The sequence below is a fragment of the Leucopleurus acutus genome, assembly GCF_964270905.1.
Source record: "Leucopleurus acutus genome assembly, chromosome: 19".
Lineage (NCBI taxonomy): Eukaryota > Metazoa > Chordata > Mammalia > Artiodactyla > Delphinidae > Leucopleurus > Leucopleurus acutus.
The window spans coordinates 23,818,738-23,961,216 of NC_139161.1; the positions used below are offsets into that span (position 1 = coordinate 23,818,738).

Genomic DNA, 142,479 nt, shown 5'->3' on the forward strand with positions numbered 1-142,479 from the left:
AACGCCGAGTCTGACTTGGCACTCTCAGTTCCTGTGATCCTGTAGGTGAGTACGCCACCCCGAACGAGCTGGCAGCTCACACAACATTTTAAAATATCTTGCAATTGAGCTGAAATGACGCCTCCCTGTAGAGCCACTCACCTGCTCCTGTGCTCTCACTTGAACTGAGTTGAAGCAGGAGCACAGGGAGAAGCCAGGCAGTTTAAAACCCCATTTCCCACTTGGCGGTAGAGCCAAAGCTGCCTTTCCACTTCCTTTCATCTTTACGTGCTCTCTCCAGCTCAAGCCTCACCTTGCCCAGACACCTTCCTTCGTTGTTAGCTCTTCATTTCTGAGATGCAGTGATTTTTCTACCCGTCTCCCTAATAGACTGTGAACACCCTAGAGGGTAAGTACTGGTCCTACTCAACTTTGAACTCACAACATGTTCACAGGACATGTCACACCGAAGGAAGGGTTAGATGAATAGACACAGGACTGAATGAATATACCAGACCTGGGCTCCTGGCTCACCTAGGACAGGCTTGCTCTAGTATCAGGTGAGAGGCAGGCTGAGCTGTTGGAAATCCTTCTTGCTCTTGGTGACTGGTATGAGGCACGCCTGAGACCCCTGGTTGGGGATGGCAGGGGGTAGAGGTGGAGGGGACGGGCCTGATAGCTGGGAACACGTCTCTGGTTAAAACAACAGGCCCAGGTGAGGACTGCTTATAGGCCCCTGGCCCTGGTAACGTGGTCTCACCACCTAACCAATCCACAGAAGACAGTTTGGAAGAACTATCAGTCCAGTAGGGAAGGAGCTAATTGATGCAACTTTCAGGATGAGAAACAGAGAAAACAAAGGGGTGGAGAAAAGAAGGAAGTTCAGCCAGTTGTATTTAAAACCTCTTCTCTCAAGGAGTTCAAGATGAGAGGGGGCCTTTGGGGGCAGAGCTGCAGTGAACTCGGGCCCCTAGAGAGTGAGACGAGTGCAAGTGAGGCAGGTCTTGAAAGGCTGGGCGGGGGGTGGGAAGGCAGCCGCGCAGGAAGGAGGCTGGGCTCCCATCTGGAGAGCCAAGGGGCTGGGGCTGCTGAACAGATGGAGCGAAAGTTGCAGCTGGTGTAAATGCACTTTCATGTGTAAAGTTTGGTCCACGGAGGATTTCGACTTCCAACTCTGAAGGCAGCACTGGGCAGGTGGCTCTGCTCCATGCTCCGCCTTCCCCTCCCACTGCCACACAGAAAATTCGACAACGGCGGCTCTGTGCCAGGACTCAGCCACCGTGCCTTCCACCAGCATCCCTTTCAACAGGCAGGAGCTGGCATGGGGACACCAGGGCACAGCCAGGATGGCGGAGGACTGCAATGTTTTAGCAGCTGAAGGGGGCAGGGGAATAGGAAGGATTAATCCAGCCTTCCCAGGAGGGGACCGAGAGGACCAAGAACAGACGCGGAGGTGGAGAAAGGGAATCAGACCTTCCAAAGCTGTTCATGATATACACACTGGGTCTCCGCTCTGGGCTTGGTTGAGCTTTGGCTGAAGGGGACGCACTGGGGAAATGTGAATGCACAGCAGACTCTGAGGCTCTGGGCTCATTTTAGCTCAACCTTGAGAGAAGTTTCTCAAGGGGAGAATATATCTGTAGTTTTTTAAGAAATATTTGCCCACCAGAGCTTTAAGAGAGAAAGTGATTTTTACATCCTCTGGCTCTGACAGTTACCTGTCCTGATATTTAGACATTGGCCTGTGGGAACAGAAGCCACAAGCACAGCAGCTCTTGGGGGAACTGGCCACCCAGCCAGGTTAACCACACCCACGAGGGAGCAGCCTGGGCCATGAGCACCAAGCTCTGCCTCTTCCCCCTCTCTTTCTTTCTTTACTTGTGCGAGGCTGTGCTCCTGGCCATCAAAAACAGAAACAGCCACTCTGTCTTGTTAAAATCCAAATGCTGTTTTTAGAGTACGTGATTTTGCTTCCTTAAAAAAAAAATAACAAAATAGCCAGACTGAGACCTAGTCCTTTATCTCTATTGTGTCCATTTTCCCAAAAGATGTCACTGTTCGAGAAAATAACTTAAAATATTCTTGGAGTGGAGGTAGTCTCTCTCTTCTTAGTGGGATGTCTTCTTGGCTCCTTTCCCAAACTTGGCATCGAGACCAAGACCTATAGAGAGAGAGAACACGGGCTTAACTTTATGGGGAGAAATGAAGCCTACAAATGATTTGGGGGTGGGGGGGTGGGGGTGAGCCTTGGTTCTCCAAAATTGGAGCTTTAAATAAAACTAGTTTTCAAACATTGGTTTTATAAAAGCTCCTCAGAGAAAAGAGATTGGTATCAAATGAAAAAAAAATCACCAAGATACTGGTAATTACATGTATATTTGAAATACAGCAGGGACTTCTCTGGCAGTCCAGAGGTTAAGACTCCACGCTTCCACCGCAGGGGGCACAGGTTCGATCCCGGTTTGGGGAACTAAGATCCCGCATGCTGCGTGTGGTGCGGCCAAAAAAAAAAATAATAATACAGCAAGACTGAAAGAAATTTAAGAATCAAACTTCTAAGCTAGGTGTCTCAGCTTACCCACAGCAGCATAAATGAATAGGGAATAAGTACAATAATTTTACCCTGCTCAGTATCTGGGGAAAGCAGAATCACTGGAAAGAAATCACTCAAATGAAATGTTCCTTAGGAAAGCTAGAGTAGAGGTAATGCTTCCTTTTCTCTTTTAAAACATTTTCTCTAAAGTAACCTAATAAATTTCACAAATAAACAAGTAAATATTAAGGAAAAAGAATAACGCTCTGTCACTGTCCCTTTGTGTGGTCCAGAGCTGCCCGCTCTGGACGGAACTTACCCAAGAACACAAGCACAGTGCCCACCCACTGCATGGGGCTGATGGGGTTGGCGAAGAGGATCACAGAGGCCAAAATGGTGAAGAACTTTCGAGTTGTGGTGATGATGGAGCAGGTCAGGGGACCAAAATACACCACTGTCATGAAGATGAAGCTCTAGAGAAAGACAGGGAAAGACTAGGTCAGGCTGGTTCTTGGCTATCTATCTGCCAAGAGGTCTAAAGTCTGTAACAGGACATCATGGCTAATCTTGCCACCCCTCTTCTCGCAGCCAGGCCAGTCTCTTTTGGGGAAGCCAAGCCATCCTCCATCAAGGCACTCACCTGGCCCAGGGCACTAGTCAGGCCAAAGAGCAGGATGTTATAGATGATGGCAGGGTATCTTTCGGCAAAGCTCAAGAAATCCCAGAGCTCCCCAGTGAACAGGATTCCTAGGAAGAAACGTCAAAAGATGAACGGTGCATCTTGTGTGCCCATATTCACACCCCTGCAGAGGCCTGCTAAAGCCCTCTGAAGGAGGGCATGGAAAAACATATGGAGTGAGTTTGTATTGCCCCATCAGGCATCTCCTATTTTTCTGATAAGAGAAACTAACTAAAGACTCTTCTGGGAAATACTTGGAAGTTAATGAGTTACTTCTGCCAAAGTGATTGAAAGCAGCAAACCTCAGATGCTGTGAAGATACTGATCCACACATCCCGAGCTCAAGGCAGCCTCAAGCACTGCTCGATTCCAGCCATCAGTAGCCTCCTCTGTTAACCCTAGTGTGTTGTATGAAAAATACTCCCTGTGTGCGCCCAGATTTGAAAAAAGTTAGGAAGCACTGATTTAAAAGCAAATACATCCACGTTTGAACAATATTCAGTATTCACCACATACCAGTGTCTCATCTCCCTCAGAAGAGGGCGAGTTCCCAGGGCACCCCAGCATTTTACTACTGTGTGTCCTCCCATGATACCCGGCACAGGTCTACCCCTGATTGTGCCAGTAACAAGTAGCAAGTAGAGCCAACTGGTGAAGGTTTCTCCAAGGCTTCTCAGGGGCCTGGACATAAAGGCATCTGAGAACTGATGGGCAAAGTTAGCAACTGGCACCAGAGCTAGAGATTATGTGGATGAGGGCAGTGTGCCCTCTGCTGATACGTAGAAAGAATAGCAGAACTGCTCCTTACCGGCTCCCAGCAGCAATGTCGACCAAAGGTTGATGTTCAGCATCATGTGGTTGGAGCCTGTTTGGTAGTGAGCCCGCATGTGGTCCTGGGAAACGCCGGTCAGCCCATCCAGGGTGAGAGACAAGAGCTGGGAAAGAAAGAGTACAGCGTGCAGTGAGAAGGCCACCGGGACCCTCCCTAACGCAGGACACAGAACTCTCACCTTTCTGAGACCCCTCAGAAAAGCCGCTGCCTTAAGACAGAGTCCTCAGAACAAAATGCTGCCATTTGTCCACAGGTGGAGGATGGGAGAGACCACGTGAGCTCCCTCCTCCCCTCAGGCACTCAGAACGACAGGCGATCTGAGCCACATGGATGTAATGTGATCGGAGCAGGGCAGGAAGCCTACCGCTTCCCAACACAATGCTGTGAAGTCTGGCGTGCAGGGGCCTAGAACGGCTCATGGTGAGCCACACTCATTCTTCCACTAAAGCTGGAGAGAGGAAATCTAGTCCCAGCATGTTAGCCTCCTGGCTTGGAGTATAGGGCTCCAGAGACTGGATTCTGTGGTCACACTGCCTGGATTAGAATCCGGGGCAATGTAAGCCACTAACTCTGCCAATTAAAAGCCATGTGACCATGGGCAAGTGATTCAACTTTTCTTTGCCTCAGTTTCTTCACCTGTAAAATGGAGATAATGCTATCTAAGTTATGAGGTTATTGTTGTAAAAATTAACTAGTTTACACGTAGAACACTTGGAAAAGTGCCAGCACCTAGTAAGTAATAGCTACTATAGTATTTTTTTAATTAATTAATTAATTTATTTATTTATTTATGGCTGCATTGGGTCTTCGTTGCTGCGCACAGGCTTTCTCTAGTTGCGGTGAGCAGGGACTACTCTTCGTTGCAGTGTGCGGGCTTCTCATTGCAGTGGTTTCTCTTGTTGTGGAGCACGGGCTCTAGGCGCGCGGGCTTCAGTAGTTGTGGCTCACGGACTCTAGAGCGCAGCCTCAGTAGTTTGTGCACAGGCTTAGTTGCTCCGCAGTATGTGGGATCTTCCCAGACCAGGGCTTGAACCCGTGTCTCCTGCATTGGCAGGCGGATTCTCAACCACTGTGCCACCAGGGAAGCCCTATAGTATTATTTTTAACCCTGGCTTCCATGTTCCTTGGAAAGCCACAGTGAGAGACACACTACTCCTTTCCTCTTTGCTCTCAGGTCTCTGGAACCTCACACCAGCATTTAGACACAGGCCTCAGAGTCATCCCTTCCCCAGAAGGAGAGCTGACCCATAGTGAAATATTTTAGGCTCCCCACTATGGCCTTAGCAGAGCCAAGGGCTTTGCAGCCAGAGACAAAGACCAGAAATGTGGGGCAAGAAACATCACAACCTCCCTCAAAACATATAACTGGCCTTCTGCCTGCACAGGTGGGGATACTCCTTTGTTAAGATTACTGGAAAAGGCTTCCTTTCCCAACAGAATTGCATACCAGGAGCAGCTCTCCATAGCCAACTGTGTGTTCTTCTATCCCGACTACTTTCTTGGGTTTGTACATGAAAAGGGCCACTCCAGCCACAATTAGCAACACACACAGGTACTTGGCCATTGGATACTTCTTCTTCAAAAGGGTCACTCCAAGGAGCATGACTACAGGGAAGAAACAGAGTGGAAAATTCAGGCACCCATAGGCATTGATGAGCCCAACACTCTCCTTCTAGGAGCCAAAGACTCACGGGAAAAAAAGAATGTCTGAGAAGGAAAGCCGACAGAGGACAAAAGGAGGGTGCAACGCTGGCACCTAGACAGAGACGACTGAGCAACAAGGTTGAGCAAAGAGTATAAGGAAGGGAAGAGGTAGAGAACAAAGGTGAAAGTTCCAGGAAGGAACAGGGCAGGGGAGGGGCAGTAGGGAAGAGTGACAGGTTGAGGAAAAGGAAACTGATGATCAAATGGGATTTAGGGTGTCTAATGACAACGTGAACACATGGGACACCAAAATGATTGACTATGTGAAGCAGGTTAGGTCAGCCTCTGGCTCTCAGTGAGGATTACCAGCTAATGAACACCCAACACCACAGGAAGTGATAAAGGATGGGCAGGGGGAAGGGATGGAGGGAACCCGAGAGATAGCTATGGTGAGATGACAAAGCCCAGAGGCATAGAGCTCTAGCAGAGGAGGATCAAGCTCACTGCAGGAAGAGTGAGGAAGGAAGATGGCGACCATCTTCTTCTGCTTACCTGGGATGGGCTTGCACGATTTACCAAGGACCTGAAATTAAATTCAGCAAAAATAATTTCTGAGCGTCTTTGATGTGCCAGGTACTGTACTAGGTGCTACGATAAGATGAGTTAAGTGTGGGGCCTGCACCAGAGACTGCAGCCTCGGAAAGCAGCCCTACCACGGCCAGCCCACCACCACTAAACCTCAGATCTATGGTTCTTCACACTCTTAACTTCCCAAACACACTCTCTTTTTATTTAAGTCACAGGCCAGAGGGAAGCATCTTTCATCCTTTTCAAGCAACTTCTGAGCCAACCCTCATTCCACCCTAAGGTTTCACCTGAGTTGGGTAGTTGACAAACTGTAGTGCTGAGTTGCTGGAGACCATGGCACCCAGATAGGAGACAGAACAGGCAGCATAGAGCCAGCTCCGAGTACGATCCACCCTGGCAGTGTCAAAAAACTGGATCACTGGGAGAAGACAAAAGAAACATACAAGAGAAAGCTGGTGGGCCTAGGATGGACCACTGAGCAAAAGTCGAAGCCACATGAAAGGAATTTGCCTGTCAAATAAGATGAGAAGCACAAACTATTTCTGTCCTCTTAGACTGGGAAATCTCTGAAGATTCTCCAACTCTCCAATCTCACCTAACCCTAACACAAGACCTCATGGAGGGCAGGGGTGGGGGTAGGGTGTCCATTCAGTTCAAGGGACTAGTTATCCCTGCTGCTAGCCCCCAGGGAACAAAGAGAGAATGCCCAAAACATGCTTGAAGCTGACACATAAAGGAAAATCAAAAGGACAAAGGAAAAAGCTTTAAGTATTCTCATGGGGATCTGGAACACAGAAGACCCATTCCCTGCACATTTCTGACTGACAAGTTGATTTAATCTAAGGAAATGGGGTTTCACCCTTTTCCAAAGCCACTAGTTTTCTCAATCGAACAGAGAGGCTGTTGCAAGCACTAAAGGGGCTGAGGGTGCTGAGACTTAGACCTAATGCCTAGGATACAAAGGGGAGGGGACACACAACAGATTACTATCTAAGTACTCACAGATCTTGGCAAACACGGCATTGATCACGCATTGGATGAAGACCAAAGTTAAGGCAAAAGTGAACGTCTCCTGCTTGGCTCCCTCCCCATACTTTCCTCTTGTTCTAAGAATGAAATGCATGAGAAAGAGGGGAGGAATTAGTATACTTCCCTCAGTGCCATCTACTAATGCAGAGCCACTGAACACTTTGAAATTTTCTAGCCTCTCTAGACGTAGGGAGAGTTTGGTAAGGATCACCGGGCTCATTGACATCAGAAGCTGATTTTATGGGATCTAAAAACTAGACATTCCAGGCTGCTGATCCCGTAGCCGAAGGAAAAAAATATCCGTACAGGATGGAGCAAGAGGAAACGTGAAAAATTAGTTGGTGAAACGAGGTATCCCGGGCAGAAGAAGGGATTTGGGCTATAGCAGCAGGGCCGAGGGCAAAGGAATCCGCTATCTGCAAGCATCTGGGAGTTCCCAAAAGGGGCCGGCACAGGTCATGGAAACCTAAGCCTGTGAAACCTAGCTCCTTAGAACCAACAGGAAAAAAGAGCAACCAAGGGAAGAAAAATAACCAGCTCCCGAGAATCCAGAGACCAACTTTCGCGTTTTGGAAACCTAGGGAGGTTTCAGCGGCAAAGGCGGTCAGGATGCCGGGAGGGCGGGGCGGCGTGGGGGTGCAAAAGGGAACAGTGGGGCCAGGGGCGGGAGGACCGCGAACCTGACCACAGGCTGGGGAGACAAGGCGGACTGGTTAGGGGGGCGGAGGTCTGCGTTCCGACCCGGGGGATCCGCTCACATCTTTTCCTGCAGGATCCCATAGTAGAAATAGCAGACAAAGACGCCGAGGAAGCAGAGCGGCAGGCGCAGCCGGTCGGGCACCAGGGAGCTGCTAGCGGCCATGAGACGCCCGGACGACCCGACCGGAGACCCGCTCACAGCCGGCAGCGGCGGCGGCGACAAGTCCAGCCGGACATCGCCGACCGGCGACAGGGGCCTCATAGGAGCTGCATGTGACCGCCGTTGGGCAGGGCCTCAGCAGCCACCGCCAGAACTGCCAGCTCAGGACGGCCGAGGGGAAACTCTTCAGAACCCTGAACCCGCTTCCAAGGAAAGGACACCCACCCTGGGGCCTTGATCTCGTCCCTGGTGGCCAGGGGAGCCCGCTGTCCCGAGGGTGACGCCTTACCCTCGAGACTTTCCGACCAGGCAACTCCGAGGACAACTGAGACCCGGAGCTCGACGGGATGGCCTAGGAGATAGGTGGACGTGGAATGATGACGTATAAGGATGTGGAGGTGACCAATTGGCTGCGCTGTGCAAAGGCAGACAGGTGGGCGGGAAGGAGGAGTGCGCCGGCCCGGCAAATCCAAGAGTCTTTTTCCCGGTCGGCTGTCAGGCTTCTGCTGGGTCCTAACGCCCGGAAATCGCAATGCAGCCTTAGCGCCCCCTAGCTGCTGCCCAGCGTCCCTGACTCTAACCCCTCTACAAGAAGAGCGTTGCTCAAGGCCTGGCTTTTGGGGAGCCGTCCTCCTCCTACGGCACATCACTAGGCTCCCAAGGGCGGCAGAGCTTTTGTTTCAGCTCTGTCACTTAAAGGCAGGGTAACCTACGCATGTCACCTAAATTCCGAGCTACAGTTTTCCTAGTCTATATTATTACTAATAATAGCCACCTTGTCGCCTCTTGACCGTTCTGAGGATCAAATGAGCTGAGGCTGTGAAACGGTTTTATAAACTGTAAAGTGTGCTGTGCAAGTTTAAGGTATTTATTAGTCATTACTCTTTCTCAACTCTAATCTTATTTCCTCACATCCTCAAGGTGGAAATGGAAGCTTGCCGAAGTGGATTTTCTTCAGGGTCTTACAACTCACCGACAAGGGAGCAAACCCTCCTGCATTGATGAGCTCCTTGTTGGAGCCCCTCCCTCATCCCAGTGTTGGACCTCCACGTGCTGACACCAAGAACTAGGGCCGGACTGACCCCAAGGCTTGCCACTACCGGGCTCAAGCCCCCCCGTAATCACTGGACTCTGGGTTGCTCTTTGGGTAGAGACTTCTTCTCCCCTTCTAGCAGCCTGCTCCTTTGGCACAGCCTCACGCAAAGGAAGGAAACTCGGGGCAGCACCACACCCATCCCTCCGGGCCTGACTCACTAAGACTTTGGGGGTAGGCCAAACATCTTTCAGGGGAGGGGTAAGAAGTAGAAGATAGGGTCTGTCTGCAACCCCCTGTGTCCTTTATATAAGTTGGGGAGGGGGACCCCCACACATTTGTTCTCTTGCCCAGTGGTTTACTTTCTTTACTGTATTAGCCAACGATTCCAGGGCACGGAGCTGGGGTTCCAGTCCCAGCTCTGCCTCTTTACCAGCTGGGACTTCAAACAATTCACTTGACCTCTGAGTCAAGTTTCCTCATCAGAAATTAATGGAAATGTAACAAGCGGTAGAGTACTGTGGTTAGAAGCACAGGCATTGGATTCAAAAGATCTGGTTCCCAGTCCTAGCTTCCACACTTTGTACCTGTGTTTTGGGGGCAAGGTTTATCAATTTTTTTTTTTTGTCTTTCCCTCATTAGTACAGTGGGATTTATCACATCAGATGGTTTGTGATATTTCAATGACATTTTATGTAAAGCATTTTACAGTGTATCTGATGCTTACCTAGCCAATACATGGTAGTTGGGATAGCCTGGCTTAAGAGTTTGTTTTGAGGTTTTATGAGATAGATAGATATAATTGTAGTTATTATGACTGCCCTTGGGGTAGTCAACTTTTAACCCATACAGTGGGGATAATGTGTCTTTTGTGAAAATGCTTTGTAAATTGCAAAGCACTATCAGAATGTTCGGATGGTTATTCTCATTTTCCCCAAAAGCCTAAGAGCTCTTACGGGGGGGGGGCACTATAAAGCTGAGGAACAGTTTCTTCCGCCCTCTGTGTTGTGGGTACTCACTGATGTGCAAAGAATACTCAGAAGGAGCTAAAGCTTCCCTAAAACTGTGCCCAGAGATTCGATCTGAATGCCATTCCCTCATCTTGTTTTCCTTGCTGATGCAAGGAGCACCCACAATGTCAAACTGTCTCCCCTTGGTCACCCTTATGTCCCTGCTAAAATCCACTCTCCCTTAGGGTGTTTTTCCAGACTCACCCAAGAAAGGATGACTTCCCCACTGACTCCTTCACCCCACCTCCACCACACTCTTCATTCTGGACAGACTCTCCCTGGCCCTACTGTTTCTATGTCCAAGTAGAGAATGCAAGCCTGCTGTCCTGAGGACACAGACTCTGGATCCATCCCCCCAACATTATGTATTAAGTAAAGGCTCCTCTTAAAGACGAGGATGAAGTGATTAATATGATACCCTCAATCTCCATCCCGCTCCCTCCCCCAAAAAATATTAACAGAACCTCAAGCTGCTGGGAATACTTATTTATTTGGTCTATTAACACCAAGATCTGCAAAAAACAAACAAAAAAACACAACTTCTAAACACAGGATAATAAAACTTGAACATTAACATTCTTCTTCGATTTTGTGTAAGCTCTGCAGTATGGAAAATATACAAACTTCAAACAGCTGCAAAAATAGTGTCTTTGGGAGAAAATAGAGTTTCTACATCGATACAAGAAAAATAGGCATTTTTCTAATCCAACCCAGTCCTGGGGCAGGTGGAGGGTGGAGAGTCACCACTTGCCACCCGGAGGAATGCCAGCTCTCCCTCTCCCCTACTACCCACCTGGGGCTGGGCAGGCTGGGCTGCTGCTTAAGACAATCTTAGGGTGAAAGCGAGATGAAAATGCCACTTAGGAAAACGCTTGGTTCCCCCTCTGCCAGCAGCTGGATTGGTCAAGTGTTATGGCCCTTTCGGGCTGCTTTGGTCAGCTCCTCCAATGAGAGGGAGGTAGGGGGATGGGACTGAGAGGATCGGGAATCTATTCGGGTCTCCTCGTCTGTGTCTGGGGAGGAGAGGTAAGGAAATCTGTGGTGTCCGCTCTCCTTTAATCATGGCCAGCTTGCTCCATGATAAAGACAAGGGCCCCATACACAGTCCTTCGGACTCACACCCAGGGGTGGGGGACCCAAGACCTTCTGGGTGAGTTTTCCACCAAGTGAGAGAGGTGACAAGAACACGGGTGTGACTCGTGAGCTGCCCAGCTGCTAGTGGAGGAGGCAGGTCCCCTCACATTCGACGGGGCAGGGGTCCATCGGGAAGAGGACCCAGGGCTTTGACACAATACATGAAAGTGCTCAAAGGCCAGGAGGGAAGGGCTCCTTCATCCCCCGTCTCAGGGAGCTCGGGAGGGGCCTGCCACCAAGGCACTGGTCTCCATGGTGAAGTGGGGGTGGGGCCCTCAGACCACCAGGGAGCTCTGGAAAAGCACGGGCTCTTCTGACGGTGGGGGGCGCTGCCAAGGCTCGAATGGCAGCGAGGAGGCCTTGGGGGCCTCTGGATCCTTCCGAGGCGGTGGCCTGGGGCTGGCCGGGGGAAGGGGGGACCCTGGGCTTGAGGGGCAGTTACGGAAGATGAAGCCCATGCTGGGGAAGAGGGGCTTCATCAAGCTGACGGGGCAGAAAGCCGAGCCGGTTGGGTTGAAATGGACTTTGTTCTTGTCAGGACAGGAAGTCAGGAAGGCCAGGTCAGGACCTGGGGACCTGGAGGATGGAGAGAGAAACACAGACATACATGTGTGCATGCACACGAACAGCCGGTGAGAAGGGGCGAGAGGTGTCCCAGCGTCAGGGGAGCAAGGGAGCTAGGGCTCTGTTCAAACATGGTGGTGACTTGACCAAAACAACGACAGGCTGCTGAGCAACCGCCAGCGCTCAGCAGGCCCCTCAGCTCTCCATGTTCTAGAAATATGGCTAAGCAACAGGAAATCTACTTGAGATAAAAACAGGAGGGATTAAAGCTAGACGGGAAGGAGAACTTCCTGACAGTGTGATTCTAGAAGAGGAGACCGAGAGATCTTTTAATTTGAGAGATTTCATCACTGAACAGTGTTTTAGGGGCAGACCACTTGCCTGAAAGCAGAGATCCAAGCAGAGTGACTTAGACTTTTTATAGCCTAAAGCAGGGTTTCTCATCCTCAGCACTACTGGCATTTGGGCCTGGATAATGCTTGGTTGTGGGGGCTATCGTGTGCATCATAGGATGTTTAACAGCATCCCTGGCCCCTACCCACCATACGCCAGTAGCACCCCACTCCAAATTGTGACAACCATTGCCAGATGTCCCCTGGGGGGAAAAGTATCCCCCATTGAAATCTACTGACCTCAAGAATCTAATTCTTGAGCAGATTTGAAAGGTGTGATTTTCAAAACCCTTGCTGGGAGGAAAGGACAGCAGCTAGACCTTCTCAGGAGATCTAGGTTCTAATTCACCATGTGCTCCTGGCCTAACCTGCCTCACCTCTAACATGGAAAGAATCCCTACCCTTCTGATCATGTAGGGGAAATGAAAGGATTAAAAGAGGTCAGGTCAGACAGTTCTAGAGTAAGGAATCCTTATGATAAAAAAGGAAGAAGAATGTCTGGCCATGCTTCAAGGGTGAAGAGCCCTGAGAAGCTGCTGGTTATGAGGATTCCGGGCAAGGAGACAAAATTGTGGGAAGACAGTCAAGCTCTGCACCAATGCTTCCCATCGCCTAACTTTTCCTTGAAGTGTAATGTATACATACAGAAGAATGCACTTAGTGTACAGCTTGACAAATTGATTACTATTTTAATTGTAGAATTCTAATCATTCCAAACCCAGGAAGAAGAGCATGGCACGCAGAGGAGGGCGGATGTTGGCCCAGCATGAGCGATGGGAGGAGAGGTAGAGGGAAGCTAAGGCCTGTGTGCAGGGTGTCTTTGGAAGCCTGGGGTCCCAGAGGACTCCGCAGCAGCAAGGTGCCCCCTGACTGAGAAGGGCTTAAAAGAATCCCACTTTAGGAAGAGGTGGGGGATGGGCAGGAGAGGGAATGCTCTCAGTGTGTGCATGCATGCACGAGGAGGGTGACCCAGGCGAGACCAAGTAACACTCGAAGGACGTGAGGGCAACCAGCGTGACCCTGAATGGCTTGATTCCCTCCCTGGGAATCTCACACGATGGGCAGCCAGGAAGAGGAAAATGTGGCAGAGGAACCACTAAACATAAGAACTTCCCAGTAGGAAAGTTCATACAATAAAGAGACACCAATGAGCTGAGAATTTCTATCCCCGGATATCTAAGAAAGTAACTGATGGATCACCACCTCTCTCAAAGGGTTAACATAGGGGCAGGAAGCTGGATGAGATGACGTTAAACCTCTTCTGTCCTTATGAGCCTACAAAAGAATAAAGACAAGCAGCAGCCTAATTGCCACAAGCAATTCCAGGTTGTAAACACTCAACTGTACTGTGGACTGGGGAAGGGTACACAAGCCCAGAGTCTGCTTAAGCTACGAGATCTGGCCTCTTCCCCACACACGACCCCAGAGGATCGAGGGTTCTTGGAGAGATGCCAGGCAACAGTGATGATGGGAGCAAACCCTCAGTGCCCCTGGTTTTCTCCATAATTCCCCCTCTGGGTTATATAAGTGCCTCCTGCTACTACCATGGGCTGTCCTCTCCCTTATCTGAGATACAGATGGAGCCATCAAGACCCCACACCCTGTCCGAGCTAAATCTCCACTCACACACCATAACTAAACTTCCTCACTGCCATCGAATCCACAGCTTCCAATGTGAATCGGCCCCGATGAATATTACAGTGGCAGTGGGAATATGGTGAACTCTCTTCTTAGCTCCTGCTAAGGGGGACCGTGGGACATTTGGAAAGTTCTAGCTCTTGATTCTCTCTGCTAACGGGAGGGAACTGTACTAAAGAAATCAACTTAAGAATGACTTCTGAATTGTCCAGTCTGGTTTGGGAATATTCCATAGTCCTTACTTGCAAGGACTGGAAATTTCTGTCTGGGAGTTCATGACACTTGAACCACTGCAGCTGCAGGGTGAAGATTTGACTCAGAAGCAATCAGAAAGCTTTTTAGGCTCCCCCTGCCACACCGGTGGGCATGAGGCGCTTCTAAGCTCTGCCTGAAGAGAATTACTAGTATGTTCTCTCTCTGATTATGGTCTAGCAAATTCTCACACCTTCCCCGGCGATGGAAAAAAATAGAAGAAGCAAAGGATTTAGGTTTCAGATCTCTTTCCTTTCCAGCTCCTGCTGCGCTTGTGGCTGGCATGTGGGCAGAGAGCAGGTTTCTATGGAGATCATGATAAGCAAAGACTTAGGTGCTCAGAGGAGGTAATGTCAACAAGTTTGGTCATGGAAAGACTGCAATACTGATCATCTACAGCTGACAATGTCTCCAGGACAATAGGGAGTCAGACTAAAGAGAGGCCTATCAGGTGGGATGCCACAGGGCTCAGCCCGCATCCCTGTCCCTCCCTCGCACATCCTGACCCCCACCGACTGGCTGAGGAACTCACGACCGGCTGAGGTACTCACGTGGCCTCTTCAAACACCCGCACTCTCTCACAGCCTTCCGGGGGTTCCCGTTTGAAGACGTAGCTGTGATTGGGCCGAGGGGAGGAGGCAAAGGCAAGGACTGGAGATGGGCTGCCCTCTTCAAGGAAGACTGGGTGGCCTGGAGGGGAAGCTGCAAACAGAGTAAGGCTGAGTCCCATGGTGCTAAGAGAAGGTCTCCACTTTCCCGGACTCAGACCTTGGTGTAAAGGGGCAGGACTGGGAGATATGGTACGGTGGGTGGCAGTGGTTATGTTAATCCAGGTTGTTTGTCTACACTCTACCTTAGAACATCTTTGAGGCAGCCTTACAAGAATACAAACCTTGTATATGTGTGGCTTATTCACTTTGCTGTACAGCAGAAACTAACACAACATTGTAAAGCAATTATACTCCAATTAAAAAAACTTAAATACCATAAAAAGAGGCCCAATAAAATAATGATGATAAATAAAATTTAAAAAAAAAGAAAATAAAACCAGAATTGTAAGGGGGGAAAAAAATACAGACCTTGTTATACAGGATAAAAAATCACAGTTGAACTGAGGAAAAAGTTGGGTCTAATACCAATTCCACATTCCCCGGAGGTAGACTGCGACTGGAACTCCAAGTCTCAGACTTGAAAGAATCCTAACATCTCTATCTCTGCCTTCTTCCAAGACTGCACCACCCTGCCTGCCAACATACCACAGCTTCTTCCCTTCCATGGTCTTGAATATCTATCCCTTCTTCCAGGAAGAGCTCTTGTACTGACTCAGACAAGCAATCTTTACTCAACCCAACTTGTGGGATAAGATTCCTCTCACTTTCCACACAGCAAATGTACTTTGCCGAGGTTGCAAATATTGACTTTATCTATCTCACATTTATTCTTTATTTTCTATGCTCTGTTTACCTCGGTATTGTTAGATCATGCCTTTGACCAGCCTACCTCATGGGGTTGCTGTGAGGATCAAGTTAGGTGATGCAGGCAACAGTGCTTTAGAATGTCAGGATCATTATGACAGGGAGGAGGGACTCTTATCTTGTCCTCTCAGTGACGCAGCCACGGCAGAATAGAAAGTGGAGATTTGGAGTCAGAAAGCTTGGGTTTCGATTTGGGTCAAAGTGTGTGACCCTGGGCAAAAGACCCACATTCTTTTATTTACAGCGTTCACACCCGCCTTGAGGTGTATTGCTGGTGACGGGTCCAGCGGACACCTGAAGGGGCTCATGGGCTCTCCACAACGGCATGCTGAACCTCAGCCAAACATGGGGGTGGGAGGGATTGCTTCTTTGGATTACAGTGAGGATTAAACAAAACTTTAAGTGCGGAAACTTCATATAAATTATAAATTAGAATCTATTTCAAGGACCACTATAACGTATGGAATATAGATGACTCCCAAAGATATTCTAGTTGGTTAGTAAGTAAAAAATGCGTGGCCAGAAATTGATGAGAGTTGGAAAAGGGCATGGAGATGACCCCATACCCCATGTGGGCCCCGCAGCCTGGGCCTCCCCAGCTCACCTTTGTCACTGGGGATGGACGTCAGCTCCTCAGCTGCACCCTGGTGTTCCTCACGGCTAATCTGGCCAGAAGGCTGGGGGGATGCCAGGGGCATGGAGGGAGAGCTGGCAAGGTTTCCAGGCTCCAGGAGGAGGAGGGGATGATCACAGCTGCCACTCTGGGGGGGAGCTGGGGCACGGTGCCCGTCAGGGATTTCAAGGATCTGCCGAGGAAGAGTGGGGGTCAGGCCTGTCTCTGCAGGCTGGCAGGGCTGCGGTAACACTTAGGGTCATCCCCTTGCCATTGTCCTTGTCCTCGACTCACAACACACAGTGACAGCAGGACACCATTTCCTCATGTCACTGACTTTCCCAACAGCCCCCAATCTAGGAGACACCTCCTCCTGCTTCTCCCAGAGTGCTTCATTCTTTCCCCTCATAGATAGAACTTTATGACTACATATTTATTTTATGGTTTCATCAAGGTGTTGCCCCCACAAGGCTGTAAGCCTCACGAGGGCAGGGGCCTCCTGTGTGTCAGGCTCTGGGAACACAAAGGTGAATAACACATGGGGGCACAAGAGGGGGCAAACCACCAGGACACTGTAACAGCTATCGGCCGTTGCAGGACAAATGTGCAGATTACTTCCATGTATTAAATACACCCCCCTCATTTTTTTTAACATTCAATGGTACTTGTGTCCACAGATCACCAGTCTGTGTGCACGTGTAAAATCCTACATATATGCACATTAAAAATCAACCAGCAAGTAAATCATAAACTGAGGAGTGTGCCCATTAGAATTATATTAATGTTGCCCAACTGGCATTCCGCAATTGTCCTGTGTCAGTATAAAAATGTGCCTGAGACTGCAGAAAAGGGAGCAAATAATTCTGCCTGGGAGTGGAGCAGGGGAGAAGGCTGCACAAAGGCAACTGGGCATGAAGGATGAACGCATGTCACCAGGTAGAGACGGAGGGAAGGGAAGCATAACTCTAGTACTGGGGCCACTTGAACTGAGGCACAGCTGGGTGACACTGACAGTGACAGTGATGAGTATGCCAGGAACACTGAGCTGGTGCTTTGGCTGAAGAGTGATGCCTAGTCCCTTCCTCCCAGCCAGGTGCCTTCCTCCCTGCTGACCCCTGGCCCCTTCTCTTTCCATTCAATGCCCCAATGTCTTCCCCAACTTCACCCACCCGGCTCTGCTGTTCTTGTGGTCAAGTCCATCTGAGTTTAATAAACTCAATTTGTGTTCCTCCCATGGGGTGGTTTGGGCATGTTTCTCTGTTGACATGTGCACAGCCTGTGAGCCCCCAGACAGCACGAGTCCCAACTCCCTGTGTCCAGACTCAGCAAGACGCTGCCTATCTGTGCATCCGGGTGCGGCCCCCACTCACCCGCAGCAGCTCCTCCTCACCCTGCTCTTTCACAAACACCTCCTCCAGCTCTTGGTTGAGCCCTTCCAGGCTCCGGTGCAGGCAGGGGCTCAGTCGCAGGACAGCGGACCCTGAGGGGAAGCTGGGAGGGGACGCCTGAGGAGGAGGTAAATGAAGCCATCACTGAAGCCCACCAAGCCCCGTGCAGTTATCAGTTCTGACCGGGGGTAACAGTCATGCCTACACAGCAGAACCAAGTGAGTAGAGGAGAATTCAGGGACAGTTACCAATTGCAATAGGTCCATTCAGCGGGGTTTTCTCCAGAAGGCAGAGCTTTGAGGGGTCCAGAGTGTGCTTTTAAGAGTCTGCATCATGGCCTCAATTGTGCGGGGGGTGGGGATGGAGGACAAAGACATGCAGCACAGAAAGAAACCCTTTCCAAAGATGCACCAAAACTTCACCTGGCACCCACGTGGCCACAGGCCCTGCAGTGCAGGAGGGCTCACAGGACCCGCCCACCCCACGGGGCCCACCACAGAGGATGACAGAGGGGTAAAGGCTGGGGAAGAGACGTACCCTCAGTGCTCCCCGCACAGCATGGTCCCCTTGGAGGGGGGAGCCCCGCTCCTTCTCTTTCCCACTGCGGCTAAGCTTTGTCCTCTGCAGCTGTTGCTTCAACTTGGTAATCTGGCGGCAGGGAGAGGGGGAGAGGACAGGCAGGTGAAGCAAAGCAAAAGTGCACTGGGTCCTCCCTCCCAGGCGTGGCTCTTGCCAGAAGCCCGTGAAAATACGTAAAAGGAAGATGGAAGTTAATCTTCCTTTTACGTATTCCATCTCAAAATACCTCAGTGGTGTTCAAAACTGTGATGATAGGCTCATCAGGCAAGCTGGACACCATAGTAACCAGATTATCGGATTTTTTGAATTACCATGTATTCCACAGATGGCTCACGTTCCGAAAAATTAAAAATATACAACACTGGGGCTTCCCTGGTGGCGCAGTGGTTGAGAGTCTGCCTGCCGATGCAGGGGACACGGGTTCGTGCCCCGGTCCGGGAAGATCCCACATGCCGCGGAGCGACTGGGCCCGTGAGCCATGGCCGCTGGGCCTGCGCGTCCGGAGCCTGTGCTCCGCAATGGGAGAGGCCACAACAGTGAGAGGCCCGCGTACAGCAAAAAGAAAAAAAAAAAAAAAAAAATATACAACACTGAAACCATTTTTGTCTTTCACAGATTCCAAAGGCATGGAATACTACTCTATTAATAGAAATGGAAAATGATGTTTTTGAATTCACTCCTCAAAATACATTCACAGCTATCTCAAAGGCCCTGGGACCAAGAAGGATGGAAGGATTTCCCCCCATTTTAAAGTAGACTGCACCGAGCAAGGAGCAGCCTCTCCAGAAGGAATATCAGCTTCTGTCCCAACTTCACATCCTGTAACAATTATGGAGTATCATCAACAATTTTAAATATTGTCCCAGTCGCATTTGTAATTCTGGACCTACTGGTCCTTAGTGTAAATACTCTCATAATTACAAATTGTAAATACTTTGTATTTCCCACTAGCCTTAAATACTTCATATTCTCTCTCTGTTCTTACAACCGAGAGGGCAGAAGCTACTGCCCTGTAAAGGGTGACCCCTGGTGAGTTGGCCCTCCTGGGGGCTCCCCACAGCATGCCAGGCGGAACTGGGTTGGGAGCCCTGGAATCCAGTCTATGGCTTTCTCTTCTCACCCTCAACCCCTGTGGCCCTCATGAGAGGGAGGGAGGGCCAGGAAGAAGTGTTTGAGGACACATCATTATTTATCTCTTCTTTTAAAAATAAGGCTGGATGAGTAGTTAAGTAGTAAATGAGGTTGGGGGCTTCCAACTCCCAGAAACTCGCTCTCTTTCTCCAGTCTCTGAAACGCTTATCTGGATCCAACCTCAAAGTGAAGTGAGAACAATGGCCACCCCCACCCTAAGCTAGGCTGCTGGAGGGCCAAGCCCCTGCCTGCAGGAGGGTCTGGGCTCATGAAGCCAGGCCACCAGGAGGCTGGGAGGCAGCTATGAAGGCGCCATCTCATTAGGAAAAGGCTACGTCGAGGCAGGTGAGACTGGAAATGTGGGTCCACTTTGGAGCGGATGTGTCCATGGTGCTGGGGGGTAGACGAGAGGCAGCTTCCCGGGCCAGGGAGTCAAAGGGGGCAGTTACCTCTTTTCGGTGGTCTGTGCTGCCCCAGGACGCTGAGCGCTTGTGTGTACACGAGCTGGCCCGCTCACCTTCAAGCTCTTGCCAGGACAGGGGGGTCTGCAGGGAGAGAAACCCAGCGAGACAGAGCAGCTTCTCAGGCTGGCTCTGGGGAGACAGACACACCATTTCCCAGACAGAGGTGCTGGCTCTTTGAAGTCTTCTCTCATCTGCTCATCAACCTCCTGGACCCTGCCAGCCCCTTTTATTCTTTCAGGCTTCTCCACCTGCACTGCCTCTTTCCCAGTCCACATCCTCCAGGAAACCTTCCCTGATGAGCCAATAAGGCCAACCTGCTCTTTACTCTCTTATGACTTTTACACATGGATTATAGCCCCAACTACTCCAAGTGCTTCTCGCCAGCAGTGAGGACCAGAATTGTCCCTCCCTATCCCAACCAGTTCCAAAAGAGCACATTTTGGAGGCTCAGGGGAACACTGGCATCCTCGATTCCCTCCCCATCTATGTGCCCAGCACGGGCCCAGGTTCCTGGGAGCCTAATGAAGACAAGTTACCAGATGGGACTCCATTAAGGAATCATTAATTGGTAAGACAGGAAAAAGCTCAACAGAGATGCCCCATGCTCTATCCTGAACCGAAGCAGAGGATTTCTGTGCAGTGCAGTACCTCAAGCTTGTTCTGTGATTTTTCCCGGTCCACAGAGGGTTAGGGTCCCCAAAGTCCTCCTGAATACGTAGGGAGGGGAGATTTTTGCAAAGGAGGGAGCCAGAATTCTGAACTCAGCACTGACTCCTGACTCCTCTTGGCTTTATCACAGCTCCTTCTCCTGGGCCCTGCTCTGCTCCTGTGAGAACTTGACTCTCAGTCCGCCATCCTCCCTCCCCCACTGCACAGAAGACAGAGGACCCATGATGGAGGCAGGGGGAGTTGTAGACCCACTTCCTGAGCCCCTAACAGAGGGAGGAAGTGGTTGGCTCTAAGCACGAGGCAGAGAAGGACACAGTCCCTCCCCCCCCACCAGCATCCCTACTTCCATTCCAAGGGAGGGGCCCAAGGGGAAAGGCTCTGGTGGAACCAGTTCCTCTCTAACTTCTTTGCACAAGCTGCCAAAACCATGAGGGCCTGGGAACTGTCTCCTCCAACAGATCCGCTGACCTCCCCCGAGAGGTTGTTACAAACAGAAAAGGGGGAGGATAAGAGGGAAAAAGCCCAACAACTCACCACCCAACAGCTGTTAAGAAGAGCTCGGTGATGGCAGTCTGAGCGGGGCTGTGGGAGTAGGCTGCCCTGCACAACAGCTGCAGAGGAGAGGGTCCACGGGGGTGCCGAGGCTTCCTGCCTCTTCCTTCTCCCAGCTGCCCACCAATCAGGGCCTTTACCCGGCCGTGCGACACAGTCAGGGTGAGACAACTGCTGGACTCCCTTCCCTGAGGCCAGCACCGCAAGGGAGACCCTCCAGAGATGCGGCCCCACTATTTCTTCTTTAGAAAAAGGGCAGAGAGCATATCCTCAGGCCTATACCCCAAAGCCTCAAGGTGGAGCTGGCTCTGACAGTAGAAACCAAGCAGCTGGTCTACTTCCAAATGCCTATCAGGGTGTTGGCAGACAGAGCCTCAGAAAAGGCTGCTGCAGATACTGAAAAGAGAGGAGAAGCCCACAGCCCCCTGAACGGAGCAGATGCACGAACACTCCTCCCCTCCCAGGGCTCCAAGCCAAACCTATAGATAACTAGGTCTGCTCATCAAAGCTGAGTTCCACACAAGCTTGTTGTCCCTGGAAAGGTGGCAGAGACTACAGAGGAAGGGTGACAAAGGCTAAGGTGTTGATGCCTGTTTCTCTTCCTCCGGGAAGATACTGAACTCACAGGTGGGTGGTGAGAAGGAGGTAGAAACAGCCGCGTTCGGGTTGCCACTGGTTCTACTAATATCTCTTGCAAACTCTTCAACTGCCTCTTTCTTCTGAGATACGTGAGGGGGTGGAAGGAGAAGTGTAGGCTATCGCTGGAGGCTGGAATGCATGTGAAAACTCACGGCAGCTGGGATCGTCTCCTCTCTCAGTCCATCTCACCTCAATCTGCTCGGCAGCATCTCCCAGCAACTATTGCCTACTCTGTAAATTGTGCTACTAAGGCCATCGCTTTGCCTCAACACCCACCCCCGGCCATAGACATCACCATCTTACCCTCCATCCGTGGGCTCTCTGTCCCACAGGCAAATGTAGCTCCACCTCCTTTTTTTTCCTTATCCCTTGACCTCTAAGCCTGGTCTGACCACCTAAGACGGCCCGCCGTACCAGCTCTTCCCAGCGTTCCCATCAGGGAGCCCTTCCTAGCTGTCCACCTCATGAGGCCTGCTGCCTCACTCTGCATCTTCTCTGATCAGATGGGTTCAGGGTACACATCACTCATGTACTCAACAAAGAGTTACTGAATGCAAACTGTGTGTCAGGCGCTGTTTCAGCTGCCGGGGACATAACAAGGCACAAAATGACAAAAATCCTCGTCCGCTTTGAGTTTACGTTCTAGCTGGAGGCACAGTTTAAACAGTGATAAGTACTAAGAGAGAAATACAGCAAAGAAAGGGAATAGGAATGCTGGGCTGGGGAACATGATTTTAAATGTCAGGGAAGTCCTCAGTGAAAAGGGAACATCTGCTGAAAACATGAAGGAGATGAGGAGTGAGACATGCAGATATCAGAGGTGAGAGTGACCCAGATGGAGGACATAGCAAGTGCCAAGGCCCCCAAGCAGGAGCCAGTCTGGTGGCTTTGGGAATGATAAGGAGGCCAGTGTGGCTGGGGCAGAGTGGGTGAGGAGACGAGGAGACGAGGTCTGTAGGTGTGACAGGTTGAAAATGGCCCCCCAAAGAAATCAGGTCCTAGTCTCTGGAACCTGTAAATGTTACCTTACATGGTAAAGTTTTTGCAGATGTGATTAAGTGAAGGATCTTGAGATGCAAAGATTATCCTGGTGGGCCCTAATGCCATTAAAAGTGTCCTTATGAGAGAGAGACAGAGGGAGATTAGACACTCACAGAAGAAGGTAAGGCAATGTGACCATGGAGGCAGAGACTGGAGTGACGTGGCCACAAGCCAAGGAATGCTGGCAACCACCAGAAGCTGGAAGATGCAAGGAATGGGTCTCTCAGAGAGCCTCCAGAGAGAGTATAGCCCTGCCAACACCTTGATCTTGGCCTAGCGAGCGGAATGAATTCAGACTTCTGGCCTCCAGAGTTATGGCCTCCAGAGTTCCATTGTTTTAAGCCACTAAGTTTGAGGTAATTTGTTACATCAGCCTCAGGAACCTAATACAGTAGGTTATCCTGTGTTTGAAGCTGTTTACATGCTGGCCTTGAGTATTCTTCAGGCAGGCACATGCACAGGTATGGGCTTTGGCCCCTCCAAGGTGACCTAGGAGCATCAAGAAAGGGACCATGCCCACCCCTTATTTCCAGTGCCCCTGGGTGGACAGGCCCTTCCCTCCTGGGTCTCACCACAGACATCTGGGCCAAGGTCTCCTTGGAGCACAGAAGAGTCACAGCTAAGGAAGGTTACCCTTTAAAGAGTGACCCTTCATGGCACAATGGGCGTCAAGCCAGGCTGTGTGACGGCACCGTATGTAGTTGTTCCAGACAGTCCTCTGGAAGCAGGATAAAGCTTGAGCTCAGCAGGCCCGTCATGTCTGTCGAAGGGACTCACACACTGGAACAGATTTATTTTAACACCCTGGCCCAGGGGGAGCAGCTAAGGGAGAAGCAGGGCTACTCACTGGCCATAGTGGCGTCAGCCAGCTATGCAGATGATGCTCGGATTATGCAAAACTGGATGTGGGTTAGACCACGGAAGCTTTGCCTGGGATTCTGAAGTCCCAGAGCAACATGTGGGATAACTGGGTGAGGGCGAGGACAGCTTTATAACAAGAAGGCAGGGGTGAGATGGAGCCCAAACCCTCCAAAGTGGAACCCCTTTCTCTGCCCCCCACTCAACTAAGCCTCTACCCAGATTCTGAGACAGGAGAGTCCTGGTCCTTGCTGTTTCCAGTGACCTTGGCTGGGCCCTGGGAACATAACCCAGTGTACCTATGCGGATGTGTAGAGCAGCGTGGTGCCTGGCCGAACATATATGCTCAGTAACTACTTGCTGAACTGAAATTCAGCAGGGAATCAGCCTCTTGGGACTCTGGCCAGAAAAAGAGGCAGGAAAGGCTCTGAGGGTGGTCTGCCGGCCAGCGCTGAGAACTCTAGCAGCAGGTGGCCAAGGCCACCATCTGTGGCCCTACGGTGACTGTGCAACCCTCAGACTTTCCATCATGGACCCATTTTCAAATATTCTATGCTGATGTCAAACCATATACTGAACAACTGGTCCTGCTCACCGGTTTGGGAAATAGGCACTGTGCCCAGGCCCTCACACCCGCAAAGAAAGGCCCATCATAAGCAGACTGAATCGTGTGTCACCACCAAATGCTGAGGCACTGGATTGGGAAAAAGAGGAGGACAGCACACAGGTAAGGAAAGTCACAGAAAGGGAAGTCTTCCCAAACAAAGCATGCCACCTCTGCCTCTGCCCTTCAGGACACTCCATGAAGTTTGTCAAGGACTTAAGCTAATTTTTTTTCCCAAAGGGTAACTCAGGCCTAAAGCAAAAAGGTCTCTCATAAGGGCATCCCTACCTCACCTGGAACCTGCAGAGGAAATGGGGCTGGGGATGAGCAGAACGGGGGGCCAGGCAGAGCAGGCACCCAGGGTCCCATCTGTCTCCAGGATGAGAACACCAGCGGGGGAACTTGGCTCCAACAGTCATTCCAGCTGTGGTGAGACCACTTCCTCCCTCCAGAAGAGTGCGAGAAGACTCCCAGCAAGAAGGGAGGGGGTAACTGCAACCACCAGCATGTGCTGCCATCTCCCGTCCCGGCCCCGGGCCCAGTGCCAGGAGTGGCCGGCCCACAGCACTTGATGGCCAGCTCTGAGTGACCAGCTGACCTGGGGGAGGGCAGTCAGGAGAGGGGAAAACAGGTTCAGATTTACCTGGACGATCCTGACAAAGTCCTCCGAGACACAAAGAAACCTCCAGATGATGGTGACACCACACAAGAGCCTTCCTAGTCCTCGCTGACTGGCCCCTCTGCACCCAGCACCCACTGCACCCAAGCTGTTCCTTACACCCACCAAGCTGACCTCTGGGAGACCTGGTCATCCCGCTCCCATCACCCATCCTGGCTCAGAACATGTAGCCGCTCCAAAGCCCTCCTTCCCCGATGACCACATTCATACCTCCTTAGGAGAACCAATTTCCCAAATAAGATCCATCCACCTCTCTTCCTCACTTGCCCCAAATATTTGGGTAAGCCCGCTCTCCATGTCAGACTGCAAGTTGCTTGGGAACCACCCGTGCTATCCTTTGCGCCTGCCTAAGGGCTTAAAACACAGCTAAGCCCAGGGAGGGAATAGTGGGACTGTTGGCAGCCTGCTGCAATTCGAGAACCGAGAGCTTTTAACCCATCTTCTGCCTTGGGAGAAGCCTTGAGGACGCAGTGTGCTGGGCTATCTAAATGGCAGGTGTTCTGATATGAAACGTGCAGGGCTCTTGCCTGCTCTAGGGGGTTCAGAGAGGGGAGCCGAGCTGCTCGGCCTACACCATGACTATGGCTGCTGTCCTTACTGCAAGTCCTGCCCCTGGGAGTGCCAGGCTGATGAGGTCTCCAAACACACACTCTGACGGCTGGCTGGGGTGTGTGTGGGGCTGGGTCGCGGGCACAGATAAGAAAGCAGAAGTGAGGGCCTGCCAGGTGCAGTGGAGGTACTTCACTGGTGTGGCTAGAAGAGAAAGCGCAGAAGGTGGGGGTAGGGGTGGGAACAGCCCCCCTCGAGCTCAAAGGAATTAAGGAAATGTGCTGGCATCATCTATTTTTAGAGACTTAACAGCTTTCAAGGACTTTGGTAGATCCTGCCTCCTACCTTCCCTCCGCTCTTCTCTGCACCCCCTTGTGTCTCCCCCATAAAACCTCTCCCTCATCTCCAGTCCCTTCTGGGTGATGTAGCCGTGCTCAGTAGGGAAGGAGCACCAATTTCTTTGGGAGATGTTGAAGAAGGCAGCTTGTGCCAGACCAGGGTGCTCAAGCAAGAATTTGAATGGAGCCCAAAACCTAGAAGCAGAAAATTCCCAGAAGGCCAGGAATGAAAGATGGGCAGAGCACATACTGGGGTTTGGATGCCCACGTTGATCAGAATTCTCCCACCTCCTGACTGCAGCCACAATATTGACAGGTTGCTAAGGGTTCCTCGAGGGCTGGAGCCCAGCCCAGGGAAAGAGGAAAGCTGCACAGCTCGGCCTTGCCAGACCCGCGGAGGCGCATCGCTGGCCTCTGTCTTGCTGTGGCAAGAAGCCCGGACTTGTTATATAAAAGATCTGGCCTGCAGCTGGAGCCTGAGCAAAACACACAGCCTAGAGCCCATGCCTCTAAATCCGGCCAGGGAACATCTGAGGCCAACCCTGTCTTGAGTTGACAAAGAGAACGCCATCTGAGGAGTGGGATGGAGGCTTCCTAGAAGGCTGGTAGCAGGAAATGACAGTGACGGGGATATGGGGATAGGTAGGTGGGCTGCATGGAAGCCTGCCATCTGACGAAGGGGGATGTAATCATGAACTTACACAACCAAAGCAACCTCAAGTCCTGCTCCTCCAGGAAGCCCTCCATGACTAGACGCATTATTTGGACTAAACACGCTCTCAAAAGAGAAAGGGGTGGTGCTTCAGGCACATGAAGGGGAAGTATAACCTATCCTACTTGCCCTTTTCAGGGGACACAGGGAACAACAGTGTCTGGGGCTTCCGGGAAGTCGGTGTGCTACCCGGAGCGTACTCTCCCTTCACAGTCTGTTCCTAGATCTAAAGAATGCCATTGGACTTCCCTGGTGGCGCAGTGGTTAAGAATCCACCTGCCAATGCAGGGGACACGGGTTCGAGCCCTGGTCAGGGAAGATCCCACATGCCGCCGAGCAGCTAAACCTGTGTGCCACAACTACTGAGCCTGTGCTCTAGAGCCTGTGAGCCACAACTACTGAGCCCACGTGCCACAACTACTGAAACCCGCACACCTACAGCCTGTGCTCCACAACAAGAGAAGCCACCGCAATGAGAAGCCCATGCACTGCAATGAAGAGTAGCCCCAGCTCGCCGCAACTAGAGAAAGCACACATGGAGCAAAGAAGACCCAACGCAGCCAAAAATAAATAAATAAATAAGTAAATTAATTAATTAAAAAAAAAGAGTGCCATTAATTTTAACTGCAGCAACTCTTGTTGGTCCAAGGTGGCATATTCCTATGAGAATTCCCCTCCTGTAAGCTGTGCCAGACATTTGGCCCCATCTCATCCTTTGGCTCCCTGTTCACTGGCCTTCATGGAACTGGCATCCAGACGCACCAAGGTCAAATCTTGTTCTCATTTCCTTGTTCTCCACTCTGACATGCCAAGAACAGTACTGGGCATTCAAACATTCACTAATAACATTTGAAAATGGATCTCATTTAAAAAATAAATAAAAGGGACTGGGAGATGTGCTCCGCAGAGGAGGACAAGGGAAGCGAGCGCACAAAACCCTTTCCCATTTGGCCGGCACCCCACCTCCAATCAGGCGGGGCGGGCACTCTCCAGCGACATGCAAAGGAAGAGTGACTGGCCCAGCATCCCCCAGGACATGGGCTGCCTCTCCTCTGAGCCTGTGTTCTCCCCACCCTGTTTCCTCTTCCCTGAGAACAACTCATTTGTTCTGAAGTTGAACAGGAATGGGCTTAAACTGCATCAAAAGGGAGAAGATCTGACTCTTAAAAACTTAACTGCTGAAAATGTTGAAGTCCTAAGTCAGATGAAGAGATATCTTTGTAAAATTTCACATATGAGATGACTTCTTGCTCAGGCTAACACTACCTTACTCAAAAGCTGACCAATGGACTGGATGATTACAGAGATCCCTTCTACGTTTAGGATTCTAAATGAAGAGAAAAACCCGGAAGAGGGGACCTGGGCTCCATCAGACTCAAATGGATCTACCGAAATCCCAGGAGGGCTGCTGATTAGGGATCAACTCTCCATTATCTAAGAACTTTCCACTCCTGTTACTCTAGTGGGATCTATCCTGGCTCAACACACTTTTGGGCCACCTCTTCCAGTTGTCTGGGGAGTGCATACTCAGTTGAATGTTGGTCTGTTTTAGCAACGTAAATCTCATTTATTAAAACCTAGGATAAATTCCAAAATCAACTCTTGTATACCCACACATGAATACTCAAAGCCAAACTGATAAACCCAGATTGCCTTCTCTCTCCCACCAGTCAGGTGGAATGCAAACTCATTTTCAGGTAAATTTATGAAGAGAACCAAGTTGGTTAACATGAGATGATGAAAAGCTACATGGTGCGTATGTACAGCCAAAACCCAGGACAAGTCACATCAATGACTGAGTATTGGTAAGTCGACCCAAGGCCTCCTCGGCCAGCCCACCACCCCACCTTTATCCCTTATCCCATTAGCAGAGAGCTTCATTACCTGGGTGGCCTTGTCATTGGTACAGCAGGTGAAGGCCCCATCAGCATCTCGTGGCCACTGGCCCAGAAGGTAGGAGCTGAGGATGGTGTCCAGGGAGAACGTACGCCGGACCTGGGGTGGCTGAGGCCTACACACTGGCTTTTCTGGGGCCACGGAACACGGGACGCTGGCTGGAAGAGAGCACAGCCCGCACACCTGGACGTCAGCATGGAGGCAGCAGACACAGTAACCAACCTTCCCTCTTTTAGGAAGCCTCACCGGACTGCTGCATCTTCACTTATATTTACCTCCCTCCTACAGAATTTGAAGCAGCCCATAAAAGCACATACAGCGTGATGAAAGCTCTCCTGACTTATCCAGCTGGTCTTTGTCACTGGAAACAATTTACACCATTTCACACTGGACGAGGGGTTACTTTACACATGTCTTCTTTCTCCTGTTCCTAATGGACTACAGACTGTGAACTCCCAGGTCTCCGCACTGAGTTTCCTGAGAGCAGGACTGTTTCCCATCATTAAAGAAGTAACTGGAAGTGGACAAAAACCAAGTTTTCCTCCATCTTTTATCCTGCCTTTTATTTCCTTTTATCTCCTGCCTTCTTCCAGCACTGATTGCAAGGCTCCTATGTACAAATTCAACCCAGTTAACTGAAGGACTCTTCCTATTTCCTTCAAGACCATTAGCTCCAGGGAACCTAGGTGACTGAGACAAAGAGAACGACATAACTACTTTCAACTATCCAGGATCCAGGAGAATATCCAAGTCTTTTGGTTCTCTCCTCTGTCTCTGACTTCTGGCTAAATAGAACAAAAATAAACCAGTTACAAATCCACTTATTTTTCTTTTTACCTTGATTAAAGCTTTCTGGGGGAAGGTAAAAGTTGAAACTGTTGCTAAAGTCTAAGCATTCTGGAATCATCTGTAAGTTTCAGTCATCTGGGTTGACCGTGTTTTCCACAGCCACATTCAAAACACACTACTATCTTAAGGTCTGTAAGGCTCTTTCCTTTAAGCAGAGCAAAATGCTTTCACATCTGTACTAATCTCTTGATAATTCATGTGTGCATTAAGCACAGCAAAAGAACTGGGGACTGTAGATATAAATAAACTTGAAGAGCTTTATATTAAAAAGACACTAACAGGTTGGCAGGTTCCTCAAAAAGTTAAATATAGAATTACCATACCATCCAGCAATTCCACTTCTAGGTATATATACAAAAGAATTGAAAAGAGGGTCTCAAAGAGATATCTGTATACCCATGTTCATAGCAGCACTATGCACAATAGCCAAGAGGTAGAAACAACCCAAGTGTTCACTGACAGATGAATGGATCAACAAAATGTGTTCTATACATACAATGGAGTCTCAAAAAGGGATGAAGTTCTGAAACATGTTATACCATGGATGAAACTTCAAAACATTATGCTACATGAAATAAAACCAACACAAAAGGACAAATATTGTATGATTCCACTTATAAGAGGTACCTAGAATAGGCAAATTCATAGGGACAGAAAGTAGAACAGAGGTTACCAGGGGCTTAGGGGGAGAAGGGAATGGGGCATTATTATTTAATGGGCACAGAGTTTCTGCTTGGGGTGATGAAAATATTCTGGAAATGGACAGTGGTGATGGTTACACAACATTGTAAGTGTACTTAATGTCACAGAATCATAAACTTATAATGGTTAAATGGTAAATTTTATGTTATGTGTGTTTTACCACAATAAAAAAAAGGAGAGAAACGCTAATAATACTATCTTCTCCAAATCCATTTAAATATTTACACACATTTTGACATAGTATAATCAATACGAAATGTATTACATGATATTCTGCTTTGTTCTACCCATTTCCAAGTATCAACAATCTACATATCTGTCATTTTTAAAGACTACATAATATTCCACCAAGTTGATACACAGTAGTTTGCTTAGCCCCTCCCATATTATTGGAGGTTTGAGAGGTTTCCCCCACCCCAATTTGAATATCATAAATGTTATTGCGTGGATAACTTTTAGCCTCAGGTTTTATCTAATTCCTTACATATTTCTAGGTCATTTTCCTCAGCCATCATATAGTATGTGCTCATTTAAAACAAACTAAAGGGACTTCCCTGGTGGTGCAGTGGTTAAGAATCCTCCTGCCAACGCAGGGGACACGGGTTCGATCCCTGGTCCGGGAAGATCCCACATGCCGCAGAGCAACTAAGCCCGTACACCACAACTACTGAAGCCCACGCGCCTAGAGCCTGTGCTCTGCAACGAGAAGCCACGGCAATGAGAAGCCTGTGCACTGCAATGAAGAGTGGCCCCTGCTCGCCACAACAAAGCCCATGCACAATGAAGACCCAACACAGTCAATAAATAAATAAAAATAAATTTATTTAAAAAAATAAATAAATTTTAAAAAATAAATAAATTAAAAAAAAACAAATTAAAAATGACTTATAAAAGTAGTGGGGGGGGCTTCCCTGGTGGCGCAGTGGTTGAGAGTCCGCCTGCTGATGCAGGGTATGCAGGTTCGTGCCCCAGTCCAGGAGGATCCCACATGCCACGGAGCGGCTGGGTCCGTGAGCCATGGCCGCTGAGCCTGCGCGTCCGGAGCCTGTGCTCCGCCACGGGAGAGGCCACAACAGTGAGATGCCCGTGTACTGCGCAAAAAAAAAAAAAAAAGTAGTGTGGGGAATTCCCTGGCAGTCCAGTGGTTAGGACTCCTCACTTTCACTATTGTGGGCCCAGTTTTGATCCCTGGTCAGGGAACTAAGATCCTGCAAGCCATGTGTTGCGGCCAAAAAAAAAAGTACTGTGAATTGTGGAAAATTCAAGAAATATGCAAACAAACAGAAAAAACTGCAAATCTCAACACCCAGAGATAATCACGGATAATGCTATGAGATATATATCCTCGGGGGCCTTGCCTTCTATGTACATGCATGTATGTGTGTGCGTGTGTGTGTATGCTTTAAAATGAAAAATGGGATTATACTGTACATATTATTTTGCAATGAGTTTTTACCTTATATCATAAACACCTTTCCAAATCAATATATACTGACCTACAACACACCCTTTTAAATGACCTTAACACTCTTTAAACTCTTCAAAGGCTTTCTTTCAAAGACAGTACTCATAGGCCTTGTGTTCTGGTCCCACTTACCTTTCCTTTACACGTCACTCCTCTTCAAGATCTCTATGTCCTGGACAAACTACACTATGCACCATTTCCCACCCATGTCTTGGGCCTGCCCTCCTCTGAGGTTTTGCACATGTGCTCAGGGCTGAAATGTGATCCATCCATCAGGGCCAGCCTAAACATCTCCACCTCCACGGAGCTTCCTGAGTCCCCTGGAAGGAATGTCTCAGGATTTTCTGATTTTCCCCAGTACTTTGTACTCTTCTAGTACTTCCCAGTCTCTATTGGATTACAAGTATTTGTAAATCCCAGCTAATAAACAACCTGTGGCCAAGGGCTGTCTAAGTTATCTTTGAACCCCACACAGCATCTAGACCATAGGGTTGGAGATTGGCAGATGCCTAAGTATTCTCATAAAATCAAAAACCTGTTACTATCAGGGAGAGCCTGCTCTAATTACACCTGGATTCTAAGTTTGTGTGCCTTGCACATCCATGCTCACCCTGCTCCCTGTGAGTAAACCCCCCTGAGCTGCTTGCCCCCTTTCCTCTCTCTGAGGCTCAGGGAGGCCCAACCTCTTTCCTCCCCTCCCTGCACCTGTCACCCAGAAAGTTAGTGACAGGCATGCTGGGTTCAAGCCCCAACTGCATCCCCTACACCGGCATTTCAACCACTCGTTTTTCTACCGTGGGCTTAAGATCAAAAGGTGGCAATCTGGATACTTCTGGGAGATCCTGACCCATGCCGGCAGCCTGGCCAGACACCAAAATGCTGTCCTGTGGTTCTCCCAAACTGTCTCTAAGAGCCCACTGTTGAGGCAGGGGCCCTTGAAGGCAAGTTTACAAGATTACATGACAGAGAAGCAATGAGGCAGGTGGGAAGCAGATGAGCCAGAGACTGGCAGAGAGGCCAGAACACCATGATTCTAACAGCTCCTTCACTGCTGTCGGAAGAAAGAGGGCTGGGACTCCAGGGCTGAGAAAAAAGCACTGGGGAGAAAGATTTCTTGGGGCCACCTCTCTCAGCCCCTCAGCAGAAATTGCTGCAAAAACCTCCTTTAGAAATGTTTCCATCCTGAGGCCCTATGTATGCTCTTCTAAGTTTGTGTGCCTTGCACCCTAAGTATGTATAATACTTTCAAGTTTGTATAATACTTTCAAGTTTTGCCCCCTCCTCACAAAGTACTTGTGTGTGTACAGTCTTTTGTTCTCCTAAAGGGGCTCCAGAAAGACTGATAAGGAGACCAAGGCACAGAGAAGTCCAGTCTCAGATTGGACTTGGTTGCCCAGAAAGTCAGGAGGCAGTCCTACATCCAAATCCAAGCCTCCTTCTTCCTACATCAGTCCACAGGGCTCTTGGCCCTTTTGCATCAGGAGCACCTCCAAGGGTGCAGGACACCTGCCTACATACCTGAAGGAAGAAATGCCTGGCAGCTCCTTCAGGGAAGGGAGTAAGGAAGGAGACCACATAGCAATATTTTGTTTGGGGTGTTGGTTGGTTGGTGTTTTGGAGAAGCCTTTGAAGCCTAGTGGGAAGGATTCTAGTAAACCATATGCCCATTTTACATCTTCCCATCCATACCCTTCACAGCCCACCTCATTCGCGAGTTACAGGAGGAGTCCAATTTCAAGGGCAGTAATCAGAGATGACATTTTACTCCCCAGCACCCCCGGGGTTGGGGAGGACCCAGGATCCTGGAATTTGGTATAAGAATCCAACCACCCATTTTGATCAACTCTACATCCAAATCTGACCTAAGTTATTCATAAAGACTCTGAGCGCTTTGTCGGTTCTGACTTGCTCCTCCGTATACAAAAACAAAACAAAACAAAAACACGAATAAAAAAAAAAAAGAAAAAGGGGAAGGAAGGGCGAATGGGGAGAAACCAAGTACCCCAATCGAGAACCAGCTGCCTCTGACCCAGCCCCCTCCTCTCTGCTAGGCCTGCAAGGATGTTGCTGCATCTAAGACTAACTGGAGGACTCGCCTCAGTTTCTTTTCCTTAAATGAGACCGCTGGGCCTCAGACTTATTTCTACAGTGACTACATCCTAGCACAGGGTGCCGGCCCAGCTCCTGACCAGCTGCAAGGTGACGGAATTCCCTTCTGTCTCAAAGCGCTCAGCAAAGCCCCAGCTCCCCTCCCAAACCCCCACGTTCTTAGACCCTTTGAGGTGATGAAAGTGCATGTTTCCTTCACGCCCAGAAACTAAGGGAGGGGGCACTTCAAAAAGATGAGATTTTGGGCTTCCCTGGTGGCGCAGTGGTTGAGAGTCCGCCTGCTGATGCAGGGGACACAGGTTCGTGCCCCGGTCCGGGAAGATCCCACGTGCTGCGGAGCGGTTAGGCCCATGAGCCATGGCCGCTGAGCCTGCGCATCCGGAGCCTGTGCTCCACAACGGGAGAGGTCACAACAGTGAGAGGCCCGCGTAACGCAAAAAAAAATAAAAATAAAAAAAAATAAAAAGATGAGATTTTGACAGGAAAACTAATCTACCACTTATTTAAAAAACCCCACCCCAAATGGTTTGGTGATGACCTGCTAATTTGGGCACCAGAACTGATTAAGGGTGAAACCAAGGTTCCCTCCAAACGCAACACAAACTGAAGCCAAAGCCGGACATTGACATGTTCTGTGCCATTCTCGAAGGGGCCACAGGCTGGAACAGTGTGGCCCCCGAATATCTGGGAGGGGCTCAGGTGTGAGGGATCTGGTTCTGACTGCAGCTCTGCCCTCACTGTGGCGTGACTGCAGCCCACACCTCATGCCCTCCCCCCTCACCAGGCCTGCTCTCCCATCGGGCAGGCAGGAGCACAGTCCCAGCCTCAGTTACCTCTCAGGGACGCTGTAAACAACGAAAGATGAGATGCAAAAAGGCTTTAAAGTCTTCATTAGATAGATCATGTCAAACCAATTACTGTCAGTCAGCCCCTCCCCACACCACAATCTTTTAGGACTGAAGGTGTGGGTGGGGAAGGAAGAGGAGACATGCAGGGTGAGTTCCAGCCACCACTGTCCCCTGGGAAGGCCCACAGCTTCAGTGTCAGAGCCCTTTCCTTTCCTAGTGTTGGTCTAACCCAGCCAGGAGAGCACCCAGAGTGAATGATGCAGGCGAAAGAGAGCCGCTGGGAGGCGTGGGCATCAGCAGCGCTGTCAGCACCGAGACCTCCCTCAGTCGGGAACATCCTCTAAGAAATCTCACAAGTGAGTGCAGTTGAAATAGGGGCTCCTGGGCTTATCCCTCCCTTATGGGTGCACCCACCGGAAAGATCTGGGGATGGGGTTCTGCCCTGCAATTGTGTGATTATGGTTAAAGAAGAAGTGTTGAGAAGTCACAACGGTTGCTTGTGGTCGGAAGATGAACTGGTTTCATTTCTGGAAAGTACCCCTCTCAGATTTGGGAAACAGGACAATTGGCTGCCCTGTCTGAGAAGAGACGCTCCTATCATGACAGGCCAAGACAAAGCAGCAAGTTGCGGGGCCCTGGCTGGGTGGCTGCGGGAGGGTGGGGTGTCCTGTTTACAGCGCTGTGGGGTATTATCGGCCCGTCGCATGCAGCAGCCTCCACAGCCCAACCACCTGGCGAAGCTCCCTGGCACAGGGCCAGGCCATTTCACCATACAGCTGAGCAGTGGAGGATGCTTTGGTTCTTGGGCAACGGCAAATGGAAAACACAAAACAAAACAGCACACACCAGAGATAAGAAGCCTTAGGTGCTATCTTCCGGAGCCACTTGGCCCTGTCTCCCAACTGCTACATTTGTATGGCTTTGGGGAGAGCGGGCTCTGAGTGGAGTGGACCAGCGGTCAAGTGTCTGCTGCACCTTGGGGGACAGTGAATAGGGCAGAAACACACAAACAGCTGACGAGGGGCCTGGCACACCACAGTAGACTGACTGATTCCTTCAGTAGCAGGTTCTGGGTGCCCACCACAAACCAGCCCTGTGATAGGCACTGCAGACACAGGAGGAGCAGGACAAGAAGCCGCTGACCAAGCTGAAGTGGGGCAGGCCGATACGAGCCCCAAGGGCCAGGCTGCCAGCTCAGCCTCCGGGGATTCCTCCAGCCACTGACTCTTCAGAAGGACCACCATTTGGTCTCTGCTGTTCCCTCATATTCCTGGCTGGAAATCAGCTCAGTCCTGACCACACCAGCAAACCCCCACTGCGGGAACCCGAAGGAGGAGGGCGACAGCTCTTAGGAGGGGTCAGGGAAAGGAGGAAGGCAGCAGACGACACAGGAAATGAGGCATCTGTGGCTGCCCTTCTCAACTTGGCCAGAGATAGACTGTGGGGTGGAGGCTTAGCAGCTTACAAGGAGAGACCAGCCGCTGACCAGAGGGTCCTGGCTGGGAATCTAGGGGGGCTACTTCACTTACTTTACTATCTTTGGGGCAATGCAGTAGAGAGAAACCTGGGAAGCCAGACAAGGCTACTCTCCACCCATCCTCCATTAGCTTGAGGCTGAGTGACTGCAAAATACCCAAGAAGGACTACAGAAGGAAGAAGAGAGACAGCCAATGAGATTTCACAGGTGGCAAAAACTCAGCAACTGGCAGGCTCAGCAAACAAGTTACCAGTCACTTTCTCATGTCACTGGGCTTTGAGCCATTATTAGCACTAATCTTCTTGCCTTCCCTCTTTAAAATAACTCTCATTATAACAGAAGCTGTACATAGACAGGAGGAAGTTAAAGGAAAATTTAAAAATGCAGATTAGCAAAAACTGAAAAATAAAAACGATGCATGCCACCACTCAGAAATCACCATTCTGCACATCCTTCCTGATCTCTCCCTGTGCACCTATGTGTGCATATGTATTTTTAATAAAATGAGATCTTATTACACGTTTTTCTAACAATATGCTTTTTTCAGCCACTGATCTTCACTTCAGGAGAAGCAGGCAGGGAAAGGGCCACCCAGGAGGCTGAGGCAGGGCAGACAGTTAGACACTGAGGGAGCAGGCCCTGTCCTGTCCCGTCTCCTAGCTGTGATGCAGCACTTTTGTTGGGGGTGGGGGAGGCGGGGGGAATGATAACCTGGAGGGGAGCAAAGTAAAACAGGGATGCAGAATTTCTAAATATTCCCCAATACCAGATTTGCAGTAAGTAGGGGAAGTTCCTCCTCACAGCTTCACAGGGATTACTTTTCCATTTCAGTATGTGTGCTGGGATTAAACAGTGCAGGCAGTCTTCTGAGCTGCTTGCGGTCCTGCGCCACTTAACTGCTTAACTCAGGGACATGTGGGTTTTGGAGGGAAGCTGTGGTCAAACCGAAATCCTCAATATGACTGTACAAGAGTTAGAAGCCCTCCTTGGAAAGCCCAAGGAGACCCCATCCATCCCAGCTGGGAAAATTAAACCTGGGGCTTTAAACACTTCTTTCAAACCCAAGCAATAGCTCATTTCAATCATAACAGGGAGAAGAAACTAAAGAAGTGAGATTAAAAAGAAGGAAGAAAAAAGGAGTAACAGCACATTTCCCTTACCAAGAAGGCTTACCTAAAGAGAAAAAAAAAAGAGTGATATTTGTATACACATGAAAAACTTCTCAGCCAGGACCTTAATACTAACTCCATATTTAATATTAACTCTGTATTTAATACTGTCTCCATATTTAAGTGTGTAGCTCAGGTGAAACCTTTTCTTGCTGTGTGTCTGACTCCCCAGGATGCAGACCACATCCATGGGCAGCTGGAGAGAAGGGTCAGGAGAAACCCATTTGGAGGGGTCACTATGGGGAAAAAATGAGGAACACCCTAACTCTTCTTATCAGCAAGGAGGGAAAGGGTGATCCCAAAGCGTACGTGTGTGTGTGTGTGCGCGCGTATGAAGAGTAGACAGCAGTTACTTAGACATTTGTTCAATTCTCAAGAAGCTGCAGTTCGAAAGAAAGGAAGTGGTGTGAACTTTTCACCTTTTATCTGAATTCTATGAAGAGGAGTTCTGAAGGATTTCAACATTCTTAAAACAGGACAAGATACTAGCAGTCACTGATTGGAGCATGCTTTCCTTTGGGATCTATTTGGCCTTTGTTAAGAACAGCATAAGTAGCCATAGCCTAGCCTTCTCCATCTAACAGCAATCCTCACCGCCTGGCTACCTGGGAGGGATGAATTTCTGGGTGGCTACAAACTCAGAGGACAGGCATAAACCCTTCAGTATCTTCACTTCAGACGACAATCTGATTCTTATCAAGTAGAGGAGAAATCATGATGTCCACTTAGCTCTTTAAAGATAAAAGAGGTGAAGGAAGAACCAGAGATTGGGGAGGTTCATCTACAGTAAATCCTGTGAGAGGAAAACTGTGATTGAAACCCTACTCTGATTTTTGTTCTGAATGTGTGCGCCCCACACACTCTCAGGGATTCTCTGGGTGGGAGCCCAGGAACACCCTCGTGTAGACAGGTGAACTGATTTCTCCAACGCCACAGAGCAACTTGAGACACAGGCCTTTCTTCCCCCACAGAAGACTTTCAAAGTGCATTTCCCCCCTTGTGTTTCATTGTCAGACTCAACTGTCATGACTGTCTGGCTGCCTTGGTTCAGAAACTTCCCCACGGACTGGAAGAGTTCTATTATTTTCCCTACTGGGAACCAGCACAATCAGACCTGGGTCTCGGGGACACTGTTTTACCCACTGGGCATGTAGGGCAAGTGGAGGAAGACAATTAAAAAGGAGGGATCCCTTTTCTAGTGAGGACAGTGGAAATTGAGTGAAAGAAAAAAAGGAAATAAGAATAGAATTATAGATCATGTTCAAATAGTCAAAATAATTTCTGCTTTGTGAACCATGACTTATTTTTAGCTTCATCCAGGCTGCCTTCTCCCTGACCTCACGTAAACTGCCAGACAGCAACATATGTGTGAATATCTAGTTTGACAGAATTTGATGGCCTCATTTTGTTGCCTTCCCGCCAATGATTCTAAAAGCCCAAAGAAAATTTTTTTACTCCTCTTTAGAACTCACATCAATACTCATGTCCTTCAGTGTTACTTTAGAACTGGCTTTATGCAGCTCCCAAAGTAACAGCTCAGTCAGGAGGAGTCAGCAATGGATGCCAAAACAACTGGGAGAAACACTGTGGGGAACAGAACACTTACATAATGTACCACATATAAGAGAATAATGTACTTTTACAAAGGGAAATCTGGTTGTCACCACCTCAAATGATCAAACTTAGCATTACTAGTGATGGACATTCTGACACTGTGTACCTCCTGAAGCAATGTATTATGAAGTACACAGCTTCACCCACGAAATGTTCATGCCCAAGATGTTTTACCTGAATCGAATTGGGCCCCAGACTTAACTTCCCACTTGCAGGAAATACAGGAGATGGAGGAACAAGTCAAGTGCCATTGAAAGGGAACAGTCACAAAACTCCAGAATGTGGGACAGCTAGAAGGCTGTCCACACTTTCAATAAGTCAGTAATCAAAAAACCTGAAAACAAAAAGACAGGGATGGGAGGGGAATTTTAAACAGATTTTTTTAAAGACATAACCAAATGAGAACCTTGACTGGACCCTGGATCAAAAATAAAAACAAAAAAGCCACAAAGAGGAAATCTGAAAATGAACTGGATATTAGATAATATGGAATTATAGTTTCCTTATGTGTAATAATGATATTATCGTTATTTAGAAGAATGGTCTTATTCTCAGGAGATGCCCTTGAAGTAACGGGCAAAGTGTCAAGATATTCACAACTTGTTTTCAAACAGTTCACCAGAAAAAGTGCCTATGGATGCACATATGTGTATGTCGAGACACACATATACATAATACACACAAGGAGGGAAGAGAGATTAGACAATTGTGGCCAAAAGTTATCAATGAGTCTAAGGTGAAAGATAAATGGATGTGTACTGGGCTTACAACTTTTCTGCAGGTTTAAAACTTTCCAAGATAAAGCTGTGAGGGAAAAAAAAAAGAACTGGCTTAATTTGGAATTTGGGAAGACAGAATTAACTTTACTCCTTAGCAAGGATCTAAGCTGTTTAGCAGTTCAATCTTGGCAGGTTTTAGTCAAATTCAATTGGTTCACTGTTCTGGTCTTCTAATTTGGGGAAAGAGAAGGTGGGCAAGAAGAAATGAAACAGTCAATGAGGCTTACTAGGAGGCAAGGAATTGAAGGATGTAAATCAGTACAAGGTAGAATAAAGATACTAAGGGAAGGAGACTTGAAATTAAGAAGTGGCAAAAAAAAAAGAAATGGCATGTCGGGCTTCCCTGGTGGCGCAGCGGTTAAGAATCTGCCTGCCAATGCAGGGGTCACGGGTTCGAGCCCTGGTCCAGAAAGATCCCACAAGCCGCGGAGCAACTAAGCCCGTGCGCCACAACTACTGAGCCTGTGCTCTAGAGCCCGTGAGCCACAACTACTGAGCCCACGTGCCACAACTACTGAAGCCTGCGTGCCTAGAGCCCAGGCTCTGCAGCAACATAAGTCATTGCAATGAGATGCCCGCGCACTGCAATGAAGAGTAGCCCCCACTCGGCACAACTAGAGAAAGGCTGCACGCGGCAACTAAGACCCAATGCAGCCAAAAATATTAAAAGAAAAAAAAAAAGTGGTATGTCATCCCAGGAGAAAGACCCAGATTGTGCACAGAATTAAAGAGTTCCTATGATCCAGAAACACAGTTGGAGTTGGATATAACCTCAGATATGCCCCACCAAGTTACCCTGGGCATCCATTTGCTCATTCATTACAGGAACGTAGAAACCAGTGAGATCCCAGGGAAGATGGGTAAAAATAGCTAAAGCGAAGGTAGCTAGATCCCAAGAGGAAGATGAAGTGAATTAGAATTTATGTCTTCTTCTGCATGAGTGTAAAAAGGAAGGGCAGAAGAGACTTAATTAGAATAGGAGAGATTCCAGCTAGATAAAAGGAAGAACTTCCTGCTCATCAGAATGAATGAGGGAGATTGTAGAGTCTGCCCCTGAACAGCTCCAGGGAGAGATCATTACATGCCCCAGAGGTCTCAATATTCACCCACCAGAAGGCAGAAGGTTGTACCTAGAGAGTTTGAGCCTCCTCTAGTTCTAGAATTCTCCAACTATTAAAGGGTAAATAAGAGATGGCTACTGACTGATTCAGCTAAATTGAAAGCCCCAGAGCCCATGCTGTTATCCAGGGCAAAATTAGTTAAGGGGGAAAAAAGGCACCAAGTCAAAAGGAGATATGCCTTACCTAGGCTGATCAGACAGCTGTGTTGTGCGCTGCCAGACCATCTCTCAAACTTCCTCACCCAAGCAGGAGAGTATAAATAGTGCTCAATTTGCCTGTGGCTCGCCACAGGCAGAAGGGCTGGTCACGTGGTAACTGCCGAGTAGACATCAGAGCTCAGAGGGCAGGTTTGCTCGCTTGCTACACCTCAGTAGGTCTGTCAGGACCTCTGCTCTGGTTCATTTTGCTCTGGGCTGGGGGGTGGGGAGGGGGGCTTAAAGGAGCAGTTACACAGTTATGTCCCTCAGGGCCATGAAGGTATAGTCACAGAACTTGCCTTGCCTTCAGGGTCTGAAATCTTATTAGGGTTAACTCTGCACAACCCTCAAAGCTTTGAAAACCTGCGTGGATCATTTTGTCCCACTTGCAAAATCTTCTCTGGTTATGTCCATCTCTTAACTTCTACTGCGTCCCCAGTTTCAAAAAGGAAATACCTGAGAGACCACTACATCCCACCTAGTGATTCCCTACCTGGCCCCTGGCATTCTGGAGCTGATCCACCCTGACCCCAAATCCCAGGCAAATTCCCAGGCTGGGCCTGGTGGAAAAAGCCCAGTGTGTGCTCGGCAACATTCCAGGGCAGCCCCTGCTCTAAAGCCCTGGTCTTGCTGGTTGCTCAGATCTCCTACGGGAGGCTCAAAGGCTATATAGTGCCTCCAGGGTAAACCTTGTCTGAAACACAAATTAGATGGTCCCTCTAGAAAGAGCCTTGAAAGGTATGACCTTGGGAAGATTTTTCCTACCCTCAATGTCTGCCTGAGACCAATGATAACTTCATAACAGAAGGATGCTTGTCAGGTCACCTCTCCACATGTGCTTCCAGGCACAAAGGAGGACATGGCAACACATACCACTGGATGGTGAGTTACACCATCTTCCCCTTTTACAATGGGCTTTGTATCTGCTCTTAAATCAAAAGCTGCTTAATAGTAATGACACCTTCTTTTATAAGTCAGGTAAAGAAAAGGCTTATCCTCCTGAAGCAAGAGGAGAATATGATCCAGGGAAACAGTCTGGGGTGTTAATTACCAAGACACCCCATCCATGCCTCTAAGAACTGGAAGGGAAAGCGCAGTGGTCCCAGTCCCCTCCAAACAGACAGCTCTGGCCATTTGCACGGCAGCTCTAACACAGACCTCTACACTGCAGACAACCCAGTAAGACTTGGGGGCAGCCTTTTCTCATCCTCCTGCAACCTGTCCGGATTCCGGATGCCATCCACCGGGCGCTGATTTTGGAGTGGGACAGAGCCAAGAGAATACTGGAGACAGCCTATATAGCTTGATAACTGCTTAAGGACAAACAATCTAACTGTATAAACTGGTGTAATAATATAGTAAATGCTCATGGGTCTATTTCACAGAACTGGCTGGAATCCATGAAAAAATCCTTTGATGCTAACTTAACCACAGTCTCACATTCTAGGGCGGCTGCAGGGAGGCATTTTAGATAAAGGACACATAGTAAAGATTCTCCAAAAACTGTTTTTTCTATGTTAAGAAGTAGAGTCAGACTCATTCACTTACCCCAATTCTGGAAGCTGGTGGGAAATGTCAGTAAGCAAAAATGTCAGGAATAATTCTAGTGCCTTCAAGGAGCACAGATAGATGCAGAGCATGCGGTTTGGAGGGAGAGAATAGGGGCTGGGAACAAACAGTAGTGTCTGAACCTCTAACTCTGCTTAGCGGTGATTACCAGATCCACCCCTTCTGGGGCCCTGCGGTTAGTGGAAAGTTTTCATTGACAAAGAGTGAAGCCCTCCCTTTGTGTATGAAGTTGTAACTCCGCAGGCTCCTGTACATTCACAAGGCGGTGGGCACAACAGACCGACTGGTACACAGGCAAAAAAGCTGTCTGGCCTGGCCCATAACCTGACATTGCTTTCTAGACAAAACTCAACTCCTTTTCCCCTTGGATCTCTACCATAAAAATGCGAAGTAGTATTAGTCTATGGCTCTGGCACATGAGAGTCTTCCGATTTCACGTATTTTAAGAAAATGAAGAGAGTTGAGTGAAGAGCAGAGTGAGAGTTTTTCTCAGAATGAGGAAGCAGGTTTCCCTAGAAGGTACCTGGACATCCTGAACATGCTCAGTGTGGATCAGCAGCCTGCTGCAACCCTGCTAACCCCGCTGCTGGGTCAATGTGGGGCACGGACTGGGCTCAGACACACGGCCGCAGGTGCCCAATGGTTCTCAGAATCTGATGCCAACCTTATCCAGCTCGAGCAGCAGGGACAAGCTGCAGTCTCCTACTATAACAGTCAATACCTGGGCCCAAATCCTGCCTCCGCCTCAGTGTGCTACATGAACTCAAGACGAGTCACTTAACTTCTCTGGGCTTCGGTTGTTCTTTCTGTTAAATGGGGAGAATAAGAGATGTTATAAGGATGATAGAAGAAACTTTAAAGAACTCCTGGTACAGTCAAATTAGTCTAGCATATATTCATTTTTTAAAACTTTTTATTTGGAAATAATTTCAAACATATAGATGTAAGAATAAGACCAGTACCCAGAACACCCATATGCCCTCTACCCAGATTTGCCTGTTCTTAAACATTTGACCCGTTTGCTTTATCATTTGCTTTCTTTCACATGCACTTTTCCTCACATACACACTCATACACATGCTCTCCCCTACATTCACACCCAGCACCCACACATTCACACTCAAGACACACACACAGACGCTCACATCCAGATACATACACATACTGTCCTTTGTTGGGGCTTGTGTGGTGGTCTGTCTGTAAACAATCAGGAGGGACAGGAGGGTGGGAGGTTCGAGGCGAAAAGAAAGTAAGGGGGCCGTGCTACTTGGTGGTGGGTCCACAGCCCTGCTGCCCGCTCCCTGCCTCCAATGCAAACAGCAAGCCCTCGAGTGTTCTGATTTAGAGATGAACGAGTACACGGACAGGGACCAGGAAAAGTACTTGCTACATAAGGTAGTTGGTCACTCTTTTCCTCTGAACGAGAAAAACCACAAAAAACAACAATAAAAGCATTTAGATGAAGCATGGAAATAGCTTTATTATGTAGAATCATTTTTATAATATTTGTTATAATGGGGCTTTACCTCATGCAGTTGGGAAATAACTGGGAAAGGAAGGTTCCACATAAGCATATGGTTATTAGAATATTCAAGAATTCTACACGAAATCTGGTTTTGTAAGAGAAATAAGGAGGTAAAAGCTGCCCATAACCCTCTCTATGAAGCAGGTCAGGCACTTCTCCATGACACCACGTCCCTAGTTGGAACTTTCTCCTGAGTTCAAGTCCCTTCTGGTCCCCTTAGTGGGCACACACTTGTCTCATAAAGGCACTATCACGTATCACAACGACTCCACTCCCAGTTAACCTAAAGCTAGGAGAGGGAGACACGCCCAGGCAGAGTATGGCAGGGGTGGGGGAGGTCTGGACCAGCCGTCCCCTACATGGAGGACTAAAGTGTCACCTATGACACAATGCCACCTGCACCTAGCCCCCCCTGCCACAGAAATGCACCACCCACATTTACTCCTGAGTGCTTTTGGGGGGTTCCACATAGTCACACAGAAGAAAAACACCCTTTCCTGTAAGCTCCATCTTAAGAGTATCTCCCTGACATGGCCCCAAGCTCAGTAACCATGACCATGACCCCACCGAGGCAGGAAAACCCTGCCTCCTGGGCCCTAGCTGTCCCTGGTTAGCTTCTCATTCCACGTGGAAATTGCATATCTACAACCAGTTGGAAACACTCAAAAGCTGTCACCACATCACACATATAATGTAATAACCATCACCCTCCAATCAGCTGAACCAAGTGGATAGTTACTTATGGGGTGCTGAAGGAACAAACAGACTTCTCTGCAGCCCATTTTCCTCTCCAATTCTCTTCTGGTCAGTTAAACAAATGAAGTTTTGCTCCTGGAATACAGGTATATAAGCAGAAGGGAAATAGGCCGGGTGTGTGCTGGGCAGGCAGCAGAGGATGCCAGCCTGAGGAGAAATTCCCCACAGACTCTGCACACATATGTGGGAAGAGCCCTGGATCAGGAGCAAAAGGGCGTTATTGGTCACATGGTCTTGGGCAAGTCACTTCCTCTCGGGGCCTCAGTTTCCTTATCTGCAAAAACAAGCAAATGCCACCTGCACCTGCACGACTGTGGCAAGGTTGAATGAGAAACGTTCCAGGGTACCGACTGCGAGCAACAAAGAGCTAAACACGCAGAACGCGTTGTCAAAACTAACACTATCCACACTCTCAGCTTCCCTGAAAAATGCAGATGAATTTTGGGGCCTTCCAGGGTTGGGATCCACAGACTCTTCCTTTCCACAGAAGCAGCTGCTTTAGACTTCTCCTGTGAACACAAAACTCCCCAGGATTACGGTTCTAATGAGAAAGAGTCCAGGGGCTGCCTTCAGCATTAAGATGTGCACATACCACATGGATGGCCTCACGTGGGCCTCCTCTCCCCAACTTCGAAATCCAGACGACATGATATTGTGAAAGCTCTCTGGTTGCATCCCCTCTGTCATGCCAAATGCTATCCACTCCACCCTCAACTCCAATTTGTGTGTCATATCTGATGGGCATGAGTTACAAAGACAATCCCCAAATAGGGGCTGGGCGTCAGGTTCTCAGCCAGCTTGCAGGTGTAGGGCAGGGAGCGCATGTGTTATCAGCCGCAGCTCTCTCAAAGCCGTGTGGGCGATCAAACACGCATAGAGCACAGAAAACTCTTAAAGGGAAGGCAGTGTGGCAGGTTGGGGAGAGAAGGGGGGAGGAGGGAAGAGAAGCTGCCTTTCTTTCCTTGCAATCACATTTTCATTCTGTTCAAAGTTACCCACAACTGAGCAGGTTTATAAAACCATTTTGACTAAGCCACCAGGCCCATGGTTGGCAGGGGAACACAGGCTCCATGGATGACAGTGTAGGTATCAGGGCTTGGGGAATGACAGTGAGCATCTCTTTCCAGCATTTCCCCCATTTGGTGGGGAAAAGAGAAGAGGAATCAGCAGTGCTTCATATAAAGGATGGTGCCTGGCTTGGGAAGGGGGGCTTCCTGCCTGATCATACCTCTAAAACCACCCTAAAGCCAATAGGCAATTCTGCACCCTGGCCTAGAAAAGCTGCTAATTCAGATTTTGTTTTCCTGCTTTCCTTTGCTATACATTATAGCACTACTAGGAATTTGGTGCAAATCTACCTGGAGTGAAAGAACATCCCGCATTCATCTGTCTCCTTGGCCTCTCACCCATATCCACATATAAGCCTAAAGCCAGGTCTTCTGGCTCTTTTACAAAATCACAACAAAATCCTAAACATTGGCTGTTTCCATGGATCAACCTGGTAACTAACGGCCCAAGCTCACCCTCTGGCTTTAAGTGTGCGGCGAACAGAACCTACAGGCCTAGCGAAGACATCCATGGAAATGCCACGTCTTCGCCACCAGCTGGGCTTCGAGCCCAATGACCAGGATGAATGGGAGACCAGTGATTTGAAGAGAGAACACTAACACTTCGGGCAGGGTGGGGGGGCCTTGTAAGTAGCTAAAGAGGGGTATTATAAAGGGGGCACAGAGTGTGGGGGCCAGAAGTGGAAAAAACCATTTCAAATGAGCCTGGGGAAGTGTGGTTCACTCTCCCCACCCCTGCTGCCTTTCCAGCAACTCCATCCAACAAGCATTTATAGAGCACAACAATCCCCATCTGCCCTGGCCCTCCCTCTGCAAAAACACTCAAATCTGTTCAAGCTGCAGGGTGAGTTCCATTGCACTTGAACTTGAAACATGAGGTGCCTACCTTTTAAAAAGGCAGGCACACAATTTCCAGCATGGGGCAGAAGGGACTAAAGAGATCTGAGAAAGTTAAAGTACACAGCTGACTAAACAAGGACACACCAGTGCCACTTTCAAAAGGGAAGGGAGAGAGTAAAAATTTAATTTAATGGTAGGGAGAATAATATACTGGCCAATTAAAAAAAAAAGCCTACTAGAGACATCTCAGTAATTCTCTAATTAACCCTAACTAACACTGAATATTCCTTCACTCTATACCTCCTCCAGCTTGAATTTATCTTTTATTCACTGGTGCACATGTTAGTAATTTGCTTTTAGAGTTGTATGTTTAATCCTACCTTTGCCTCTTAGACCTCCATGCTCTCCTGCATGTTTTCATTTAGGATCAGATGATGAGGGATGCAAGCGGCAGAGCAGGTGGTAATCTAGACCTACGCTCATTAACAAAGCTCCCCCCGGAAAAGCCACCCACCATTTGCAAGATAGGGAGTACAGGGTCAGAGAAGAGGCACCCCAAACTTATCACTCTGCCTGCCAAATACTGCCCAACTCTAAGAAGCCACACTCAGGCAGGCTCTGAGAGAAAACTCCCCCACCCCTGAAGCCTGCCGCTTCAGGTCGACCAAAGCCCCCGGAGGAGTCTTCCCAGGCCTCCCCTAACCTCCCCCCTTTTAGAATGTGCAGGCAGAGCTGAGCCCAAGGCACTCGCCACCCCTGGTGTCAGCTGTCTGGGGCTCAAGAGCAGGGCAGGTTAAGTGTCTGCACACAGTCCAGACTTCAGTTCCAGGTTCCCCAGGGGCTGGAGTTGTAAGTTTTTCTATTATGAAATACTTTGATAGCATTCTTTTAAGTTCGTTGAAGCCACCCTTGATTGGCTGTGGTGCTCCCACACAGTAAAATTCGATTGAGGCATACTCAGGGCCTAAGAATAAACATTTAAATGACTCCAAGCTGGGCATTCAGCTTTGTAGCGACCCTGAGGAAAAGTGTGGAGGAGAAAACAAAGTGCCAGGAAGAGTTTTCAAAACCAGGAGGTTCACTGAGGACCATGAGCTTGAATCCTGGGTGAGAGCAGCCAGCTGTGCAGAGCTTCCCACCAGACAGCTGTTCCCAAGAACAAGAGCCCCTTCACAAGCTCCACACAACTGGAGAGGAACTGGAAACAGATAATTTACAGCTTCAAATATAATCCAAAACGCTTTTCTCTCTGAGATCAGGATTTGTTTTGGACCCAACAATGTGACTAGATTTGGCTAATGTTTGGTTAATTCATAAACCAGCAAACCAAATAATGGAGCCCTCTGTGAAGACTCAACTCAGGCAGAGGTGGAAAGTTGACCAGATTCCCCACTCAACTTTGCTTTGCTTCCACTCTTCCCTGCTCCCTCTTCTATCCATCTCAGAGGGGGGTAAAACTTACTAACTCACGAAGAGACAGTCCAGTCTCACTAAACTAACTTGCTGGTAGTCACCCACCTTCACTCTGAAACGGGAAGGAAACACAAGGTTTTCCCTTCCAGCCCTTTCAAAGGGCTCCAAGCTGCCTGTGGAATAAGAGTAAGCCCAGGTAAGTCTAGTAAAGCATTTGAGCTACTGTCATATAGCATTTGATATATATGATAGTGTCAATAAGAACTCAAAAACCAGGCCTGCCCCCAGAATATGTCACACCCTAAAGTCTGAATCCTTTGGCACCAAGGCTCTATGTGAGAGCTGTAAGAATCCAGAGGATGATGCTCCATTAAGATTCCCTGGTGGCGCAGTGGTTAAGAATCCACCTGCCAATGCAGGGGACACGGGTTCGAGCCCTGGCCCGGGAAGATCCACATGCCACGGAGCAACTAAGCCCGTGTGCCACAACTACTGAGCCTGTGCTCTAGAGCTCATGAGCCACAACTACTGAGCCCGTGTGCCACAACTACTGAAGCCCGTATGCTTAGAGCCCATGCTCCACAACGAGAAGCCACCGCAATGAAAAGCCCACGCACTGCAACGAAGAGTAGCTCGCCACAACTAGAGAAAAGCCTGTGCGCAGCAACGAAGACCCAACACAGCCAAAACTAAAACTAATAAAATAAATAGATCAAAAAAAAAAAAGAGCCAAGGAATAGTGTGGCCTTGGTGCCCATCACATCATTCATTATAAACTAGCAGAAAATGAAGGTAAAGTGTTCTCTGGCTATTAAAGCCCACCAACCACTTTGGCAACGCTCATATTGCCACCACAACTATGAAAATTTTGCAATCAATCCCGCCTCAAATTTTCTAGAGGACAATCTATATCTAGAACCAGAGAAAACAATGCCCTCTTACAGCCACACCCCACTGTTGTTCTCAGCCCTTCTCCATTTGACCTCAAATGGTTTAAAAAATCCTCGCTCTATGTGACCTGTGGAGAGCTTCCGTATGTATAATCCCTTACTGTCCAAAATATTGAAGAACACAGGGACGCACTCTCCTTTGGGTACCAAAAAGATAAAGTAGTTAGGCACCTTAGCCCCCAGTTTCAAGATGCCATCATTGGTGATAACATTTAAGAGTCAGATATTTCAGCAGTGCATTTTGCTGACCATGTGCCTAGTGCTAGCAAAGCTGTCAAAAGCAAGCTAGCAGTGTCAGGCTGGGAAGTGCCTGGTGTTTGATGCCTCCCAAACAGAAGCTGCCTCAATCACAGGTTTTCAAAGCACAATTGTAGCTCTTAAAGGATTTTAACTGCAGCCCAAGCTTCATTATAGCAAGATGGCTCCGTGGCATAGAAAAGTTACACTCTATTCTAATCTCCAGGCTGTTTCAAACCAAGGACCATGGTTTGATGAGGGCTTCGTCTCAGAGCTTCTAATAAGCAACCTCCTTTATGTGGTTCCATACCTCTCTAAACACCCATCCCCTAAGGACTAAGTTTACAAGAGCACTGCAAGGAAAGGAGTTTAATAATTACCAATAGCATTTAATAACAATGCTGCCTTACATTCATTGAGACAACCATCCTGGAGAACCTAATGGACATTTGAAATAAACCCTTCCTATGTCCCTGTGAGGAAGTCAGTATTTGAGGGCAGCCATGACTACCACCAGCTCTCAATGATCTGTTCAGAAAAATAAAAGGAGAAAAATCCAAAACAGGAGATAAGCCTAAAGTAATTTCCAACTGATTTTGAAATATGTTCACTGCAGTTGTGGGTTGTTAGATTTGGAAGGAGGGTAAGAGGGGAGGAGATGCAAATTTGCCTAACAGTTAAGCTTTTATGTAAATCCAAACTAGTTTATATCTACCGAACACATGTCACCTGACAAGGGTGGGGGTGGGCAGCATGGATTCACATGTGCTGATCTTCTATAAAGATTGAGAACTGACTGGAAGCTGATGATCCCCCTTTCTTTTTCCCTAAAATATGAGTGGGGATACAGGCGTCTTAGTTTTCTTTACCCCCTTAGGATTTTCTGCAGAGGTGTATACTACACACATTTGAAACTCATCTTTTTAATAGGAGTATTGGTCAGGAACGTCCTTGAAGACAACGAGGAGGCCAATTTTTTTCTGAAAAGTGTCATGTAGTAAATATTTTAGGTTTTGTGGGCTATTCCGTCTCTATCACAACTACTCAACTCTGTCATTGTGCGCAACTACTCAAATTCTGTCAGTGTGCAAAAGCAGCCACAGTCAATACCTAAATGAAGGAGCAGGGCTCCATGTGTTCCAATAAACCTTTATTTACGAAAACAGGCAGAGGCTTGGATTTGGTCTGCAGGCCATAATGCCAAACCCCGGTTTAAGAAGAGTCTGGTGGGCAGAGGAGGCACTGGACTCCCCCAGCACCCAGGTGGCCAGCGGGGCTGGTCCACTAGAGAAGAACTTGCAAAGCTGTATTGAACATTAGCTTCTGGACATGGATATGGAGACACTAAACAGAATAGGTAAGACTGGAACCCAGAACAATTCACCTCCTAGCCCCGTTTTGTCCATCATCAGTGGTCCTGGAAGAATATAAAAGTCAGCAGCCTCCAAGTGACTAAAGACATAAACGAGAATTTAATTAAAGGGGAAATTGCAGTAAGAAATTTATCCTGGATTTCTGTTACCCACTAGTAGCTCTTAGCATCTTAGAGTTGACCTTCATTTTTCTCTCCACTCTCTTCTACCTTCCACACCCCTCGCCCAGGCTTGTAAAAATGAAGCCATTCCTCACTTTATGAAGACATCCCTTACAGATAAATGGTCACAGAAGGTAAATCCTGCTCTTTACACCATAACTCTTTTTTTTAAAAACAACATCTAATATACCTAAGTCAAGAACACAACAGGGTGTGTGGTGGAGAGATAACTGCACAGCCCTGAGCACTACCTCACTTTGAGATGGGAAACAGAAAGTGACGACACTTAATTGTTCCTAAAACTCCGTCTCAGCTCACATGCTTTTTTAAACAGTTGGGTTTCACAGCCCTGTTTAGAAAGCTCATTTTAAAAGATGAGCGAATAAAAGTGCAAGGGGAGGCCCTGAAATTCTGAAACCTGCAGTACTGGTTTCAGACCAATATGGGTTTGCTCTTTGAAGCCTGAAAAGGCAATGGGCTCTGGCCAACAGTGCTCTCACCTTGGCTGGGTGGAGAGAATAACAACAATATAAGCAGCAGCAAACACTTCAGAGTACCTTCTACTTGCCAGGCACTGTTCTAAGCACTTTATAGTTACTGACTCATTTGATTCTTATGATGTAGATATTATTATTCACACTTTACAGATGAGAATATTGAGGCACAGAAGTTACTTAACTTCCTCCAAGCCACACAGCTAGTAAAAGGTAGAACCTGGATTCGACACCCAGGTAACTGGCACGCAAAGCCATTCTCTTAAGGGTTTATGACTGCAAGGCTTTTACTTCTATCACATATATCCTACGGGCCCAAAGGAAACCACTTCTGCCACTTCTCAAGGCCGAGGAATGGAAACAATCTGAACACACATAAAGGTAAAAGTTAACATTCAGAAGACCTGATGTGCTCCCAAACCAAAGGCCAGGAACATCTCCTTAATGTCCGGCCACAAAGAACTCCACAGGCTCAGGCCACTCTTTCCTCCTCCTGTCTTTCCTCTCTCCTGCCTCACTGAGAACTATAGATAATCCCACTACAGACCAGGTAAGTGCCTTATTAGGGTCTCTGGGATACTAATAAGTGGAGAAACAATCCATCAGCCCAATCCATAAGCAAGAGACCACCCAATCTGCCTTAAATCACCCAACAAATTGTGCAGAGCTCTAGCTTCCTATGTTTTTACCAGTATCTTGGGTTCCCTGGCCCTAAAAAAGGAACAGGCCATGTGAAGAACCCAGTCATCCAAAGCTACACTCTTCCTTCCACAGTGTCCACCAGTGCTTGTCCTTTAAATATTAGTTCTATAGTAGACACAAAATAACTGCTGTTAAAATATGACTGCTAATAGATTTCCAACTAATACACAGGCAGGCTTTCTGTTGATTTCTACTAAAAGCAACTAAGGTTCAGGTGCTTGCTGTTCTACTAACTTCCCTGGACTCCAAGGAAGCACAAACAAAACCAACAGGTTTGTAGTCTTCTGGTTTGCTTTACAGCAGTTCATGAAAGGCATGAGTTTATCTGGGCATTGCCCTGCTCTACAGATTCTAGGTATACTTTTACTAGTTGGTTACCATCTTGCTACCAGATTTGACCAAGTTTCTGCGTTCCAAGATGCAATGCTAACATTTACAATGAAGTCCAGACAGACTTGGATTTTCTACTTCAGAGACCCTCTTAATCCCATTCCTACCTAGGAAGGCACCGTAGCAGCTATACTTTCAGGAGGGGGTGTGCTGAAACTAAGTTTAGTAATCACAAAAAGCTCAAGAAACTCTGCTTTAGAGAATGTGATTAACCATCAGATGGCAGGGACCATGACTTTTGTGCGTTTGGTAGACCCTGAGGCTTTGGAAGTGTGCAGTGATCTTTTCACATTTGGTGTGAATCAAATGCAAGTCTCACTTTCAACTTCTTGCCAACCTCCTCATGCAAGTAGGTTCCTTTTCCCATTCCTAACTGCCTGCATTTGCAGGGGATCCATTACAACTTTGAGTGTGAAAGCAAGATTAAGCTTGCTCTCCCCTAGTTTCCCCATATCGACCACATTATTAAGCTGCTATCAAGACATCTTTTTGGTGCTGTTCAGAAAGTGTGGGTATTTGCCACAATGTACTTGAATGTAGCCCTCACCCCACTGCCACGTTGACTGACATGCCCAGGACAAAACAGCCTTGATGGGGGGAGGAGGGGAAGGCAGGGGGCAAACTACTCAGGTTCTACACACACACACACACACACACACACACGCAATGGTTGGAAGCCATATTAAGCAGGTCAGTGATCTGGGAACATACAACTTCTGGGCCAACCAAGAGGAATGTAGGGAATAGGAGCGGAGCGTTTGTACGGTAGTAAAAGCCGTTAAACTAAGTTATTCCAACGGCTCAGAAGAAATCAGCTCCAGGAGGTGGCAGAAAGGGAAGCCCACGTGAAGTGGTGGGAAAAGGAACTCTAGAGCTGCAGAACGGGATGCTGGTGCCAAACTCAAGTTGAAGAACTAACACATAGCTCCACAGGGCTCTCCTCCATGCCCCTCCCCCTTCCCGTGCAGACATCCAGCGCCCACCGGCTCCTCGCTCCAGCTCAAACCCTACACAGGGCGCCCCCATCACGCGCAACTCACTCCTTCCTCACACCTCGCTGCCACCCCTGCATCTTCCACTCACCCCCACACGACACCTCTGCCCACTTTTCGGTTACGCCCCCAAAGCCAGCCTCCATCTGCCAGGTTCCTTCCCTCACCTCTCGGCCCCGACTCCTTGCACACTCTGTCCCGGCGGTGCACTCCGCGTTCACGACTCCTTGCTTTTGCTCCTTCCGTCCTCGCAGACTTTGCGCGACCCCCTTGCTCTTCCTTCGCCCCATCCACTTCCCCCTCACACTTCTCCCCATACCCCTCCCCCCAGTCACGCGCCCCCCCCTCCCCCAACGGCTCCCCTCACCCCCCCGCACCCACTCCAGGCCCGACTCACCTGCGCGGCCACCCCCGTCCCGGCGCTGGTGCGGCTGCTGCAGCTGGAAGGGGACGGTGGCCCTGAGCGGCTGCAGCCCAGCCCGGGGGGGGCCGGCGGGGGCTGGGGGAGAGCAGCCCCGCCGGAGCCCCCCTGCCCCTCCGCGCCCCGGCCCCCAGGCACCTCCGCCTCTGCCGCCCACTGCGGCCCCCGCCATCGCCCGCCCGCCTGACTGCCGGCCTGCCTCGGCCTCACAGTGAGCCCCACACAGCCCCCCAACCCCCGCTGCTGCTGCTTATCTGCCCTAGGAGGTGGAGACCGGCCCCCCTCAGCCCAGAGCCCTCATTGGCCTACGGATCCCCAGACCCCTCCTCCCAACCAATCCTCGGCTTGATCTTCCCACACCAGAGGACGATTGGTCGATATGCCTAGCGATCCAACCTAAGACCCCACCTCCACTCCACCCCTGCCTGCTGTCCCACGTCCGAGGGTCCGCTGATTGGTCCGTCCGGAAGAGGGCTGGTTTTCCGGCGCCGCCAATGAGAAGACGCAGAAAAGGGGAGCGTTACACCCAGTCCCAGGTAGTATGCAAATACGATATCACGTGACGTCAGGCTAAGCGGGGGCGGGACCGGGTGTAAAATGGAATCAAGCCGTAGTGAAATCATTATGGGGGGCAGGGAGGAGTGTCAAACTTTCAGCAGTTGAGTCCCGGCAAGTATGGAGAAACCAATAACTTCAAAAAGCCTTACTTTTGGTTTAACCTAAAAACATTAGTTTTGAATCCTCATAGGATCTCAACGCTGCTTGCAAGCTCCAAAGTAAGTTTCTACAAATTAATGCCAAGTTTTCATAACATTTGCATGCGATTTGCATTATATCCGTGAACTTAATGGCTACTGTGCCTCAAGTGACACCACATTTGTCTTTCTTCACATTTCCAAGTCCCTACTTGGTGTTGGTCCAACCTAAAAAAAAGCAGCTGCTAGCCTGTAAATTAAATTGAGACTGAAAAGGAGCAGAGTCGTCCATTCCAACTCTAGCTCAGCAGAGTGGAAGGAACAAAGTGACTGAGAAAGTTGACCAAATTTGCACAGTGACTCCATAAGCAAGTCCTGGTCTTCCCAGTTCAATGCTCTCTGACCTACAAGTCAAAATGAGACTGGACGGTCCCCAAAAAGAATGCACGCAGTTGTGAAAATCATATACTATAATATACATGATGAGATTTGGGGAAGAAAAGAGGGTTTAAGTTACTATTTAAAATTATTACTCTTCAAAAGAAAAAATTGTTACTCGTGGTATTCATTAACCATTTTGTTCTCTTATATGGAAAAAGTGAAAGGCAATCAACCCTGGATTGTCTGTGATAAGGGACCATCCAAATAATTAGATAATTCCCTCCAGGTTTATATTTAGCCATGATATCTATTTTTGATCTTGCTACAGATTTATCTTTCTATTTCTGTTTTTGCCCGGCTTAACGTTAAAATGAAGGTATTCCCTGAAGCCATACTAACTAATCAGAGAAAAGGAGGTAATCTGGGAGCGTGCTGCAAGGCAAGGAGAGGTCATTCTTGGGATTAAATATTGAAAGCAGAAAATACCCAAAGTGGAAATTCATGAACTGGATGAATACTAAAATCAGCCTATGTACAGAGTACAAATTGAGGCAATGGAACGTCCTAAAGAAAGGTTTTCTTTGCAAAGAGTATATCCTTGCAGATTTGAAAAATTTACTTCGAGGTCTGACATTTGAAATCTTGTTTACTGACAGGGAGATGCTGTACTCCTTTTCCATGAAGAGGACAACTTTACCAAAGGCAGGTAGGAATGAACAAAAGTTGATGAACTGATGAAAATTCAGTCTTTATAAACTTAACTCAGTTTTTAAAAAATATCTTGCAATTTATAACATTCCTCAATTCCAATTAGTTCAAAGTCTTCATATACTTTTTTTTTTTTAAATCCCCATGACAATCTGGAAAAAGAAAACCATGGATTCTTATTATGGTGCAAGTAGAGAAACTAAGGCCCCAAAAGGTAAATCGTTTTGATTCCTAGCACAGATCTCTATCAGATCTTATTGCACCACCCTGCCTCACATCTTCATTAATAAAATCAGTAATAGTAGCTGATAACATTCAGTGAGTTCCTTTCTCCATGCCAGGTATATATTAAGCATCCTGCATACATTATCTCATTTGATTCTCATCATGATACCTATGAGATGGGTATTATCTCCTCTTCATTGAGTCTTCAGACTGAAGCAAGATTACTTATTGCCCAAGGTTACTCAGGCAGCCTGACTCCAGAGATGAAATACTAATCTCTATTCTTTTAAAACTTTCTTATGAACATAGAAGGATTACTATGTACATTTTACATAAAGAGTCTCCAAAGATGCAATTTGGCTGAGATGTTAAAATTAACTCTTGTCTAGTACTTCACAGCTTTCACGTACATCATCTCATTTAATTTTCACAATAGGCATGTAATAGGTAGAATATTACCAAAGATACTACAAAAAAAGAAAATTACAGACCAATATCACTGATGAATATAAATGCAAAAATCCTCAACAAAATACTAGCAAACAGAATCCAACAACACATTAAAAGGATCATACACCTTGATCAAGTGGGATTTATCCCAGGGATTCAAGGATTCTTCAATATACGCAAATCAATCAATGTGATAACCCATATTAACAAATTGAAGAAGAAAAACCATATGATCATCTCAACAGATGCAAAAAAAGCTTTTGACAAAATTCAACACCCATTTATGATAAAAACTCTCCAGAAAGTGGGCATAGAGGGAAACTACCTCAATATCATAAAGGCCATATACGACAAACCCACAGCAAACATCATTCTCAATGGTGAAAAACCGAAAGCATTTCCTCTAAGATCAGGAACAAGACAAGGATGCCCACTCTCACCACTATTATTCAACATACTTTTGGAAGTCCTAGCCACGGCAGTCAGAGAAGAAAAAGAAATAAAAGGAATACAAATTGGAAAAGAAGAAGTAAAACTGTCACTGTTTGCAGATGACATGATACTATACATAGAGAATCCTAAAGATGCCACTAGAAAACTACTAGAGCTAATCAATGAATTTGGTAAAGTTGCAGGATACAAAATTAATGCACAGAAATCTCTTGCATTCCTATACACTAATGATGAAAAATCTGAAAGAGAAATTAAGGAAACACTCCCATTTACCACTGCCACAAAAAGAATAAAATACCTAGGAATAAACCTACCTAGGGAGACAAAAGACCTGTATGCAGAAAACTATAAGACACTGATGAAAGAAATTAAAGATGATACCAACAGATGGAGAGATATACTATGTTCTTGGATTGGAAGAATCAATATTGTGAAAATGACTATACTACCCAAAGCAATCTACAGATTCAATGCAATCCCTATCAAATTAACAATGGCATTTTTTACGGAACTAGAACAAAAAATCTTAAAATTTGTATGGAGACACAAAAGACCCTGAATAGCCAAAGCTGTCTTGAGGGAAAAAAACGGAGCTGGAGGAATCAGACTCCCTGACTTCAGACTATACTACAAAGCTACAGTAATCAAGACAATGTGGTACTGGCACAAAAACAGAAACATAGATCAATGGAAGAGAATAGAAAGACCAGAGGTAAACCCACGCACCCATGGTCAACTAATCTATAACAAAGGAGGCAAGGATATACAATGCAGAAAAGACAGTCTCTTCAATAAGTGGTGCTGGGAAAACTGGACAGCTACATGTAAAAGAATGAAATTAGAACACTCCCTAACACCATACACAAAAATAAACTCAAAATGGATTAGAGACCTAAATGTAAGACCAGACACTATAAAACTCTTAGAGGAAAACATAGGAAGAACACTCTGTGACATAAGTCACAGCAAGATCTTTTTTGATCCACCTCCTAGAGTAATGGATATAAAAACAAAAATAAACAAATGGGACCTAATGAGACTTCAAAGCTTTTGCACAGCAAAGGAAACCATAAACAAGACGAAAAGACAACCCTCAGAATGGGAGAAAATATTTGCAAACGAATCAACAGACACAGGATCAATCTCCAAAATATATAAACAGCTCATGCAGCTCAATATTAAGAAAATAAACAATCCAATCCAAAAATGGGAAGGAGACCTAAATAGACATTTCTCCAAAGAAGAATACAGATGGCCAAGAAGCACATGAAAAGCTGCTCAACATCACTAATTATTAGAGAAATGCAAATCAAAACTACAATGAGGTATCACCTCACACCAGTTAGAATGGGCTTCATCAGAAAATCTATAAACAACAAATGCTGGAGAGCGTGTGGAGAAAGGGAACCCTCTTGTACTGTTGGTGGGAATATAAACTGATACAGCCACTATGGAGAACAGTATGGAGGTTCCTTAAAAAACTAAAAATAGAATTACCATATGATCCACCAATCCCACTACTGGGCATATACCCAAAGAAAACCACAATTCAAAAAGACACATGCACTCCAATGTTCATTGAAGCACTATTTACAATAGCCAGGTCATGGAAGCAACCTAAATGCCCATCGACAGACGAATGGATAAAGAAGATGTGGTACATATATACAATGGAATATTACTCAGCCATAAAAAGGAATGAAACTGGGTCATTTGTTGAGACATGGATGGATCTAGAGACTGTCATACAAAGTGAAGTAAGTCAGAAAGAGAAAAACAAATATCATATATTGACGCATATATGTGGAACCTAGAAAAATGGTACAGATGAACTGATTTGCAGGGCAGAAATTGAGACACAGATGTAGAGAACAAACGTATGGACACCAAGGGGGGAAAGCCGCGGGGGTGTGAGGGTGGTGCTGTGATGAATTGGGCAATTGGGATTGACATGTATACACTGATGTGTATAAAATTGATGACTAATAAGAACCTGCTGTATAAAAAAATAAATTAAATTCAAAAAATAGGTAGAATATTACATGTACAATAGGTAGAAAATGCAGATATTATGTAGAAAATGCAGATATTATTGTCCTTATTTTACAGAAGGCTAAGTCACAGAGGCTAGATGACTTGCCCAAGATTTTCCACTTAGTAAAAGGCAGACCCAGGACTAACATCCTAGGTCTTTTGACTTCAGATTCAAGTGTTTTCCCAACAAACACTCAACTTCTAGACCACCAACCTGCCTGAGAGCCAAAGTGTGAGCCAGCTAGTCTCTTGAAATCTGTTCTTACCTGACAACTTTGTGCATTTTAGGACCCAACATGTAAATTCTCAGGCAGTCTTAGAAGATGATGTGTGATTTTTATTGGTTGGGCCATACAGTGTGTGTTAGAGGTAAAAGCCCTGGAGTGAGGAATCTTGAAATACTTTGGACAAATGGCTTCCTTTCTCTATGGCAGAATCAACTGTGCTTCATCAACCTCACAGAGCTGTTCTGAAGATAAAATGGCGGGACTTCCCTGGTGGCACAGTGATCAAGAATCCACCTGCAGGGCTTCCCTGGTGGTGCAGTGGTTAAGAATCCGCCTGCCAATGCAGGGGACATGGGTTCGAGCCCTGGTCCAGGAAGATCCCACATGCCGCGGAGCAACTAAGCCTGTGTGCCACAACTACTGAACCCCTGAGCCACAACTACTGAAGCCCACACGCCTAGAGCCCGTGCTCCGCAACGAGAGAAGCCACTACAATGAGAAGCCCACGCACTGCAACAAAGAGTAGCCCCCACTCACCACAACTAGAGAAAGCCCGCAGGCAGCAACAAAGACCCAACTCAGCCAAAAATAAATAAATAAATAAATAATAAATAAGTAAAAAAAAAAAACAGTCCGCCTGCCAACTCACGGGACATGGGTTCAAGCCCCAGTCCGGGAAGATTGCACATGCCACGGAGCAACTAAGCCCGTGCACCACAACTACTGAGCCTGTGCTCTAGCGCCCACGAGCCACGACTACTGAGCCTGTGTGCTGCAACTATTGATGCCAACGCGCCTAGAACCCATGCTCCACAAGAGAAGCCACCGCAATGAAAAGCCCGCACACTGCAATAAAAAGTAGCCCCTGCTCTCTGCAAATAGAAAAAGCCCACGTGCAGCAACGAAGACCCAATGCAGCCAAATATAAATTAATTTTTTAAAAAAGATAAAATGGCATATTATTGGATAGAGGCATTCTTCCCTTGGAGAGAAGGGTAATGTGGGTAGTCTCAAGGATATGGAGTTTAAATTTTATTCTAAAGCCGAAGTACCAGGAGTAGAGAGCCTGGACAGTGGAAGAAGAGTTGGTGGAGGTGGCACAGCTGAAGAATTGGATCTTCTGAATCCAGAGAGTCGTGGTCCTTCTTGATAAGCTGGCAAAAGACACTAAGTTGACCTAGCCGGAGGAATGCAAAGGCAGGCATGTAGAGGAGATCCCTGTCCTCTCCTTACCCAGGTATCATGCCCAACCAGCTGTCTCTTATTCCCTTCTCTATCACTGATAGCTTCTCCTGGCATGGGCATGATGGGAGGATAAAGTCCTCATCTGAAGATTAACCCCTGTCTGTTTCCTCCAATTAAAAAGGCCATGGCTTTGAGAAGGCTGCATGCTGCTAAGGGGAGATGTCTTGCCTTACAAAGCATCTTCTAGCTTGCAAGAAAACCTTTGTCACTGTCCCCCTATCATCTTTATCAACATAATTGTCACTAATTAATTCACTTGTCACAAATTTATTTAAATGACCACAACGTGCCAGACATAGAGCTAGGCACTAAGGAATGACAATAATGTTCAGAGACATACTTCCTATTCTGGAGTTCACAGCCCAGCAGGCCTTGAAGCCTGTAAGCAGAAGTGGTCTAGATGCTGTTCTGATTGAGACATGAGCTGGGTCCTGCTTTCAGGGAGGTCAGAGGCAGGCACTCAAAAACATCAAAAGTGGAGGATTACCTACACCAAGTATATCGATAAATTGTTTTTCATCTATGGGAGAATTACTTGCCTTAGAGGGTTCCAACAGCAAATGCTTAGTCCCTTGATTCCAGCCTGATCTTGGGATGTCCATAGGTGTCACAAATAAATGAAGACTCAAGGAATTGGAGTTATTTTTCCTACAAGTGTGAGTCAGAGATACAGCCCCTCCCCAAACAGTCCCTATAAGGCCTGGGGTCTTCAAAGCTGCAGAAGTCTGAGGGACTACCAAGGATGAAAGGCTGTGTAGAATTCTGGAAGATCAGAGGATCCACAGGGAGGCCTTATCCTGCTGGCTACTGAATTAAGAGAAGGCTGGGGTTGTCATAGCCAAGAGCAGCTTTCCAGTTCCAAAGGCGCTGTCCGGCCCTACTTCCAGGGCACCTTGACCCTCACCCTGTGCATTTATGCCATAATAACCAACAAGAATGGAAATTCTAAATCACCATTTTTACCCTTCAGAATCTGATACTCAGTAGCACTTGTTCAGCAGGGACTAGAGAAGTCTTGACATTCCTTGGTACCTGGGGGACTATCTCTGAACTTCCTGGTAAATGTCTGAGTACTTACGTCTTTGGCCCCTGGGTTCCAAAATGATAAAAATGAAAAATAAAATGACACAGACACACAGTGTCTCTTTCTGACCTACCTCCTTCCCTCAGCCTCTGTCTGAAATGTCAGGCCCAGTTCCTCAGGGAATGAGATCCTGAGGAAATGGGGTCAGAGCTAAAGGAGCAGAGCAGCCTGAGAGGGAATGGGAAGGAGTATTGAGGGAACGAATGAGGTTATGGGAACAGAGTAGGGAGGGGGGCCTAGCCCTCAACCTCTCTCCCACTCTGGTGGCCTCCCTCTCCCTGCATCCCTGCCCCATTACTCCCGAGGTAACCGTGGCCTGGATTTTGACCTTCGGTACTCTGACACACTTTGTCCCTTGTTGCATCCCACTACTTTCTATCCTCTGCTTAGTTATCTCACTTGTTCATTCTTCTTTCAGACTGGGTGATGTTCACTCCTTAACTCTTCTTTTCCTCTCGGTAGGAATCAAATTTTCCTGTTAAGCTGCAGCCTTTTAAAACTGAAACTTCCTCATCTTTAACAATAAAGGATTTGTTGGATGTTTTAAAATAGGTAAAGGGTAAATGTGGGATCAGAGACATCAAAATTTTGGAATACAGGACCTAGTGGCGCTCCATGAAAAATACAAAGTAGATCTTTTTGGAAGAACTGGAAGAGACATTAGAGACTGTATATGATCCAGTCCCTTCATCTTACAAATGGAGAAGTGGGCGCCGAGACAAGGGAATGAATTGCCAGAGGCCACTTGGCAAATCAGAGGCAGGACAGGAGACCAGGGCTCCTGCATCCTGGTCAGTGTTGCCTCAAAACATAAATAAATAACTTCCAAAAGATTTATATGGCATACTATTCAGCAATAAAAAGGAATAAACTACTGATATATGCTACAATGTGGATGGACCTTAAAAAACATTATGCTAAGTAAAAGAAGCCAGATGCAAAAGACTACATATCGTATGATCCCATTTATATGAACTATCCAGAAAAGGCAAATTTATAGACAGAAAGCAGATCAGTGGCTGCCTAGGGCTAGGAGCAGAAGCAGGGATGACCTGCAAATGGGCACAATGGAACTTTTTGGGGTGATGGAAATGATCTAAAACTGGAATGTGGTGATGGTTGCACAACTCTATAAATTTAATAAAAATCATAGAATTATACATGTATAATAAGTGAATTTTATGGTATATAATTTATGCCTCAATCAAGCTGTTTAAAAAAAAAGGATTTAGATATGTTTATGGATGAGAGATTTATGATGTATGTCAGACCCTGCTAATCTTTTAAGGGAACATCTAATGAAAAAGATATACCTACCCCTATGATATCCATAAAAGTTCACTGTGAAAGACATAAGATTTGGTTCTTTGACCTATGAAATACCCAGGTTAGCATTCTTCATTTTTAAAAAGTGTCCTCCTCACTAAAATATGTAAGTTTCCTGAGGAGAACAGGCGTGTCTTTGTCCTCAGGCTAATTACTACACCTAGCACTGTGACCAGCATGCAGATGGTGCTTCACAAAAAATGAATTAAAATAAACTAGTTCTGCTGTGTCATGTGATTATGGGTACCTTGAGGGACCATCTGGTTTCTAGAGCAGTACCTCGGTGGGAAGAGTCTGCATCCCCTACACACTCCCAGGCCCCTCAGAGAGTAAAGTCTCTGGAGAGGAGATGCTGGTTGCATACATTCTCAGGAGACTGTATATAAACCAAAAGGCCTATTCGTTTCACCCCTTTAGACCTCTCTCCTCTGCTATTGTCCCCATTTACCTTCTCCAGGTCAGCCTCAAAAATACAATGACCCGGGCTTCCCTGGTGGTGCAGTGGTTGAGAGTCCGCCTGCCGATGCAGGGGACACGGGTTCGTGCCCCGGTCCGGGAAGATTCCACATGCCGCGGAGTGGCTGGGCCCATGAGCCATGGCCGCTGAGCCTGCGCATTCAGAGCCTGTGTTCCTCAACGGGAGAGGCCACAACAGTGAGAGGCCCGCGTACTTAAAAAAAAAAAAAAAAAAAAAAAAAAAATACAATGACCTCTGGAGCAAATAAGCTACAATACCCTAAACATTCTTCATCTAATTCCACACCTAATCCTTTTCCCTTCCCCTCACACCATGCGCCAAATCAGGAATCAAGTACCATGAAATCCAGTCCAAATATATTATAAATATAACAGAAGGGACAAGTGATGTGAAAGTTGGTCTCTAGTTTAATTTCCTTCAGTCCTAGGGCATAGGCTCAGAATTTGTTTTCAGAGCCAAGAATATTATCTAAAGGGCTTTTATAATAGACAACTGTAAAATATCACCACAGATGCATCCTCAGTTTTATCTTCTGAAACTTGGATATGATATTCCCCCTCCCTCCCTGCAATTCCACCATCTTCATCACCAGCTTCAACTTCCAATCAGACCTCAGGTCCTTCTAGCATTACTCAGCTGACCCTGTGAGGCACTAATGATGCCCCCAGGAGTTAAGTATTCGGTTTTTAGCCCATTATTTTGTGCTACCTTATGGGTAGCTTCATAATTCCTCTTCAGTCATTTTATATATGTTTGTCCTTTCTCCCCAGTTCTGAGCAAAGGGACCCATTTGCTCTGTTATTTCTTGTCCGCTACTAGTGCAAGCCACTGCGTCCGGCGATGTTGAGGCAATGTTGGTTGTTTTTCCAACTAATGTTTCTGATCACTCCTGAAGGCTGAGGCTAAAAGCCCTGCAGGAACTTCCCTGGTGGTCCAGTGGTTAAGACTCCACGCGCCCAATGCTCGGGGCCCGGGTTTGATCCCTGGCCAGGGAACTAGATCCCGCATGCCACAACTAAAAGATCCCACGTGCCACAACTAAGACCCAGAGCAGCCAAATATATAAATAATAAATAAAGCAACACTATAAAAATAAATAAATAAAAGCCCTGCAGACTAAAAGTAGGGAAGGCTCCAGGTTCTGTGAGGTCTAATACTTATATAATTTGGGGGTTCCTCTTTAAGTTAAATAGTAAAATAATTATAGAATTAGGGAGGACTTGGAAGGGTTCTGTGTAAGTGAGGGGATCCGACTCTTAAGTTTCATTAGCTTCATTGTAAATCTGTTTCTGACTGAAAAAAATGAAGCCTGGTTACATCCCATCCAACTCTTCAGCCCTGATTGATCAGGCGCCTATTCCTGGCTTTTCCTGTGGATATCCTGTACCCAGCACATCTATTCCACAAGAAGGTTCTGGCTCAACAAAATGGCCTTGGCAGCCAAGTCTCTCTATTTAGTGAAAAAGTCCCAAAGGGCTAGATTAACACTCCTCCCACTTAGTAAGTTGGAGGCACTTAGAATAATGCTCCTTTCAGAGCAGGTGATTTCTTGCTATGCATGGTGGAGGGTGAGGACCTTGTATCCAATTCTTCCTGGAAGACCCTGATGGCTCAAAGCCTCGAGGAGTTGCATTGTTATGCAGCAGAAGGGCCTGGAATGTTCCAGTACATTCCACCAGTGGCCTCTGTGACCCCTGCTTCTATTCAACTTGGGCAAAGGCCTGGTAATCTACAAAGTAGCGTGTATTCTGCTGGGGTAGGAAGCAGCTTGGTCTTACTTCTTCCATGCCACTCTGATAGTATCATACAAGTTGGCACCTTCCTTGGAAGTCCCACCCAGAAGCTCCATCCAATTCTCTGACCTACTGGGTGTTTGCCCAGAATGTCAAGTCAGGGTCTAGATCTCAACCCTGTTAATTTTTTGGCCATATACACCCAATTTTGAATTCTTCCCCCAAAATTCTTCCTGGGATCTCTGAATCTGTGGTGGGTCTGCATTCCTCAGAATGCCCAAGAAGCTTGTGCCACCTGTGGAGACACTAACATCAGGGCCCCGGAAAGAAGGTCATATAATTAGGATGCTATAGACCATATGCCCCAACTACACAGCATAAAAGAATACTTCTGCTTTCTGGGAGCTTCCTATAGGCTAAGTAATTTGCACACATAATATCATTTAACCCTCAGTCCTAGTTATTATATCCTATCCAGTTGGTGTAACTATCCCCAATTCACAGGTGAGAAAACTGAGGCTCAGAAAGGTTAGGAAATGTATTGGAGGTTATCTAGCTAGAGAAGACAGGTTCATCTGCTTTCAAAGACTGTGTATAACCACTACTGGGGGGTTCAATGGACTAGGTCAGAGGGATGCAGACCTAGAGGTCCACCCTTACCCAGAAGTTGAAGGTCAGAGTTAGGAATACAGACCAGATCCTATAACCCACTTCCCTGCCTCCCTGTCCCCTCCCCTAGCCCTAAACTCTCTAGAACTCTGACTTTGTTTATAGCGCAGAGAAGCACTGCTCAGAAATTATGGAGGTGAGTCTGGCAGGTTCCAGCTGTTCTTGGTGAGGGAGTTGAACATTTTTTGGAACTCTTCCTTGAAAAAAGCATGGACTAAATGCACTTCCTTTCTCCAAGCTTCCTACCTTGGGGAAGGAGAGAGATGGGGAAGCTGGGGGATTTCCATTTAGGAGAAACCAGAGACGATCAAAGGAGGTAGAACAGTGGTGCTGCCCTTTAAGAAAGACTGCCAGAGCTCTGGAACTTGGACTCTTAAACTTCTGTAAGGTGCCAAGTAAAGTGAGAAAGCTCTTCTTGGGGTCAAAAGAGGAGCTACAAGAGGAGGCCCTAGGGAAGACTTGGCAGAAAAGGGTGGGAAGGAAGTCAGACTCTATCCAGGACCAAAAGTGTGGTTTAATTCTGAACCCACCAAAACCAAAAAAAAGAAAGGGCCTCACCCCTTGACTCCCTACGTCCGGGGTGGGACAGCCAAATAAGGGGAACTCTTGCCGGACTGTGCTCTCCATTTTGACACAAAACACTGCCTGTACTGCCTGCCCAGCCTGCCAGAGAGCTGCTGGAAAGAGCCACTGACCGCTGCATTTGGTTGATAAATGATGGGCACCCCTGCCTGCTGCCCATTCTCTTTTTTTCTCCCTGCTTAGTTTGCAGCCTTCTGCCTGGCAGGGAGCCCCAGAATAAGGGTGGGAGAGAAGGGTCCTCCAGACAGTATTTAATCCTTAGTGATTTATAGGCTGCTGGAAGGGGGTGGGGGGGAATGTCAGACAGGGGAAGCCCCTGGGACTAGTTTCCATGATGCATCAGCACACCATTGACAAGTCTAAGTATTTTCCTGATGCCTGTGCCTTTGGGCCCATCTTTGAGAGATGATACAGCCCTTACCGCTCTGGTACCAGGTAGGATGAGACCAGCAGAGCTGGCTGGGAAATGAACATACAACCAAATCCTCAACCTTTACTTTAAGCCACACACTGCTGGAGGAGGGAAGAAATAAGTGAGGATGAGCAGCTCAATAGCTGTTTTTGGAGGATTTATTTTGTTAATGTACGAGAATTCTTTTGAACCCTCCATGGCTCTAAGAAAAATTATTTGAAATGTCCCTGCTTAAGGGGCCGGGGTGTGTGGGGGGGTGGCGGGTAAGTGCCAGGGATTGAAGGCTAAATGCCAGGGAGGCTGGTTGCAGGGATTCTTGGAACCAGGGCTATTGGCCTCCCTGCTGTGGGCTCAGGAATACCAGCCCCAGGCTCTGGTTGCCCTGAGAGATGCAGCCATTTTTACTTCTGACTGAAGGGCACCACCTTCTGGGATTTTCCCTTCTTTGGTGAAAACCTGAGTAGAATATGCCCAGGGAACCAAGAGGGCATGTGCCCAAGAGTCTGGAGGGCACTGGAGATAACAATGTGAGAGGCAGGGTGAGATCAATGCTTTTTATAGTTTAGAGTTTTGTCCCTGTTGGTGGAGAGAAGATGCATTTTGTGAGAGTGTATGGTAATTGCCCTTCATAAGGATGATCTCAAAAGGTCAAGGGATGGGCCTTGAATAGCCCTAATGTCCCTGAAATAGTCTATTGTATAGCTATTGTCCATACATGTAAAGGAACCCTTCTTGACCCTATTCATACTTTTCTGCCTCTGGGATTTCCCAAGTGAAAATCGTATTCTACTTTATCCCCAGACCCAAGTCTACCTCTTTTAAGCTTCAACAACAAAATAGTTCAACATACATTTCTTGAGCTCCTATTATGTGCCAGGCATCGTGCTAGGTGCTGGGAATATAGAGATAAATAACACACAGTCTCTTCTCCGGGGAGTCCACAGTCTAGTTTTTGAAAGATTTTCCTTCGCACTGACTTTTCGGATTTGGTAAATAAATCTGCATCTATCCCCTTTATATTTTCATATGCACGGATCATAGTCTCAGCTTCCATCTTTCCACAATCTTTAAAATTTTGCCTCATATGGTAACCTCCATTTTCCCCTTGACCAATTTAGATAACTTTCTTTGGACTCTGATATGTCTTCTTAGGAGTTGAGTGACCAGAATTAGACACGATATTTCATATACAAATGCTATATGAATGTGTGTACGAGAGTAATGCTATGTTGTCTAACTTCCTTCATTTATCATTATTATTGCCATTCTTTCATACATCCAATAGTTACTGAGTACCTCTTAAGCACTATGGACTGAGCTGGGTGCTGAGAATGCAATGGTAAGTAAAATGGACACTGCTCTCATGAAACCTAGTCTGGGTATGTGTTGGGAGGACAGAAGCAAAGAATCCAAACAGTCACATAAATAGATATATAATTATAAACTGAGACAAATGTTATGAAGAAAAACGCCGGGTGCTGTAACAGTATAGAAATAAGGGCTTTGGTCTAGTCTGGAAGCTTCGGGAAATAGTTTCCTGAGGAAATGACATTTGACCTTAGAGCTGAAGGATTAGTGGAAAGAGGTGAAGAAGAGAATGAGGAAAGAACATTCCAGACAGAGTAAAGAGTATGTGCAAAGATCCTGAGGTGGAAGGAACCAGGGGACTCCTGAGAACTGCAGGAAGGCCAATGAGGTTAAAGCCCAGAGAATGAGGTTGTGTGGGACGGGCTGGAGAATTAACCAAAGGGCAGATCATGCAGTCATTGCAGCCAGGTAAGAATTTCAGTCTTTATCCTACAGAAGATCACGGAACCAAAGTCTTTACAGAAGAGCTTTTTTCCCCAGATTATTAATGCTGCTTATACTTGTCTTGAAGGGGAACAGTAATGATAGTCTGAACTGTTAGGAACTTTCCCAGTTTCCTGGCATGGTGTGGCTATGTCTGGCTGGCCCTGGGGAGGCCCAAAGCTGATGAACCGGCCCCAGCCTGGCAGCCCTCAGGCAAGGGATGGACACTGTCAGTATGGACAGAGGGGCAGGGGTGGAGGGTGGGTGGAGTGCTTTGCCTGAGGTATCAGCCCCACAGTGACATTTGGAACAGCCCCAAGCCTATGGCTCTTGTTCCTTGATAAGTCTATCATGTGTACCCCCCCCATTTAAATGGTCTTCTCACCCTGCCACCCTTCCTACAGCAGCTGTGCGCCCCACCCAATCTGGGGAAGGCCTCTGGATAAGAACTCTGACTCTGCCCAGAACCTGAGGTCTTGGCCTTCTGAGTTCAGGCCTTAGTACTGTCTGGAACCATGTATATACATATTCCTGATAGTTTGGAGTTATTAATGGAAGCCATGGGAGAATAGGGTCATGATGGTTGGACTTGGCCTTTCTGAAGCCCTCTCCTTCCAGGCCTATCTTTGGAGAATGTGGTCTGGTGTAGTGACATCTACTGGCAAGGCTAGGCAGGTAAAAAAAATGACCAGATGCCCACTCATCCTCAAGTAATTTCCAGACTAGTAAGAAAATCATCCTTAACTTCTGAGATTGGGTTGGGTCAGTAATCGCAGTTGGTTACAGCAAGACTAAGAAGAGCAGGGTTGTGAGTTTGGACCATGTTATGTGCTGATTTACCTTAAATAGAGAAATTATTTTCCTAGTTGTAGCTCGCATCCCTCACCCTGGCAGTTGATTCACATTTGGGTACAATTAGTCACAAGGGAGATTGACTGAGCATGTGTAAGTGACTCAGAGAGAACCATTCCTGGCCCCAGTTCCTGGGAAAGCATCTCCCAACAAATGAAATGACCCTGTTTACAAACGGCAGAAGGCAGGGTCATTTTTCATCCTCCTGAAGTTGACTGGTTTGCGAATTTTTTCCCTAGTACTCAGTTTCTCCTAGGTCATCAGGAAAATAGTGTCAACACGACCATCTTCAAAGTTTCTACAGTGGGCAAGAGTGACTACAGCTTTTAAAGCGGCCCCTCAGTTCTTGCTGAGGTAAGACATAACCTGCCTCCCCACTGCTTTCATCCATGTCATCTACACATTCTGTTCATAATATCATTCTCCTTCTTAATAGCATGCATAATTGACAAAGAGTTTACCACTAGAGGTAATAGGGAAGCCAGAGAGAAAGAGTGAGGAGAAACAACTAGAGAAATCATTATGAAGCAAATCTTCTGCTTTCTTAGTAACACTGATTCCATAGCTGAATGTGGCTCAGACAAAGCATCTTTCACACAAACTTAAAAGAAAATCATCAAGACCTCAGTAGAGAAATGAGTAATACATAGGATTTCATGGAAGAGGAAACAGGACTAGTAAAGAAACACATGGAAGACTGAAGTCTATCCTAACTAGAAATAAAACGAAAAGCACATTTGAGGTGCAGTTTTCATTTTTTTACTAAACTTGCAAGCTTTTATTAAGTGGTAACACTCAGTTCTGGGAACATCTTAAAATTGGTATCCTCCCACAATGATGGTGACACTTTAAATTTGGGCAAGTCTTTGGGGAAAGAAATAAAGCAACGTATAAGAGGCAGAAATAAAAACAGGAGAGCTACAGATGCATGCAGACTCTCACTGCAGCATTATTTGACTTAAAAGACGCTCAATAATCCCAAATAGGGGAGTGAGGGCACATTATGTCACAGAGCCACACTGCAATGGCACACGGCAATTACAATTACAATTATGAGGACTACAGAGAAACATGGGAAATATTGAGAATGTGTAAAAAATATGAAATTTCATGTAAACAATGAGTGCATTTATACAAAACGTGTACATGTAATAAAATGTACACATGTGGAGAAAAATTGGAAGGCAATATGCAAAAAATAAAAATAGCTCTATGGCACCAGTGAGATTAAGGATGTCTTTTATTTTTTCAGACATTTATTTAGTGTTATTATGCTGTGTTAGTAACTTTTGAAAAGGTGGAGGGGGTTGGTGCCGGTGAACGTCATACTCCCCCAGCCCCCTCCTATACACACTTGTCCTAAATCGTCAGCTGGAGGAGGAAAAGACCATGTGTGTTTATTCACAGTGTGCACTCAGCTCCTACCCAATGCCTAGCACTTATCAGATGTTCAATAAGTTGAATGAATAAATGAAAATGTCTGCAGTCTAAAAAGTCTCAACCCATGATCACTGAGTACATTCTATCCTGGGGAATAAAGAATTTGGTTTTGCTAGAATTAAAAATAAAAAAAGAAGGCCCGTCCATAACAGCAATTCCCTGGTTTTCTTGATAAGTGAATTTGGGCATGGAGAACCCAGGGAGAGACAGTCTGTTAAAGCAAACCCAATTACCACCCAGGAACATATGTTGCCCTGAGGCCTCTGCTGCCATAACAACATTGCGTAACTATAACTACAGCCCTGGAGGCTCTGGCCCTGTCAAATAAGGAAAAGGATGTCTTCATTGTATGAGGGCTTTGTGCTCAGATTGGCTTCCCTAGGGAGCTTGGATGGGGAAAGGGAGGTAGATAAGTGGAAGAAAGGGGGAGGTGAAGGGCAGGAGTGGGAGAAGAACTGCTACTGAATCAGGATCAGAGTGATTTTTTTTTTTTTTACTTTTAGCAATTTTCAAAATGCAGTTATTTGACTATTTAGTTTTGGCCGTTATTTATAACCCCAGCTACAGAGGTGGGCAACAGTGACTGAGCCTGCTGGGATCTGTCCAATACCTTCCCCCAGGGCGGGGCTGGGGTGGGTGGTGGATAAGGTGATCCAAGAACCAAATTAACAAGTGACCAAGAAGGTAAGAGAAGTTTCAGGCCATCTCCAGCAAGAGTAAGAAAGGAGGGACCACTAATGACCTCACTGATTCTATTTTTTTCAATTAAAAAAAAGTATTTACTTATTTGTTTATTTATTTCTGCTGACTCTGTTTTTAAGGCAGCCGTGAGTGACAAGATTTTAATATGAATTATGGTCACATCAGCAAATTCTGAGATTCTTGCAGAGGGACAGAGACTAGGCCAATACTTTTACTCAGAAGTTGCGAGATTGGCCTGGCTACACTAGCATTGTCTTTAAAAGGTCAAGGCATGCTCTCCCACCTTACAGGACAGTTATCTGCACACAGAGGAAACTGCTATCCCTAACCCCTCCTGGTCAAAAAGAGGCTTAGAGGTGAGAGGGTGGCTGGTTCTGTGCAAGTCTTTCCTAACTGAGCCAACACCTGGCAGAGGCCACACCATTTACCGAGCCCTTTTAGATGCCAGCAAGGGAGAAGCTGGAGACGATGTGGCCAGCCAGGCAAGGCTCCCAACCTCCAGGAACTCCCAGGCCTTTGAAGCAAACAATGGACAACTACACTTTGTATTTGAAATATGGTACCCACCATTTTACTGGCAAGGGGAGCATTTGAAAGGAAATTGAAGGATCTTTTAGGGAGCTTCAAATGTAACTGAGGAGACAAGATACAGGTATGAGAAAGAAACTTCATAAGAACATACACAAAAGATTACCCCCGCTACCCCTGCCCTGTTTGGTTCCTCCTCAGCTCTGGGTAAGGGTATTATTATGGAAGCATTCTGACTGGTCTCCCTGCCACTCTGATCAGTCCCCCTCACAGCTTTCAGAAAAAGATCTCTAAAGTTCAAGTCTAATCGTGGGACTCCTCTGATTAAAGTCCTTCAGAGATTCCCCCTCACCTCCAGCCCAGGCTCCTCAGCAGGGCATTCAAGGCTCTGCATGAACTGGTTCCCAAAACCATTCATGCCTCTTCTTATGTCAACCACTCCAAATCCAGTCATGCCCTTAGTCACACACACACCATACTGCTCCACACCTCTGTGCTTTTTGCACATGCTGTTCCCTCTGCATAGGAAGCCCTTACTCTCCTTGTCCGCTGGCAAACTTATTCGTCCTACGAAGTTCTACTCGTTTCACCTCCTCTATGCATCCTCTCCTAAACTCTCCTGATAAAACCGCCCACTTCCTCCTCTGTAGCACTTCTGAACCTTGCTCATCTTTCTATTTTTCCATTAATACCCTTACAGTGTTTTGGAACAACAAGCTTACTGGCCTGGGGAAACACGATGTTTTATCCATCTTGCTTTGACTCAATGCCTGACATATAATGCCTGGGTAATCAAACATCGAGACCATATAAAGCTATATTCACAAACATTAAGATGTTACTGCCATAACTAGGGTAACTGGAATAATAAATATCAGTAACAACAGCCATTTATTGCCAGAGTAAGAGCACTCACTCTGTCAGGAACTGTGCTAAGCTCTCTATAACAATCATTTCCTTTAATCCTTATAACCACCCTGTGAAGTGGCTATTCGCATCTCCACTTCACAGATGAGAAAACTCAGGCACAGGTAAATTTTATAACTTGCCCAAGAGCAATGCAGACAGAAAGCGACAGAGCTAAAATTCAAATCCAGATCTGACACCAAACCCTGTACTGGACGCTAGAAGACCTGATGAGTAAAACAAAGAGGAGTTATGTTCCTCTTACTTTTTAGGGAAGGAGAGAGGGAAACAGAACATCTACCAAACTGTATAAGGAAAAGTACACATAAAGCAGGAAGTGCAAAATAACATAAATCACTATGCCCTAATACCTTAGGAAGAATAAATCAGGAAAGACCTTCTGAAGAAAGTAAATATTAAAGAAGGTTGCGAGATGCATCAAGGCAGGAAGAAAAGCCTGTGTGAAAGCATAAAACAGGAAGAGCAGTGGAGCTACCCATGTGAAGTCTGGCGTACGAGTATGGGCAGGGGGCAACTGGTAAAAGGCTTTGAAACGAACATCAGTTCCTGCTTTGAGCAATAACTGTATCATGATGAAAATAAAACTCAAAGTAAATATTATGTTTGGTTCAAAAAAAGAAAGGAAGAGAGCAAAAAGCTTTTAGGATTTCCCCTTCCCCATTCTAAATATACCTAGCTAAAAAAAAAAAAGGGACTTCCCTGGTGGCGCAGTGCTTAAGAATCCGCCTGCCAATGCAGGGGACACAGGTTTGATCCCTGGTCCAGGAAGATCCCACATGCCAGGGAGCAATTGAGCCCGTGCCCCACAACTACTGAACTACTGAGCCCACGTGCTGCAACTACTGAAGCCCATGCACCTAGAGGCTGTGCTCTGCAACGAGAAGCCACCGCAATGAGAAGCCCACGCACCGCAACAAAGACCCAATGCAGCCCAAAAATATATATATATATATATGTACATATATATATACACACACACACCTAGCTGTTTGACTTTCATCTTTAGTATACACCTTTCTTACGATCACATTTCTACCTTCTTGGTGTTAGTTTTTTCATCTTTCTGCCAGAGGGTACACCTTCCCAGGACAAGAACCATGTCTAAAGGAAACTGTAAACTCTTTTAATGCTACCTGCAGTGTTTGAAAATTCGGTGTAAGGGATTAACTAATGTTGAACATCTGTAATGCTGGTGTTTGTATTTTGAATGGCTAAGTCAGGATTTTATTCTAAAACACTAATTTCTAGGGAGGGATACTTCACCATCTTTGAGTGCTATACATTCAGAGACTATGAAACAGTAAACATATTCTGATTGACTAGCAAGAATTTACTGTACATAGAGCATGGTCTGGGTACTATTTATTTATTTATTATTTTTGGATGCGTTGGGTCTTCGTTGCTGCGTGCAGGCTTTTCTCTAGTTGCAGGAAGCCGCAGCTACTCTTCGCTGCGGTGTGCAGGCTTCTCACTGCGGTGTCTTCCCTTGCTGTGGAGCACAGGCTCTAGGCGCACGGGTTTCAGTAGTTATGGCGTGTGGGCTCAGTACTTGTGGCTTGCGGGCTCTAGAGCACAGGCTCAGTAGTTGTGGCACATGGGCTTAGTTGCTCAGCGGCATGTGGGATCTTCCCGGAACAGGGCCTGAACCTGTGTCCCCTGAATTGGCAGGTGGATTCTTAACCACTGTGCCACCAGGGAAGCCCAGCTCTGGGTAATATTAAGGATGGTATAAAAAAAATGAGATATGCTCTTAACATTAGAGCTCCTTACCAATAGTCGGGGAGCCACAACATCCAAGAGTAACCTCAGGAACACTCCAGTAAGTGCAAAATAACAGTAATAGTGTGAAATTAAATGCTTAAGTCCTGAGGGGATACAAAAGAAGAAACATGAGCCCTTTCCAAACAAGCTCTTATGTACAATTCAACCTAAGTAAATTATTCAAAGGTATTTATAGTAAACACTAAAAGCTAAACACTAAATACTAAAAGCTTCCTGTGTTAACACCAGCCCAGGATATCTCCAAGGAGAGTACTAACCAAGGGTCTGGAACTTCAATTCTTCAGAGTCCTCTGTTCAGCACATTAATCAGTTGTTTACCTTCTGCGGCTTTGTTCCTTAGCTCAGCTCCAGGGGGAAATCTCCATCTTAGCTAGCCTCAGGTGAAACTGGGGTCCAGGATCCTAACTTAATGACTGAGCTGGGCTGGATTCCACCCATGAGCTCTGGGCCAAGCCTTGGTCTTCTCAAGGCTTTTCTTCCAGCGAGGCTAAATCCTCAATGCCTGCTGTCCACTTCCCAGCCTTTTCTTATGACTCTTCTAGCCTTACATCTTCCAAAACTTCTCCTTTCAAGGCGCTCTCACTATTATTTAAAAATCAACGCCTTTCTGAGCTCCAGCTGTACTAAACATATTCCTTCCTCTTCCCCCTTCCCCCAACTCCTGGCTCCAGCATCTGCCTTTCGCGAGGTCACTTGGGCTAACGGGTTCAATGCTTCTCCGGCTCTGCTATGGCGCACACTCTCACCCTGCGGGCCACCCAAGGCTCTCAAACCCATACAGAATGTGCTCACCACAGAACTAAATTGGTGATTCTTTGGAGCTACAGCTGCTGGAGAATGGTTCTGTCTCCTTTCGCGAGTGAACGGATTAACTTACTTGCTGTTCGCTAAGGGCAAGGACAATGTCTCCTCTACCAGACAAGAAACTTCCCGATGATAGACGCTACCCATTCGTTCCTTTCACAAGCCCCCATTCTCACCACTTTGAGACACAGGATGGCTGTTAATAGTTTCTTCTGCAAAATATCCCTTCCCAACTTTGAGTTTATGTCATAAACGTAAACGTCCTTTAGCCAATTCGGCGACGAAGGCGTTAAACCTCAGCAACCTGATGGATTCTGGGGCTTTCCTTCTCCGACTTCGGAAATTAAAACGACCGGGAAGGGAAATGTTGCCCAAGGTAAAGATGAGAACCGTTAACTTCAACTGTCGGGCTTCTGCCCCAAACAGGAATGGCTACCCACGCCTACAAAGGGTGCCATTCCCCTAACTAAACACGGCTCACCCCGGTTTCCACCATCGGTGTCACTTCCTGACCAAGTCCAAAATGGCGCTCAGCAGCCTCACCGGAGGAGCGAACCTCCCAGCATCCTCTCTGACCCGCAACGTCAGGTGACGCGAACCCCAGCCGGAAGTAGAGGAAAAAGCGCCTCAGCCCGCGGCGCCTGCGCAGAAGGCTGTAGACGCTGTGAAGCAGGAGGCACTTGGGATCGTACGCAGGATTGGGACTGCTACAGAGGCCGCCACGGAGCCCGCCGGAGCCACCGTTCCTACTGCTGCTGCCGCCGCTGCCCGAATCGGAACCGTCGGGCCGCAGCCGCCGGCAATGCCGCGAAGGAAGGTGAGAGGAACGGGACAGGAGGGATGGCGGGTTTCTAAGGACAGTCTTTTGAGCAACGTGACGCAGTTGGCCACGCCTCACAGTGGTTGGATTCCAACTTCCCGCTCCCCCGAACCTAGCTCAGCAACCCTCTCTTCTGTCCATACCCAACAGAAAAATGTGGGCCCGACCCTGGCCTCGGCCTATGCTTGCAACTATTCCCGCCCTCTGCTTGCCTGGCTCGGAGGCGTTCTTCTCGTTAACTGGTCGCTGAAACGTCTAGAAGCATATTGATTGGCTGGTGACACCGCCCATTTGGGCTCAACGGTCACCTCCCCGCGTGTGGGGGCGGTGTCTGGGCCCGGCCCCACCGCTCTCCTACTGGCGGTAGAGAACGATCCCTTTTCTCTTGATTGGCTGGGCTTGGCAGTCTGTCCTGTGGGGGCGCGGTTTAGCGGGGCCGCGATTGGGTGGCACGAATCCCCCTCTCTTCCGTCTGGAGATGCTCATAGGAGGAGAGGCGGGGTTTTGGAGCATCCTTCCTTTCCCCGCGGGGGACACAACAAAGCAGAGGACTGGGTGGTGGAGAACCAGCGCCCACTCCCAAGGGATCTCACTCTGGCCTGTTGCTCCTAAGCTGTAATTATTATTGTTTCCTTAGTTGGACAGCGCCTAGAAAATGCAGTTCGTAAAATCAGAAACTTTGTAGAATTAGATGGGACTTATGAAATCACCTAAGGACACTCCCATCCCTTCTTTTCTCAGCTAAACAGAGGCTTATTGGAGTGCCCCAAGCATCTCAATTAGGCAATGGCAGAGCCAGGACTACAGAACAAATCTAATTCAGTTCAACAAATGCTTATTGACTACTTGCTACGTGCTGGTTGCTGGGGATTCAGAAATTAATTAGACGTGAACCCTGGCTTAAGGAAATCAGAGTCTGATGGGGAAAACAGACATATAAATAACTGTAGAAGGATCTAGTAAATTCTCTACTTGGCAGTAATGTACAAAGCTTAATGTCAGAGAAGTGGGAGAGCAATTAAGTCTGTTCTGGAATAAGATGAGAAGTAGATTGGTGAAAGCCAGAGAGAAGAACTGAGTTCTACACTCAAGCCAGGAAAGGATGGTCAGAGATGATCAGGGATTCAAATATCTGGGTAATTGGACTAGATGACCTTTAAGATTCCCCCTTTTATCCTGTCAATTTTCTGTGACCCTCTCTGGGGCCTCCACTCATTATCTGGGCAGATTAGACTTGAAATATTTGGAAAATTGGGTGGTATTGTTCACTTCTGAAGAAATGTTTCTCTTCACAGAGGCTTTCAAATATTTACACTTTTTAATGTCTCCTAAAATGACGTACATTGACAGGTGGTATTTATGTTAAGGCTTACCAAATGCAGGAATTGTACTGGTGCCTTGGAATAGGCCCACAGTCCCCTTTCTTCAATTCCCAAATACAAAGAGCTCTTGAAAATGTAGATTTTCTAGTAACTTATTTGGTGACAAAACCTGTCCTAAACTGTCCTGAGTTTTCATGTGTCTCATTTAGTGTGATTGTTTACATATTTTGCTGCAGAAAGGGTGTTATTTGCAGCATATATGCAAATTATTCCCTTTCCAAAATTCTAAAAAGTTATGAATTCTAAATACAGCTGGTCCTGAGGGTTTTGAATAAAGAATTGGGGACTTGTAATTTGAAACTTTGGTGTTTTTTTGTTTTTTATTCTTTTAGCAAATACATTTCTCTTTCTGGTTTAGTAAAAGGTATAGTGTTAATGCTCAGTTGATAAAAGTTATCTTTATGGTTAATCATGCCTCAGGAGGCTAACAATTGACAAATAATTATTTAAAAGATGATTTTTTTTTTTTTTTTTTTGCGGTACGCGGGCCTCTCACTGTTGTGGCCTCTCCCGTTGCGGAGCACAGGCTCCAGACGCACAGCCTCAGCGGCCATGGCTCACGGGCCCAGCCGCTTCGCGGCATGTGGGATCTTCCTGGACCAGGGCACGAACCTGTGTCCCTTGCATCGGCAGGCAGACTCTCAACCACTGCGCCACCAGGGAAGCCCTAAAAGATGATTTTTAAAAACCTTTTGTTTTTGCATACCTATGAGTCTTCATGTGCAAGCCGCTCCCTTCCCCGCTTTCTTAAAGCACTTCTGCCATTCATGTGGAGAAACTTCAAAAGTAGATAAGAAAGAAGAATGTTACTCTTTTTCTCCTTAAGTTCTTTTGGGATCAGTGTTGTGGACCATGACATTTTGAATTAGTGTGTAGTTTTTAAAAATGTAATAGCTGTTGATGGAGACTTTGTACAAAAGCTACTCTGAATTTCAGTGGGGTCTAGTACTAACATTTTTCTCATTACTCTGGACTTTCTGTAAGTACATGGTTATGTCAACCGATCTGTTTTGAGTAGAGTACTTTCCAGTTTGTGGTACTGACCTCCAGATGGACTTGTTTCAGAATTAACGATAATACAGTAAGAATTCTCTTTCTGTGTTTATTTAATAAGGGTGCATTATTTGTAGGTTGTTTCATTTAAATGCTCTAAATAAAGAAGTTGTCTGTGGAATCCTTTCTTAGGTTTGAACTTGGTGTTTTCAGTATCACAGTTCGTTTTTTTCCCAGTGTTAATTCAGACCCACAGAGTAAATGTTTCTGTGCTAATGTTTGGATCTATGGTGTTACAGAGGAATGCAGGCAGTAGTTCAGATGGAACCGAAGATTCCGATTTTTCTACAGATCTCGAGCACACAGACAGTTCAGAGAGTGACGGCACATCCCGGCGATCTGCCCGAGTCACCCGCTCCTCAGCCCGACTAAGCCAGAGTTCCCAAGGTAAAAGGCGGCTTCCTTCTTCCTGACCACACCTCACAGCTGACTGGACATCACATTATGGTGCTAGTTACTGTGGAAACTGGTCCCATGTCTTGATGTTGATGACAGAATCTGGTAAAATGCAGAGTAAATGACTGCGAAGTATCAGGTTTTTAAAAATGGTTCTGTTGGGGGTACTGTCCAATTTGTAGACCCAGAGGAACTATGTCTGGTTTAATAGGTGTGTGACACATGTATGTCCTGAGTCATTTAATTTTTTATAGATTACTGTTTCCCTATCAGTAAAATGAGAATGCTATCTTTTCACTTTCGTTAGAATGGTTTAGGCCTAGGGACTTAAAATAGTCTCTTGAACTTGTTGTTATAGGAGGCCCAATACTTTTAAAGCCACGTTTAATTCTGTAATATAGTCAGGTACAGGTAATAAATATAAATAGTTGACCTAACTATCAATTGTAAATACCCAGAATTTTGCTTTGGTAGTAAAGAACAGAGAATCTTGGTGTCGGAAGGTTCTCTAGTGCAATTAGCTATCTGGGCTTAGATTTGGAGGGTACCCCTAAACCCTCTTGGCTCTGCTCTGGGATTCCCTGGGGAAGAAAGAAAGTTGTAATGAATACAGAAAGCTGATGATCAACAGGCGATAATAAGTTAAGAGGGAAAATATAATATACTTAGAGCGCTTAGACAGTGTTGATTTGGTTAGTGCTTTGTATAAGCATGTTGCAAAATGAGAGAAAAACATCTCTTCTTTCAAGCAAGAAAGTGGGAACATTCTCAGCAACTGTTCCTTACTTTATTTTTGAATCTAATATTTGAGCTGAAGTATAGATGTTGTCTCTTGATTTCTCAATTTTTAAGTTTTATCTTTTGGCATAATGGGAATATTGATAAATGGCTACTATAATTCAGGTACTATGCTATGTACTGGAATACCATGATAGAAAAATCATACTTCCTGCCCTCAAGGAGCTCACAGTTTAGTTCGGGATGTAAACTGGTATGGTAATGCATTATGGAACGGGCTCTGAGAGAGGTTTGCATAGAGTACCATGGAAGCCCAGATATGGAAATCTTACGGGATCTAGTAGGAATTTACAAGTTGAAAGATGGGAAAGTGTTATTATAGGTAGAGAGTACAGTGTATGCAAAGGAATGGGCATAAGTGTTCTTAGAAAGTATAATTGGTCATGCCCTGGACACCTGAAAGTTGTAAATATTCAAAATAGCTAGGAATTACACGAGCTCCAGGTCTCTTTCTAGTTATACTTTATGACCACTGAGTCGCACAACTCCATGGGGCACCGTTCACAGTGTGGTCCATGTAAGATGACCCTCTCTAAAGGGTACATTGTGAATGGAGCCCCCTGGAGGTATGCAAACTGAAAACCTAGCTGTGTGCTAACTTTTACACAAGAGTTGGAGAATTTCAGTTTTCTTCTTTGAAGAATCTGTAAGATATACATGTTAGGATTTTTTGTTGATTAAAATATGCTTTAATTTTAGCTCTGAATTTCTTTTATTCCTTTTTTGAGTGTCATCAGAGTAGAGGTGAGAAAAGGCTACTGGGTGCTTCAGAATAGACTTCTCTATCCAAAAGAATTTTAAAAGTTGTAGTCTTGCCTTGCCCTTTACGAATCTAATATTATTTTGCTTTAGGGTATCAGATAGGGTAATCAGGAAGAAAAAAAAGAGATCCTTAAGGAAAGGAAATATTCGTATATTGATATACCTTTAGTAGTAGAGCATCTGTTTTCTGGTGGGTTAGATAAAGGAAGAAAGAGAGGACGTAGCTAGTATTTATAAAGCACTAGATTTAGCTACCTAGGGATCGTGTTAGGTGCCTTACATGAATTATTCCACGTATTCTCACACAAAATGTATGAGGAATATGCTACTAGTTCTGCCCCATTTTTTATAGATCAGGAAACAGGCTTGGAGAGATTAACTTGCCCAAGATGCCACAGCTAGTTAGTATGATGAAGTGGAATTGAATCACGTTCAGTCTTGATTCCAGAGCCTAAACTATTAATTCCTTGCTGTATTGCATCTCTATACCTGATGTATTTTGCTTATATTTAGTTCAATAAAATGGATATTTTGAGGATTTGTTGGATTTTGTGAAATATGGAGAGGAGGGCCTATGTGCTAATAAGTCATACCACTGGGAAATAAAACAGATTTCCTTCTTTTTTCTTTAATTGTTTTATTGTTTTTAAAAATCGGGATCAGATTCCAGTCCTGTTCGAAATTTGCAGTCTTTTGGCACTGAGGAGCCTGCTTATTCTACCAGGAGAGTGACCCGTAGTCAGCAGCAGCCTACCCCAGTGACTCCGAAAAAATACCCTCTTCGGCAGACTCGTTCATCTGGCTCAGAAACTGAGCAAGTGGTTGACTTTTCAGATAGAGGTGAGTGGGTGTGGTATGATTTGGACCCATTACAGAGAGGGTCTAGTCAGTTTCCTCTTAAGGGAGGCTTGGAGCCACTGCAGATAGATAGATGCCCAATACAAAATTCAGCTAGGTGAATGCTGGTGTGTCTGATTCCTTTTTTGTGTCTTGCTGAGGTCAAGTTTGGTACTCTAGTACTCTTGAGGTCCAGAGTAGCTGGAATATATTTGATTGGACCTGCAGTAGGCAAAAGGGACTGGGTACCTCTTACCCACAGATGAAGAAGGCTTAAAGCACATTTTCTTACAGCCATGCTTGTCAGTCCATTTATCTCTGAATTTCTGAAGAGGAGTGACCCATCAGTAATGGGGAATGGTAAGGTATTGAGGTTGTGATTCAGCAGCCCAAACCAGAGGCCTTAGATGAAAAGCTTTAGGCTTTTAGCCTGCCAACACCCCACGGCATGTGTAACTTCCGCAACCAGGGATGGAACCGGCGGCCCCTGCAGTGGAAGCGCGGAGTCTTAACCACTAGACCACCAGGGAAGTCTGGTCAGCTGGTTTGATGGAACCGTATTTACTTTTTTAAAAAAGTTTTGTTGCCAGTATTTGAAAAAACAAAGATTTCATGTAAAAACCTGAGTTACTAGTTTCTTTTAAAAAATGGAAAGCTCTGGGAACATTAGGTGGCCATTCACCACAGTAATAATTGGCTGGAACTGAGTAGTAGTTGTCCCCTTGAGAGGGACAGTCAGCTCTCGATTTGGCCTTGCTCAGCCCCGGTAGGCATTTGGTTTGCAACCCCTAATTTAGAGTTAGTCAGGTCCATTCATAGTCTCACACCAAGTCTGTTCAGTGTCATCCAGAAAGAACCATTTTCGTTTATCTTCCATCCTGTGTATCTCCTGGAAGGAGAGTGGGGTGGTAATGTTTTTTAAAGATTTATTCCCATCCAGTTTTGATTACCCATGATTTGGGCCTTGGGAGAAACACAGATAAGTAAAATGCATTAGGTAAACTCCAAATGGAATTTTAGTCAGGATTTAAAGTTGCAAAAGAGGAATGATGTTATTAGTTTCTCTTCATTTTCTATTTAGTTTTATGGCAGATAAGTGGCTAAAAGTTACTGGTTAAATCGTAGAAAGAGGGTCTTGGAAAGCCCATAAGCTCTTCTGAATATAATAACCCTCTAAATAAAATAAACCCCATTCATGAGTTCTACCAATTGCTTTTACTTTAGAAACTAAAAATACAGCTGATCACGATGAGTCTCCACCTCGAACGCCAACTGGAAATGCCCCTTCTTCCGAATCTGATATAGACATCTCCAGCCCCAACGTTTCTCACGATGAGAGCATTGCCAAGGACATGTCCTTGAAGGACTCAGGCAGTGATCTCTCTCATCGCCCCAAGCGCCGCCGCTTCCATGAAAGCTACAATTTCAATATGAAGTGTCCTACACCAGGCTGTAACTCCCTAGGTAAGTGTGCCCAAGCCTCATGACACCCTGTGATATGTGGTTCTCTCTCCCTCTGGAATTAGGATCACCCAGAAATGTTCAGTGTTCCATTGCGACTTAGCTTCTTAGGCTCTTCAGTGATCACTCCTCAGAATAACTCTGAATTGCCTGCTTGAATAAAAGCATCTTTGGGACTTCCCTGGTGGCGCAGTGGTTAAGAATCCTCCCGCCATTGCAGGGGACATGGGTTGCAGCCCTGGTCCGGTAAGATCCCACGTGCCGCGGAGCACCTAAGCCCGTGCGCCACAACTACTGAGCCTACACTCTAGAGCCCGCAAGCCGCAACTGCCAAAGCCTGCATGCATAGAGCCCATGCTCTGCAACAAGAGAAGCCATCGCAATGAGAAGCCCGCACACCACGGGAAGAGTAGCCCCTGCTCTCTGCATCTAGAGAAAGCCCGCGCGAAGCAATGAAGACCCAACGCAGCCAAAAAAAAAAAGCATCTCTGCTTCTTGGCCTCGTATCCATAGTAACAGATTTGGTTACAAGGAAATTAACTGTGATGGGCCATTCAGTTTATTGAGAGCTTTTCCCAGTGAAAAATTCTCTCATTTTTCCAGCAAAAACAAAACAGAAAAACCAGTTATCTCTAAATATCTCATTGTGCGGTGCTTCGTTCAAGCTTACTGAGGACTAATAGACTGTGAGTTAGTGATGAATAATGGTTGTATGGCCATAGCTATTAAGGAAATGAGAAAAACAGATTTTTTTGGTCAAGAGGTTCTGAAGGTAAGGAGTACAGGTGAGACCCTGGCCTTTTGTGACTTCTGTAATTTTAGGTCTTGTGGCTTTGTGTGCTTTAGTAAGTATAAACTAGATAAGCATTTCTTCACAGATAGATGAATATTTCATTATTTTCTTATGACTTATTTTTCCCCCTTACTGAGGGATTCTAGTAATGGTTTAAAAACCTTATTTGTGCTCCTTAACTGAGATTAGGTGCAAATGTTGGGCTAAGCTTTTGTCTAGAGTTGAAAGGTGCTGATTGGAAGATAAGGGGCCTCTCTTTCTATCTACAAATTTAGCCTTTGGGGACTTCCCTGGTGGCGCAGTGGTTAAGAATCCACCTGCCGATTCAGGGGACACGGGTTTGAGCCCTGGTTTGGGAAGATCCTACATGCCACAGGGCACCTAAGCCTGTGCTCCACAGCTACTGAGCCTGCACTCCAGAGCCTGCGAGCCACAACTGCAGAGCCCGTGTGCCACAACTACTGAAGCTCGCATGCCTACAGCCCGTGCTCCACAGCAAGAGAAGCTGCCGCAATGAGAAGCACACACACCACAACAAAGACCCAACACAGCCAAAAATGAATAAATAAATAAATAAAATTTAGCCATTGAATGTGGCCACCAGGTTCAGAAAAAAAGTAGAACAGAAAAAAAAAAAAAAAAAAGTAGAACAGAGTAAGTTGCTGCTTTGCAGACCACCAGTACATTTTCCCTAGTATTTTATTTATTTGGATCCTTTCCTGGTCTTAGCAGCAGTTTCTTAGGTAATTTCAAGCCATCAAAATGCATAAGTAAAGCAAAAGTTCCCCTGAACACTATACCAGTTGTTACTCAAGGTAGTTGTTTCAGGCCTAAATCAATTTCCTTGAGATAAATAATGAAAAACTAAGAATAGACAGTATATAAACACTAGTACAACAGATAGCTAATATGCTTTCAGACAGTAAGAGGATCTCATTGCCACACAGCAGGAGAAGGAATTTTCCTCAGCTCTGCTTGTTGGTATCCACGCATCCTTAGATCGTTACTTTTATTTTATGTACTATGTGTAATCAGTCATTCAATACTTATTGACTGTTTTAAATTCTGGGGGTGGAGTTGTGAACATGTCAAATTCCCTACCCTCATGTAGCTTATAGTCTAACTGGGGAAGGCAAAACAGATGTGTAATACATCAACTGGAGATGTATGCTGTGAAGAGTAGGATACCGCACATACAAGCGTGTGTGAGTTGGGAAAGCCACTCTGATATGCTGATATTTGAGCAGAAACCTGAGATAAGTGAGAGAGTGAACCATTTGAGTATCTGGGGGATAAGCATTATGGTAGAGGGAACAGCAAGTGCACAGGGTCTGGGGCAGGAGAATGCTTAACCACTTTGAGGAGTATTTTTTTGGGAGGGTTGGGGGTGCTGCGCCGTGCAGCATGCAGGGTCTTAGTTCCCTGACTAGGGATCAACCCGTGCCCTCTGCACTGGGAGCACGGAGTCTTAACCACTGGACCTCCAGGGAAGTCCCTTTGAGGAATACTTTAGGGGCCAATATACCTGAAGCAGATAGACCAGAATGGGGAGGAGGAGACAGACCAGAATGAGGTTAGAGTGGGGGACTAATTCTGTGTTATTTATGTCCTGGACTCAGCACCCTTAATGTGGTAGAGACCAGAGGGTAAGTATAAATCTGCTGCATCACAGGAAAGTTTACTTGACTTTTGGTTTTAATGTATTGGCGAAGATTGAAAAGTATGAACCAGAGCTTCCAATATTATTCTGGATCCTGTTCCACTCTTCATCTTAGGCAAAACAGTGTCGTTAATTTTTTTTTTCTTGGTAATTTTGGTATGAAAGTAGGATGTGCTTTTGAAAAATTAAAACCCTACAGGAGGTCTTGAGTGCTAAGTAAAAGTTCTCCTTCACTCATATCCCCAGAACCATGCCCTAGATATAATACTACTATTGGTAGTTTTTTGTGAATGCTGGTAAGTTTCTATACATATATAGCACACGTGTATATGCACATGTATTTCTTTTTTTGTTATTTAGAAAAAGGAAAATATACAGTGGTTTGACATCTTAGATATTTATTGGCACTCAGAGGTCCATCTGTTTAAAGGATATAGAGAATTCCATTATATTGAAAGTTCAGAAATTATTTAAATTGCCCTGTATTGATTGACATTTATATTGTTTCTCATTTTTTAACTTTTTTTTTCTTAAAGCTATTTTGAACAGTACTGTAATTGATAGCCTTGTATGTATGTATTTTGGTGTCTCTAGAAAATCTGTTGGATAAATTCATAGCAGTGGAATTGCTAGGTCAATAGAACAGCTATCATTTTTAAACTTTTAATATAGACATATTGGTTGTAGTTTACATATTATAAAATAAAACAAACTTGAATAATATATTCAGAAGTTACAGATGCATAGTATCTAAAAAGCTTGCCATAGCAATGATACTTTACATTTTGTACATAGTGTTTGATCAGTGAGGGTAGTATTTTGTGTCTAAGATAAATGTGTGGATCTCTAAGATTACGTTTTAAATAATATAGTCCTGGAGACATGGCAGCCTGCATATCGTATATTAATTCCTCTCTCCCCCAGTACTTGGACTGTTTTTACCCTTTATTTATTTATTTTTTGGCTGTGCTGCAAGGCTTGTGGGATCTTAGTTCCCCGACCAGGGATCAAACCCAGGCCCTTGGCAGTGAGAGCACGGAGCCCCCGACCACTGGGCTACCAGGGAATTCCCTGTTTTTACCCTTTAAAGCTTACTCTGTAAATCTTGTATAATTTTTAAATCCCTTTTAAATGTCTCCTTTACCCCAAGAAAGATAAAGATTTTTGTAGATTTGCAATTTAGCTTAGCTCACTTATCTTTTTATCTCATTAGCCTTGGCTCACCATCCCTCTCAATCTTAGGTGTTTGATAAACCTTTTGATTGAAGGGACATATAAAAATGAAATAATCAATTCTCTGTGTATTTTCACAAACCACATGAGAAATAGAAAAATGAAGAGATACCCCTTTAGATAAAATGAGCTTTCTGTATTGTTTTTCCTAATATCTTCATCTTCCCTTCTTAAGAGGGCCTTGTGCAAACTTCCTGATTAAAAGTTTGATTATGTATTTTATAAATGAATCAATGAACGAATAATATAAAAGTTTGATTATAGAAGAAGGCTAAATCTTTAAACAAAACCAGCCATCCCTCCAAAAGAATGAATATATTTAATCTGGTCCAAAGTTATCAAGGTATGTTTCCTTATATGATAGAAAAGGCCACTTCCTTCTCCATTTTTCATAAGTTTCTTTTGATTTTTGAAAGAAGTTCAGGGGCTTCCCTGGTGGCAAAGCGGTTAAGAATCCGCCTGCCAATGCCGGGGACACAGGTTCGAGCCCTGGTCCAGGAAGATCCCACATGCCATGGAGCAGCTAAGCCCATGCGCCACATCTACTGAGCCTGTGCTCTAGAGCCCGTGAGTCACAACTACTGAGCCTGTGTGCCGCAACTGTTGAAGCCCGCACACCTAGAGCCTCTGCTCCACAACAAGAGAAGCCACCCGCAGTGAGAAGCCTGTGCACCGCAACGAAGAGTAGCCCTCACTTGCCACAACTATAGAAAGCCTATGCGCAGCAATGAAGACCCAACGCAGCCAAAAATAAATAAATAATTTTTTTTTAAAAAAAGGACTTCCCTGATGGCACAGTGGTTAAGAATCCACCTGCCAATGCAGGGGACACAGGTTCGAGCCCTGGTCCAGGAGTATCCCACATGCTGCAGAGCATCTAAGCCTGTGTGCCACACTACTGAGCCTGCGCTCTAGAGCCTGAGAGCCACAGCTACTGAGCCCACATGCCACAACTACTGAAGCCCGCGTGCCTAGAGCCCATTTTCCACAGCAAGAGAAGCCACCGCAGTGAGAAGCCCGTGCACCGCAATGAAGAGTAGCTCCTGCTCACCGCAAGTAGAGAAAGCCCACGCGCAGCAACGAAGACCCAACACAGCCAAAAAAAAAAAAAAGTGCAATTCAGATTGGATAACATTGCATAACAGAAAGGAAAGTACTTACTATACATATGACTTGGTCAGTTTAGCATAGGAAAGTTAAATTCCACCAGAAGAAAATATTCTTGCTTGTAACTTTGTGCCTTTTATTTTTATTTACTTCTTTAAATTTGTTTATTTATTTTTGGCTGCATTGGGTCTTCGTTGCTGTGCGCAGGCTTTCTCTAGTTGCGGTGAGCAGGGGCTACTCTTCCTTGTGGTATGCGAGCTTCTCATTGCAGTGGCTTCTCTTGTTGCGGAGCACAGGCTCTAGGCGCGCGGGCTTCAGTAGTTGTGGCTCGCGGGCTGTAGAGCACACACTCAGTAGTTGTGGCATACGGGCTCAGTTGCTCTGTGGCATGTGGGATCTTCCCGGACCAGGGCTCGAACCCGCGTCCTCTGCATTGGCAGGCGGATTCTAAACCACTGTGCCACCAGGGAAGCCCAACTTTGTGCCTTTTAAATAAGTTTATGGGCTTAATGACATTTTGGAATTTGAGAAAGAATTATCAGAAAAGAAGGAACTATAATTTATACTGAATATATGCAAGTGTGTTCAAAGATTGCTAGATCCAACCTGTGGAAGAAAAAAAATTATTGTGGGTGCAAGTTATGACCCTAACAGCACTTACCTTTGATGGATTTAATCTGTAATCAGACATGTATGTGATAAAATGATACCGTAAAGAAAGGTAGAGAAAAATATGACTTTACAAGCTTAAATCTTTCATCTTGAGATTAAGTTTTTTCCTCCTTTAACAGGACACCTTACAGGAAAACATGAGAGACATTTCTCTATATCAGGATGCCCTCTCTATCATAATCTCTCAGCTGATGAATGCAAGGTAACTGTATTGTCATTTATTCAACATATACTTATTGAGTGCTTACCATTTGCCAGGTACTTTGCTAAACAATGGGGATACAGTGTGAACAAAATGGGCAAGGTCCATGTTCTTACATTCTAGAGGAGGAAACATTATAAAAAACAACTGTGTTAAGAAAAAAAAACAGACAAATGAATTATTCTACGTAGTGAGTGTTTTGAGAGAAATTAACAATGAGATTATCTATGGAATATTTGGAACATCATCCTCCAAGTGCTTTGATATTTTCTGTTGAAAATTATCTTCAAAGATTGCTTTTCCACTAAGGAATAATTTGCATAAATATGTGATCTCAATATTTATGCATTAGTTTCTCTTCTTATAAATCTATGAGGACATTTTGCTTTTTAAAAGTTTTTCAAAATTCTTTTCCTCTTTCTTTGTCTGTTTCTGTGAAATACTTTTCTTTTTGTTACTCTCAATCATACCTACTCTTGGCTAATTCTTGTCTTACATTCTTGAAAAATATAGTTCTAAATAACCTTTGGGGTTTGGAATAATGGATTTAGGAGTAGAGCCTAAGATCCTATTTTGTATGTTTCTCCATGGGTTGTTGCTACCAAGGAGGAACCAAGAAACTAATTATGGGCAAGCAGGAGTTGAAAATGTTACTAATTAAATGCATTGCTCAGGTAGTATTTGGACAGGTTACCCAAGTTGGTTAGAACAAAGTATTAATTGTCGTTTTTATAGTTGTTATTTTGCTAAGAAGGCCAGGATAACAGGTTTATTCCTGTTTGGGCCAGTTTCCTCCTGAGAAAAATGAGATTCCCCAGCTAACATTAATTCTCCCTGATTCAGAAATATGTTCTCTTATTTACAAGTAGACCACAGGAGGGAAAGTTTCGTTCTGTGTTGTGTGTAGTCTTTCAGCAAAGTAGTATACTTTCAATGCTTACGTGGATTTTGAGGTTGTGGATACTTACTCTTATCTTCCTTCATCTCAGATCTCTAATATAAGCAAGGCAGTTTCTTCTGTTCTCTGTAGAAGTGGTAGGTCTTCCCATTATCTTCCCATTAGTGTGAGACCAGATCAAAACAGGAACAGCTCTTCCAACATCTGCATCAGAAGCTGACAAGTCATTAGGTGCTTCTTTCTCTGAAAATAACTGTGAACTCTGGTTTTTTAGAGTTGTCCGTTACCACTTGTCTTTAAATATAACGATCTGATACTATGGATGGTTTTACATAAAAGTCTTCTTAAGGTATAACTTTTTAAATTGTTGGCTAATAGCAGTATGAACATGTTGCCTTAAGCAATTTATTTTTAAAAAAGAAAAAGAGGGCTTCCCTGGTGGCGCAGTGGTTGAGAGTCCGCCTGCCGATGCAGGGGACACGGGTTCGTGCTCCAGTCCGGGAGGATCCCACGTGCCGTGGAGCGGCTGGGCCCGTGAGCCATGGCCGCTGAGCCTGCGCGTCCGGAGCCTGTGCTCTGCAACGGGAGAGGCCACAATAGTGAGAGGCCCGCGTACCGCAAAAAAAAAAAAAAGAAAGAAAAGAAAAAGAAAATTTTCAGTGTGGGGAAGAAAATTCTGAAAAAAGGAACGCATTTCCTGTACTTTCCTCTTTTGTGCTCTTTTTCACAAGGGGAATCAGGCTCAGCATGATCCATCTTTACTACTGGACCATGTGCTTGTGCGGATCAGGAGAATTTCTGAAAGATACATATTTTTATTACATTTAGAATCCCAGATGGAAAGATGAGGCTAATTCCTCACATTTACTAAAAACCCAGAGTTTTTAAAGTACTTGCATGTACAGAATTACTCTGAGTTTTCCAGTAAATGATTGCAATCAGTGATATTACCATTTTATATTCAGTCAAAAGACTGAATTCAATGAGTTTACATTTTCATGGGGGAAGGTAAAATCAACATATAAAATTAGTAAGCAGTTAAGAATTTCGTGTAGTGGTAATGCTGTGAGAAATGAAAAGGTTAAACAGAGTGACTGTTTTGGGGGTGACAGGGTTTGGCAGTGCTTTTGCTTGGGCTGTGGAGAAAGACATTTTATCTGAGCCATGGGTGACGGCAAAGAGGCAGTTAGTTAGTTGTGTCTAGGTCCTGAGGAGAAGTATGGGCAAACACAAAGGCCGTGAGACAGGGATAAACGGTTGCATTTGAAGGGTGGAAAGTAGGCCAGTGTGGCTGGAACGTGATGGGAAGTGAAGAAGCAGGATCCATATCATGAAGGACCTGTAGGCCTTGGCAAAAGGAGTATGCCTGTGTTCTGACGGCCGTGGGAGGCATTCGAAGGGCTTTAACAGAGGCGTGGTGTAATATCATAAACACTGTTTAAAAATCACAGCTTGCTGGTATGTGGAGAGTGGACTGGAGGGGGCAAGAGTTGACACAGGGTAGATAGGCTGTGTCTGAGGCTTAGGCAGTAGATGGTGGCTTGGTTTAGTGTCATTGTCAGTGGAGATGGTCAGAATTGGTTGGACTCAGGATATGTTTTGGAGGGGGGCAGCCTGATAGAGTTGCTGATGAATTCATTGTGAGGTGGGAGAGAAAGAGAACAATCAAGCATGACGTTCACGTTTTTGACCTGATCAGTTGTTTAGAAAGTGTTGCTATTTATTGCTACAGGGAAGATTTGGGGTGGAGCAGATTTGTGGGAGAGTGTCAGTCACTCTGTTTTGACCGTGCTGAGTTTTAGTGTTGATGTAGAATAGGGAGTTGGATATGAGTCCTCACTGCCCAGAAGATGAATTTGAGACTTGGAGAGCCAATGTGATTTGTCTAAGGTCATAACTACAGAGTTAAGTTTCTCTATAGACTTGATCCCAAGTATCTAACCTTTTCTTTGTACTTCTTTACTCTGTTCTTGCACTTCCTCACACATACTGTTGCACAATGGAACGAGTACAGAGGCTCAGAGTCATCAGACTTACTTAAAATCTTAGCTTTACCACCACCTAGCTGTAATTATTTCACTTCTCTGATTCTCAGATAATGGCTGAGAAAACAGAATGTGAAGCTTGCCTTATCTATTTCTTATAGAGATTGTGATACTAAATGTGAAGACCCTTTGAAAGTAAAAGTACAGTGTAACTTCAAGGGATTACTATTGTATTCTTGCACTTTAAGTAAACATAGTCTTAGAGGCAGGTGGATTGATTGACGTTGTTGATGGTTGCAGGTGAGAGCACAGAGCCGGGATAAGCAGATAGAAGAAAGGATGCTGTCCCACAGGCAAGATGACAACAACAGGCATGCAACCAGGCACCAGGTATGGGCCTTGTTAAAGCTCTGGCCATTTACAGTTGGAGAGCCAAGTCTTGGATCTCCTCTGCCCTGTCATGGTCTTTAGGTATATCCATGCCTCGTTTTCTATGCTGTGTCTGGCTAACTGGTCTTCAGTCATAAACTTAGAATCGTACTTTTTCCAAATAGTGAATTTTCAAGAAAAAAACTTCTACCTCATAAAAGAAGGGATCGTGCTACTTAGAATAATAATAATAATATTAATAATAATATTAGTAATAATAGGTGATCTTGATTATTTGAAAGATTATACTTGCTGCTCTATTTCCTTATTTGCATCCATTTTCTAACCCATTATAATTTACTTTCAGGCCCCTCTGCTCTGGTGGTATGTTTCCAATGTCACCAGTAACTTCCTTAGCATTTGACGCTTGTTGTTTATGTCAGTTTTCTTCTGCTTCTCTTTTCTGTTGGATTCCAAGATGGTGCTTCGCTCTAATCTTTCTGCCTCTCTGAACATTCATGCCCATTGATTACATTTAATTCCTTGTTCCCCCTGAATGCCTTTGGTCTTTCTCTTGCTGTTTTTCTCCCTAGAACTCTATACTTATACCAAGAATAGATTGTGTTTCTCCTTCAAGGCCTTGTGCAACTCTTAGCTGTTGTAGGAATTCTTCCCAAATCTTCTACCGTAATGAATTTCTTCCTCATGTATTCCTATTTGCAATGTTCTCAGATTGTAAGTTTAGCCTTTGGCACGTATTATATACACATAGCTCATCATATGGATGTCTGTTTCTGTGGTTAGATTATAAGTGGATAGCAGAGGAGGCACGGTGATGAGGGAGAAGTTTGACTTTGGAGCCAAACAGATCTGGATTTGAATACGGCGATTCTGTTACTCTAGCTGTGTGGTCTTGGGCAGGTCAGCTAACCTCCCTAAACTTTATTTCCTTGAATAATACCTACCTGGCAGTGTAGTCAGCTAAATTATGCATGTAAAGTACCTGTTCCCAGTGCTTGGCAGGTAAAAGCACTCTACACTTGTCTTCATTGTCTATCTTGGGTTCTAAATCAGTTTTTAAATTTTTATTCATTTTCGTATCAGTACTTGGAAAACTGTAAGCATTCAGTAAATGCCTATTGAATTGAAATGATCTCTTATTCCCGTTGCTTCCATCCTTAGTTTATATTCTGTTTGGATCAATATTAAAGTATTATACATTTCCTGAGCTCGTATTAACTGACAGGGTAGTGTTCTAGGTAATGAGGGAACCCCATTTAGAGTTTTAAAATTACCGCATTATTCACAGGGTGCCCGTAATGCATCTGGCGCCCCACCCCTCCCCCCCACCCCTTCTTTGGTGTATGTTACTTTCATTTAGAAACTTAATTACATAATGAGTTTTCTAGCTAACTTCTCAATTTTCTCCTTCTTTTTAGGCACCAACAGAGAGGCAGTTGCGATATAAGGAAAAGGTTGCTGAACTCAGGAAGAAAAGAAATTCTGGGCTGAGCAAAGAACAGAAAGAGAAATATATGGTGAGAAAAAGTTAAATATTTAATTACCATGAACTCTTGCTATCACATTTGATTCCTTTTGGTTACTAAGATTCTGCTTTTCACATTTGCCATTTGGTATGCTCTGTAAGTAACAGGACTCTGGCAGTTAGAGTTCACTATATATAATTCCCCAATAAGAATGGAACTGGGAGTCCTCGAAAAACAAAATACTGTTAGAATTTAGATGAAAAAAAATTGAATCCTTTAGTTTGTAAACCTCACTTTAGGTTTAAAGGGTTAAATTTACCCGCTCGAACAAATACCATGATGTTGGAGATGTCTGTGTAAGGAAGAGTATTCAAGCTAAGCAGTAGTGCATTTCCTGTAATGGAAGAATAAAATACCTACATGATAAAAGGTATTAATTGGGTGATGCATTGTATAATAGGTCTTTTTGTAGTGTTTTCATTTATTTTTCTAGTTTTAAAAGTAGTGCACGTTTGTAATAAAAAATATAGAAAAATTAAGGAAAGTATTCAGAAATAAACACTAATCCTACTACCTAAAAATAACCTAAAAATAAGCTAGCATTTTGAGATAAAACTTTCTAGCTTTTTACAATGCCTTATTTACATAGTTTGGATATTATTATAAGTATAGCTTTTAATTCTGTGTTTTCATTTACCTATCTTAAGCTGATTTCCCATTTTATTAAAAATTCTTCCAAAATTTTTTTGCACAAAATATTAATTTTTAAGTAAAGATTTATTATAAATATCTTCATAGCGTTTACTTTGAAAATACCAACTATAGAAAAGAAAAATTTAAAAAAAAATCACCCTCCCAGATATAAACCACTGTTAATGTTTTGGCATCTTCTTCTGATGTGTATTTTTATTTTTTCATGGAGTTGGACTCTTTGTTTACTTAGTCATTAGAATAGATTATTAAAAGTATGGTTTGTGAATACTTAGCATGGCTTCATTAAGACAGAAATATGCCCAACTATGTATTTGCTTTTGTAGCAAATTTACTACCATCTCCATTTACTCATAAGGGTATCATTTTTAAGACAGTGTGGTAGTCATCACTGTCTTAAAAATGATACCCTTACGAGTAAATGGAGATGGTCCAATTTGAGATGTGTGGAGGCTGTGGGGTGAGTTTGTAGCTAAACACCTGCTCCAGACTGTGCTGGGTTTGTAGAGAGGGAAGGCTCTAGAAATGGGCTGTGGGGGGGAAGTTGTATGTTTCCCCTCTGTCTTGTTCAGTGTTTTTATCTACAAGTTGGGTAGAGGTGTAATAATATGATAATACCATTTATTGAGTGCTTATGTGCTAGGTAGGCACTGTGGTTATGTTGCTCCCATAATCTTTGTTACAAAGATGGATGGTATTTCACCTGTTTTATAGATGGGAAACTGAGATTTAGAGAGGTAATTTTCCCAGAATCATACAGGTAGAGAGAGTGTCTGAAGTAAAACCTCCTGAAATTTACCTTACATTTGCTTTCCACTAGTTTGGGCTAGGTTATTTGGACTGAACCTTCCTGGTAAAAATGCTGGATAGGATTTTTTAAAGCTTTTTAAAAAAAATTCATGAAACTAGAAGAAATAACTTATACTTAAAACCCAAGTATTAGATAACAGCCCAAATTAAAAAAGATATCCATCAGATGGGCCCAGATTAAGCGGAAGAAATTTTAATTTCAGATTAAGCGGAAGAAATTTTAATAGATGCTGGTGAGTGGTTTCTTCATATGATAATATATGAGCGAAGTCTACTGAGTTCTTCCTGGGATGAGCCATCTGCTCCTCTTAACAACCATTATCTTCTGTTCTCTGGGTAGGAGGTGGAGTCTAGGACGGAGTGGGAAGGGCTAGAATCAAAGGTTAAAAGCGAAGTTTCCCCTGTGGAATTTCTTTCTTGTGAAAGGATATTTGTGTAGTGACTGCCATGGTAAGATTTGTTACTTATTTAAAACTGGATTATTTCTATGATTCTAATTTTCTGTGTCTGTTCTGTCCCTTGTTCTTGCTTAATATTGAGTAAAACATTTCTCAGAGGCCAGCCTTTTTTCCAGTGCACTTGGGCTGGAGTTCTAAAGTAGGAGCATTACGGTACCTTTGGTGGATCGTGTAGTGGTGGGTGCTGCAGCAGTTCAAGTGAAAGAGTTTACAAAAGACTGCTTAGTCCAACTGCCCCTTCCTACCTGCAGATTTTATTCAGTCTAAAATCTTAGACTCGAAAGCTTAGAGATTCTAGTTTTTATTTGGTTTTGTTTTTAAATGGGGAGTATCCACCAAGGTTCCTTCCAGATTTTAGGATTCTAGGAATTGGTAGTGCCTTTGGGTTTGTTATATTTTATTTCTTTGTATTGTCGTGCACATTTTCAGAGAAAGAAATGGAAGCATAGAGTTCCAAAGAATGAAACTCACTTTTGGAGAGATTATAAGAGCATTTCCTTTCCAGGTTCACTAGGGTGGGTAGTGGGTGTCTTCTGGAATTAACCTGTCTGATAAACAGTTTATTTTGTACTCAATCCCTAGTGCCTAGTATAATGCCTAGCAAATAGTAGGCACTAAATAAATAGCTTATGGTTGTTCTTGGCCCTCTGGTTGGCATCCATTGAAATGCAATAGATTAAGTTCTTAGAAGCAGAGAGTATCACGCTCTGGTTATTTTCCTAGGAACACAGGCAGACCTATGGGAACACTCGGGAACCTCTTTTGGAAAACCTGACTAGCGAGTATGACTTGGACCTTTTCCGAAGAGCACAAGCCCGGGCTTCAGAGGATCTGGTGAGTAGTAAAACCTCCAAGCTGAGGACCACTTGTGAGGGGCACTTGGAACTGCCAAGAAAAATGATTAGCAGTCAATTTGATGGGGATTAAATATACCTTGCCGGTTGACTCTTTCCCCTTCCCCCAGCCATCCTTATTTGAGACTTTCTTCCTTCCCATTCATATTTAAAATTAATTACCCCTCCTCCCTTCCCTCGTCCCTTAAAGTTTTTCCTCCCCACCTCAACTCCTGGAAGGACCTGTTTTGTGGCGGTGGTTAGCTGGGTAAAACAACAGGTATCCCTTTGTGTCAGCTGGGCCATTTGCAATTCCGAGAACCTCTAGACTGGGAGATAACCCCTCTCTGTTGTCCTCTTAACCTAAACAGGAACTCCTCTTTGCAGGGTTGCCTCAGCCCTTCATTACAGCTGTAAAAGAATAAAGAGAACGGTGAAGAGGAATAATGGACACAGTTGTTGTCAGATATTTGAAAATTATTCTTTGACACAGCCTAGTTTCATGTATTAAGATTTTCCTCTTCTGATTTTTATTTATAGTTACCATTTAGTTTTGATTCCCTAAGCAGAATTTTCAACAGTTTTGCTTTAAGAAAATTGTGATTGAGGGGTCTTGCCTGGTGGTCCAGTGGTTAAGACTCTGTGCTTCCACTGGAGGGGGCATGGGTTTGATCCCTGGTCTGGGAACTAAGATCCCGCATGATGCACAGTGCTGCCAAAAACAAGAATTGTGCTTGAGTTTACCTCGGATTTAATGAATTGAATGTCTTCAAGGAAATTTAGCTTGTAAAGTGAATTTCATCTTCCTCTTTAAAAAAATTATATTGAATACTTTATTTAAAAATTCTCGAATAGACTTGCTGCAAGTTTTGTGGGAGGCAGGGTTTGAGAGCTGCCCTTGGCTAGCCTGGGTTGCTGCTGTTGGCTTTCTCTATCCTACCCTGGAGCAGAGCATTTCCTAGGTCAGCTTTTCACAACGCTTTACCTGGTTATTCAAAATTATTTCTGTAGCCAACTCATAGCCGCTGAGTGGGCACAGGCATCCCAAAATATCTTCTACTTTCTAGCTTTAGGTTCCAGAATTAAAGCATCATCCCTCTTTCAAAAATATTTTTTAAAGGACCTAAGTTGAGAGGATGGCTGCCATGGCTGTATGTCATGAAGATCCTCGCAGCTTTATAAAAGCTGCAGATATGTAAAGCACATTCTAGAGAATCTTTTGTTTAGTTTTAGAATGTTTCGTAAAGGTGTAGGGAGTATTTGTGATAGATTTGCCTTTTATCATTCAGTTTGGTTCTGGCTGGTAAAAATAAAATTTTACCAAGGACTTGTTCAGGAGATGAGGCCCAGAGTGTGGCAGGGAGCAGAGAAAAGCCACTATTGAGGTCTGTGCTCTGGGCTGTGCAGATAGTTACATTTTCTGTAAGCTTCCTAGTTCTGGTTATCTATGCTCCTGTAGTTCTCTTCAGTGCAAGTTTCTCGTGAGATAGAAGCCAAATCTGATTTTTTTTTTCTTATAGCCTAGCATGGTGGCGTGCACACAGCTTAACAACAACAGAAATGATCAATTCTAATCCTCCTTTGACTTAATTTCTTGTCTACAACAGGAGAAGTTAAGGCTGCAAGGCCAAATCACAGAGGGGAGCAACATGATTAAAACAATTGCTTTTGGTCGCTATGAGCTTGATACGTGGTACCATTCTCCCTATCCTGAGGAATATGCACGACTGGGACGTCTTTACATGTGTGAATTCTGTTTAAAATACATGAAGAGCCAAACAATACTCCGCCGACACATGGTAAGTTGTTTGGGGGTCCATGACCATGGTGGTGATAAGCTGTGGGATCTCTAGATTTAGACAGCTATCTAAGCACCTCTAAGTGGTCCACAGAAATGGGACGAAGGCACAGGAAATTGAAAGCCACATTTCAGAGTCGGGATATACAGCCTGTGGCAAGCCTGGGTGGCCCTTAACCACATCCTGTCATACTCATCTCCCTGTCTTTTTTCTTGCTGCCTGCTCTTGTCTGTTTCTCCCTTGGGATGTGAATTACCTCTGCCCACAGTTTTTCTATGTCTCAACTAGATGAAAATAAATGGACTTCATTAGATAGACCTTCATTAGACAGAAATGGGACTTGACTCACCTTTTGTATCCCCAGCAGCTAGCATGGGCAGTTAATGCCCCATAAATGTGTGTTAAATGAACACTTGCTTAAGAAAGACAAATTATGAAATTAACAGAATGGGTCCTTAGGTCAGCCCCTCCCTTGAGTTGCTTAGTGTTTTCTGGTTTCTGAACCGTCTTATTCCTGTGAAAATAGGAATAAACACTTGAATCTGATTTTATTGTTGACAAATGTGCTCACTAGGTATTTTGCAGTTTTAAGCCATTTTTCTTTCCTTAGTTATGGAATGAAAAGGCTTGTCTTAAAGGGAATTTCTGCCATGGAGCAGGGATGGGGAAGGGTCAGGGGTGGAGATTAGTCTGTCAGGTGGGGAAACCTATCTTTTTTCTTATTTCCATAGTCACAACGTAATTGTGGCTCTAAGGCCTTTTAGGGTGTCTCTTTTCCCTTCCCCTTCCGTCTTTATTTCCCAGGATTTCCACATGCTGAGAATCTATAACCCAGACTTCCTATGATTTCTGTCATAAGACTCTTCTCCCCAGTTTGGTGATAACTGCTTTTTGGTGTTCCCAACTCTGGAGTACGTAGTGGCCCAGCACTGCCACTGCTGATTAAGCCCTCTAGACTCCAGCCCACTAGGCTCCTACTAGACTGGGTGGGGAAGGATGTGGGGAGGGGGGAGGGGGAGGGGGAGGGAGGGCAGGTGGGTGATGAGTGAGGACTGGACTCCATGATTGAAGACCATGGAGATAACCTCATTTACGGTTTGCTATGTGAAAGACTGGTATTTTTACTGATATGAACTGCTTACTATTTATGCCCTTTTTCTTTTTGTTTCTGTTTATTTAGTGGCACTAACCAATGAAGTAGCTAAAAGGCAAGAAATAGTAGTAGGGGGAGCAAACAGAGGGCCTAGATAAATCTGAGGATCAAGTAAACATTCTGAATATTTGAGGTTCTCTACTGTATCATATGAGTTACAAAAATTGAATTTCATGAAATAAAAACCTATTTTAGTTCACACGTCTGAAGATCCCTATTGCTTTAGGCACAATCACAGAAATGGGCTTTCTTCGGCCATTTGGCCAACAGTTTGGCTTCTGTTTCTAAAGATAATTGGTGTTCATTTGCTTATTGTTGGGAAAAGCCAACATGAATAGAGAGGTGGAGATAGGAACAAACTACAGGTGGAGCTTTCTTGAAACAAGACCAGTTACTGCATATGTGGCCTTACATGTGACAAGTTGGGGCATGATTCTTGAGTTGACCGAAAGAGTCACAATAAAATTTAATAAAAAAATATTCCATATACATATGCCTTTTAAATGATATTTTTAAAAGTATTTTACATAAAACCTTTTAAAAATTCACCCATTTACAGCAGTGGCTTCCCGGCTGCATTAAATCTATTAGCAATTGAGGGTGAGGAAAGTAGTACCTTGTGCTCCCTTGTGGCCAAGTCAGTGTCCGTTGTCCTGTCTTCCTCCCTCCTCCGCTCCCCCTGCTTCCTGCTGCTCAACCAGGCTTCCTTGCCTTTTTTTTTTTTTTTAAGCCACAGAAGGACATGCTCCTATTTCATTACAGTATAACAAACGGAACACTTGGAGAGGGGGGCATGGTTTTTATCACTGGGTCTGTTTTCTAATCTGAAAAAAAGAAGACCATAATGGTTTAGGTGGTAATGAGAAGTTTCTGGTAAAGGTGAGAGTACCTTTACCTAGCAACTCTCAGCTGCTGGAAATAAGCTGCTTAAGAATTTCCTGTTGGCACAAGGCATTTTATAATAAGCTAGGGGTATTTTTTTTTATTTATCTTGCTTTTACGTGGTAGATGATTTTAATCTCCTGGGTTGGAACAGTGCCAGAATATAATCCAGAAAACCTGTTCCAAACTGCTATAAAAATACCATAAATATATTGCAGTGACTTCAGAAACCTTTATTTGTTTCACTAAAAAGAAAATCTGTTTTGCTGTATGTTCTCAGGTTTGTCCACCTGTCCATCTCAGCTAACTAAATTTGACCTGTGATTCCTTTTCCCTTTTGAGCAGCATTCTTACTGGGAAGGTTTGTTTCTCTGATGTGAATTCCATTCTCTTGCAGGCTAAGTGTGTGTGGAAACACCCACCCGGAGATGAGATATATCGCAAAGGTTCAATCTCTGTGTTTGAAGTGGATGGCAAGAAAAACAAGGTAAAAAGTGCTGACATCAGAAAAAGGGGTGAAAGTGTTGTACATTCACAGGTTTCAGAAATTTGTTTTATCTCCATCTCACCTTGTAAAGAAGATAGAACTCTTCTATTGGCCAAAATACACAATTTCTGCTTCATTAACAATAATGGTATGATCTTTAAATTTTAGGCCTTTATCTGATAAGTATAAGAATCACTGGCCCACACATAAACGTTGTTTCTCTACTTCCAGATCTACTGCCAAAACCTGTGCCTGTTGGCCAAGCTTTTTCTGGACCACAAGACATTATATTATGATGTGGAACCCTTCCTGTTCTATGTTATGACAGAAGCAGACAACACTGGTTGTCACCTGATTGGATATTTTTCCAAGGTCAGCAGGATCTGGAGATTAAGAAGCTGATGACCAGAGCAGGGTGATTGATGTTGGCATATGGTGACGCAGATCACTGATGGAAAGAGGCAGTTCCCTGGGCAATGATGACAGCCCTTCTCTTAAAGGGTGGCGGGGGGTGGGGTAGAAATCCACGTATCAAAGATTATTTAATGAAAATGTGCAATTCTTTATTAAAAGCTTCTGATTTATTCATTTCTGGACTTGTGGATTGAAGCTGCCCATTAATTAATGGCCAGGGCCCTGCCTACTAACCCACAAGCCCACATCTTGTAGTCAAGCCAACCAGCTCTCCTGGCTTTGCTCTTCTCTGTGGTGTTAGCTTAAAACCAGGAATATGTTCCTTTTGCCTGGTTTTCTAGCTGGGCTCCTTCAGTTGATAACACCACTGTGCCTTTAAAGACTCAAGGCCAGATTTTGCTTATGACTTTTTAATATAACAACTTTATTGAAATATAATTCCCCTACCATACAATTCACTCATTTAAAGTGTGTGGTGTAGTGGTTTTTAGCATGTTCACAGAGTTGTGCAACCACCTGGCAGTCACCACCATCAGTTTTTGTTACCCCAGTAAGAAACCCCATACTCATAAGTAGTCACTCCTCATTTCCACTCATTCCCTCCCAGCCCCACTGTCTCTATCAATTTGCCTGTTCTGGACATTTCACATAAATGGAATCATGCAGTATGTGATTTAATTGTGTTTTGACCCCCTTCCAGAATGGAGACTTACTGTTTGGATTCCCTCCCTTCTCCAGTAGGCAACACTCTTTTGAAATACTGCTTTTAAAGAGGGCTGCTCTAGACTGACTCAGCATTCTAAACCTTCTTGCCTTGCTCTGTGCCTGTAAGGAACCCAGAGTCAGCCCCCTTAAGATGAGACTGGAAATCTTAGAGCTAGGGAAACCCTGGGATCATCATAAAGGGTGTGGATGTACCAACTGTGAGCCTGACAGCCACTCCTCAGGACTAGTTAGCATATATTTTGCAAGCAACCTTGTTTTGTATCTGTGGGACTGCTGATACCTTTGGTTCCAAATTCTCATGACCCACTCATCTGTTTGCTCTTGATTTTAGGAAAAGAATTCATTCCTCAACTACAATGTATCCTGTATCCTTACCATGCCTCAGTACATGAGACAGGGCTATGGCAAGATGCTCATTGATTTCAGTAAGTGAAACAGGAAAGTCATAAGTTCCACAAGCAGGGACCATGTGAATATTGTTGTTTGTCCTTTTGTCCTGTGATCTGTCTATACAGTTCCTGGCATGTAGTGGAATTACACTGGTATTAAGTGAATGAGTAAGTGGAAGAAACCTGAACATTGTCAGTTGGCCTGATACACATTGAACACTCAAATGAATACAGGACCCTGAGTTGGTACCTAATGGTGGGAGATATAGAGGATAGTAAAGTAAGCTCTTTAGGATTACCCCAGTTTGAGACTTACCGACAGCACATACATGCATAAGGCTTCAAATTTGTTCTTGGGTGTTAGGAATTTTAGTTTTGTAAGCTTTTGTCTAGAGGCAGTCGTCTCATTAATCATGGATTCTGTATTTGGGAATTTGCCTACTCATTAAAATTTATTCATAAGCCCCAAATCAACCAACATGCCCATGGCAGCAAAAAAAAAAAAAGTCACCATGCATTCCCAGATGAAGTTAAACAAGGTGCCTTGTTTCGGCTCTCTGTGTTTAAGCCAGTGTCCTTTTCATGGTCTATTAGTGCCATGTCATTCATATTTTTGTGCCTTTTTAAAAATCTTTATTTATGTGGCTGCGCCAGGTCTTAGTTGTGCAGGATCTTCATTGCCTCGTGCGAGATCTTCGTTGTGGCGTGCGGGACCTTTAGTTGGCGGCATGCATGCGGGATCTAGTTCCCTGACCAGGAATCAAACCTGGGCCCCCTGCATTGGGAGCGTGGAGTCTTAACCACTGGATCACCAGGGAAGTCCCCATATTTTTGTGCTTTTTGTTATTGATTTTCTTTTTTTTTTTTTTTGGCCGTGCCACACAGCTTGTGGGATGTTAGTTCCCCGACAAGGGATTGAACCTGGGCCCTTGGCAGTGAAAGCGTGGAGTCCCAACTACTGGACTGGTTTTAAATGGTCCCTAAGCGTAGTGCTGAAGTACTGTCTAGGAAGGCTGTGATGTGCCTTACAGAGAAAGTGTGTTTTATAGATAGGTTTTATTCAGGCATACATTATTGTGCTGTTGGCTGTTAGTTCACTGTTAATGAATCAATGATATGTATTAAATAGGTGTTTTTAAACAGAAGCACATAAAGCGAGGTTATGTATTGATTGGTTGACAAAAATGTGACCAGCAGCCCACAGGAACCTAACCCTGTATCTCCCCTAAGAGCAGTGGTTCAATATTCGCTAATTCAGTGTTCACTGTGACTTTGTAGAATATAACTACTGTAAATAATGAGATTCAACCATGTTTTATTCGATATTCACTGTAACATGACATATTTTAGTCAAATTAGAATTCTTAGAAACAGCTTTGTGATCCTTTTTTTTTTTTTTTTTTTTTTGTGGTACGTGGTCCTCTCACTGTTGTGGCCTCTCCCGATGCGGAGCAAGGCTCTGGACGCGCAGGCTCAGCGGCCATGGCTCACGGGCCCAGCCGCTCCACGACATGTGGGATCTTCCCAGACCGGGGCACAAACTCATGTCCCCTGCATCGGCAGGTGGACTCTCAACCACTGCGTCACCAGGGAAGCCCCCCCCCCTTTTTTTTTTTAAGCCATCTGGTAAGAGATGAATCAGGAAATGGCATAATCCACTAAGGGTGTGAGGGGATTGTATATCTTTGAATAGGTAACACCTATTTTATAATTGATATTGCAAAGCAGACTCTGCTCCTTAAATCTTTTTCCATGTTGGTACATTGTTCTTACTAGGGTGAGATACAGTGTCTGTATTGTTCCCTGGCAGGTTATTTGCTTTCCAAAGTGGAAGAAAAAGTTGGCTCCCCAGAGCGTCCACTCTCAGATTTGGGGCTCATAAGCTACCGCAGTTACTGGAAAGAAGTGCTTCTTCGTTACCTGCATAATTTCCAAGGCAAAGAGATTTCTATCAAAGGTTGGTTTTTGACTCTTAGAAAATGGTTGTTACTCAAGATGTTAGTTCCACTGAATATTCTGACTTTTCTATTTGGCCCTGTTCATGCTTTGTAACCTGCAAAGAAAATAACCCCATTCTGTGTTTCATCTGAATATGAGAGCAGAAGGCCCACTAATGTGGACCACTCACTAAAGGTGCCTAAGGATTCCAGAGTGTTTGGCCCTTGGGACTTGTTATATGATTTGGTTTCTTGGGACTTGTTATATGATTTGGTTTCTTGGGACTGGTTATATGATTTGGTTTCTTGGGACTGGTTATATGATTTGGTTTCTTACAGAGAAAATGTGGTGGGTTTTTTTGTTTTTAAAAATTTATTTTTTTTGAGTTTTGAACTTTATTTATTTACTTATTTTTGGCTGCGTTGGGTCTTCGTTGCTGCATGCAGGCTCCCTCTAGTTGAGGTGAGCGGGGGCTTACTCTTCGTTGTGGTGCACGGCCTCTAATTGCAGTGGCTTCTCCCGTTGCGGAGCACAGCGCGGGCTTCAGTAGTTGTGGCTCGCGGGCCCCAGAGTGCAGGCTCAGTAGTTGTGGCACACGGGCTTAGTTGCTCCGCCGCATGTGGGATCTTCCCGGACCAGGGCTCGAATCCGTGTCCCCTGCCTTGGCAGGCTGATTCCTAACCACTGCGCTACCAGGGAAGTCTGAAAATGTGTTTTATAGATAGATTTTATTCAGACATTCGTTATTGCGTCTCAAATCTCAGGTTGCTGACACTTTAATTCTCCACAAAAGTCAAGAAAGAAGAAAAACTTCAAGTCTTTTGGCACACACAGGAACTTCTAACATCCTTGAATATTTGTGAGGATGGGAGAATTTAGTTTGGTCTGTCTTTGACCTTGATTTCTATAGGGGCCAAGTGGTTTCCTGCTGTAATATCCATCTTCTGTAGTTATTTTAACTGGTCAAATGAATGCTTCGTAAATTTCTTCTGAACAGCTTGGGTCAAGTAGTGAAGATTCCAAACATTTGGAGTCTGCGTCTAGATTTCCTCCAAGGCAAAGGGGACCTTGGTGGGGCAGGGCGGGGGTGGTGTCTACGTTTTGGCCAAGTTCTCAGTAGCTCTTCTGTTTCAGAAATTAGCCAGGAGACAGCTGTGAATCCTGTGGACATTGTCAGCACTCTGCAAGCCCTTCAGATGCTCAAATATTGGAAAGGAAAACACCTAGTTTTGAAGAGACAGGTAAAGTTACTCTCAGCCTCTTGCTCATTGCTTAATGTCCCTTGAGGCCTAGCAGAGCAAAGTGGGGCCTTCACACCTTACAGGTAACCTTCCCTTAAAGGAGTCTGGCTCTACGCATCCTTTACTTGGTCTCATCGTTAGGCTTATCTTAAGCTCCTGTCTCAGATTTGATGACAGACGTGTAAGCAGCTCCAGTTAAGCAGCTTTATGTCGCACAGTCGCACTTCTATCCTTTGATGATTTTCTTAGATCGGATGAAGAGTGCCCATCTGTGGAGGAGAATCTTCATAAACTCCAGGGCCTGTGGAAGTGGTTTTAAATTCCTTTAACAAATGCCATCTCAACTCATGCCAATTAAAAATTTTTTTAAGTTGACTTATAACGTTTACTGATGGAAGATGAATAATGATTTTCAGGTCTTACCGAAAGCATAGTAAGAAGAAATGGATTAGGTAGGAGAGCACTAGGTAAATCAAAAGATAATTTTTTTTTATATACCTGTCTCACACCTTAGTATATTATTAAATCTTTGGCCATTTCTTCTTTGCTAATAATCATTTTGGAATCCACTTACAAACATGTTTTAGTTGAATGTATATAATAATTTTTCCCATTGTTCTCCCTCAGGACCTGATTGATGAGTGGATAGCCAAAGAGGCCAAAAGATCCAACTCCAATAAAACCATGGATCCAAGCTGTTTAAAATGGACCCCTCCCAAGGGCACTTAAAGTGACCGGTTACTCCGAGCCAGCGAACCCCAGCAGTAGGAATCCGTACCCTAGGGATCTGTCTGTCATTTCTGTTGCTCTTGTGATTGGCAAGTACAGTATCCTTTGGGAAGGCCATCCCCCTCAGGACTGTCCTGGCTCCGACCTTCGTGTACACTGCAGACGCTGGTTCTGAGGAACTGTTGTTTCGGCCTCAGTGAGGTTGCCTGGATGGGATCTGTATTAGACTTGAGTGCAGATCCCTCGTAGCACTGACCCAAGGTGTTCTGTTTTGGTACTGTACCTGTCCAGTCACTGGTTCTCTCCTCTGGCCCCATGAGGTTGTGTCGTGTCTTCTAAACTTTGTAATAGTGCTTCTTCTTGCCGCCCAGTCACCAGACCACCAACTACGGTTACTGCCACCAGGACATTCCCAGTTACTCCTTACCTGTGTTCTTGGAGGGGCAGGGAAGAGGTAACACTTCTGAGTGTGTGTGTGTGTGCTGGGAAGGGTCCCTTCCCTTTGGATTTCATCTCACTTTAAGTTTTTTCCTCCATTTTAACTGAAAGACCTGTTTTTGATCAGTATCAGGCTGACCAGAGCCAGATACCTTTTTTTTTTTTTTTTTTTTTGCGGTACGCGGGCCTCTCACTGTTGTGGCCTCTCCTGTTGCGGAGCACAGGCTCCAGACATGCAGGCTCAGCGGCCATGGCTCACGGGCCCAGCCGTTCCGCGGCATGTGGGATGTTCCCGCACCGGGGCACGAACCCGCGTCCCCTGCATTGGCGGGCGGACTCTCAACCACTGCGCCACCAGGGAAGCCCCGAGCCAAATACTTTTGAAGACTCGCAGGGATTAGTCTTGGTTACAGCACATTATCTGAGTGAGATGGAGAAAAGAATGGAGAAGTGGTGATTCTGTATTTGGATTTGAGTTCACTTGTGGGCAGTGGGCAACGTCTTGGTGGAAGGGAATGGAATACTACTTTTTGCCTCACCAGAAAGTGCCCAGTGGTAAATGTTTTCTTCTCTTTACTCCCTGCCCGTCTTTACGTTTGCAGGTGCCAAAATACTTTCCAGTTCTCCCTTTCATGCTGCATGTTAACTGGTTAATTATACTGCAGAAACCTTTTCACCAGTACCAGTCTGATATAGCATACCTATACTTCCACATAAGTTACACTGCTTTTGTCTGAACATCCTTGGAGAAGTGATTGAAAATGACTTCCGTGTCTCAGCCCATGACTCAGCAAGGCAGAATGGCCACCCCTGCCAAGGTTTGCTTCCCTTTTCAACAGTGCCTCACCCTCCCTCTAAGACTGAAGTGCTTATGCCCTTCCAAGAACTCCTCCTCCATTTCCTTTTTGGGATTTACCACCATCCCCCCATTCTCTGGTCTCCTATTTTTGGTGGTGTTTAAGTGAAGGAAGAGATGCTCCCTCTAATTTCTCTCTAGCCCGTTATAACCTGCTGTCTTGGGGCAGCTTTTGATGTATGACATGTCACCCTTTCCAACTTGGTCTCTACAACACCGCTGTCTTCATGTGGAACCCTCACCACAATCCCAACTCTGGTCATTTGTGCCTTTCTCTTGTCATCTTTGTACACTACTTATATTCACTGTGGGTTGGGGGGAGCTAATTTTAAGCATGTTCAGTGGCAGCTCCCTGCCAGTTTCAGTGTCACTGTTAAAATTTATCCAAAAGCAACTTCACTGGGGGTTTTCTTAAGGGGTAAAGGCCTTTTACAGAAGCTAATCCTTCCCCACATGTGGTAGAATGTGCTGTTCTATATCTACTCCTCAATAAAGCATGTTCTCTGCTCAAGTCTGTTTCACCTAGGAGATCTCATTTGAGTAGAAAATGGTGCCACTGACCTGCCGCTAATAGGTAATGCACTTGGGATTTATTTTCCTAGCAGTAAACTGACTGTTGAGGGATGTGGTTTGTGGCTGGGGAAGGTTGTTTCTTCCTCTGTGATGCAGGGTATCTATGGAGGGAGTGCTTACTCTGAGCTTATTTAGTTGATGGGATAAACTCCCTGCCACACTCTGGTTCCAGGTAATAGGTATGCATAGCAATAAGTAGTCTGTATTATCCATTCTTCCATTAAGTTCATTAAGTTCAAGGACAGAAAACCCAGCAGGAAGTTAGGATATGTGGGGTACAATCGATAGCTGTGGGAGGTGGGAAAAGGTGGGTCCCTTCTTGTCTCCAGGCTTATTTGCCAGTAGTGAGCAGTGCCACCTCTAATCATTGTCTCTCTCAGGTTGAGATGATTTCTGAAAGTAGCTGCATTTTCCTGTAGCATTTACCTAGAGCAGGAAAAGGGTGGCCGGGCACTTCGCTATATGGTGGAGAGGAGGAGGGTGGAAATTGTATTTGCTGGGGTGGTTTTGCCCACTGTGGCCAGCATGGTGAGAACTTCTCCTGGCAGACAAACTAAGGGTCCTCCTTGGTAAGGTTAGAGTCCAGTGTGTCACTTGACTGGGGGTGGGAGATGGGATGGAGAGAAGCTCAAGCTTATAAAAAGACCCTTCTTACACATCTTAGAAAGATGTGTGCCCAGATCTCCCTGTTCTAGGTATTCACATCAAAGGGAAATTCTTCTCTCTCTCACATTTTGAAAAAATTTAGGTAGTTAATGTGGACCACGAGAATGGATGCTGAGAGGTCAAGGCACTTGAAGTTTTGTGCACAGTGCGGTCCCAAGCCTCCACTGATTGCCACCCCCTTTTCCTCACCTAGAAATCAAAGGAAGATTTCTCTGGTTTAAATCCTTGCAGGTATGGGAACAGACAGTTCACTTCCTTGGCTACTTTGAGTCAGCCTGTCCCCGCTGACTCCTTTTTACCTGCACAAAAGAAGCTCAGCTTCTTAGGCTCCTTCATTAGAAGAGCAAAAGTCTGGAGTCATTCCTGGATCTAGCTCCTGAAACTCTCTAAGTGGAAGCACCTACTTGCTATTTCTGGAGGGAGGAAGAGAGCCCTAGCACGAGCTGGTTGCTTCCTCTCTGCTCAGCACCGTGCTGGGTACCTTCACACTGCCTTGTTAGCGCAATGGAAATTCACACCGGTTTTGCAGAAGGAAACCTAGAGCACAGGGTGACGCAGGAAGCGTCAAAGACAAATATTTTGGTCTGTCCAGCTTGAGAACCTATATCATTTGCTTTCTTGGCTTTTTTGATTCCTTAATGATTTATCATCTCCCTTCTAGTTAGATTTCCTTGCTTCAACTGTAGACGCCCATGCTTCTAGTGGCTTCCACTGCCAGAAGGATGACAACACTGGTGAAAACTTTAAGATGAAAAAGTGATTTTAGTTGCTCCTATAGGCAGCATTTGGAGGCCAGAGACCTAAACCAGGAAACAAAGATGTGCTTCATTCTGGCTCTGCTTCCGATTTAGGAATAAACTGTTTAGCAAGCACTGTCTGCCCATTTACTTACATGGTTTCCTTCAGTCCTTAAAACGCCACCGCTGTAAGGTGAGTATTGTAGCCCTTTTCCACATGAGAAAATTTGAGGCTCAGAGGTCTTGCTGCTGGGTTATAGAAACAGAATGAGAGCCTTGCTCCTCTGATTCCAAATCCCGTGCTGCTGACAACGCTATTGTGAGTCATCTGATGCCTCTGTGCCTGCTTTCCCATTTCTCACAGGGGGAACAGTGAGTCATATTAAGTAACTTTTAAGAATATGGTGTGCCCTCTGTAGGGAAGATGATGCTTTTGACACGTCCTCAGCTTTGGTTTGACCCTGTAGTTCTGGGCAGGTTGCCTCGCTGGGGTTAGGAATGGCCTCTAATGGAGTTCATGGGAAGCCAGTATAGAAAAATACCACAGCTTGCTTACAGCACACATTCCTTCTGGAATATGAAACCAATGAAAAGCAGCTTTTTGAATGTATATTAGTAACTAGTCATAAACATGGCTGCCTTTTCCTCCTTTGAAGAGCAATTGATATGCCAAACATTGAAGAAGTGTAGTTTGTATGAAAGGTGCTAGGATCAAGCAGTGTAGCTCTCAGTGATCCTTACCCTTTTTACTTTCCTTCTGACCTTTTGAGACTCTAATCAAAGCACCGAGTCTTTTTTAAAAAATGTACATAAATGCAAATATGCACACATTTGTCTACAGTTGAGGAAGTTGAGCCTTTGAAGTCCATTTCTGAACTGGGGTTAGTAAATAAGAAACCCTGGTTTGAGAAAGCTCCAGTGAAAAGGCAGGAACCCCACCTACCTGCCTTCACTCCCAGCCCATGACTAGTTCTTTGTGTAAGATGACAGGTCCCGTTAAGTGAGGTACAGTGATGACAGGGAGAAGGCCTGGCTCACGGGCTCAACGTTAGGATCCTCACAAGTGCGCATATATACACAGTGGGGTTTTGCATGTTCAGAGAATAAGGTGAAAACTCTTTTGCTAAATATATATGATGTATGCTAGGAATTCTAGAAACTACTTTTTGCTATTCGTTGATATCATGGAATTGTAGAATTGGACCTCCTCTGGGTTTGCTCCAGCACTTTCTGCTATAAATTTGTATGACAGTCTCTTCCAGACTGTCTCCTGCTGATGGGGGCAGTTTAATTGCCCACATCCTTTGTGGTATCTTCAACAAAATGCCAATGAATGTCACTAAGAAGAAAAAAAAAAGGCTGCCCAGTGGTGAAAAATGCCCCTTGCTGGAATATCAGTTTGTCTCTTCCGTCTTGTGCAATACGTGTAGATGCAGGTCATGCTGCTACCATTCTGGGGTTTGGGAGTTTGTTTATTTGTGCCCAAGAGTGGAGAAAATAACCTGTGCTGTTGCACAACTTTGGCTCCATTGCTCCTCCCATATGTTCTATGTGAGATGTAAACACCTTTATCCTTGATAAGTCATGTCCATTCCAAGAAGTCAGTCTTTCTCAATTGGGTATTTGTTTCTGGAAACCACTCACCTTATGTTTAATCAGTTCCAAAGTTTTTAGGAACCTATACCCTTATCTCACAAAAAAAGTGCGGTAGATCACCTCCAGAGATGGCCACCAACAGTTTCTCCCATCTCTGGATGTGTGTGCCGCTCCTTCCAGTAAGAGCTAATTTTCCTTTGGAGTGTGAGCTGGACTTTTTTTTGGGAGAGGGGGGTGCTGGACCCTGGGAGGCCTGCAGTCAGGAGGCGGCTTGCACCGCCCCCTACTCCCACATTTCTCCCTGGACACGGGTAAGGTGTGAGAATGAGGAAGAGAGATGCCTCATGATGAACAGTCAGTCTTGAGATGGAGACCGTTTCACTACAGGTCAAACAGAAGAATCTTAACTGGTTGTGCAGACACCGTCTGGCCTCTCAGGGCCTCTGCTGTCACTAAAACCTTCCCTGGTACCCAGATGAAGGGCCTGGCCTCTCCACCAATGCCTTCTTCCCCTCCTTTTAAACAGCCTAACGACCCCACCCCCAAAGAATCAGGCACCCCCCCAAGCCCCTAACCCATTTTCTTTTTGGAAAGAGGGACACAGAAGCTGAATGTTACGCAGCCCAGTGAATTAATGAATCGCCCTTTACCGCCAAGCCCACACGCCTCCCAGCTCAGTCCTTTGTTCACCTAGGTTTGGCCCCTAGGATTTCATTCTAGCTCTTTCTAAGCATCCTAGGGTCCTTTGTGTCCCGCCTGCCTATGAGCCACTGGGGCAGGACGATGGTCTCCCCGTCAGAAGGGGGGGTGGTGGCGGCTTCCTGAGGTGGGACCTGTTTCCTTTCTCTAGAGCTCTTCCCAGTGGTGGGAGCATGACTAGATGCCTGTGTCCCCAAAGCAGAGCAGTCAGTTGACGGGCCGCCTCATACACAAGAATTGATGAAGGACCTGGGACCCACTTCTGCTCCTTGAGGTTATGATGGTGAGTAGGGAGGGGATGTCTGCTTTCAGGCAGGGGCTTGTCACCTTTACCTGTGTCCCAAGCCTGTTTTCCCACCTCGGGTGGGGAGCACAACTGTTTAGTATTTCCCTTTACAACCCTGCAAAAAGGTCTCCCAACTGCTGACATGCCAGGCCACTGGGCAGGGTGCAGAGCCCAGGCCATCCCTGCCCTCTGCCCTGCACCGGAGAAGAAGCCATCCACTGTTCATTGGTTTATTGAGCCCCTGCTGTGTTCTGGGAGATAGAGGAGGGGGGGAGACTCATCCTGCTGTGCAGTGAGGGGGGGTGCGGGCAGGGTCACTAGCTCACAGTGGTGACAACAGTGCACTTATGCACGACTGCTGCTTGAGACCGAGAGTCCTGGGAGGAGCCCCAGTGAGTTCAGTGAGGGCCTGGTGGTAGGGACATGCTGGCGATGAGCCCAGGAGACACGGAGGCTGGCTGGTTGGCTGTCACGTCCAGGTAGGGAGAAAGGGGTTTTTCGTCCTCTGGGAAGCACGTGGCAGGGGCTCTCACTCTGACCAGTGGTCCTCATCCTCTGGGCCTGGGAAGAGTGCTGCACGTGGCCGGCGGTGAGGGGAGACTGGTCTGCCTCCTCCACCCTCGGAGCCCTTCCCTAGTCATCCACCCAAGGCCCTCCACGTCCCTAACTCGCGTTTCTCCAGCTGCAGATATCTAAGGCAAACTACAGGTTCATCTGGCACAGCTTCCATTTTTCAACCATAAACGCCTCCAGAGCATGGACGAGCCAACCCTCACTAATCCTCTAAAGAAAGGGAGTGGTAATCCACCACTCAAAATTCCAAAGGCCCTCCTGGGGCCACGGGAAGTGCCCTGGCCTAGGGAGCGGGACACACAGTGTTTAGTCCTGGCTCTGTTATCAGTTCAGTGTGTGACTTTGGGCAAATTATTTCCATCCCTGAAAAATGATTTCTAAGGCTCCTGCCGACACTCTGCATGGAGGGACATTCATTTCCACATTGGCATTGGGTTGACTTCCATGGCCCTTCAAGTGGAAAGGCTCAGACACTTAGGAAAAACTCTTGGGGGAATATAGAGGACTTTCCCATCTTTATTCCCAAGAGCCTATGTTGGAAGGAGCAGGTATCAGGGAAGCTAGAGAGCAGTCCACAGGTCTGCAGCTCTGGGGGGAGAGGTCAGGTTTAGGAAAGCAGACTTGAGCTTGGCGTCTTTGATCAGCTGCGACACCCCCTGCCCTTCCTCTTGAGCTGACTGGCTTGAGCTATGGCTCCTTCCCCAGCTCGATTCACTTGTCTACTTTCATTCCTGTTCATTTATTGAGCGTCCCCTTGAACCCCTTTGGGGTTGTGGCCCCTGCCAGAAGGCGTTAGCTGATAACTACTTAGGGTGTTACCCCTCCCAGGGCCATTTGCCTTTATTTATAATCGTTGAAGATAGGAAATACCTTAAGACTTTCTAACAACGATTAGTAAGGGAATAAGGGGGATGTTCCAGGGTCTGAAAAACCACACACTACTCTGTAGTTTCAGCTGGCCCTGAGAAGGGGGAGCAGAGTGTGCCTGGGTGTGTTGGGGGTGGAGAGGGTGCAGCTTCAGGGCTACGGCTGTTACAGGCCTGGATCATCAAAGGGATCATGATCTGCCTGCACCTCGACTGCTCTCTTCCGTGAGTCCTCTGCCTAATAGCTTGTGGGGAGCCTTTCTGTCTGGCCAGCTGCCCGGCCCCCACTGTGGAGACTGGCAGCAAAGTGTCTGGTCACTTTCTCATTATGCCCTTGCAATCCAGTAGAAGCTCTCATCTACCTTCTGTAGATGGTCCTCCCCTGCCCAGGTGGCCCTGGACTACTGGTCCTCGCTGATACCCTGGTGGTGAAGAGAGGAGATAGAGAAGAAAAAGAGAGAGTGCAGTAGAGGAAGGCTGTCTTGGGAACCAAGAAAGACAGGGCCAGAGCTGGGGCCTCATGAATGGAGTAATTTCTCAATCAATCTAGGAGCTGAGGTTCATTCATTCACTGATGCATTCACTGATTCCTTCCTCTTTCTCCTCCATTCTCCCTCCCTTCTCTCCTTCCTTCCACAAACACCTCGTGGGCACCTCTAATAGAAACTGTGGGGACAGAGGAGATGGCAGACCTCTACCTGCCTGTGGGGTAGTTCCTGCTCTGGGGACACCAGCCAGCCATGTGACCCAGCAGAACAGTACAAGGCAGTGTGCCAAGGAGGGCACCGTGCCCAGGCTATGGAGACAAGCTCTGGGTAAGGCAGGCAAGCAGGCAGGGAAAGAGAGGAGCTAGGAGTCCTGTCAGTGAGGGCGCCCGGGAGGATGTGGTGAGTCTAGGGCGTTAGGTTTGCTCCTGAGAGCACTGAAGGGTGGTGGGTAAAGGTTGGTTTGTTTTCTTTTGATATTGTTTTTCCCTTTTCACCAAAAGGACAGCTTTTCACTTTTAAGGTCCGTCTGGATTGATTAGTTTCTCCAACTCCAGGCTTTAGTAAGACCCAAGGTAATTTTGGACCTTTGGCAGAACTAGGTTCATCCCCGTATTTTCCATATCCCTGCAGCTACTCCCCAGGTATGCACAGACCGCCTCTCTAAGGAAACAACCAGGGAGCCTAGCATGCGGCCAAACCATGCTGCCCCGGTCCTCCACAGTGCCAGCCTGGTGCACCCTGGCCAGAGCATTTCTCCCGCCCCCCTGGACAACTCGGTTCTCTCCAGGGAGCATGCTGGGGGAAGGTCTGGACAACACTTACCTCTTCTCTCTGGCTGGATGGGAGGTATTCCTGGGGGAAAGAGAGAGAAGGAATGAGGGCTGCACCGCTTCCCTGGGGGCCCAGTGAGGTGAAAGGGCTCATGGCTCTTCAGGATCCCGCACCTTTGGTGGGTCTTCAGTGGAACTCCAGTCACTCCCTGTTGTCCTGGTGTGGCTGGGCCGCACAAGGTACACTCTGGGTAGGAGGCAGTGTGGGGTAGTAGGAAGTGCGCATACTTTGGAGTCATTGCTTCTGGCCCCAGCTGGGCATCCTTGGGAAGGTATTTAGCCTATCTGAGCTTTAGCTTCCCTGCTGGTGGTAAAGGGGATATTATGAGATTTAATCACATGTGAGCACAGTGTTCAATAAAATTTTTTTTTTTTTTTTGGCCGTGCCACGCAGCACGCGGGATCTTAGTTCCCTGACCAGGGATCAAACCTGTGCCCCCTGCAGTGGAAGCATGGAGTCCTAACCACTGGACCGCCAGGGAATTCCTCAGTAAATATTTCTCATATAATCCCTTCCCCTGCTTCCTCATGGGTTGCTGGATTTGGAAGAGAGCTCTGAAACGGCCCAGTCCAAAACTCATTTTGTAGAGGAGGAAACTGAGGCCAAAAGTGTTTGCTCACAAGTTGATTTCCTCTTTTTTTTTTTGGTGGAGGTACTGGGAAGGTTTTCTCTATTTTTATACGCATTTTTTAAATTACAAAAGCAGTCTCTGGGGACTTCCCTGGTGGTCCAGTAGTTAAGACTCTTGTGCTTCCACTGCAGCGGGCACGGGTTCGATCCCTGGTCGATCCCATGCCATGTGGCATGCCCCCCCAACAAAAAAAGAAAAGAATAAAAAAGCAGTCTCTGAATAAATGCCCACTATAAAATGGTAATGTAGAGGATGGTGTCGTAAAAGTCCCTCTTAACTCTCTCCCTCACCTCCACTTCCTATCCTAGGCGTAAACACTGTAGACAGTTTGATATTTATCCTTCTGGAACTCTCCCTGTGTTTTCATATATATATCTGTGTAAGTATGTAGTGTTTCTTTTAAACAGGTAAACTCCTATCTTACATATTGTTATATAACTTGCATTTTCCACTTAACCAGTATCTTGGAGATCTTTATCTTTCCACAGATCTGCCTCATCCATTTTAATGGCCATAAAGGGTATGGATGTGCCCAATATATATATATATATATATATATTTTTTTTTTAATATAAACTTATTTATTTATTTATTTTTGGCTGCGTTGTTGCTGTGCGCAGGCTTTCTATACTTGCGGCGAGCGGGGGCTACTCTTCGTTGCAGTGTGCAGGCTTCTCATTGCGGTGGCTTCTCTTGTTGCAGAGCATGGGTTCTAGGCGCACAGGCTTCAGTAGTTGTGGTGCACGGGCTTAGCTGCTCCGTGGCATGTGGGATCTTCCCGGGCCAGGGCTCGAACCCGTGTCTCCTGCATTGGCAGGTGGATTCTTAACCACTGTGCCACCAGGGAAGCCCAAAGTACCAGTTCTTTCATATCCTCACCAACACTACTTTAAAAAATATACAATATTGGCAATAAGAAAAAGAAAACGGCTCTCTGTTCAGACTGTTTTCTCCTTGTCCCCCCAGGACATGAATCACGCGTCAAGCGTGCCCTCAGGGAACATAGGTTCATTTTAATAATTCTATTTGAGCCAAACAGAATCAACTAGAAAGCTTAGCTCATGCCTTTACTCACGTCTACAGGCTGATCTTGAGCACCACCACCTCTCTCCAGTCATCCATTGTATTGAAGGAAGGGCGCCAGCAGGATGCAATGCATTTGTCCCCACCCTTAGGGTGACTGCACTCCCCGGATGCTGGAGACAGCCCTGGTTTGCACCTGTTGCCTGGCATAATTACCACTCTCTGAAGTATCCTGGTTTGGATGATAATTGACACGGACACTCTATCCCATCTCATCACACGAGCGCCCCCTACTGGACTGGAGTAAGAGCTGCTGTAAGCTAGGGTCTCTGCTTGGTGTAACAGAACCCACCCAGAAGCCCTCCTCACTGGGCACCTGCCCACTTCTGTCATTCACCTCCCACCTGCTTCCTCATCAGTCCAAAAAACTGGCTCGCTTTGCTCCTCTTCACTTCCCAGAGCTGGAGCTGAATGCTGGGCACAACATCTTCCTGAAGAAGCAGAGAGTTCCTTAGAGTTGGGGCAAGGAGACAGCCTGAGCACTAACAATCTCAATAACACGGGCTCTGTGCTGCCACTGAGCTCTTTTGCACGTTTTACACAATACTGTAAATAATAATAATAATTAATAGCTAACACTTTACCATGTTCCTAAGCACTTGCATATATTAATTCACTTAATCCTCACCAAAACCACATGAAGTAAGTACTATTACTGTCACCATTTTACAGATGGAAACACTGAAGCACAGAGCAATTACCAGCAAGGATGTGAGATGAAGCCAGAACTCAAACCCATGTCATCTGGCTTAAAGCTCAAACACTCCAGTCATAATCTCATTTACTCTTCACAACAACCATATGAAGTAGGGACTGATTTATCCCTGTTTTACAGGTAGGGAAACTGAGACTTTGGGAGGTTAAGTGACTTGTTCAAGGTCACACAGAAAGTGGTAGAGCCAGTAGAGCCACTCAGGAAGTCTGACTCCAGAGCACAGGTTCTGCTCCATCTCGGGAAATGTCTCCAATATAGACAAGGAGGGGGCAGCTGATGAACTTGGGGTGGGCACCCAGTTGGCGAGATGAGACTGCTTCCCCTCCAACCCCCTCTCTAACTCCTGTTTTCCTCTCTTCCCCCGGCAATTCTACCACCATTGTCCTGGATTTATCCTGCCCTAGAACCTGGGCCTCCCGTGAGGATAATGGCATGTGGCCTGGGGTGGAGGCCACTCCCCTGGGCAAAGACATTTTCATCCTTGAGCTGATGGGGTGAAAGTTCTGGACCAAGGACTATAGACTTAAGTTCTCATTCCTCCGTTAACCTTTGTGACCTTGGCCGAAGTCCTCTCCTTCTCTGGCCTTAACTGCAGCCTCTCATGGAGGCCCTGCTTAGCTCTGCTGAGAGGGAGAGATGCTCGCTAGTGGAGAGAATGACAGTGGGTGACGTTCATTAGACCGTCTTCACATCTCTATATCCCCAGTACCTGGCACAATGACTGGTACACACAGGAGCTCAGCATGTGTGGGATACAGGATGCTGAATGAAAGGTCCTTTCTCTGATAGTCTGGGAATAGGGAAGAGGATGGGGTCTCCTTTTCCAGGAAGGCTGAGACAGGTGAACAGAGCCCTAGAGTAACACAAGCCACCTGCCAGGAGGCTGGCAGCTGGGGTTGGGTCAGGGACTTGCTCTTCCATTCCCAGTTTCCCCAGGGGCAGAAGTGGAGCTTCGGGGACTAGCAGGGACCTGGCTGGGGTGCAGTGGAGACCCCTTCGCCTCTCACAGTTCGTCCCAACTTTTGGGATCACGAGTGAATTGTTTTCTAAGCTTTGGACGAATTCAGTCACTTCCAATCTGTCTCCTCCCCAGGACATCAATGGCTGGGGCCGCTGTCTTGGCCTGGAGTCGCCTAGCCTGGCCAGGAACCGGAAAAGTGTCTTTGGACCCATTTCTGAAAATCTTATGGAAAGCACTTTGCCTTGGTAAAAGGCAGTCTTCAAATGCAGGCTGGAGAGAATGGCTTTTTATGAATTAAGTAAGACTCACCTTTCTCCCACCCACTGGGTTTCTGGGGGCCTTTAGGAGGCATCTTTCACTCAGGAAGGACTCTTGCCCTCACTGGAAGCCCTCCTTATCCATTTAGCCCAAATCCCCAGCTCCAGGGCTAACTGCAAGCGGGGAGACCTGAGAGCTAGGGAGGCGGTCAGATCATCCCTGACAGAGGCACCGTTCCTCCCGTCACCTCACTTGGATTAATGGTTCCTGTATCCCAAGCCCTGTGTCTCGGGAAGCAGAGGGATGTTAAATGAGAGTGAGCATAGAAGAAGCATCAGAACTAGTTGAGGTGTTTGCAGGTGCCCAGCAGTACTAGTTGAAGTTGATGATGATGTTTCCCATGTGGCCATGTAGAGAGGCCACCATCACACAGCTTCCCTGGGCCTGGGCACAGACTCCATGTCAAAGCTGGAAAAAAAAAAACCTTGGGGATCATCCTCTCCCCGCTGCCCTCATTTTACAAGTGAGGAAACTGATGTGACCTTCCCCAGTTCTCACAGAGTCAGTGGAGAAGGTGAGACTTGAACCTGGGTCTCTCCAGCCTGCTGTCTTCTCAATGGCACACACTTCCACATTCAGACAAACCAGGAAGGAAACCTGCCATGAAGGAAACCCACCAGGAATGGCTGTTATTCGATGGCTCGTCCTGTGGCCCCAGTGTGTTCACCATCCCAGGACTTGGAGGAGCCAGGCCCTGGCCAGTCCCATCTGCCCTCCTGGAGGCCTTCCCTGAGCACCGGGCCTGTTTGTCTCTGATCCACTGGCCTTGCTCCCCTGTCTGATTGGAACTCCCCAAGGTCAGGATCTTTGTCTCCCTGACCAGACAGGGTGGGGCACAGATGCTGTGTCTCTAACTTTGAGATTTATTCCCAGTGACAGAACTCAGGTCAGTTTAGTAGGAGAGACGGGCAGTCAAACCAGTACTTGTCAGGAAATAAGAGTTTCTGCATGTGAGACAAAACAGTGATCCCGCCCCAAGTTGACCCCCTTGAAAGGAAATGCTGGACAATGTCCTCTGAGGCACAAATACACAGAATCAGACCTTGGGCAAGGTGCACAGTTGTGCCTTTTTAAAAATAATTAATTAATTTATTTATTTTGGGCTGCGTTGGGTCTTTGTTGCTGGGTGTGGCTTTCTCTAGTTGCGGTGAGCGGGGGCTATACTTTGTTGCGGTGCGTGGGCTTCTCATTGCGGTGGCTTCTCTTGTTGTGGAGCACGGGATCTAGGCGTGCGGGCTTCAGGAGTTGTGGCACACAGGCTCAGGAGTTGTGGCTCACGGGCTCTAGAACGCAGACTCAGTAGTTGCGGCACATGGGCTTAGTGGCTCCACGGCATGTGGGATCTTCCCGGACCAGGGTTCGAACCCATGTTCCCTGCATTGGCAGGCAGATTCTTAACCACTGCGCCACCAGGGAAGTCCCTGTACAGTTGTGCTTTTGAAGCTGCATAACCTTGGACAAACTGCTTGACCTTTCTGTGCCTCAGTTTCCTTATCTGTGAAATGGGGATAGTAATGGTACCTTCCCTACCGGCTGATATGAGGATTACAGGGGTTAATATTTATGAAGCATTTAGGACAGTGCCAGGAACATAGTATATGTTAAATAAGTGTTTGTTAAATGAAGTGTGAGTGCATGCACGCGCGCGCGCGCGCGCGCGCGCACACACACACACACACACACACACACACAATTGCTTCCATATGCATGCAACTCTTTGGAGGTCTGCCAGGCCAGGGGCCGTGACCTTGAACCTGCCCAGGGAGGGAAGGCAGACACCCTGCCTTGCAGTGTACAACCTGCTCTCCTGGCAGCCATAAAGGGGATCTTCTGCCCCCTCCACCATGTATCATACCCTGCTTCTCCCTAAAGGTACCTACCTCCAGGGTCACGGTCCCCCAGGACCCAGCTTCAGCGTCAAGTGGCAGTTCCTTTTCACCTGCCACAGTGCAAGCAGACAGCCCCGTCAGGAGAGGCGGGGTGAGGCAGAGCAGCATGGCAAGCTCTGCCCTGGGACCCTCAGGGAGCCCCTCTCAGTCCACAGACCGCCCCTAGCAGGCTCCGTCCTCTCTCTCTGGCTGCTCTCGGCAGGTGGGGGAAACTCCACCTGTTCTGTCCTCCCAGCTACTCGGCTTCTTCCTTCAGCTTATCTGACCCTCGGGGCCATTTCCTGTGACTGCCCCCCCCCCGCCCCCACCAGCTGGAAAAGCCAATGATAGCGCGAGCTGCCCAGAGAAGGGACCAGGTCTCCTCCACTGACGCCCCCAGCAGTTGATCTCTGTTGCAACACCGCCTCACCGTTGGCTGCATTCCCCTTGGGAGGCAGGTGCACAATGGAGCAGTGTGTGGGGCCTGGTGCTTCCGGCTTCCTGACTGGAAGCCCCGAGCAGGCAGCGTCATCTTGGAAATGGGAAGGGGGAACTGCCTGGCTTCTCCCTTACCCTGTAAGAGAGGCCTCTCCCCAGAACTTAGTATTCTACCACTAGTCTCCCCTTCCAGTTACTGCACCCCTTCCTCGGCATTCCCCGCCATCGCTAGTCCTTATGTGAACATGGTTGCACACGTCTTGCCCTAAGAGGTAAGACAATACGTAAAGAAATAAGGGTCCTCACAGGCAGGAATTGGGATTTGCCAGAAAAATGACCTCCTGCTCAAGTGTCATCAGCTCTAAAATATCTTCCCACTGCTGGGATCTTTTCAAAGCCCTAACCTGACCTATCTCTCCCTGCTTACAACCTTCCAGTGTCTCCCCACTGCCCGTGGCGTAAAGTTCAAGCTCCCTGGCGTGGCATTCAGGGCGCTTCTCCACTTAGTTCCTCCCTGTCTCCCATCCATCCATCTGTCCATCTGTTAGTGTAGAACAAGGGTCCTGTGGTCAGAGAGCCCTGAATTCCATTCCTAGCTCCCCCACTAAATAGCTATGTGACCTTAGGCGTGTTACTTAACCTTTCTAAACCTTGGAATCCTCATCAGTAAAATGAGATTATTAATAGCACTTATTTCCAAAGTTGAGGATGAAATGGGATAATGCATGTGGAGCACTTCGCACAGTACATGATGGTAAATATTTAATACACATTAACCATCATTCCTATTACTATTATTGACACTGGGTGAGGCACTGGGCCACAGAAGATGAATAAGACACTGTCCCTGTCCCTGTCCTACAGCATCTCACAGTCTCTAGGAAAGGAGACCTCTGGTTGGCAGATAAGCTGTGTTCAGTTTGCTCTGTGCTGGCACAGAGGTGGGGACAGAAGGCCGCGCCGCCACCCCCCTTCCTAGTCTGCCCATTTCCTGCCCCCAGACAGCTTCACCACCTGCTCCCAGACAGGACAAGTTTCCCTGCTTCTCTGCTTTGGCCTCAGCTGTTGCCTCTGCCTAGACTTCCTTTTCTACCTGGTGAACTCCCACTCATCCTTAAAAGTCTCCTTAATGATCACCCCCAGTAGAGTTTCTCTGTCTCTTTTCGGACTCCAGCAAGAATTAGTTGGCTCCTTTCCTAGGCTTTCCCAATATCTCCTACTCATATCTCTTGCAGCTCTGCACAGGCTGTGGTCAGAGGCTGTGCAGGTTGTGTCCTGCACAGAGGAGGCTGCCGACGGGGGAGTGAAGGTGGAAACCTGCCCTCACTCTGCTCACTGCGCCACACAGCCTGGCAAGAGGCTTCACCCCCTGCAAGAAGGTGCCTGGCTCCATTTCTCCCAGAGGGGCCAGCTGGGCTGAGGACAGCCCTGCTAGGCTGCCGTATTATGTCACGAATGCTCTGAGAGCGGGGCTGTGATATATGTCTGCTTAGCATACAGTGGGTCCTTAAGAAACGTGCAATTACTCTTGAGTCCAGGCCAGTGAAGGCAGAGCTGAATAAGGACAAGTGTGGAGGTTTGGGGGAGGACAGCTTCATACCCACCACGTCCACCCCCTTCCAGGAATCTCTTTGGTGAATCCCGACCTGATGGTTTCAGAATCCCTGCATTTGCTAAAATGCAGGTTCCCCAGCTCAGCCCTTTTTGACACAGCCAACTCTAGTCTGTGGGTCTGAATCTACACAGCCTCTGGCTGAACTTTCCCAAGGGCAGGGCACTTAATAGCTCACAATCCACTTTGTTTTTCCACTGTTGTTAACAAGTTCTTCCTTACAGGGATGAACGGCCCCTTCACTTTACAGATGTGGAAACTGGCACTGGGTTTCACAAGCCAGCAGGTTGGGCTTGCTCTAGGTTACACTGAGAATTTGTGGTGGACTAGCATCCTGGGTCCCCAGTCAGCTGCTTCCCACCTTCCCACAAGGGCAAGCAGCACGTGGGTGGAGGCAGAGTAACAGCATGGCCCTCTGGATAGGGGTGATGCCTTCCCATTCTGCAGATCCAAACCAGGTGACCTTAGGAGCCGAGGACCCTCTCTGAGCCTCAGTTTCTCCATCTAGAAGTTGGAGCCACCCCTTATCTGGTGGTGGTAAAGGTTTCATAAATGCCCACCCTTAAAGAGCTCAGCAGAGTGCCTGGCACATAGTATGTGCTCAATTAATCCGAACTTATGTTTTGTGATTATTCGACCTCTGGAACCCTGGACCTCAGCGCTGGTCTCCTGGCCCCAGCTGCGCGGGACAAGTGTGGGGGGTGCACAGCGGGGAGGGGGCGGGGCCCCGGGGCAGAGGAGAGGGCGGCGGGAAGAAGGGAGAGAAAATCCCAAAGGCCCGGAAGGCCGGGAGGGAGGACGGGCACGGGCTGGAAACCGCGGCTATTTGCAGCTTTGCCCTTGGGCTGAGGTCTGGCCGGCGCTCGCAGGCCAGGCTGCCGAGCCCGCCGCCCCGCCCTGTGCCCTCGGCCACCCGGGCTCTGCCCTGGCCGGCGGATCCTGCCTCGCCCGGTGCTTGAGGCCCGGCGGGGGGTCGGGACGCCGCAGCCGAGCGGTGACAAGGCCGCGGGAGCGGACGGCGCGCGGGGCTGGGGCGCGGGCGGCGGGCGGGCCGCAGGGTGAGTCGCGGCCGCGGCGAGGCTGCCCGGGCGCCGGGTGGGCGCGCACGATTGCTAAAGGCTGCGGTTTGGCTAAGATTGCGGAGCCGAGAGGAGAAAGGGTGCAGGAGGGAGGAGAGCGGGGAAGAGGGAAACACAAGCCGAGGGCGGGATGAGGGCGGGAAGCTGACGTTTCCTGAGCGCCGGCTGCGTCCAAAGGAGGTGGGATGACTGGCCCCAATTTACCGGCCGGCTTGGGGAGGCTGAGTGCCTCAGACTAGGCGTCCAGCTGTGAAGTAGCAGAGTCGGGAGCCTGATCAGTCTTTCCCCACGACTGAGAACGCAAACGCGAGCCGGGGAAGGGTGGAGCGGACCGGGGCGGGAAGGGGAGCCGGGGGCGCTGGCCTTCTGGGTTTCTCTGCCCCAGGTGACGCCGCAGGAACCCTGCGTCCGTCTTCCCCGCGCCCTTCCAGCGCCCCCGTGTGGAGGCTCCTTCTGAAGCCCGATCTACCCCACCCTCCCCGCCTCTGCGCGCCCCTTCCTAGAACTCGGAGTTGGCTGACCCGGGAGGGGCAAGAGCTGGGTCCGGTCTCACGGCCTGCCCCTTGGATAGAGGACGGGAGCTAAAGGGGAGGCTGGGCCCCCAGAGGAGGTGAGCCTCCTTCGGGTGGGCAGTGCGGTCCTTCCAACGGAGGGGGCAGGGTGGTGGGTAAAAGGAGCTCGGAGTGTGTAACTGGGGCAATAGTCTTTGCACCCTGTGCTAGGACCCTTTCGCTGGCAATGACTTAATTCTACTGCGAATCTTTGAGGTTACATTCATGCATTCATTCATTGATTCTGGATTTGCTGAGACCTTACAACACGGGAGTTGCCCCAGAACACAGGTGAAAGAAACAGACAAGCATTATAACACTTTTAGCAGTGTGGAAAGTGCCGTGACGGGGGTATCTGGGGAGAGAAGAAGAATCCTGGACCCCCTTTACTCACATTTACAGTGTGGGTACGCTTCAGACACTTGTCCTAGACAGAACACTTTGGGTTGGAAAAGTGGGTCTCTACACACGGATTGCAGATGGAGCAAACAGAGCCATAATCCTCTGTGCCCACAGGTTGTGTAGGTATGGCAGACAATTTGGCCCAAGCCTGCCTTGCTTTCAGCACTTCTAGCCTCTCAATAATATCCCAAGTATCTCTGGGAGGGCCTGAAGATATAGGTAGCCCAGTTTCAGAAATTCTCAGAGTTCTGAGGATGATTCCAAACAGTCCCTGTCCTTGCCCTTTTCATCAGGCCCCTTTCCCCCCACCAAAGGTGCATCTTGGCCCAGGCCTATGGCCCTAGGAGGTTCTCACGCCATCTCCCTTCCTTCTCCATCGCCTTTCTTCCCAGGGCCCTGGCCCCCACCTACCTACCTCCTTTTCGCAGTTAGATTCTACAAGGAAAGACAAACGTGCATGGTGGGGGCTTGTTTGTCCATAAGAAGGATTTAAGTCAAGAGTAGAAGCAAAGTGTAGTGTCTAAGGATAAGACTCTGGGTTCGAATTCTGACCCCACCACTTACCAGTGTGTGACCTCAGGCACCTAACCCTTCTGATTTTCACCATGAGATAGGGATAATAATATACTTTCTTAAAAAGGTTGTTGAGACGTTTAAATGAGATAATACATAAAAGAACCTCATGCGGCATCAGGCACATTGTAGGTCTTAGTAAATTGTAGCAATTATTATTGCTATTAATAATATAATTAAACAATAACACTCATCCCTATTTTACAGGAAAGCCAGATTAAGAAAAGTCATTTTTGGCATTCCCTGATATTTTGTTATCAGGTGAAGAGTTTCCTAAGGACAGGAACTGGGTCTCTCCCATCAGACTAGGAGCTCCCTGCAGCCAGGTCTCTCAGACAAGGTTCAGTGAACCCAACTTTAAAGTTAGGGTTCAGAAGCTTCAGGCCTGGGTGCTGAGGGAGGCCTGTGGAGCCCCCCCCCTTGTTAAGGGGATGTGGGTTCTGCCCGGCCCTTGCCTCATGTATGTCGGTGAAGTCTCGCCTGTGTGCCTGTGTCTCCCAGAGCTTCTGTGCAATAAAGGCCGCCAGAGTCTGACCCCATTAGTGGGAGAGGTGAAGCTCATGATTCCAATCAGCCTTTTCTTCCTGGATCTTGGTTAGCGAGTGTGGCAGAAAAGTGCACGACTAATTGAAAATATAGTTATAATGCACTGTCCTTTGTGCCTCCAGACCCCACTGTCTGAAGAATAGTTTGTTTCTCAAGTCAGGGAGGACGCCAGAGCCGGCCACTCAGAGATGGAGATGGTACCCAAGGGTGGGGTAACTTGGCTGGTGGGGGCGGGGCACGAGACTCAGCATTGACTCCTGTCCTGCTCTCCCTGACCATGGTCTGGAACACCTGGGCTCTCAGAGGATTGCTGAGTTCAGTGAGACTCTGTACAGGCTGCCTGGGGACTGGAGAACAAAGAGATGAGGCCTTGAATGCCAGGCTAGGGAGTGTGGCTTTTATCCGGCAGACACTGGTGAGTCACTGAAGGTTTTTGAACAAAGATGTTATGTGGGATTCTGTTTTTTTCCCTTCATGGGTTCCCAAATCCTCCTCACCTCAAACATGTGTATGTTAACGCCTAGAAAAAGGGCTGGCAGAATACACATAGGTGGTTGTGGTGCTAACTTTTGAGATGGACAAGTAAGCAAAGGGAGGTGTCCGTCATCTATTCAGTACCCTATATGATTTGAATATTTTACGATAAGAATATACCTTTATAATCTAAAACAAGATGAGAAATAATATAAATGTCCGTTAACAGGAAAATGGATAAGTCCATTGTGGCAGTGGAATACTACACAGCAGTGAAAACGAATGAATTAGAGTGTGTCTATCAACGTGGATAAAACTCATAGAATGTTGAGCTAATAAAAGCAAGTTGCAGCAGGATTCCTAGAGTATGAGTCCATCTATGTAGAATTGAAAAACATATATCCATATTATAAATGGATATATACACATGTAGTGAAAATATACATGGGGAGGAGGTTGGGGAGAGAACACAGGTGGCTTCAATTTTCTCTGTAATGATTCCTCTCTTAAACTAGGTAGTGAGGGAATTCCCTGGCGGTCCAGTGTTTAGGACTGCGCTCTCACTGCCGAGGGCCAGGTTTAATCCCTGGTCGGGGAACTAAGATCCCACAAGCCACGCGGCCAAACAAACAAAAAAACTAGGTAATGAGCGTTCAGATTTGCTGTAGTATTATGTATACGTTTTTATGTTCCTGATATAATTAACACATTTTGAAAAAGGAAGATTAAAAGAGAAATAGAAAAATATGGGGAGAGGGGTTATAAGAAAGAGGGAAGGGTCAACAGTATGAAATACAGAGCAAGTCCTGCAGTGAAAGAGCTGGGGGCAGAGCCTGGCCTGGCCTGAGGTAGGCGAGCTCCCACCAGCGTTTTGGGCCCATAGGCTCAGGGTATGCTTTTGGTTTTTCTGTTAAGAGCCCCGCCAAGAGGGCCCTGAAGCCCATCAACAGCCAGTGGGCCACCTGGGGACTTCCCGCTGTGGTCTCAGCCCTGCCACCTCTGGCACACGCGAGGAGCCTTTGATGTTGCTGCTGACGATACAGTGAAGCTGTCCTCGTCTCTTACCCAAGAGTAAGTGGAGTCACCACTCTGGGAGGGATTTGTTTGAGGACCCAAAGGGGTGACAGTGGCCAGGCCAGGCGGTGCTGCTGGAGGCGTAGGTTGGCCCCGAGGCAGGGGGATGACCATGCTGACTTTGGCAGGAGCCAGCAAGTCTCTGGTGCCCAGGGGGTGGGGGGGCGAGGATAGTGTTGAGGCCTGAAGGTTTGGGGAGGCAAAAGCCAAGTCCTGGTGCCCAGGCATGGAGAGCGGGCGATGCCCAGGCTTGGCAGACAGCAGGGTGAAAGATACCATGCCAAGCTGGGGCTAGGGCTGTCAGGGCTGGAGATCAGAGGAGCGGATGGGGGAGGGCAGGGGCACTGTCAGGGCTTGAAGCAGGAGGCCGCCAGGGGCAGGGTGGCAGTGGGTGGAGTGTGGAGATCAGTGAAGACAGAGGGTCACCGGGAGGAAGTGGGCAGTACCAAAGGAGCAATGGGAAAGAGTCAGTGCCAACTTGGGGCTGGGGGGCAGGGGGAGGGAGCCCTCAAACTTATTCTTTTCCCAGGTCTCATTCAGTTTGCAATAAAAACAGAGGCCTTTATTGGTGAGTTATAAACCCTAGAGTTCAGGGTTCAGAGAGGCCTCTGGGGTCATCTTTTCCAATTCGTTCTTTGTACAGATGGGGAAAGCGATGCCCACAGTGGGGCACTGGCCTTTCTAGGGCTACCCAGTGAGTCGAGAGACATGAACTGGATGGAACCTGCCTGTGTGTCCAAGTCTGTGCCACACCTGTGTGGTGTAGGGTGGGGAGCTGGAAGGCGAGGGGTGCCGAGAGTGAAGGGCTCCAGTGTTGACCAAGGACACCAGTGGTCCTTGGGGACATGAGGCCAAACACATCCAAACCCAGGCAGCAGAGGAAGGCCATGTGCGCCCCTGGGGAAATGTTCTGGGTCAATAGTGGAGCGCGCCTCCTGTGAGCTGGGACCTTTGGGAGGGATTCCATGGAAATTGTAGTTTTGGTGGAACTCCAAACAATAGGGAGGTATTTAAAACCATTAGGAATTTATTTTCAATGGAACTCAGATATCCCACAGTACTAGAACGGATTTTACAAGACAAAAATACATCATGAAGGTGAGTGCTAAGTGCCTGGAGCTGACCTTGGTTACCCTGCTGTCCAGGGAGGTCAGGCTGTGGGTCCCTCCTATTGGCAGATAATCCCAAGGCCTGCAGGTCTGTTGGGGGACAGAGCTGAGGGCTCTGTCATTAGCTGGAGGCCCAGGAACAGGTACTGCAGGCCAAGGCTGAGGTCAGTTGGGAAATGCCCCTGGGCGACATTGATCCCTCTCCTCTCATTTCACAGTGGAGCAGACTGAGGTCCAGGAAGAAGTAACATATTCTCCAGCACGACCATTTTTGCAACATTCCATTTATTTCTGAGATGTGTTTGGGAGTGCTTGGCCTTCTGGGAGGGCGTTGGCCTGAACCAGGATGCCCCAGAGGGCAGGCACTGTTCCTGGATGGGTGCTCAGAGGATTGGGCCTGGCTGGGCAGAGATGGAAGGGGCCATCTGCCCTGTTGTCCTCTGGTCAGGGGAGGGGCCGGTTGGGGCCTGAACCTCAGTATCCACCCATCCTGTTTGCCTGGGGGTGCCTGATTGCTTTGGAAGGGCAGCCCACCGTCGGGGGTAGGGTGGGGCTTCCAGCAGCTCCTGGGGGCTGCAGGATCGGACCCGTTTAGCCTCCGCAGTCATCTGACCCCCATGACTCAGGCCTGGCCCTGCGCTTGGAGGGCATTGGGCCAGTCTGAGCTCATCACCACTGCCCGGAGCAGAAGTGGTAAACAAGTTTGCCCTCTGCCTCCCACCCCTGAGAGGAAGCAAGGAAGAGGGTGAGGTGGGGGCCCACAAGCACCCCACCAAGGCCAAGCCATCTGCATAACACAGGTGCGTGTCATGGGTGTCCACGGGGCCTGGAGGATGTGTGCTGGGCTCTTGCATGTGGGCCACATGTACAGAAGCGTGTTTGCTTACACATGCGTCCTTGGGAGAGCTGTGGCCAACCTTTTCCAGGGACCAAGTTGGCCACGGAGCAAGGGACCTTTCACCCCATCCCTGGTGTCTGGGGGCCAACAGCTGAAGGCTCATGAGGCTGGGCCTTAGAACTGGGGGTCCCTGTGGAGTAACAACTCGTTTGACCTGCTGTTTCTCAGCCTCCTGACTTTCAGGTCTCATGGATCAGACTCAGGTGCTGGGGGTGGAGCTGGGGCCCTGTGGCCCCTGGGAGCCTCTGAGAGACTGCAAATCTTCTTGGGCTGCCATTCTGGGCTGCCGGAGCCCGCGGCAACATCTGAGAGGCACGGTCCTTGGCATTCTCCCTCTTGCTGTGGGCCCCTGGCCCCATCTTCTCTCCTTCCATCTCAGTCCCTCCTCTACTCTCTCTCCCTGTTGCCTGTCTCTGTCTCCCTCCTTTCCTTTTACACCCACTTTTCTGCCCTCCCATCCCTCCTCCCTCTCTTCTCTCAACCCAGTAACTAGCATTGCTATTTGTAGCCACCAGATGGCACCAGTGCACCATGTGTGCCATCCTAGATGAGCGAACCGCTCCCCCCCCTCCCCCCAGCCCAGGGCGATTAAACACCCTTAACCCTTCACAACATCCACACCCTGCCCAGCGCCTTCCTGGGACTTTAAACATGGAGGAAAACAGATGCAGCAAAATATGGGCAGGGCCAGGGTGGGGGCCCGGAGCTGGAGAGGCTCTAATGCCTCAGGGTAACATCTACCTCGCGAAGGGTGTTCGCACACATCACAGCATTCCTACCTCAAACCCGTGAGGTCCTGCGTAGCGTGCACTGTGCACATGAAGAGTGAAACCCAAAGGAATGAAGTCAGTCGCCCAGGGTGGGACATCAAATGTGTAGTGGGAGGGAACTTGAACCCCAGCTTTGCAGGTTCCCAAAACTTGGGGTTCTTGGGCTGGCAGGAGTGGGTGGAAATGGGTGGTGCGAGGGTCCCCAGAGCAGGTGAGGCCCTTGGGCACTTTCTCCCGTGCTAAGGCCCGTTACGTTACTGTCCCTTTGGTGTCTCTTGGTTTGTTTCTTTCAAACCTGCCACAGAATGATCCTTACCCAGGGAAGCGCCTGCTATTATCTTAGCCTCTGGGTCTTCTCAGAGTCGAGGCATCTCTACACTAACCAGGCTCTCCTTTTCCTTTTGGTCCCTCTATGTATATTCATGCTCTCTTTTCTAATAAGGCTGAAATGTAGAAGAGGCAGCCCCTCTCTGCCTTCTGGGGAGCCCCCAGGATAGTGGGAAACACAACCCTGCCCCAGAAGCCTATTGAAAGGGGGACACAGAGGTGTAGCTTTCTGGGAGCCCCTACTGGTATAGAGCCAGAGCCAGGTGAAGGTATTCAAGGGGGGCTTCCTGGAAGAGGCAGGGGCCAGGACTAGGGAAAGGTAGGCTGAGTGAGGGCAATGCCCTCCATGGCAGCTGCTGAGTGATCCTCATGTATGGGGAGCAGAGCGGGTGGTCTGTCACAGCCCTGGAGGCAGGGGAAGGGTCCACGTTGGCCCTAACTTGGGCTAAACTCCCCGACTGGCCCATACCCCCCGCCCCACCCCTCACCCCCTGTCCCACTGGGAGGCCTGCTGTGGGCTGGGACAGGAGGCCCAGGGTGGGGTCCCTTCCCCAGGGCCGGAGCAGGATCCTGGGCCGGCTGTGGCAGTGCCCAGGAGCCAGAGAGGAGCCGCCGCCCCCCACCCCCTTGGGCCCCTCTGTAATTAGGGCTATTTTTAGCCCCCTCTTCCTTCCTATTTCAGGCCTCTGGACTGGGCCGGAGAGTGGGCTGTCCTGGGGCCGAGGGCTGGAGCCGCTAAACTGGGCCTCAGCGTGGGAGCTGCAGCCACAGCACAGACCACAGCCTGGGGCGGAGTCCTGGCAGGGGGAGGGGAACGGGGACGTGGCCAGGCCTGGGGCAGGGCCCCGTGGGGGCGTGTCCTTGGCTCGTCTGACCCCTCCCTGGGCCCCTCACTGGGCCCCTCACTGATCTGCCCCCCTGGGCCCATCCCTCTGCCCCCTCCCTGTATCACTGCTGATTTGAGGCAGTTAGCCCTGCATCTGTGTGTGTCCAAGAAGGTGCGGCCAGAGCACCTTCAGGACAGTGTCGTCCCAGAGGGGTGCCTGGAGTGTTTATAACCATTTATTAAGTGCTTACTGTGCCAGGTACCGACCCAGCACCTTACCTGTATTAATTCATTTACTGTGTACAACGACACTACGAGGTCCGTGCTATTTTATCCCTATTTTACAAATAGAAAAACTGAGGCTAGGAAGGAACCCCTTTTTCGTGTGCCAGGCGCAGGGAGCATCCTGATCTTTTCCGATGGTGGTTTGGGGGCGGGGTGCTGAGAGACAGGGCTTTCTTCTTCATCTCCTTCCAGGCTCCACTCCTTGGATCCCAACACTCTATCCGGTGCAGCTCCGGGCAGCAGCCTCTCGATCTGCCTGTCCCTGGTCTGATGGCCGATGGCCTGTCCTGCAGGCGGAAGGGTGGGTCTTGCCCAGCTGGTTCCAGTTAGGCACAAGAAAGCTGGCAAGGGGTATATTTAGCCCTGGTTTCTGGAGGAGCCAGAGGTCTTTCATCGTTGGAGGCACTGGCCACAGCCGGACTCAGCTTGCCAACGCTGGGCTCCTGGGCTGCAGGGCAGACAGGCTTCGGGCAGGGAGTGGGGTCAGGGGGGAGAAGGGGCAAATGTGGCCGTGCCCATCTTTAGGGCTGGGGTCGGGGGAGTGTCAACGCCAGTCAGGACCACTCAGTTCTGAATGCCACGCTCAGGATGTGTCTGTAGGTTTGAAGGCTCCTACAGGCATTGGAGGGCAGGCCTGGGAGAAGACCTGCTGCCTGCCCCGGTGAGCCCAGGCCCAGCCGAAGCCTAGCGTGTCTGTGGCACGGGGCTTAGCTGGGCTTGGGAGTCTGGGGGCCTGTTCTTAATCAGGGAGGTGGGCAGGGGGCAGAGTTCCAGGGACAGGAAGGTGGTGGCCTTTCCATTCTCTCTAAGGAGACTGACATGTTTGGGCGTCAGTGTTTAGACAAGGTGAGGAGGGGGCAGGGATACTGTGCAGGAGGGAAAGAGAGGCGCACAGAGAGGCAGCCTCCTGGTGCCGAGTGGTGCTGGGCGTGCGGAAGGCACACAGGTGTTTGCCCCATGGCCGCGGGTTTCGGGGTGGTGGGCACTCACTGTGTGCTGGGGCCGCTGGGCTGGGACCCGTGTGGTGTGGGTGACTGCACGGCTGGGCTCTGGTGGCACACGCGTGTGAGATGACCCACCGGTGGCTCTGGCATTGCTCCACTGTAGGTGACTAGGACGGCATGTGACCCCGTCATGACGTTTCTGTGGGGCAACCTAGGAGTATGGTGGTAGATGAGGGACTAGGGCTGTTTTAAACTGTCCAGCTCTGATCCTGTGGGGCTGTGTAATTATCCCCCTGGATGTTGGTCTCCGTGTGTGAGCCTGGGAGTAAACGCATGTGTGGATGCAGGGTTTAGGACTCAGGCTCTGTGTGTGTGTGTGTGCGTGTGTGTGTGTGTGTGTGTGTGTGTGTGTGTATTGTTATTCTGGGTGTGACTGGGTATGTGAATGTGCAGCGGGGCTACCAGTCAGTCACCCACCAGCTTCCCACTGCAAATGAGTCCTGCTCCCACTGAGGGTCATGCCCCTCTGCCCTTCTGGGGACCCCTACCCCAAAGCCACAGGCCCTCTGGGCTGGAGGGAGGGAACCCTAACAAGTCGTAAGCGCCTGTCTCTCTCCTAATCCTCTCACCCCCACTCCCTCCGACCGTCCCCACAGACGGCAGGCTTCTGCCTGCCCCCGGGCGTGAGGCAGGGGAGAGAGAGGAGCCTGCCCGCCTGCCCGCCGCCCCTCTGTCGTCTCTTCATTCAGACAAAGAGCTCACCCTGGTCTCTGTGGGCGTCTGGGAGACGCTGGGGGGATTAGCTGCCCGCGCCGCCCTCTCCCCACCTCATGCCAGCCCACCCGGCTGGCACCGACGCCTCTGAGCCCAGGGGCAGTGCCCTCACCGCAGCCTCTCCAGCCCCGGAGGGGGTGTGTGTGTGTGTGTGTGTGTGTGTGTGTCCCGCCCCCACACCTGGGTGCCCCCGTGAGAAATGGGTCCTGAGGTACACACACTGCTGGCGGGGCCATGTCTCCCCTGGGTTTCTCCTTCTCTGTCACTCAGCACGCGCTCGGCAGGCCTACATGTGTGTCGGCACCCCTCTGTCTTTGAACCTCTCATTCCTGGCCCTTGCACCCCTCCCCCACAGTTGACTGCAGCTCCGACCTCCCATTCCTTCCCCTCACATTCCTGGGGGAAGTCGTGATCCGGCCAGTGAGCACTGAAAGCAGGAGAGAGAAGGCAGTGGGCGCCCGTCTGGTGAGGGCTCGGCCCACCCTAGCTTGGCGAAGCTGTCCGTTTCGGTGTAGGGTCAAGGGAGCTCGATGCAGGAGACCTGGGAATGACATTGGGTCTCGTGTTTCTGTGGCTTCTCCGTCGGGAGAGTGACTAGTCCTTTAGTCGTACCTCCTGACGTTGCGGCTTTAAGTCTAGCCTTTTCCTTGTATTGTGCAAAACCAGAAGTGATTTTCAAAGTTCTTTCACGTTTACTCCCGTGGATTTTCTCAACAGGTGGGGCAGGTATTTCTATGTTTCCTATTTCAGAGGTGTTTAGATCAAGGCTCTGAGAAGTTAAAGGATTTACTCAAAATCACACAACTGGTGAGCCACAGAGCCAGGACGGAGCCCAGGGTCTTGCTCTGTAAGTGTCAAGGGAGACCCTTTGGACCCCTCCTAATCCCCACGGCTGGGCCTCTGCCTCCTCAGTACCCTGTCCCTGCCACCCTCGAAGAGTCTGCTGTTTCAGGAAACTGTGGAATGGAGATAGGCCAGTGGGAGCCGGGTGAGAGGACCTGGCCCCGCCTCGAGTCACACCCCATCCTGCAGCAATCAGGGCCCCATGGCACGGACAGTCCTTGCATCCGTCCTGTGCTTTTGCAGGTATTTATGGATGCTCTACCAAAATATCATTCTGAGGTTTAGTCCCCTCCTGCCTCCTTTTATTTGGTCTTCAGTGGAGGCAATGAGGCACCAACCCCATTCCTTCCATTGAAGGGAAGCCGCCAAGCATGCCAAGGAGGAAGCTGGGCTTTTCCCAGTGACTGGGAAAGGGCGTGGAGGTCAGGGGTCTGGCTCCGTGCCTTCCGTATAAGAGATGGTAAACATATGAAGATGGAAATATAGTGCTGAGTGGGTGGATGAATATATAGAAGAGGGTGAGTGCACAGGTGAGTTGGGTGGGGGATGCACGTGTCGGCTGGCGGGTGAATGGATGGACGGATAAGTGAGCAGGTGGAATGTGTGGATGGGTGAGTGGGCGGTGTTAGGATGGACGGGTGGGTGGGTATTTAGATAAATGGATAGATGAGTGAATGGTTGAACGGATGGATTATTAGGTGTGTGGAGGATGTTGGACGGATAGATGGATGGAAGAGTAGGTGGATGGATGCATGGAAGGATGGATAAACGGATGGATGGACAGATGGATAGATGGATGTATGGAAGGGTAGAGATGGGAAAGTGGGTAGATAGGTGTGTGAGTGGATTTGTGGTAGAGATTTGGGAGCCTGGAGGAGCCTTTGAAAGACAGGCTATACACAGGGAATGAATTTTTCACAAGTATCTTGGTTTTGGTCAGCCCTCAATTCATCTGAACTGATGGAGAGAAACCATGTTATGGAAAAATCTAGAAGATGCTGGTTGGTTGCAACCTGATTTATATCACACTCGGGGTGGATTTTGACTCTCCCCTGTGAAGTCTGAGGGTCTGAGCTTTGCATATAACGTGTCAGTCATACGCATAGGTATGGCTCATCCTGGGAGTCCAGTTCCCGCTTTCCTCACAGCCTGCCATCATCTTTCTCCCTCCCATGCTGGGCAGGGCGGCACCTCCTCTCAGACACTTACAGAGTGCAGTCAGTGTGCTGTGATTCTCCTGTAGCTCTCTGGTGGGCTCACTCCTTCTCTAGGGTCAGGGACAGTGGCTGGACCTCCTGAGGGTCTAGGGCTCTTCCTTCAGGTTTCTCTGAAGCTTAGTCAGCACTGGACGAGCCCAGGACCACAGAGATTAGCCTGGCATCTGCCAGGTGGTGGGACGCTAACATGAACTTGATAGCGGCAGTGCTGCCCTGACAACAGAAGGTGGACACTGACCTGCTTTCCCGAATGAGAGGAGGCAAACGGAAGCTGTAACAAGACACATGGAGGTTAAATGCCAGGAGCGGGTGTGCTTGGCGGGGGATGGGGGGGTGGGCTGTGGAAGCATTTCTCTGTCCCTTCCCAGGTATCAGGCCTATTCTTGGATTCAAGAGGATTCTCTGTTGCCCTCCTCTTGGGGAAAATCTTCCCTTGGGGACTCTGGATGGCCTGGCTTCCATGACAATTATAGGAGCCTCACGCATTGAGAACCTTCTGGACGCCAGGCACTTTACATATGTCACCATGTTTAATTCTCACAGTATCCTTTCAAGGCAGGGAGTATCTCTCCCATTTTACAGATGAGGAAACTGAGGCCCAGCATGATTAAAGAATGTGCCTGGTATTACCCATCAAGGAGGTCATAAAATCAGGGTTCCTATTCAGGTCGACCTGACTTCCCTGCCACATGCCATTTCTCATGTCTGAGCCCCCACCCCCTCCCTGCAGTCTGGTCCAGCTGGTTAGAACGGGTTCAAGGAGCAGCAGTTGGAAGGACACACCAGAGGGATGTAGGTGAGGCCCCCAGAGAATGAGAAGGCTGGAGACCAAGGAGATGGGCTATAGCCAAGGACCTTTAAGTGTTTCTAGGGCTCTTGTACAGAGACCTGCTGGCCTCTTTTGAAATAAGAGGCAGCATGAAGGATTTGGGTGAGACTACCAGCAGGACTTCCTGGCCTAGAGGGCTGTAGAACTCTGAAAAGGGCAGAAGAGGAAGGGCAGAAAAATACATTCATCGCAGAAGGTGACCTATGGTGGTTCCAGCGCAGCTGATTTGCTGACCCGAGACAAGGGGTGGCCAGAAGAATTCATCCTGGGACATCCTCTTGCAGCCAAAAGAGGCCGCAATGGCCTGGGTGGGAGTTGGGAGTCTTGAGAGCTGGAACTCTCCGGATCCAAGGAAAGACCAACCATGGGGACCGGTGCTGGGAAGCTGAAGCTGGAGCAGTTCGGAGCCCACCTCAGGATCCCAAAAGTGGGGGCTGGGAGAGGCCAGGACATATTTCTGGGGAGACAGGAAAGGGGGTAGCTGCAGGAACTAGAAGGGAAGCCTGCCCCTCCCCAAGCCAGGCAGTCCCTGAGGCCAGAAGCCTGCCCTGCCCCTGGCGATGCTGAGACGGCAGCAGGGATTCGTGGCAGCCTGAGCTCCAGGCCGGTGACCAGGTGGCCAGACCTCTGGCCAGTCCCGAGAAGCTGGGTGGAGGGGAGCTGGCGGCTGAGGCAGGGAAGGGTGGAGCCTGGGAGGTCCAGGTGGGCCGTGGCAGAGGGTGGCCCCTCCTGTGTCTCCCCTCGCCTGCTGGCCTCCCCCTTCTCTCCCTTTGATGCTTCTCACCACAGACTTCAAACAGGCTGCCCTCTGCTTCTGCCCGCCCGCCCGTAATTAGAGCCTGACTCACGCTGCCTCTCACCCTCGCTCCCTTCCCTGCTGTTGATCTGGCTCAGGCTCTCTGTCTTGCCTCTATCTCTCTACTTTCTCTCTCTTTCTCCATCTCTCTCTTCCCCTCTCTTCCTGGTTCTCTGGCTCTCTGTGTCTCTGATCCTCTGTCTAGATCAGGGACCAGCTCTAGTCTGGGCCCCAGGCTGCAGTTCCCATGGACGCACGCCCTCTGCCCCGCAGCCTCCCCTTCTCTGTCCCCTCCTGTGTGCTCTCACTCCGACTGGAGACTTGACTTCTCGGCCTTTATTGCCATACCTTCTCTCCATCTCTACCAAGCTCTGTCTCCGTCCCTCTCCTTTTCTTTCTCCCTTAATTCTCATGGGATCTGCATCCCCTCGCCACACTGAACGTCGTCCTTATCCGTGCCCCTCCCACCCAGAACATGGGGCTCGGGCCCCACCCCCTCCCTGGTGGAGACTGCCCCAGTGCAAGCCCGCAGGGCTGTGAGCTGGGCCAGCTCCAGGCTGTCCGCCTCCTCCCTGGTTCGTGCCCTCAGCTCCCAGCACAGCCCCCGTGGCTCCTGCCCCTCCCTGGACTTCTTTCAGGCGCTTCCCGCATCTGGTTTTCCTGGCCAGGCTGACCTCCCGCCCAGCAGGCCCCCTTTGCCGCCCTATGGCAGGCAGTGCCCTGTCCATTCTCTTTCCCGGGAGAGGGTGGGGCTTGCTAGGAGCCTCTCCACGGCCTAATATGGGAAAGAGGGGATTAAGAACCCTACAGATCCCCTCCCCTCCAAGGCACTGGGGCTTGGGCTGCACCTCGACCCCTGCCGGGGCCCAGGTACCTCTAGCAGCATCTGCCCATCAGGTGTAAGGGCTTCATCCCCACCAGAGAAGAGGCTCACACTCCTCTCACTGTTGTGCCACAGACCCAGGTCCTCTTGGAGAGACGGGCCTTGAGGGGCAAGGCTTGGGCAGTGGGTGGTCTTGGTGTGGATAGACCCCCCAGGGCTGACAGAGCCCTCCCTTGACGCTGCAGTTCTGGACTAGCCCCGGGGCCTCCCTGGGCCTGTTTCTCAAGGATGCCATGAGGAGGGGTGGTACTAAGAAAGACGTGACTAACCCCTAGGTTGGACTCCCTGTTTTCCAGCTGACAGTGCCCTTTCCTGGTCATGTGGAAGCCTCGTGACCCCTGACAGGGGCGTAGAATGAGGTGACCCCATCTTTCTACAGATGAGGACACTGAGGCACAGGGATGCCACGTGCCCGATCCAGGACCCCTCCTCAGGGGGAGGCAAGCCGGCTGGACTGGGGGCTCGGGGCCCTGTGGGAGTCCAGGTTCCGGACAGTGGGGGCCAGGCAGGACACATGGCCCTCAGGCCTGGGTAGTTCTGGCCAGTTCTAGGTTCTAGGCAAAGATGGGTGCCCACCAGGTGGCTGTGAGCTCATGAGTCAAGGGGCTTCAGCAGGGACCCCGATTTGGGGCATTTCTGGACAGGACCCAGGAGAGGCCATGCCTGGGGGTGCTCAGGCGATCAGGATCTCGAGAGGCTGGGGGGACACCCCCTCTGAATTGGCAGCCCAAGCATGCGTGACTCTGTGTGTGTGTGTGTGTGTGTGTGTGTGCACGGCTGCGAGGGAGTGTGTGATTCCGGGTGCGTGTGTGAGAGTGTGTACACGAGCACGAGTGACTGTGCGTGTGCGTGCACACGCTGTGTGCCTGGGAGCGAGGGTTCGTGACTCCACAGATAAGGGTGTGAGAGGCTGTGGTTCGTGAGTGCCTGCAATCCTGTGAGGTCATATCAAATGTGAATGAGTGAGAGGGTTGTGTCGGGTGTGAGTCCTGAGTATGCGAGACGTGTGTGTGTGTGTGTGTGTGTGTGTGTGTGAATTGACTTGGGTCTCTGTTGTGGGAGGATCTATGTACACAGGTTTATATATAAACGTGAGCAAGAGCAGGGGGAACAGACAGGTGTGGGTCCGCGTGCACGTGTGTGTGCACGCGTGTGCTGCTGTGTGAGCGGCGTGACGCCCAGGCTTTCTCCTCATCTTTAGCGTAGGCAGCATCACCTCCTCCCTCCCTCCTCCGTCCTCCCTCCCTGTCCGCTTCCTTCTCCCTTCCCCGCTCAGCCACCCTTTGGGGATCAAGTGTCAGGCCCACTCCCCAGTTCCAGAGGCACCCTGGGGACACTTTTTTCTCCCTTTGCCGGCAGGAAGGGGTCCTCAGAGCCGGGGTCGGGACGCAGGACGTGGCGGCCCTGTCTCTGAGGCCTGGGTCAGAGGAGGACTGGAGAAGTGTGTCCTGGCCTCTTTCTCCCCTCACCGTCCTGAGGCCCAGGGTGGGGGTGCGATGACAAGTGATTGTCCAGCGCCAGTGTCTGGGTCCCATTGGTCAGGGAGGCGGCTCCCAGGCCCGGGCGCTGGCTCCAGCCTCTGCCCTGGCAGCCTCCGCCTGAGCCTCACCGGCCCCTGCCTCTCCGGGCCTCAGCCCCTCACCTGTGAAGCCCCTCCTGCTGCCTGGGTCTCAGCCTCTCCCCCAGGTGCCAGCTTGGCAGGGCCCCCGGTCTGAGGTCCTTGGCAGGGGAGAAGCGTGGAGGAGTGAGGGAGGGTCTTCTTTGCCTTTAGAAGCCGGAGATTCGGGCTGGGGTGGGTGTGCTCTCCCCAGATGGACTTGTCCTAGCACACCTCTGCTGCAGGGGGGATGGATCCCCGGGGTGGCTGGATGAGGGAGACGTTGCAGCACTGGTTCTATGGAGCCCCAATCTGAAGGCGGAGGAGCAGCCGTAGCCCGGGGAGCCCCTCAGTTTGATGGGAGTGATGCGACACACTGGATACCCAGAGAGATGGGTCCACACAGTAAAATAAGGACACAATTCCCAGCCGGCCAGAACCACAAGATCCACAGAACTTACTGGGGGCTGAAGACAGCTGCGCAATTCTTTGAATAAATGAAAGGAAAGAAAGGAAGGAGGGAGGGAGGGAGGGAGGGAGGAAGGGAGGGAGGGAGGAAGGAAGGGAGGAAGGAAGGGAGGGAGAAAGGGAGGGAGGAAGTGAGGGAGGAAGGAAGGGAGGAAGGAAGGGAGGAGGGAAGGGAGGGAGGGAGGGAGGAAGGGAAGAAGGGAGGAAGGAAAGGAGGAAGGAAGGAAGGGAGGGAGGGAGGGAGGGAGGAAGGGAGGGAGGGAGGAATGAAGGAAGGGAGGGAGGGAGGAAGGAGGGAAGGAAGGGAGGAAGGAAGGAAGGAAGGGAGGGAGGGAGAAAGGAAGGAAGGAAGGGAGGGAGGGAGGGAGGAGGGAAGGGAGGAAGGAAGGAAGGGAGGAAGGGAGGGAGGAATGAAGGAAGGGAGGGAGGGAGGAAGGAGGGAAGGGAGGGAGGGAGGGAAGGAGGAGGGAAGGGAGGAAGGAAGGAAGGGAGGGAGGGAGGGAGGGAGGAGGGAAGGGAGGAAGGAAGGAAGGGAGGGAGGGAGGGAGGGAGGAGGGAAGGGAGGAAGGAAGGAAGGGAGGGAGGGAGGGAGGGAGGGAGGAGGGAAGGGAGGGAGGGAGGAGGGAAGGGTGGGTAGAGGGAGGACATCAGAGCGGGAAGGGACGGAGGGGACAGGCAGAATTGAGCCGGGAGGCCCTGGGCAGCTTCCTGAAGGCACCTGGGATGCAGGGGCGGCCGAGTCTTCACCTGGAACTCTGGACGGTCAAGGCCTCTGGCATTTATTCTGAGCATCGAGGCCTCTCCAGGACCCTGGAGCCCCGCTTAGTTCGTTTCTCTTCCTGCCTCAGTCTCCCACTAATATTTTGGGGACACACCCTCCTGGAAGCCCAGAGGGCTGTAAAGGGTCCCCTTCATGCCCCTCCTGGGAGAGGAAGCAGTGTCCTCAGCAAGAGGTGGTGCGGCCAGCCTGGGTTCCCTACCTTCTCAACAGCCACTCACTCCCCTGGCCCCACTCTCTCCCTCCCTCCCAGACCCAGGAAATCTTGGGGCAGGCACGTCGTCCCTGACACTGTCCAGAGGCTCCAGCCAGGGAGGCAAGGGGGTGAATGCCAGTGGAAAGGGCCCCTGGGTCATCCCTGTGGGGGTCCTGTTGGGGAGCTCAGGAGGACAGGAGCCCCTGGGGGTGTCTGGCACCCACCCATTCCCAGGTAGCCTGCTCAGAGAACTCCAGAGGTGAGTGGGAGGGTGGAAAGCAGACTCCAGGCCACTCCCCGCCCCCCCCAAACCGTCCCAACCCCCACATGGACCTGCTTTACCTCCCTGTGCCCTGCTCTATGCCCTGGGCCTTGTCTCCAGATGGTGGGAGCGGGTCCTGAGACCTGAGGCTGGTCTTCGCCAATCAGCTGAGAAGCTCTGGAAGCAGGGAATGTGTGCCCCCCTCTGACTGGTTCCAGGAAGAGGAGGCGTGTGTGACCAAGGATAGGCAGATCTAGAATTAAATCCTGATGGTAGATCAGCCCGTTCCCTTCTTAGTAGAAGAGCAAGGTTCTGTAGGGCTGAGCGCGGGCTGCCCCTTTGCCAGGTGTTCAAAGCTCGTCTGACCCAAACCAGCTTGTATAGCAGTAGCTCCAATAGCTATATTTGCAATTGATTGACGCAACACATCTCAAGTAGGAACGACTTCAGTTTGTGATCACTTCACAGTTTGCACATTCACACCCCACCTCATTTTGAGCCCCTGGCAATCCTGAGACTCAGGCAGGAGTGGGGCCGTGCCCCCACCTGCGGGTGAGGCAATGGAGGAGGAGAGACCTTCTCGTTCAGGAAGCGTGCCAGGTTCTGGGATCTCAGGCCCCCTCTTCCCCACTCTCTTATTATTTATCGTATTCGGGAAATAATTCGGTTTGGTCCTCGGAGCCAGGAAGGCCTTGGGTCCCTCGTGGGTAGCCTGTGTGTCTGGTTTCGACCCGGGGGACAGGGCCAGGGAAGAGTGGATGGGCTCACCTCGGCCGAGCGCAGACCCCTTCCCACTCCAGCACAGCCGTCAGCCCCTCAGGGCTGGGGCCACGGCAGTCTCAGGACTCAGGACCCCTTCTGAGGAAGTTCTGCATGGTCACTGCCCTCTCTCCTCCAGGGACAGGGCCTGGTGGCCCCGGCCAGCATCTTGTGGGCTGCATCCTGGCTCTGGGGCTTGCTGGGGCTGGTGGGAGGCACGGGGTCCGGGTCTGGCCCCAGACTGGGTGGGCTGCCTCTCCACGGGTGAGTGGGAGACGGGATCGGGCGCCATCTTACTCTGGAGGCTGAGTGCCAGTGTGGCCCCCTGCTGGTGACTGGCCAGGCCACTGCAGAGCACATTTTTCTCTGGGTGACAGCCTCCTTCCCCCGCTGACCCTGGCAAGAGACCCCTCCTCTTCAGGCCCACCCAGCACCCCAGCCACCTCAACTCACCACCTCAGAGCTCTCCTTCCTCCTTCTCCCTTCCTGCTCTGTACTGAGCTGCTACCGGTGCCTGACACCTAATAGGTACTTTACCCAGGTGATCTCATTAACTCTGCCGGAGAAGACGTATCATTAGCTCCCATTTTAGGGATGAGGACCTGAGGCCCAAGAAGGTCGCGTGACTCACCCAAGGTCACACAGCTAGGTTGCTGGCAGAGGTGGGATTCGGTCTGTCAAGCTCCACGGAGGGTGTAGGTGGAAGAAATGCTGCAGAGGAAGGAGGGAGCTTGGGAGGGGCTTTGACTACTTCGATGAGAAGCCTCAGCTTGATTTTGTAGGTGAAGGGCTTTTAAACAGGAAAGTTACACAATAAAAGCAGAGACCCAGACTGCCTGGGTCCAAATCCTGCCCTGAAACCTAGCTGTGTGACTTTGGGCAAGTTATTGAACCTCTCTGTGCCTAGGTTTTAATTAGTAAAAAGGAAATGGTAATAGTGTCAACCTCATAGGCTTGTTAGGAGGATGGAGTCTATGAGCCTAAGGTGCTTTGGGCAGAGAGCGGTGCATCTGCACATTACGCACCATGTGTTTGCACTAGTGCTGGTGGCTCCTAGCCAGACCCCTTCCTTCTCCCTTTCTCACCCCCTTGCCCTGTCCCACACCCACCATCCTCTCTGAGGAATGAGAAATGCTGCCCTGAGCAAGGACCTGAGCCCGTGACCTGCCATGGGCACAGGCCCCCATGTGCTCTGCCCATCTTTGCTATGGCCTGGTGGGCAGAAGGTATGTATACTTGACTCAGATGGGGAAAAGGGGGCAAAATGGAAAAGTCTGAAATAGCCTTCCTAGTGAATGGGCGTGGCTGCCAGGGTGCGGAAGAGGCACGAACGGGCTGCCTCCTTGTCCAGGCTGTGGAGGGTCTTCAGGTGTTGGGTGAGGGGGAGTTGGGGCTGGC

General features: G+C 47.7%; 3 protein-coding genes across 6 annotated transcripts; 1 reads left to right on the top strand and 2 right to left on the bottom strand.

Moving 5' to 3' along the window:
• Positions 1-1,530: 1,530 nt before the first annotated feature.
• On the bottom strand, positions 1,531-8,410 carry SLC35B1 (solute carrier family 35 member B1). Of its 2 annotated transcripts, none has more exons than XM_082861545.1 (9): positions 8,043-8,180; positions 7,258-7,361; positions 6,543-6,648; positions 6,220-6,250; positions 5,471-5,628; positions 4,000-4,126; positions 3,153-3,259; positions 2,832-2,985; positions 1,531-2,140 (listed from the first exon to the last, which is right to left on the bottom strand). In XM_082861545.1, exons 2-9 carry the CDS (start codon positions 7,287-7,289, stop codon positions 2,088-2,090), a joined length of 768 nt encoding a protein of 255 aa, XP_082717671.1. In that variant the 5' UTR covers positions 7,290-7,361; positions 8,043-8,180; the 3' UTR covers positions 1,531-2,087. The 2 variants fall into 2 exon arrangements, with proteins under 2 accessions (XP_082717671.1, XP_082717670.1); XM_082861544.1 differs by having other exon boundaries at positions 1,534-2,140; positions 6,543-6,673; positions 8,043-8,410.
• Positions 8,411-11,574: 3,164 nt separating this feature from the next.
• On the bottom strand, positions 11,575-63,418 carry FAM117A (family with sequence similarity 117 member A; the record flags this gene model as incomplete). Of its 3 annotated transcripts, XM_082860903.1 has the most annotated exons (9): positions 11,575-11,896; positions 14,718-14,856; positions 16,246-16,447; positions 17,625-17,759; positions 18,180-18,290; positions 19,802-19,897; positions 28,342-28,511; positions 53,550-53,592; positions 62,850-63,418. In XM_082860903.1, the coding sequence occupies 9 exons, from the start codon at positions 62,997-62,999 to the stop codon at positions 11,596-11,598; spliced, it is 1,347 nt and encodes a 448-aa protein (XP_082717029.1). In that variant the 3' UTR covers positions 11,575-11,595. The 3 variants fall into 3 exon arrangements, with proteins under 3 accessions (XP_082717029.1, XP_082717028.1, XP_082717030.1); XM_082860902.1 differs by lacking the exon at positions 62,850-63,418 and having other exon boundaries at positions 53,550-53,745; XM_082860904.1 differs by lacking the exon at positions 62,850-63,418 and having other exon boundaries at positions 14,718-14,868; positions 53,550-53,745.
• A 12,395-nt stretch (positions 63,419-75,813) lies between these two features.
• KAT7 (lysine acetyltransferase 7) lies at positions 75,814-107,357 on the top strand. Its single transcript, XM_082860730.1, has 15 exons — positions 75,814-75,918; positions 78,596-78,743; positions 80,976-81,152; positions 82,374-82,613; positions 88,195-88,277; positions 91,461-91,550; positions 92,969-93,067; positions 95,719-95,829; positions 97,436-97,627; positions 100,060-100,149; positions 100,381-100,521; positions 101,621-101,714; positions 103,489-103,635; positions 104,751-104,857; positions 105,485-107,357. The coding sequence occupies exons 1-15, from the start codon at positions 75,904-75,906 to the stop codon at positions 105,584-105,586; spliced, it is 1,836 nt and encodes a 611-aa protein (XP_082716856.1). The 5' UTR covers positions 75,814-75,903; the 3' UTR covers positions 105,587-107,357.
• Positions 107,358-142,479: the final 35,122 nt, after the last annotated feature.

What these genes read in the sequence shown, in the direction of transcription:
- KAT7 (XM_082860730.1), top strand. An exon ending in GGTTGACTTTTCAGATAGAG is followed by an intron (nt 81,153 to 82,373) that starts GTGAGTGGGTGT and finishes CTTTTACTTTAG; the next exon opens with AAACTAAAAATACAGCTGAT. An exon ending in ACCAGGCTGTAACTCCCTAG is followed by an intron (nt 82,614 to 88,194) that starts GTAAGTGTGCCC and finishes CTCCTTTAACAG; the next exon opens with GACACCTTACAGGAAAACAT.
- SLC35B1 (XM_082861544.1), bottom strand. Translation starts at nt 8,245, where the DNA reads ATGAGGCCCCTGTCGCCGGTCGGCGATGTCCGGCTGGACTTGTCGCCG. An exon ending in GCTATGGAGAGCTGCTCCTG is followed by an intron (nt 4,127 to 5,470) that starts GTATGCAATTCT and finishes TTTCTTTCCCAG; the next exon opens with CTCTTGTCTCTCACCCTGGA. An exon ending in TGACTAGTGCCCTGGGCCAG is followed by an intron (nt 2,986 to 3,152) that starts GTGAGTGCCTTG and finishes GTCTTTCTCTAG; the next exon opens with AGCTTCATCTTCATGACAGT.